Source organism: Panthera pardus, unplaced genomic scaffold (genome assembly GCF_024362965.1).
Source record: "Panthera pardus isolate Hobbes unplaced genomic scaffold, ASM2436296v1 HiC_scaffold_2, whole genome shotgun sequence".
In the NCBI taxonomy this organism is placed as follows: domain Eukaryota; kingdom Metazoa; phylum Chordata; class Mammalia; order Carnivora; family Felidae; genus Panthera; species Panthera pardus.
In genome coordinates this window covers 53966138-54110316 of record NW_026526765.1, presented here as the reverse complement: position 1 = coordinate 54110316, position 144179 = coordinate 53966138, and the positions used below count along the sequence as shown (strand labels likewise).

Here is a 144179-nt window from a genome sequence, read left to right as displayed (position 1 = left end):
AATAACAAGTCTTAGTAAGGATGTATAGACTTGGAACCTTCATACATTGCTGGTCGGAATATAAAACAGTGCAGCTGCTATGGGAAACAGTTAAATGGTTCCTCAAAATGTTAGACATAGAGTTTCCATATGACCCAGCAAATAGAACTATACCAAATAGAACTGAAAAAAATACAGCCACACAAAACTTGTGCAAAAATGTTCACAAACAGCAATATTCATAATAGCCCCAAAGCAGCAACAACCCAAATATCCATCAACTGATGGGTGGGTAAATAAAAGGCTGTATACTTATATAATGGAATATTATTCAGCTATAAAAACTAATGACGTACTGATACATGCTCCAACATGGATGAATCTTGAAAACATTTTGCCAAGTAAAAGAAGCCAAACAAAAAGACAGAAGCTCACATAATGTATGATTCCATTTATATTAAATGTCCAGAATAGGCAATTCCGTAGTAATGAAAAGCAGGTTTATGGTTGCCTTAGGGTTAAGGGGAGGGTGGGGGATGTAGTGGGATAGGAGGTGATAGCTACAGGGCACAAAGTTTCTTTTTGGGCTGATTAAACTATTGTGCAATTAGTGGTGATAACTGCATGACGTTGTAAATACACTAAAAAACACTGTATTGTATATTTTAACTGTATACTGAAACGGGTATGTGAAATATATCTCAGTGAAAAATAAGGCCTGGCTGGTTCAGTCAGAAGAGCATGTGAGTTTTCATCACAGGGTCGTGAGTTTGAGCTGCATAGTGGGTGTAGAGATTACTTAAAAATAAAAAAAAATAAGCTTAAAGAAAATTAAGGCTTGGGGCACCTGGGTGGCTCAGCTGGTTCAGCATTTGATTCTTGATTTCCACTCAGATCATAATCTCACACGGTTCATGGGATTAAGCCCCGTGTTGGGCTCTGTGCTGACAGCACAGAGTCTACTAGGGATTCTCTCTCTCCCTCTCTCTCTAGCCCCTGCCCTCTTATTTTCTCTCTCTCAAGATAAATAAATAAAACAAAAAAAGAAAAAGGTTTGATCGCTGTAACCCAATTCAACAATGCTGAAGTACATAAACGTGAGTAAGTGTCTGCGTTCCCTTACCCCCACATGATTTATTAAGTTCTTGTCTCTGGGCTCCACACCTACTTTCCTATATAATCTGCTTTGTGATACTTTGCTTGAGACTCTGCACTTCCCATTTCTCACAAGAGGGAGAGCAGGAGGCAGGATGAGCAAGGAAAGTTCCACTTCTGATTTGCTTGCTGCCCCTATCAGTGTCACTCCAGCAACCCCACTCATCCCCAGGAGTGCACTGAGTTCCAGACCCAGTCTCCAGCATCTTCCAGCTCATCTAGCACCTTTGCCACAACATCCCAGCAGAGAGGCCCCAGCAGAAGGCAAGCAGTGCTCCCTTCCCAGAGATCACAGCCCTCCTCTGAGATTCTAATCACATATGATCTCAACCTCTGTTTCTCACTCCTAGATGGCAGCTGTTTCCCCACAGTACTGTCCTTGTGACACCTCAATAACCCTGCCTGCTCTTTGAGCACCTCCAACCTATATGAAATCTCTTATGTTGAAATATTTTGTGTGGTTTCTTTTTGCTTACCTGCATGCCGACTGACTAAGCCCATTATAGATATAATATATTCCTCTAAATTTTTTTTTAATTTTTTAATGTTTATTTATTTTTGAGAGAGAGACAGGGCATGAGCTGGGGCGGGGGCTGGGGGGCAGAGAGAGAGGGAGGCACAGAATCTGAAGTGGTCTCCAGGCTCTGAGCTGTCAGCACAAAGCCCTACGCAGGGCTTGAACTCACAAGCCATGAGATCATGACCTGAGCCGAAGTTGGACGCTTAACTGACTGAGCTACCCAGGTGCCCCATGAGTTTCTTTTAATTCATATTGAAATATTACCTACCATTTTTCTTTACATGATGGACTAGTATGCTATGCTGTAACCTGTTTTATGTTGTGGGCATCTTTACCAGTGTACTGCCACACCACTTTGAATACAATTAATACATCATTTTATGGTAATTGGATCCAATTCATTATTCTCACATCATGTTCCAAATTTGTCTGACATATATTGATCTTTTAAAGAGGCTTACCTACACTGAATTCTAATTATATTCATTTATTTATGAAGCACCTACTCTGTGAAATCTTGATACTGAGGATTTGAGGATATACTAATAAGTTAGACATGGTGTTGCACTGAAGGAGCTTGAATTTTGTGGGGAGGTAGGAACTATAGCTAACACTATAAAATAGAATTTTTCAGGACATTTCTAATTTTGATTAATCTGTGCTTTTCCCTCAAATACACTAATTCTCCCAAACCCAAGTTTTTCTTTTCAAAAACAAACAAATCTCCATTCAGTTGCTACTATGCAACTCTTTATCCATCCGCCCCATAAAAAGAAGGATTCTATTCATAGCTTGTAATGGTTTTAAGAAGGGAAGAAATTCTGAGAGTATTTAATTTAATTCCTCCCCAGATAAAACGGTGGCCATTCTAAGGAGGTACAAGATTTATCTAGCTGGAAAACAAATAGCAATATAATTACACTTAATATATTATACTGGTATTCAGAGAATTATCTGAACCAACCTCAACTTTGACCCTACTGGAATTTAAATAGACTCCCCTGGGTCACCAAAAGGTATTTTCTTACACATCCTAACAAGGTCATTTTTCTTAGTATACATTTTACTCAAGGGCAAGATATCAATCCTACATTTCATTTACAACTGGGAGAAGCCCAGAGGCCCAGAATAATTTATTAATGACATTCTTTTTTAAATAAGCTCTCTTCATAAGTCCATAATATATTCAAAACAAAAAATGGGGAACAAAATAAGCTCACTGGACATCACTAAGTGTTGCCAAGTCATTACTTTGAAATTTGATAATTAAAACGGAGAGAACAAGTCTGCCTGGCTGGCTCAGTCAGTAGAGTGTGTGACTCTTGATCTCAGTGTTCTGAATTCAAGCCCCACATTGGGCATGGAGCTTACTTTAAATAAACAAACAAACAAACAAACGAACAAACATCAGCATATACTATACCTTTCTAGAGTAAATATTTTTCAAGACAATGAAAATAGCCTTAGTGAAGGAAAAAAAAGTTTCTACTAAAATAATTCCAGCTAATAAATACAGAAGAAATGATAGAATTCAAATATTACCACTTCACAATATTCAATGAAATAACCAAATCTGGAAAATGGTCACTGTGTTAGTTTCCTAGGGATGTTGTAACCAAGTACCACAGAACTGGTGGCTTAAAACCACAGAAATCTACTCTCTCAGTTCTGAAGGCTGGTGGTCTGAAATGACAGCAGGGAAATGCTCCCTTTGAGACTCTGGACAGAATCCTACTTTGCCTCGTCCTCATTTCTGGTGGCAGCTCCATCAATCCTTGCACACTCCTTGGCTTGCAGCTGTATTATTTCAGTCTTTGCCTTTTTCTTTTTCTTTTTTTTTTTAACTGGAGCCTTGAACCCATTTTCATTATTAGTAAAAAACAGCAATGCTTTGGAGATGATCAGCTAGGAAAAAGACTGGTTGGCTGTATTTAAAAAATATATAAAGTATAAAACTAGGGGTGCCTGGATGGCTCAGCTGGTTAAATATCCAACTCTTGATTTGGCTCACAGTTTGTGAGATCAAGCCCCACACAAGGCCCACATCCGTCTCTGTGCTGAAAGTGCTGGGCCTGCTTGGCATTCTCTCTCTCCCCCTCTCTCTGACCCTCCCTGGCTTACTTGCTCACACGTGTGTGCTCTCTCACTTTCTCGCAAAATAGACACACATTTTTTTAAGTATATTTAAAATACATGTAAAGTACATTAAAATACATTTAAAATAAAGTACATTTTAAGAACTAATAGAAAAGAATATTTAAAAGGCTTTTCTGTTGAGTGCCAGGACTCAGAAAATGAAATAAAAATACATCCCCCTTATACCTAAGAAACTGGGTTATAAAAAGATTTGCCTATTATGTTCGGGAGAGCATAGTGGGAGGAGAAAGCATCCTTGCTGGCTCCTTGTGTACAATGTCCAGAATCTGGCCTGGAGCATTCTCACCCACCAGCTGGATCAGTGGGGGCCAGATCAGCCCATGTTTCATCTGAGTGAGGGCAACTGGAAGGTCTCCCCACTCTTTGAGGCATGGCATTCTCCTTGTGTGTCTCTGACTTTACATGACATTTTCTTCTGTTTGTGAAGACACCAGTCACATTGGATTTAAGCCCACCCTAAGGACCTCATCTTAACTGGATTATATCTGTAAAGACCCTGTCACAAACAAGACTACATTAATAGGTACCAGAGGTTAGAATTTCACTACATCTCTTGGGAGGACACAATTCAGTGTATAACAGTCAATAATAGATGACAGAAAGATTAAATAAAATGTTGGTGGGAAATTTTACACTGAAAGAGTGAGAATATCACCACCTGAAACCATGGATCTATTAGTATCACTAATAGCTAAATAACAAAACATTATGTATCACATGAAATGATAAAATAAAAACTGCATGGCACCACTATAGTATATTCTTCCAAAACAAATAAAAAATAAATTGCTGCAGAAATTAATTTGCCTTTTGTCCTATCTCCCCCAGCATACAGGGTACTAGAGACAGAGAAACAAGTTAAACTGTACCAGGAGGATGCGTTGGCCAAATCCAGAATATAGGACTTTCTATGGAACGACTGCCTTGTTTCTTCAACAAACAAAAACATGGGGGAAAAAAAGTAAAGGGGAGTGTTCTGGGGCAGGAGAGATAGAGATGAAAGAAAATTGAGATTTAAGAATGAAAAAACAGGGACCATGGGTGGCTCCAACTCTTGGGTTCAGTTCATGTCACAGTCTCATAGGTTCATGAAATCGAGCCCCACAGCGGGCTCTGTGCTGATAGCATAGCGCCTCCTTGGGATTCTCTCTCTCCCTCTCTCTCTGCCCCTCTCCTGCTCACGTGTGCTCGTGCTCCCTCTCTCTCTCCAAATAAATAAATAAACTTGAGGAAAAAAAAAAGGAAAAAACAACAAAAAGACATTTGGAAACCAAATCAACAAACAGCAAATATTTAGAAAATGAAAATTATGATAATCAAAGTGGTTTTCATATGTACTGAAAAAAAATGTACTGAATATTAGATAATATTAAGCATGCTTTGTTAATTCCATTAAGTCTTAATATGAAACAACCTCCCTTTATAAGAGGCATTCTGAAGTATTCAGTGATTCACTCTCAGGCTATATAATATTTACCTTAAAATGTTCCACACAGCTAGCACTCCTTGTTGAATGAATGAATGAGGATTGCTATGACCTTCACCTGTGGATTAGGTCTCACTGCTTCAAATGCCAAGAGTTGCCCATCCAAGTGAGATCTAAAGATTACTTTTTACTGAAACCAGCATTTCAGGAGCAGGCTCGATTCCTGAAAATGTCTTAGCTCTTTCGAACTTTTCCTGAAGCACTGACTTAAGGATGAGCACAAGGCTAAAGGCAGCCATTTCCTGAGCACCTACTATGCGGCAGGCACTGTGATAACACATTAAATCTATTGTCTCAATTATACCCTAAAACACTCAGATGAGGCAAGTACCATTTTCATCTTAATTTTACAAGTAAGGAAATGGAGGTTTGGTGAGATGAAGTGACTTTCCCTGGGTCACAAACGGCAGAGCCATTGTTTGAACAGAATTCTGTCTTCCTCTAGCACTTGTGATTGTTAAGAATGATGCAGTAAGATAAACTAGGACGGCTTCGTAATCAATAGTATGCTTCACGTACATAGGAATAAAAATATAACACACACCAAAAGTGTCTTATCATCATCTAAAGAAAGTGTTAGGAGACTTTCAATAAAATTCAGGAAACAGAACACACACATTATCTCCCCTGCCTCCCCAAACCTCACTATATCAATACTAAAGGGATTTTAAAGGAAAAAAGGCATAAACTCATAAGGCCAAAGAATAAGAAGAGAAGTGAACGTGAAAATAAAATTTGGGGATTTGGAAAACAGACAAAGTGGTCATTGATTTAGCTAGCTGACCTGGGAAACAATCGTCAGCTGACAGTAGAGAGATCCAAGAAGCAACCCATTTGACATCAGAACCTAAAAGGCATAGCAGTTTGTCACATTAGATACTTCTGGGACTATGGAGTAAGGATGGGACTAAAAACCTCAAAACTGGTGTTATCTGTTTCATAAGCAGTTAGGAGCACAGATTTCCTCCCCTACTCTGCAGGCAGAGGGCCAGTGAGGGTAATACAGAGGCCGAGGCAGGGACTGTCTACCAAAAGCCAGAGAATTAAGAGAAAGTTTACATACCAGAACCTGAGAAGCCAGCCTTCCTCCCCTACCTGAGCCCAGAATGTTGACACCCAAATTATACCCTCTAGGCATGATATAATAAAAGACTTCTCTAGGGAATCTGACCAGCCAAAGAGGAAATACCTAACAATACTGATACTGGGTTATCCTAATGAAATAGCCAGTGAAGTCACCTTACAGTGAAGTTCACAGTTGACAACCCCCACACTCACTGCAGCTTTTTGTGCCTTATTCTTAAAAATGATCAGACTTGTATGATTCCAATTATATGAAATTTTGGAAAAGGCAAAATCCATGGAGACAGTAAGAAGATCAGTGGTTGCCATGGGTCTGAGAAAGGGAGGGATGAACAGGCAGTGCATAGGGGATTTTTAGGGCAGTAAAACTACTCTGTATGGTACTGTAATGATGGATACATGTCATTACAGATTTGTCCACACCTGTGGAATGTACAACACCAAGAGTGAACCCTAATTAAACCAACGTCTTTGGGTGACTATGATGTGCCAGTGTAGGTTCATCGATTGCAACAAATGGACCTCTCTGGCAGGAGATGTTGATAATGTGGGAAGCTGTGAATGTGTCGGGCAGGCAGTATATGGGAAATCCCTGTACCTTCCCTTCAATTTTGCTGTGAACCTAAAACTTCTCTTTAAAAATTGCCTTTTTAAAGGGGATTTCTTTGTATTATTATTCTTAACAAATATTTTGAAATCTTATAATTTTGTGAAAATAGAAAGTTACCTATCCAGTGGCCCCCAAACAGATGTGTATAGAATTGATGGAAGGGGTCAAGAGATAGACAGAGTTGTGGTCTAAGAGGACTTGAGATCTTGCTTTCAAATCTTTAGAGTAGTTTTAATGCCCCTCCCCCTTTCCGGAAATGCTCATATTCAAAATCTGCTTGTCTATAACCCTGGATAAGAGAGAATTTCCAGATAGTTAAAAAAAATGCCCTGATACCTATTGTAAAACCAAGGTTCAGAATATAGACAATTTAGTTCTGATTTGGCAGAATATACAAGTGTGCTGAAAGCAACAGCATAAAAAGAGGAACAACTTCAAAAGCCAATAGTAGGTAAGTGATTAAATACATCGTGTTCCATCTACAGCCTGTAATAGTATGAAATGGATTTTTTTTTAAATTTAAATCCAAGTTAGCTAACTTATAGTGTAATAATGATTTCAGGAATAGAATTCAGTGGTTCATCACTTATATGTAACACCTAGGGTTCATCCCAATAAGTGCCCTCCTTAGTGCCCATCGCCCATTTAGCCCATTCCCCCACCCAGTTCTCTTCCAGCAACCCTCAGTTTGTTCTCTGTATTTAAGAGTCTCTTATGGTTAGTTTCCCTCTTTTTTTTAAATCTTATTTTTGCTTCCCTTCCCCTATGTTCATCTGTTTTGTTTCTTAAATTCCGCATATGAGTGAAATCACATGATATCTGTCTTTCTCTGAGTTATTTCACTTAGCATAATACACTCTAGTTCCACCCAGGTTTTTGCAAATGGCAAGATTTCATTCTTTTTGATCACCGAGTAATATTCCATTGCATATATATATGTTGATATATATATATGCATATATATATATATGGTTTGAGCTCAGGAGCAATATACATATATATATATACATATATAAATACACACACACACACATATATATATATATATATATATATATATATATATATATATATCACATCTTCTTTATCCATTCATCAGTTGATGGACATTTGGGCTCTCTACACTTTGGCTATTGTCGATAGTGCTGCTATAAACATTTGGGTGCATGTGCCCCTTTGAATCAGCATTTTTGTATTCTTTGGATAAATACCTATTGCTGGGTCAAAGGTGAAAGAGATATTTTTAAAGATTATTTATTTTCATGGTTAAATGTCTATAATAGCATATTGAGGAAAATAAGATAGCAAGAAACACATACAGAGGACTCCATCCAAGGGAGTGTGTACATTTCCCTTTAGTCTGTGTGTGGCACAGCAGTTTCTAAGAACTTAACAAGATCTATCTCTCAATGGATGCAAAGTATTTAGCAGGTGACAAATACTCTGTCAATACTATTAAAACAAACACTGGGTGAAAATAAGCCAAAATGTTAACAATGACTATTTATGCATCGTAAGATTGTGAGCTTGCTTTCTTGTATGTGTGGTTTGCTCTTTTTCTTCTTCTTCTTCCTGTTTTCTATAACTATCATTCATGACCTTTTTTTTTTTTTTTTAATCAGGAGAAACAAATAAATTTTCTTCTCCTGGCCATGCAGATTTTACCTGGAAGTAAACGGACCACTAACTGACCAGACACAATGTTCCATTATAGGCATCCAGAGAGAGTCCTATAATTGAACAAACAGACCTGATTTCACTGGCAGCAAGAGCATTTATTTCCAAAGAGAGCACAATTGTTCCCTTACAAAGACTGAGAGGCTGGACATGTATAGAGTAGAATGAGGCAGGTTAAAAAAAATTATGTGAACTTGAAGTTTCTCAAAGAGTACAAGGAAGACTGCATAAATCCTTGACAAAAGTGGCCATTAGATATGCATTAAATCCAGTTCAGAAACATGTGTTTAGCTTGGCTGGAGATTGGCACCAAAGGTAAAGGGAAAGGTGACTTGGTTATTAATAAATATATTTCTTACTTAAGAAAGAAAGCTGAGGGGCGCCTGGGTGGCTCAGTTGGCTAAGCGGCCAACTTCGTCTCAGGTCATGATCTCACGGTCTGTGAGTTCGAGCCCCGCGTTGGGCTCTGTGCTGACAGCTCAGAGCCTGGAGCCTTTTTAAGATTCTGTGTCTCCCTCTCTCTGACCCTCCCCCGTTCATGCTCGGTCTCTCTCTGTCTCAAAAATAAATAAACATTAAAAAAAATTTTTTTTTAAAAAAGAAAGAAAGCTGAGAAAGCTTTTGGGAGACTAAAGTATCACACTACCCTGTGGAAATTCTCCAGGCTTGAATTAGGGGACCCTCACATAGGTAGATTCAAAGGTTTCAAAAAGCTCCTGAACAGGGACTATGGGTCCCGGATCAACATGAATGCTCGGGTCTGAGGCTCTGTCAGCATGTAGGAAAGGTTCCACTTCAAATTATCATTCCCCTCCCTACCCACTTCAGTGATAGAGGTTACAGGGTTTTCACACTTGAGAAGAACTCTTTCAGAAAGATCTCACACAAAAGTCCCTCAGAATTGATCCATCTGTTATGGACAGAATTGTGTCCCCCAAAATTCATATGGTGAAACCCTAACCCATAATGTGACTATATTTGAAAATAAGGCTTTCAAGATAATTAAAGTTAATAAGGTCACAAGGGTGGAGTCCTAATCTAAATGGACTGGTCCTTACAAAAAGAGGGAAAGAAACTAGAGCACTCTCTCTGCGCATGCACTGAGAAAAGGCCATGTAAACACTCAGTGAGAAGGTGAGAAGGCGCCTTCTCTGTTTGCTAGCCAAAAGGAGAGCTCTTACCAGAAACCCACCCTAACAGCATCTTGATTTGGGATTTCCAGCCTCCAGAACTGTGAGAAAATGAATGTCTATTGTTTAAGCTACTCAGCCAAAGATATCTTATTATCACAGCCCAAGTCAATTAATACATCACCCTTGCTTTTTAACCCACAAAACTTGACCCATGCCATACTAAGGAAATAGATTCTACAATAGTCAGACTTACCAGATTTTGAACTTGCACTCCCTAATTACCTTTTCATAAAAATAAAGCTAGAAGGATATTTTCCTCTAATATGGATATTTTATAACACTTGATCGTTCACTTTATTCTGACGTTACTCTGTTTGTCTGAGGAATTGGATATATAAGAAGCAAATAACTTCCACTGATTACCAAATAAATGCATAATGAAAATATGCAAAAGCCATGGGGTCTACACAAAGCCATCCTAGATATCATTACTGCTCCCTTCAAGCCTGCTTAAGTTTAAATTATAGAAAAATGATGGAAAAGTTCCTTTCGTTGTTTAGCTATGATGTTTAGAAAAACAGAAGGGATCATGGAGATTTTATGTTTGACACTAACAGAAAAGAACTTCCGTTGGAAAGCAAAATGCTTGTATGCTTCAGTACTCTGTAAAATGACCAGAAAGTCACTCTAAAATTTACTTCTGAAAAAGTGTCAGATTTTTAGTGACCTCATGGGAGCCAGATTTTGGTTAATTAGAAGCTCATTTATGAACAGGCGTTTGAAAGTTCAGTGAGGAACCATAACAATTTTTAGACAGGTTTTTCTTCATTTGTGGTCTAGGCAGAGAAGTCAGATAATATTGGGATCCATCCCTCTTTCTTATGATAGTTCTGTTTTTGCCACAACACACATTCAGTGAGCTGGTGACTTCTGAAGGACAAACTTTAGTTGGCCTCCTTTATTGATTTGCTTGACCCCAGAAATACACAATAAATAACATTATGTTCAACTATTTATTATTTTATTTTATTTTATTTTATTTTATTTTATTTTATTTTAAAGACAGAGAGAGAGAGAACACACGCAAGCAAGTGGGAGAGGGGCAGAGGGAGAAAGAGAGAGAATCTCAGATAGCCTCCATGCTTACCTACAATCCCACAATCCTAGGATCATGACCTGAGCTGAAATCAAGACTGGGATGCTCAACCAACTGAGCCACCCAGGCAGCCCTCCAACTTTAAAATACCAACCAGACTTCCAACATTATCCATCCAGTCTAAATCCTTCACTGATGAAAGAAAGAAAAAAAGAGAGGAGAGAGAAAGACCACACAAAGAGCAGGCAGCAAGCCAAAGGCAAGACCATTATAAATAAAATGATCTGCTTCAGCAAGGAGGCTTGATATTCTCCATCTAATTTGAATATTGTCATCCGGTGAGCTAATAATTGGATCATCTCTTTATATGTACCATATATAAAGTACCATAAAAGGGGATACCATCAGTGACAGAGCAAGAAGCGTATATATATTGGAGAAGTGTCTCTAACCTCCTTCTCTTGACCTATAATGACCTAAGCCTGCTACCCGGATTTTGCTCAAGGTGATGTTTGTAGTATAACAAATGTCCTTCCAATTAAGAGCAATTAAGTCCAGACCTATTTAAGTTATTCTTCTCACTACCTGGTATTATATTTATTTTTACTTGTATATTGCTCCTGAGCTCAAACCAGAATCAAACCCACAAAAGGCAGGGTTTGTATCTGTCACTTCCATTTCCTCAGTATTTGATGAATAAATAAATTAATGGATGAAATACAAGGGGTTGAGAATGCTGCAGTTGCTTTTAGAAAGCCCCTAAGGATGATATGAGAACTTAAGTGATCTAGAGGGAGGGAAATGGAACAACTACTGTAATCAGAACATTACCCCTTGATCATTAAGCAAGAGCTAGGAAAAGCCATCTGGTATAAAATAGAGAGATCTTGTTGGGAACTATCAAAGGACACTGCCCCCCATAATCAATGACTATTTATAAAAAACATAACTTCAATATGATGGGAAACTATGTAGCCATTTTAAAAATCAGATTACAGATTGTATTTTAAAGGGGAAAAAAGGTGACTATAAAGGGGAGGTGGCCTGGCTCTATACCTATTCACTGGCTGGCATGTGTTTATGAGAAATAGTCATCTTTGAAATGGATGCCTCTTTGAAATGGATGCCTGGGCCATCAAAGCTTAAATCAGGCACTTGCATCACAAAGAAACAAACAAACAAACAAACATACAACACCTGTCAGGGTTTACACTATAATCTCAACCTAATCTGTTAAACTCCCTGGGACTCACCCAACAGCAACATGGCTCTTCCAAGTATCCTCTGATCCTTTCTCTTACTTTGGATTCCTTTTCTTATCTATGTACCAGAGTCTTGCCTCCCATTTGTCCATCACAGATCTTTGTGTTTCTTGCGGGTGCAAACAGAAGGTTCCTATCCTATCTGTATCTACCCAAAAACTAAGACTCAAACTGAAAACTAAACATCTCCTTATGGCTGCAGGCTTACTGATGCCTACTGCATGGTGTTGTCTTAAGAACAAAGTGGTCATCCCAAAGTCAGATGTACTGGGTGGGGATAGGGAGAAGTTCCTGGAGGATGTCCCCTCAAACTAAACATAAGATTAATCTGAGGAGCTAGGTAAATGACAAGTTTCCGTGACCTGGCTTCCAAGGGTGGTGGTGGTTGTTGTTGTTTTTGGGTAGGTCATTTTTAATGTGTACAATGAATATGTTTCTAAGGCAATTCTGCTGCAGATGGTCCATGGATCACATTCTGAGAAATAGTGGTTTCAGACTTTATCTAATGACACAGGACAGGCTGTTAGGCCAATGGAAGTGCCTCAAAGTTTTACCCCATCTGTGACTGAACTGAAGTCAAGAGGTTTGCCTCTAGCTAGCTGTAAAAAATGCTGAAGTGATAAAGTAGATTTTCTGAGCATTTGGGATTTAAATATCAATTTCTCCTTTTAGGAATGTGACAGTGTTCTCACCTGGGGACTTTAGGCAAGGCTGTTTTGCATTTATAGTTTATTTTGCTCAGTAATTATTCGCCAAGTGTTTTACAGGATATATTCAGTCTCCCCAGCTTGATCGTAAACTCCTGGGGTAGCTGAAAGGCTTTCAAAATATTTCTTAATGACATGGAAAGAAAGAAATTGTGCTTAGCACAGTGTTGTTGACAAAAGTGCATCCAAGGTCATTAGGTGTATATTTTCTACTACACCTCATTTAGCTCTAAATCTGGGGTATGCTTCCTTTTAAATTGGAGACGAGGAGCAGAAATATGAGGTAGAGAACATAAACTTTTTAAAGTAAAGAAAGCTTACATTTCATAGTCAGGGGAAATTTTGTTTTAATGCAGTGGTCCTCAAAATGAAGTCCACAACTAGCAGAATTAAAAAAGAAAGTTATCTTGTCAAAAAATGCAAATTATCAGGCCCCTCCCAGACCTACTGAATCAGAAACTATGGCAGCAAGCCCCCCATCTGAGTCAGCTCAGGCTGCTATAACAAAATAGCATAAGCTGAAGGGGGGGGGGGCGGCATGCAGGATACTTAACAAATACTTATTTCTCATACTTCTGGAGGCTGTGATGTCCAATATCAAGGTGCTGACAGATTCAGTTCTCGGTGAGGGCTCTCTTCCAAGGTTGATGAAGAGTGCCTTCCTGCTGTGTGCTCACAGGGCCTTTCCTAGGTGCTCTCTTTCTCTTCTTATGAAGGCACTAACCCCACTACCAGGGTCCCACCTTTAATCTAATTACCCCTCAAAGGCACCAACTCCAAATAGCATCACATTGGGGGGTAAGGGTTTCAACAAGTGAATTTGAAGGAGACACATTCAGTCCATAATACGCTGAAATGTGCACTTAAGTTTAATACTGGGGTTGGAAAGGATGGGGGAATCTGTCCTGTGGATTTTAGAAACCAAAAAAGAAAACAAAACAAAGCAAAAAAACTTGGAAGACTATAAAACAGTAAAGCTACCATGTGATCAAAGTGCACAATCCACTTGCTAGAAATCTCAGTGTTAGATGTGCATGAAAAGAGATTCCCGTATGTATATTTTTTAAATGAGTAAAAGAAATACACAGAAATGACCAAAAATATTTCTGCTGCATTTTACAAAGTGTTTTGTCTCACCTAATCTCAGTGGAGTCTCCTCACTTCCCTGAGATGAAGATTAAGTCCTATTATTTTCCTATTTTACAGCTAAAGATTCTCCACTCAGAGATGGCCCAGGGCAAGCCACATGGGTACCCAGGGGTGCCTAAATTCTATATTCACTTCCCTCCACCAAAAAGCATTTCCTTCTTTTATTATAACAAATGAATTCCCCTGTTCCTTCACCCTGCTTTGCAAGGATTGGGGTAAATGTCACCTTCCAGAGCTTCTTGCTAGTTTGTTTGTTTTCTATAGACCTTTATCTTCATTCACAAATTAACAGCTTGTCCTCATATTAACCAGATGGATGGATGCACCTGATTAACTGCAGTTGTAAGATGGATAAGTAGATTAAAGAACACAGCGGCTGGAGTGCTCACTGCTGGCCAGACATAATTAAGAAAGGAGGAGTGAGCAAGTTCTACTGGGGCTTCGGTGAGGCAAAGGCTCAATGGACTGATTTCCTGGAACTGCTTCAAATGCTAAATTATGAGAAGGGCTTGCTGCCGCACTGGGAGAACGTTGAAATCCTGCTGCTGAGAGGGCACAAATCCTGCTTCTTCCCTAAGATGCTCCGCATTTAAATCAATGTTTCTCTGAGTGTGTTGTTTGACTACCCTTGTCAGAATCATGTGGATGTTTATTGAAAATGCAGATTTCTGGATCTCATCCAGGACCCACTAAAATAGGTGGGAGGGTTGGTGGTGGGGATCAGGAATCTGCATTGTTGACAATTTACCTGGCTTATTGCTATCCTCAAATGTGTAGAATTTCCAGAATCACCTAAAAGACTGCACAAATCGGCACTTTGTGAACAATGAAGAGCACTTGTCTACCAAAACCTCAGCAATTGAATATCCAACCCCTGCAAAGATCTGACAAAGCAGCGTCTATGCCAGAATCCAAGGTTTTGTCTCAGAAGTCTCCTGAGACACTTGTTAGGAGATGAGAGTGCTAGGCCTCGGCCAAGACCTAGTGAATAAGAACCTCTGGGGATGGGGTACCCTCCGGATGAGTGGTAGCGTGCTAAAATTTAAGGATTACTGCTGTAGACCCGTGCTGCTCAAACTTCAGTGAGCATATGAATTACCTGGGGATCTTGTTAAAATGCAAATTCTGTTTCAGTAGGTTTGGGAACTAATAATCTCCCCAGTGCCATTGATGCTGCTGATTCACAGACCACATTTTGAGTAGCAAAACTCTAGGTTACTTTTTATCTAATGTCATGAGAGAAAATTCATATGTACAAAAAAAAAAGAAGTCAGAAGCAGGTCCCCAAGCCTGGGCTGAAATGATTGGCTAATCAGCATACCCCAGGCATAGAAAGTGAAGCTACCAAAACACCATCAGTTGGTTTTGAGTTTTGAATACTAAGCATGCATTTGTACTGATTGGCCTACATGCCATCTTCCAGGAAAGGGAGCCAAAATGGCTTTGCAGGAATCAAACTCTGCCTTTGCCCAACTTTCAAACAGCTAATAGGTTCCAATAAAGTGTACTAACCCTCTCTAGAGTGACAGTGTGCTGTGTAGCTGGCTCTGTCAGGACCTGGAAGAGTCCTGCTATCAGCCCACATCACTTCAATGGGCCTTGATTTCCTCACTTATTGAGTGATGGGTCTGGGGTCTTTACCTACCCTTAAAAATCTATGGTTCTATGGCCCCTTCAGTCCTTTTTTCTTACTGTACTTGCTGTATTGTTTCTGGTGCCTGCAGACTGCCACCGCCTTCCCTTTGTACTTAGTTTACCCTTTGTACTCAACTGAGAGCACAGGCATTCTGTTCCTCTGAGTCAGCCTCTACTGCTGATCCAGGGATCACAAGCTTTGGCACCATGTGTACAAATTCAGATGCTACACGGTTCTTGTGCTTGTGCTTTTCACCTTTACCTTGGTATGTTTTAAATTATTCAGCCTTGATGTTCCATCACGCTGAAATTACTAATTTGGAAAATGGTCACATACAGGATTAGTTTGCCTGGCTGTCAAGGGTTTACTAAGTAGCCCATGTCCGCTGAGATGAGGTATGTATAAATTAGAGAGTGAGGATTTGCTTCTAATAGGGGCCTACCAGAATAATTTGTGCAATAAAGACTTCGAATAGCTGGTAGGTTTATAGAATTTCTCTAGTGTAATTAGGAGAGGCATTGTTGTGTAATGAAGAAAATTAATTAGAACTAAATGTTTAGGGAATGTGTAGTTAGGTAACCAAAGGCATATTTGCAGCCTAATTGTTTTTTGGCAGCTGGAGGCATTTTATACCCTTTCAGGGTGTTTAGTTAATAGATATTTTAACATGCCCTACTGTTTGCTTTTTCTTAAATTTAAACGACTCCCATATAAAAAAACAACTCATCGAAGGCTTAAACTAAGTATGTATCCCATTGGAAAATGCCTCAGTCATCTGGTTTATTAGATCATACTGTCTGTCAAACGTTAATTATTTTCAGAGGAAGTCCATATTGAGGCTAATTGGTATGCCCTCCTGCACCACATAATTACAGAGTTCTGCTGTATGCTTATAAAACATAAACACCAAAACATTTTCTAGTATTTTGCCAATATTTATTTCTCCTAACCTGGACTCAAATCACAAGTCTTCTGCCTCAAGTCTTCCCTGGAACAAGGCAGCATTTTTGAAAAGCCAGTAAATTTTAAAATAAGGTGGATTGCTTATTCAGTTGGTTATTTTTATAACATGTATAAAATTTTGAAGTCAAGCAGATGTAGATTCAAATCCTGGCTTTGTCATTTACTATGTGATCTTTGGAAAATTATTTAAACCACCTAAAGCTCTTTTATAGAGGGCTGTTGTGAAAATTCAACAAAATAAGTATATTTTATTCAATTATGGAATTTTCAGTTTCAGAGAGAAACCTAACATAAAATAACAAAAGAGGGAAATAGCTTTTATTTAGAATAATTTTATATTTCCAAAAGAATTACAGAAATGTTACTCAGTTTCCATGCACCCTTCACCCAGCTTCCCCAAATTAAACAAATTACTGTCATAAACTATGAAAACCAGTTTCAAATTCAAATTTTGACAATTGTCTTTTTGTCGTCCAGGATCCTATGCTGCTTTAAGGCTTCATATCTCCTTGGTCTCCACCCATCTGGGAAAGTTCCTCAGTCTGTCTTTATCCTTCTTGACTTTGACAAGTTTCAAGAATACCAGCTAGTTATTTTAAATAAGTCCCTCAACTTGAGTTTGTCTGATATTTTCTCATGAGTTAGATTCAAATTACACGTTAAGAAAAATGTTTGTTTATTTATTTATTTACGTATTTATTTTTTACTTTATTTTTATTTTTTAAATTTGCATCCAAATTAGTTAGCATATAGTGCAACAATGACTTCAGGAGTAGATTCCTTAGTACCCCTTACCCATTTAGCCCATCCCCTCCTCCCACAACCCCTCCAGTAACCCTTAGTTTGTTCTCCATATTTACGAATCTTTTGTTTTGTCCGCCTCCCTGTTTTTATATTATTTTTGTTTCCCTTCCCTTATGTTCATCTGTTTTGTCTCTTAAAGTCCTCATATATGTTTTGTCTTTCTCTAATTTCACTTAGCATAATACCCTCCAGTTCCATCCACGTAGTTGCAAACGTCAAGATTTCATTCTTTTTGATTGCTGAATAATACCCCATTGTATATATATACCACATGTTCTTTATCCATTCATCCTTCGATGGACATTTGGGCTCTTTCCATACTTTGGCCATTGTTGATAGTGCTGCTATAAACATGGGGGTACATGTGTCCCTTCAAAACAGCACACCTGTATCCCTTGGATAAATGCCTAGTAGTGCAATTGCTGGGTCGTAGGGTAGTTCTATTTTTAGTTTTTTGAGGAGTTTATTTATTTTTAAAAGAAAGAGACAGAGCACAAGCTGGGGGGGGGGGGGGGGGGAAGAGGAGGGGTGGGGAAAAAGAGGAAGATACACAATCCAAAGCAGACTCCAGGCTCCAAGCTGTCAGTGCACAGCCCAATGCGGGGCTGGAACCCATGAACCCTGAGATCATGACCTGAGCCACCCAAGCACCCCTTAAATTATACATTAAAAAAAATGTTTATTTATTTATTTGGGGGGGGGGAAGAGAGCATGAGTGGGGGAGGGGCAGACAGAGAGAGGGAGAGAGAGAATCCCAAGCAGGCTTCACACTGTCAGCACAGCACCCGACTAGGGGCTCAGGGGCTTTACCATGAGATCATGACCTGAGCTGAAATCAAGAGTTGAATGCTCAACCGACCGAGCTGCCCAGGCAACCACTTATGCATTTTTGATAAGAATACCACAGAAGTGACACTGTGTCAAGTTTGAAGAATATTAGCTAGCTATTTTAGTATATGTGCTGCCGAAGCGAGCATACTAGCTAGTATTTTAAATAAGTCCCTCAACTTGAGTTTGATATTTTCTCATGATTTAGATTCAGATTACACATTTTTTATAAGAATGCCATAGAAGTGACATTGTGCCCTTCTTAGGGCATCATATCAGAAGCCACATGTCAATGTCTCATTGCTGTGATATTAACTTTGATCATTTGGTCAGGGTAGTGCCTACAAAATTTTTCTATTGTAGAGTTTTTTCCTTCATAAGTAAGTATTTTGCGAGGTGATACCTTGGGAAAGTATAAATACGTTTTTTCTCATCACACTTTCACTCATTTTAGTCTCCACCAATGATTATTGCCTGCAACAATTATTAGCGTGGTGTTTGGCAAATGGTAAACTTCTGTTTCCACCATGCATCCTATATTTATTAACTGGAATTCTACTGTGAAGAAAGAGTTGACCCATTTCCCTGATTTATTTGTTTATTCCATTATTTACTTAAATAATTTAAATAGTTTATTGAAATATTTGTAAGTCCATACTCACAAATATTTATTCTATGGGATATAATTTATTATTATTATTATTATTATTATTATTATTATTATGCTAAAATTGTCCTAGATGTGGCTATTGGGATAGTCTTCACGTTGGTTCCTATGTCTTTTTGACATGCCCCTGTTATTTTTTGATCACTTTCTTATTTTCTGGCACCTATGTGCATCTCATAATTCCAGCCCTGGAATATGCCATTGCTCCAAGGAGTCCCATGTCATTGGCAAGTTCCAGGCAATGAGACTGGCTTCAGGCATAGCTGAATCAAAGGTTTCAATTGATGTCATTAGGAATTCAAATATTTCTCTCAAACTTTTGGCTCTGCTTTTCTCAGCTTTCATTCCTAGACTACATTCTAGCCTACACATGGTGGCCAAGATGTCCACTAATGCTTACCCTTAGAACTATTTTTCCTAAGAGGAAAGAGAAAACTCTTGATAGTCACAGCAAAAATCCCATGAAGAGGTTAAATTAACACAGACTGGATCATATGCCCATTTCTAATCCAATCCCTTTGGCCACGGAAATGGGGTACTCTGCCCAAGTACTGATCAAATGACCACTCCTTGACAGGCAGGGAGGAGGAGTTCAGTCTCTAAGAACCACATGGAATGGGTTTTCCCCAAGAAAAGTGGGCTTTAGTATGATACAGATAGGGTTCTACCACATGGTACATCTACAAAGTTCTTTGCTTAGTGTGGCACATAGTGAATATTATACAATGACTTTTCCATCAACTCACTCTTCTGTCTCATTTCATCACTTCCATCCCCAAACAGGCAAATCTGAGATGAGATAAAATTCATATAAATCAAGTTGTTTACCTGTTGGTAGTGCCGGCCAAAGATTTTCAAGGTGAAAAAATGAGCAGGATGTTACACTGTGGGGGTCTAAACCCTCTATCTACAAGAAAAGTCCACCCAGAATGGATAAGCACTCTTCTAGTTAACATTGTAAGTAGGTGTACACATAAACAATTGCATTCATGGGTATGCTATTCAGACCCACAGTTTTCAAAGATTAGGACAGAAATAATAGGACTTTGGATACAAACAGAACTCAGTTCCAACTCTGCCATTTGCTCTATAATCTTGGGTGAGTTACTTAGTCTCTCTGAGCTTTTTTCATCTGTAAAAATGGAATATGTACTTCATGTGTTGTGAGAATTCAATGACATAATGCATGTAAAGCACCTAGTACAACACTAAGTGCATAAGAAAAATTTAGAATAAAATATAGGTAGGGGCCCAAGGATGGCTCAGTCAGTTAAGTGTCCGACTCCAGCTCAGGTCATGATCTCACAGTTCAATGAGTTTAAGCCCTGCGTCAGGCTCAGGGCTTCAGATTCTGTGTCTCCCTCTCTCTCTGCCCCTCCACCACTTGCACTCCGTCTCTCTCTCTCTCTCTCTCTCTCTCTCTCTCTCTCTCTCAAAAAATAAATAAACATTAAAATTTTTTAAAAAAATATATAGGTAAAAATAAAGGAAACATATAGAAAATATATATAAGAAAAAAAACTAGCATGAATTTCATCTTTCCTCAAAAGTAATACCGGCATCTTGGAATTTCTAAAACAAAATTATAAAATTTTTTTTTAATGTTTTATTTTATTTTTGAAACAGAGAGAGACACAGCATGGATGGGGGAGTGTCAGAGAAAGAGGGAGACGCAGAATCTGAAGCAGGCTCCAGGCTCTGAGCTGTCAGCACAGAGCCTGATGCGGGGCTCAAACTCACAGACCATCAGGTCATGACCTGAGACCCGAAGTTAGAAGCTCAACCGACTGAGCCACCGAGGCACCCCTAAAACATAATTATAAGTATCAGTTATTATTGAATAAAAATGTGAAAATTACTAAAGTTTGCTAAGCATATCTTCTTTTATGTTGCCCTAAAACAAACAAACAAACAAACAAAAAATAACAACAGCAAAAACTAGAGTGAGGAAAAGGAAACAACAGAGTGAAAAGGCAACCTATAGAATGAGAGAAAATACTTGTAAACCATATACCAGACAAGGGTTTCATTTCCAAAATATATAGGGAGCTCATACAACTCAACAACAACAACAAAAATGAATACCCCAACTTCAAAATAGGCTAAAGACTTATATAGTCATTTCTCCAAAGATACACAAATAGCTAACAGATATATGAAAAATATAATCAGAAAATGCAAATCAAAACCATAATGAGATCACCTCCCACCTGTTAGAATGACTATTAGACTAACAAAAGTAAGTGTTGGCAAGGATGTGGAGAAATTAGAACATTGTTGTTGGAACATAAAATGAGGCAGCCACTATGAAAAACAGTATGGAGATTCCTCAAAAAATTAATAGAACTACTTTGTGATCCAGCAATCTCACTTGAGTATTTATCTATAAGAACTGAAACGAGGATCTCAAAAAGACATCTGCACTCTTATGTTCAATGAAGCACCATTCACAATAGGCAACATATGGAAACATCCTAAGCTTCCATCAATGGATGAATAAAGAAGATGTCATATATATATGCAATACAATTGTATTTAGGTTTAAAAAAGAAGGGACAGACAGTCTCTCCTTTGCTGTCCTGCCCCCCACTTCCTTGCTGTATATTCAATAAATTTCTATCTCTTTTGTTCTGCCTTGGGTAAATTCTTACACTGCAGGCTTCCACCCAACTGGTTGCCCCACATTTAGTGGCCCGTACAGGGAGCCTTTGCCAGCCCGGGGATGTCCCCCAGATTCTCTGAGAATTTCTTGGGACTTTCCCTCAGTGGACTAACTCTAGTACTCCTTGGGAAACTGACAACCTCCAGCCAAGTTTACTCCTCCATGCAGATCCAAAGCCCCAGGGCGAACCCACTGAACTACTCTTGCCCAGAAGGGTGAGGAATTTCTACTTTTGCCCTTCAGAGGGATCCTTCCCTCCTTCTCCTTTCTCTTTTGACCCTTCAGCAGTCTATCTCCTAAATAAATAAATAAGTAGGGAAGGAAATCCTGCAATATGAAGCAGATGAACCTTGAAGACATAATGCTGAGTAAAATAAGCCAGTTACAGGACAAATACTGCATGATTCCACTTGTATGAGATACCTAAAATAGTCAAACTCCCAGAAGCAGAGTAAAATGGTGGGTGCCGGGGCCTGGGGATGAGAGGGTGCAGCAGAATGGGGAACTGCTAATCAATAGACATAAAGTCTCAATTATGCAAAATCGGTAAGTTCTAGAGATCTGCTATACAGTGTGCAACATTAACAATAACATATTGTACAACTAAAAATTTATTAAGAAGGTAGATTTCAGGCTAAGTGTTCCTACCACAATAGAATAAATTTTTAAACCTACAGTGAGTGAGGAAACCAAAGCCTTCCTTTCAAATGTGGGTAAAGCAGTAGGGTAGGAATTACATCTACTATTACTGGTGGCCATGATACATGAGGGCACCACTTTACTAAAACTTACTCCAGGGAGGGCACACACACAAAAAATTACTCCAACAAATTCTCCACACACAGAACCCCTTAACAGTTGTGTGGTATGTTGATATGACTACGGTTTAATGAGGCTGCTTTTTTTAAACAAATAAGCCAGAATATATATCCAAATAAATGTCATCACCTTCAAAATAGAGAAAAGATATAAACTTGTTTCAATAAAGTTCCAAATTTCTGTGTTTAAATTTTTTTCCCTTAAGACTCCAAGGCTCAGGTAAGTGATTAAGTTTGATGTACATGTTTGGAGTTAAAACACTTATGTAATAATAAAAGAAAAGAACTGGTTTCCATATAATGGGATACTACAAAGCTATTAAAGATAATGAAGCATATATATGTGCGCATCTATGAAATGACCTGCAAAATATATTGTCCAGTGAGAAAACAGCCAGGAACCTAAGGATTACGGCATGCTCTTAACCATATTTTTTAAAAAGGAGAATGTATATAAACATATGCTCATAGCACAAGCTATCTCTGGAAGGATACATAAATAATTGGTAGTTTACAAATAGCTGTTATTCCAAAAATATTAATGTTTACTGTGTAGCATCGTTACATGTTTGATTCTTGGCTCTTATTAGATTTCAAGATCCTTTAGGACAAGAGTTATGCTTCCTTCTTTGTGATATTGCCACATACCCAGGAAATTACATAGTACCCACATCCATCTGTGGATGAACATGATCAGATTTACATACGGTAAAGCCACGTAAAGAAAGGGGTGCAGAGAGAGAAATTTGTCCAAATGATTAATAAAAACATTGTGAGGGCTTATTTGAGGAAGTACTTAAATACAATTCAACCATATTCTTCTCATATTCTTATCACATATAAAAAAGTATAACTGATTTGGCAAGAGTTTATGCATTCTACTTGCTATTGTTATAAGTCACAGAAAAGATAAATTCATCAGGTTTATTTTGCAACCCAGTCTCACACACAGACATCTGCAGTTATATCCGCCACTGTAAAATTAATAGCCCGTGTGGTTCCCAGGAACGGGCCAGCTTGGAGAGGGAACTTCCCACCACATAGTGTACAGTTAGAAACAGCTGGCCCCATGGCCAGGGAATATGCTGACTCCTGCCAGAGCATTTGCCATGGGTCATTGCCATTCTTGGTGGACCAGCCCACCAGCTCTTCGTGATATGATAGAAACCCACGAGCAGGTGGTTGCTACTCCACTTCATTTCTTCATTCAAAACATTTTCTGAAGATCATATCAAAGAGCACACGTAAAGTGAAATATTAAAGTTTCAGATCAAAAACCCGTACATGTAAGAACATGTAACTTGGTACAACTTCAGAGATGTAGTCCTTGCCTACATGGACTGAAGGGGTGAAAAGTGCCAGTCTGAAAAGTTCATGATGCCTGAAGTTACCTCAGAGAGAGGAATCGTATTGAACCACTTTTCCCAGTAACATACAGAAATCAACCGACGTCACTTGCAAATTACATAGTGGAGAGAACATTGAGGGTGAGAAAGGGTTTGCTGCATGTTAACATTCTCAAGCACCTACTATGGCCATGAAAGCTTATGAGGATTATCTGTTTTCTACACACAAATAGTTATATGTTGCTGAGGAAACTAAAGCATGGAGATGTTACTTAATTTTCCCAAGGCAAAACAGCCAATATAGGTATCAGGATCTGCCTGTAAGCGCAGGTCTATCTTACCTAAAGCTGATGTTCTCCCCACTATGAGAGCCAGTGAAAAGCAAAAGTGAACAGTGTGGGCTCTGGAGCCAGATCACCTGGGCAGGAACCCTGACTCTACCAACTGCTGGCTGCAAGGCTTAAACAACATGCTTATCATCACTGTGTCTCCCATTCCTCCATGTGTAAAATGAGCACAAGAACAGTAAATACCCCAGAGGGTTATTTTGAGCCTAAATGGACTTATACAAGCAAAACACTTAGAAATGTACTTAGCAAGTATTTTTACTATTATTATGTCAAATGCTGATTCTGGAGAGAGTCAGGACAATCATACTTTGATGACAGATGAAAATTAACATGATCAAGCTGTAAATCAGAAGAAGGCACATCAGAGTTAGAAATAATGAGGTATGTACCTGTGATGGGATTTGAGGATGGGAGCGGGGAAAAGCTTACCAAGAGAAAACACGAACCGATGAAAGTGGATGAGAACATTAATGAAAACAAACTTAGAAATCAGAGTCGTCCTGCAGATAGGAATACCCTGAAGTTTGTTTTTCATTGGTTTGTTGTTCCTGTTCCCTGTTCTTTAAACAGAAAAGACATCACTTTGTTGAATGATCTCAAAAGCAATTGTGTAAAAAGTAAAGTCTACACAATGTGAACTCCTATGAGGGATTTAGTCCACCTTCCTCAGCGCAGGCAAAGGCTTCCAGAAACAAAGCACCAACTTTGATTCCTAAATGAGCATCAGTCCCTGTGGCTCAGTTACTCAAAGCTTCCAGCAGCACAGAACCTAATAGTTCGTGCTCCACAGCTGGGTTCTGAGCCTGGGGCTCCCAATGACTTTTTACAGAGCTTCATGATTGGTTTGCTTCCATGGGATTTGGATCAAGATGAAAAATGAGCCCAAGGTTATTTGGAAACAGTTCATATTTAAGAGACCTTCAAACACTTCACAAATAAAAAGTGGTCTATAAATATTGTATAATAACCCTAGATAACTTCCCACTTGCTAATGTTTATCACTGGGGGAAAATTAGCAATGGGCACACTCATACTTCAAAAGTTAGGAAATTGAGGATAAAATCCAAGTAGTTTGAAGAGTTGAAATCATTTTATTCACAGGGGAATAGCAGTTCATAAGGGAAGGAAATTGCGTTTGAATTTCTCAGCGCTGTGATAAAAGTACTCTATCTAGATGATACCTATTTCTCACTGAGTATCCCTAGCCTCCAGCACCCAATCCACCAACCTCTGACCCTATTAATTCATTACTGGCCATCCATGGAGCTGGTCTGTAGTCACGGGGATAGGGTTATGTAGATTAAAGATCATTTATCTTTAATACATAATGTAAAAACCAAAGACAACAATCTTGCAAACACATAACTGAATGTCTTTTCAGTCACCATCCATCACCACCCTTTTGTGGCACTGCGGTTGACCCTGACCCTTTATTCTGGCACAGAGCTGCCCTGTAGGGCCTGTTCCACATTAGGAAGTCAAATCGGTCATTTTTTCATTGCAGACCTGCTGGCTTAAAAATCAGCATTTACAAAGCAGCTTGTGATGCAGTGAAGAGCCCAGAAAGAGATGTAATAAACAATGTTTTGAATTACATTTTGGACATTTTAAAATGCTCTGGGCTCAGTTTCATAAGGCATTTGCATTTGTAATGAAAAAAAAATACATCTCTGAGGTTCCAGTCTCAGGTTAACAGCCTCTTTTATGTTGTAAATTTTTTTCAGGAGCAATTACAAATTGTACACGGATTCATTATTTCTCAAGTACTTTATCAGGACATTTCCCCATACATCTAATTTGTCCTGTCTGAAATGTAACTTGACATAAGGGATTTTCTTAATTGCTTTTGAAGCCCTTCCAAGATAATCAACTGCTTTTTGGAGCATGATAAAAGACAGTAGACAATATTGCCAGTCTGTCTTAGGATCACATACTGAAGTTTTTGAAGTTTTGGGGTAAGAGCAAAGAAAGGCAACATTTGCCTCCTAAACCATTCAGTATCTCCATTTTAATCTGGCTTCCCTTACATGCAGTGGCTAAGAATAGAAAAAAGAAAATGTCCCCACCATTTTTATCTGCCCCATTGCAATGGCTGTCACTTTGGGAGTAGATGCAGTCAATATTTATGAAAGGACAAAAGGATAGTCTTTGTTATTCTCAAGAATCTTAACCAAAGATTAAATAAAGATTAAAGAAAAATAAAATAACCAAATATGGGGAGGAGAAGAAATACTGTCAAAAGGTGGTTCCTTTTTTTTTTATTTTTATTTTTATTTTTTAATGTTTATTTTATTTTATTTTATTTTTGAAGGAGAAAGAGACAGAGTATGAGCAGGGGAGGGGCAGAGAAAGAGGGAGACACAGAGTCTGAAGCAGGCTCCAGATTCCTAGCTGTCAGCTCAGAGCCCTACACAGGACTCAAACCCATGAACCAAGAGATCATGACCCGAGCCGAAGTCGGACGCTCAACTGAATGAGCCATACAGGTGTCCCAAAAGGTGGTTGTTTCTGCTACCCTCCTTTAACATATGTAAGTAAATGATGGAACACTTATTTACATTCAGGGAACATTTTTACTTGCATTTTCAACTTGCCAATTCTAAATAATTTCACTTTTTAGTTACAGAACAAAACTGTGGTTTAATGACAGGCAGGATTATGGTCACCCACAGATGTCTACACCCTAATCCCCAGAACCTTATATGGCAAAATGGACTTTGTAGATGTGATTAAGGCCACTGACCTTGAGATGGGGAGATATTACTGGATATTAGGGGATATACAATCTAATCATATGCCTCCTTAAATTTGGAGAACCTTTCCCAGTCAAAGAGGACACAGAGGGTTGGAAAAATTCAACATGAAGACTCAATCCACTGTGACAGGCTTTAAAGATGGAGGAAGGGGGCCACAAGCCAAGGAGTGTGGTGGCCACTAGAAGTTGGGAACAGCCATCAGTTTACAACTAGCAAGAAGGGACTAAATTCTATCAACAATCCAAATTGGCAGGAAACTTAATTCTTCCCTAGAGCCTTCAGAAGGGAATACGGCCTGAAAACACTTTGATTTTAGCCCAGGGAGAGTTTTGTCAGACTTCTGACCTACAGAACTGTGAGATAATACGTTTGAGTTGTTTAAGCTACTAGATAGGTGGTAATTTGTTAAAGCTGCATAGAAAAATCAACACATTGTCTATATAGTATAAGATCCTACTTTTTTTTTTTAAAGTAAACTCTTATGTGTAACGTGGAGACTAAACTCACGATTCCAAGACCAAGAGTCATATACTCTACTGACTGAGCCAGACAGGTACCCCTGTAACATCCTTTTTATATATCCAGATCATTCTTGAAGTATCCAACAACAGATTTAATATTAATTGTATTATCATACAGCATTTAGCCCTGTGCAATGGAAATTCAAATACTGTTTGGTAAAATCAAATTAAATTATAATCTCACAAATGGAAAACAAAGAACCTAGTGTCCTTTCAGGAAGCTGGCATTATTAACTTAAGGACACTGATTGGGACATTGGGTAAAGGATGAAAATTATTAGCTTTGTTTTTAGATCAACACTGTTAAGATGCCCTGCTGCTTAACCTGCTCCTAAGAACTGCTCTTGGAAGGAACAGAACTTTTGTTTCTCAATTTTAAAGCTTAGCCTTGGCATTCTGTAATAAGAGGTCCACAGGACTTCAAAGAATTCTAGGTCTTTTCAACTAAAAAACAGTCCAAATACAATAGGAATCATGACTAACAACAGCATCACCTTTTCTAGGTGAATGCAGGCAATATTAATAACCAAAAATAAAATGGTTAGTTTGGTGCTTCATTTATATTAAATGATGGATAAACTCATCTAAGATACTTTTGTTCCTGTTGAAGCTAATCAACTTTCCCAAATACACATGGCAAAGAATAGCCATTCAAGTGAGCCAGGACATCACAAAATCTGTTATGGAGGCATTAAGCTAAAGAAAACAGAGTGTTCAGTTCATAAAGTGGGTCAGGAAGAGATTCATGATCCAAGCCTATAAAAATCAATACAAGTAAGGTGTTCCATTTTAAGATAGTGGATGGAAGACACGTATCAAATTTTGTTTCCTCCCAAAATCCCAGTGAAAGAAATTTTTGAACAAAAGTCAAGATAGCAAGGACGGAGAGAACAAGAAAGCAGACAACAGTAAAAAAATTTTGGAAGCTAGAAGGCAAAGAGGACTAATAGCTAACAATTTAACCAACCCCCCAAAACTGAATTATAGCCAATGGCTGGGAGAGCTGAGAACCAACATAATTTACTCTAAAAATCCTCAAAGTCTCAGGACCAGATAGATAACTCTGAATTCTAGGTGAGAGGGAAGGGGAAGAGTAAAGAGAAGTGGGTTAAATTAGATTCCCTGATCCCCTCCCCAACACCCCCAGATTACTGGACTTCTATTCTAGAGAGACTGGACTGGAAGGGTGTGAGATGGGCAGGGTGAGGATGGAGGAACTGCACTGAAAAGGGGAGGATTAAGTGAATTTATGAAGGCTCAATGCTAATCACAGGAACTCTGAACTGTGAGGGAACTCACATCATCTAGCAAGGAACCCAAAACTGCTTAACCTGTATCTTGAGACTAGATCTCTACTGGATGAATTGCACAATCTTAAGAAAGCCTGTTATATGTAAGGTAAACTTGGTTCTATCAAAGGCCCTCAACAATTACTAATTATGGAATCTCCAAGATCTAATTAACGTAGTAGAACAGGATGGTGTGAGTGAATTCCTGGGTAGTTATGAGTGCCACCATCAGCCCCCAAGGCTAGCTTCCCTTATAGCTTTTAAAGTACAGTGCTATAAATATATTTTCCTCATTATTTACAAAACATTTTGTTCACTCTAGTTTACTGTATTTTAAGAATCCAGTATACAAAACATGTAACATACATGTTTGTAACATACATGTTTGTATTTGTAACATACAAAATACATATTAATCGGCTGTGTTATCAATAAGGCTTCCAGGGACATCTGGGTGGCTTAGTTGGCTAAGTGCCCAATTCTTGATTTTGGGTCAGGTCATGATCTCAGTTGAGATCAAGCCCCGAAAGGGGCTCTGCACTGGCAGTGCAGAGCCTACTTGGGACTCTCTTTCTTGCTCTTGCTCTCTCAATAAATAAAGATTAAAAACAAAACAAAACAAAACAAAAAACAGAAAATAAGTTTTGGGAAAAAAAAAAGACAGAAATTGGAAATCTTGTGCACTATTGATGGGAATGTAAAATGACACAGCCACCATGGAAAACAGTATGACAGCTCCTCAAAAAACTGAAAAACAGAATTACCATATGATCTAGCAATTCCACTTCTCAGTATGTACTCAAAAGAAGTGAAAGCGTGGTCTTGAAGCAACACAGGACATCCACGTTCACTGCAGCATTATTCATAACAGCCAAGAGTTGGAAGCATCCATGGATAAATAAACAAAATGTGGCATATACATTACATTGGGGTATTATTCAACCTTAAAAATAAAAGAAATTCTGACACATTACAACATGGCTGAATGTGGGGGATAAGCTTAGGAATCCCCTGGGCTTACACCAATGGGTTGACAAGGCATAAAGAAATACAAAGTCATAAAATGCTCACACCCGAGTTTGGGTAAACCAGATTGGCACCCCAAGAATAGGGAGGTGCAAGGGTGCCAGGATTAGGGAGGTGCAAAGGCACCCAAAATAGGGAGGGGGTGCAGAGCCCCCAAAAGACAGAGGGAGAGGCAAAGGCCTGAAATAGAAATGGCACAAAGGTGCCCATTACACAGGTATAGGAAATAAACAAGATTAGATGTTCAGGGTGGAAGTACCCCCAATTTAGTACTATAACAGAAAAGTTCCTTTCACAGTAGCATAGGGGCAGGTTAGGTAAATTGGTGAATTAAACTATGGACCGGACCGCTGCGCTGCAGGCAAAGCAGCCCAGAGCGGAGATGGTTAACAAAAGAAAAAGTGCTTTGTCAACCCTGAGGTTATATCCCCTATCTGTCTCATCCCCATCTAGCTAAGATAAACAGAGGTGCTACCTCATGTCCGCTGTGAACAACCTTCCTCCCAACTGCCCAGCGCCCGGATTTTGTTTTGTATTAACCCAAACCCCTAACCACAAATATCCTCAAGATCCCCTTTCCCTCACATCCACAAGTTAATATTCACAGATTCATTGTCCCTTTGTGCACGTCCATCGCCATGTTTGTAAGCCTTCTGATCCTAATAAAAACGGGGCAAGGACCCTTATTCAGGGTTCTTGTCTTTTCCCGGACATTAGCCATCTCTCGCTTTAATCCTGAGTCCACTCTTCTGGTGGCCAAAAGAGAACTTAGACTTAGAGTCTATGACAGATGAACCTTGAGGACATTAGGCCAAGTGAAAGAAGTTGGTCACAAAAAGACAAATACTGCATGGTTCCACTTATATGAAGTACCTAGAATAGTCTGGTTCATAAAGAGAGAAAGTAGAATGGTGGTTGCCCAGGGCCACGGGGAAAAGGAAACAGGAAGTTGTTTAATGGACATAATTTCAGTTTTACAAGATGGAAAAGTTCTATAACTTTGTTGGTGAATATACTTCACTACTGAACTATACACTTCAGAATGGTTAAGATGGCAAATTTTGTGTTATGTGTATTTTTACCACAATTAAAAAAAAAGTTTTTTTAAGTGAGTATAATGATTAACTCTGGAAGGAGAAGTGGCACTGTAGTGGTTAATTCTGTGACAATTTGTCTAGGCCACAAAGTGCCCAGAGCAAACGTTATTCTAGGTGTTTCTGGGAGGGTGTTTTATTTTATTTATTTATTTATTTGGTGCAAAAAGGTGATTTTAATAAAGCAGGGGGACAAGACCCATGGGCAGAAAGAGCTGCCTATGAGGGTGTTTTAGAGGAGATTAATATTTAAATCAGTGGACAGTGAGTAAAGCAGACTGCCCTCCATCATGTGTGTGGGCCTCAATTCAAGTGACCAGCAGCCAGCCTTCACACTCTATCTGCAATATCAGCTCTTCCTGGTACTACAACAGACTGCCTTTGGACTCAAACTGAAAGATTGACTCTTCTGGATTCCAGCCTGCCAGTCCACCCTACCAATTTTGAATTTGCAAGCCTTCATAATCGTAGAGTCCATTCATTATCATAAATTCTCTCAACATATGTACACACCTTATTGTTTCTGTTTCTCTGGAGAACCCTAATACACGTAGAATAGGAGAAAGGCATACAGTAGTTTCCCTTATCCACGTGGGATATGTTCCAAGACCTTCCAGTGGATGTCTGAAACAGTGGACAGTACTGAATCCTATATAGTTTTTCCTATACATACATACTTATGATAAAGTTCCATTTATAAATAAGCAACGTAAAAGATTAACAATAGCTAATAACAGAACTATAATATACTGTAAAATAAGTTATGTGAATGTGGTTTCTCTCTCAAAATGTTGTACGGTACTCACCCTTCTTCTTGGGATGATAGATGAGAAAATGCCTATGTGATGAGATGAAGTGAGGTGAATGACGTAGGCATTGGGACGTAACATTAGGCTACTACTGTCCTTCTGACCATATGTCAGAAGGAGGATCATCTGCTTCTGGATCGCGGTTGACTGCAGGTAACTGAAACCACAGAAAGCGAAACCGCAGATAAGGGGGGGACTACTGTATAAGAGACTTGCTAAGGGATCCGTAATGTTCTATTTCTTAACCTGGGTTGTTGTGTATGGTATTTATCATTATTCTTTAAACTGCATACACATTTTAAGCACTTTTGTATGTATGTCTTATCACAATTTAGAACAATTTAATGTAAATTCTAAGATTGGGATGAAACCAATCTATTTACCAAAGTTCATATCTAGGTTTCTTAACCCTTCAAATTTTTAAATAAATAACCTGGGCCTGCTAAGCCCATCTGTACCTGGAGATGATCTTAACTTAAATTGGTTTAGCTGACTTAAGTGGATCATGTGTGATGGATCTATGATGAATCACTAACAGTAATGAAGAATGCTTTGAGTTTGACATTTTTAAAGATGATTATCCCTCATGCTGCTGAGAGATGTAATCAAACTAGACAGACAACGGTGCCATTTCAGACTTTTTCCATCACCCATCCTTGTCCTCTAGTTCCTCTAGAATACTTCCAAAGGCCAGAACCCTCATCACCCTTTCAACTATCCAATAACTTAGTATGTACTAAGCACATAAAGCCTGATGGAGAGAATAAAAAATTATTCCCAGACCGTCAACATGCCCAAGTGTTTAACTTATCCTGGGTAAGTTTTAGCATCTCACATTAAAACATTCTATAACCAGGATGCCTGGCTGGCTCAGTCACAAGAGCATATGACTCTTAATCTTGGAGTTGTGAATTCAAGTCCCATATTGGGTAGAGAGATTAAACAAACTTAAAAAAAAAAAAAAAACAAAACAAAAACATTTTGAAACCTCTATACCAAGTTTACATTTCAAAGGCTGTTTTTTTTTTAGTTCTTTAACTGGGGGAAAATTAAAATTATTCAATATGTTGTATGTTTGTCTAAAATCAGAATGAAGATGGGATCCATGGAAAGCAAAACAATTGTGGCAATGAGCTGAGCAATTTTATGGCCATCTTTTGATATTAAGCCAATTGCAAAAAAAAAAAAAAAAAAAAAAAGCCCACCCCACAACAATTTTTAAAAAGTGGGACAGGGGGAGCACCTGGCTGGCTCAGTTGGTAGAACATGAACTCTTCATCTCAGGGTCATGTATGCAAGCCCCACGTTGGGTATGGAGCCTACTTTAAGTAAAAAACTTCAAAATAAATCAACTGCAAATACAGGAATTTTAACTTATCCAATTTCCAGAGATATAATTAAGTATACATAAATTCAAGTATTTTGCATTTGTGTGGCAAAATACAGAACTTCAGAAGCTGTTACACTAAACAGGGTACAAGAATAATTTATCTTATTTAACATCTTTCAGGGGCACCTGGGTGGCTCAGTCAGTTAAGCATCCACTCTTGGATCTTGGTTTAGGTCATGGTCCCAAGGTTTCTGAGACTGAGCCCCACAGCAGGCTCTGGGCTGATAGCACATATGAGCCTGCTTGGGGTTTTCTCTGTCTCTTGTGCCACCCCCAAAATAAATAAACTAAAAAAAAAAAATCTTTTAAAATGTATTTCCAAAATACTAAGCATATGCTCACTATATAAATTTGGAAAATATAAAAAACCACTAAGAAAAAACTACTCGTAATCCTACTTCTGGAGGGAAACTCCTATGTCTTATGTCAGAAAGTGCAGCTGACAGAGTGTCTAAGCATAGGTTCCTCCACACACTCCCAAGCTCTTCCCCCAGGGACTTGGTTGAGTCCACTGCTGCTTTTACTAATTATCTGTGCTCTAGGCATTTCCACAACAGACCTGTGAAATAGGTGGTATTATTCCCACTTAACTCTAAAAAGAAACTGGAACTCAAAGGAAAAATAATTTGACAGGAGCAAGTGTTAGAACCACATTGAAATCCAGATTTGAAGGTTCCTCTTCATCTACATTAATACTGCCCTCAAGCCAGAAAATTCTCTCTTGACTAACCTCCACAACTGAATTAAATCTGGCTTATTTACTGCTAAGTATGATTTGGTTTTCAAAGAGATAATTTAATATAGACTCCAACAGTAATTTCTCCTAAAGGTTTTGTTGGACAGTTGGATGTTTCCTATTTCCACTTTTCTTCATACACTCAGATCCATTTCAAGCTCTTTTCCTATTTTGGTAATGAATTTTTTCTGAATGTATTCTTATTCCACAGACTGATATATCCGGTACCTGCAGAATATACCTGTGGGCTTACAGGTATAATCTGTGGATATATAGTAGAAAACAAGGTCTCACAAACTTAAGTGCTTTATACACTGGACTCACTGAAGGCATGCTCTAAAATTCTGACAACCTAGGGGCGCCTGGGTGGCGCAGTCGGTTAAGCGTCCGACTTCAGCCAGGTCACGATCTCGCGGTCTGTGAGTTCGAGCCCCGCGTCAGGCTCTGGGCTGATGGCTCGGAGCCTGGAGCTTGTTTCCGATTCTGTGTCTCCCTCTCTCTCTGCCCCTCCCCCGTTCATGCTCTGTCTCTCTCTGTCCCAAAAATAAATAAAAAACGTTGAAAAAAAAAAATTAAAAAAAAAATAAAATAAAATTCTGACAACCTATAGCACATCATCAAGAAACAGATTAAATCAATTCTGGTTCATTCACTGATAGAATGGAATATATATGGCTATGGAAGAATACCTAGTTCCTTCTTTGGTGCTCTGCATGTACGTGGTACTTCTGTGGCTGTTGGTGCAGTGCCTCATCAGCTGGGGGAGGGACGGGGTGGCCTCAAACAGGCATGGCCTAGAGTTCAGGCATGCGCAACTGGCTCATGGAGGTCTATGATGAGGGTAGCAGAAGAACTTGGTGTGATCAGAATTGTTCTAATCAAAAAAATTGTGTTGTGTTTTTTTTTTTTTAAGTTTATTTATGTATTTGGATAGAGGGAAAGAGAGAGAGGAGAGAGAGAGAGAGAGAATCCCAGGCAGGCTTGGTGCTGCCACCACAGAGAGCGATGCAGGGCTCGAACTCACAAACTGCGAGATCACGACCCTGAGCTGAAATCAAGAGTTGGACGCTCAATCGAGTCACCCAGCCACCCCCAGAAGAATGGTTCTTATAGGTGACTTGAGCCAATTAGTAAGCATATTAAGAACAGTGGAGCTAGGTTTCTGTCAGAGAATGGAGCTACAAACACAGGAAAAAAAAAAGAAAGCTAAAATAAACCCTGTGGGGCAATATTGGCATTGGAAGTATCAATGTGAATTTAGTTTCTTATACGGAGAGATGTCAGAAGTCAAGATCATGAAGAGAAAACAACATTGAGGAACTGTTCTAGGTTGAAGCTGAAAAACGGTAAGAAATACTATGAGTTATCCTAGATTGGATAGACTTATAAAGGACATTACTGGAAACAACTTATGTGAACAGGGTCTGTGGACTGGGTAATAATGTATCCATATTAATTTCTTGATTTTGAAGGTTACATTATGGGGTTAAGTAGACGAGCATTCTGATTTTTAGAAATTATACACTGACGTTTAGATACTAAGTGGATGATTAAAAGGCATGTCTGCAACTTACTCTTAAATGGTTCAGGAAAAAACCATACTCTGTGTTAGAGAAAGAAAAAATGATAGGATAAATGTGGCTAAATGTTGATAATTGGGAAATATGAAGGGGGATACAGACTTTCTTTGTGCTATTCTGGCAACTTTTCCTTAAGACTGAAATTTCAGGGGAACTGCTTGGCTCATTCGGCAGGGGCATGGAACTCTTGATCTCAGGGCTGTGAGTTTCAGCCCTACGTCGTAAAGATTGCTTAAAAATGAAATCTTAGAAAAAAAAAAAAGATCAAAATTTCACAGTGAATTGTAAAAAAAAAACAAAAACAAAACCAAATATAGACATTCTTTATAATATAGAATAAAGACATATTAATTTTTTTTTAATTTAGTACAGAAAAATGTGTATTAGCTACTATTTGTAGGAAGGGACGATTACATACATGTATGTACACACACATAGGTAGTGAGTGTATTCTTACAGATACAGAGTGTCTGCAGAAACATACAAGGATCTGATCTACATTGGGTTCCGCCACAGATGGAAAGTCAGTAGCTAAAGAAGAATGAGAAAGGTTTTTTACTCTGAACCTTTTCAATTTCGTACTTTGTGAAAGTAACAAAAAAAATGCTTTAATTAGGTGGGTGCTTAAATTTAAGTGCCAGGCTGGCTACTTTAGAAGCATCCAGGGAAAATTTGAAACTAGATTAGCAGGCCTCAATTCCAGAAATTCTATTTCAGTGGGTCCAGGTTAGGGGTCAGATATCTCTAAAATTTCCTAATTTGAAAATATAACATGGTTTGGGAATTGGTGCTTTAACCAAATTACCCAAACCGGATTCTCTCTAAACTAAAACTCTAAGTAATTAGGAACTTAGAAACAAATACTTTTTGTCCAATGAAGGATACGATCATAACCTAGGGAAAGGACATTCTAGAAGCGAAATCAGAAAATCTAAACCAGGGTTTGCACTGACTCTTGAGTTGAAGTCAAGGCATTTACAAGTCACTCCACCATTCTGAATCCTTATTAAGGACCAAAAATATCCTTGAGGCTAAGGTCACCTGAATACTACTTAGTATAGATAATACATTCAAATACTCTGTATTCCTCAGAAGGAACATTCTATGTAAATATGTAGCAAGATTACATAGTTATGTTTAGTTAAAAAACAATCAGTTGGCAAAAGTAGATACAATATCTGTAACATTCTGCATCTCAAGTGGTGAGTTCACCAGTGTTCGTTATTGGTTTATAAACTTCGATAGTAACTATATTTTCTTATCTGCATCAGATTTAACACAAGAACGTAATTTTTAAAAATGCAAGCAACAAAATAACAATGAGTTTAGATGTGCGGTCCTTACATTTAAAAAGTAAATAAAAGAAAACTAAGCATTACCATGCCAGCAGTACATGTTTATTATTATTCGTGAATGGCCCCGAAGACTTACAAGGCCCATGTTTATTAGTATAACCACAGATATGAAATATCACTTAGTGACATGGAGTGAAAAGGACAGTTTTACACATATTAAAAAAATACATACACATTCACACATACTCTCCCCGTCAAGTGCTCACCATACACTGCTACAAAAGCAGGAGGCATCAAGCTGCAGGAGTTCCAATTACACATAACTTGTTGAAACATCTCAAGCTTAAAAACTGCACTTAGGTTGCAAAAATAAAGTTTCTTTCTTCAAACATTTTGATCAGAGCTCAAGCAATGCAAATAATGAACACCAATGATTTTCATACTGCTTAACACACTTTAAAACATAAAAGGGTCGACAGTTGCAAAAGTCCTGAAAATGTAGAGGTTATAGGAATGAACAATGCATTTCATCCAAGAAAAAGTCTACAGTAGATCTGTCTCATCCTGGCTCGTAAATATTTAAGAATCATAATTTACTATACTCAAAGTTAAGCCAGAGCAAACAAAATGATAAACAGAAAAATCATTACTTCAAATGAGGCATTATTGCCCTTAGTTTCTTTAGACAATTTCACTAGTGCAAGAGCATCATTTACCTGAAAGATCATGAGTCACAATTAAAGAGCACTCATACAAAACTATTTCCTTTTTTCTTTAAAAAGTGCCACATACTGTACTTCTCAATTAAAAAAAAAAAAAGCAAACTGCACATACACTAATGAAAGACCGTTTGTCTCCATCTCTTGTCAATGAGGAAAGGCCAGAGTGATTCTTTGATTCCAATTCGAAATGGTGTTCGCTGGCCAATGCCCAAGGTCTCTAATTTGGAGCAGTCAAGCTGAGCATTTCTTGGACGTTGTGCTCCTAAGACAGGACTGTCAGTTATCTTTAAAGAAAAACAGAAACAAAAATATTTGAAATAAGTAAAAAGCCCATGTTGAGGTTTTATATTCTCTATTTGACTCTGTCCTTACTGCAAATCTGTCTGATTCCTGGAAAAATATACAAATAAACAATTAAGACAATACTTTTTCTATAAACTTCACCAGTACTCATGGGCTTCCTTGTACATGATGATTTAGAGATAAGTAACAATATAAGCCACCAGCAAACACGCAAAGTGAACTTTAATTAGTACTAGAAAATAAAGTCCTTCAATATTTTTAAAGCAACAAGAAAAATTGTATCAACAATACATACTATCGTGACAGATCTGGGCTTTCAACAAGTGAGGTTTTAAAATGCCATGTACTGGGTGGCTCAGTCAGTTGAGTGTCCAACTTCGGCTCAGTTCCTGATCTCACCGTTAATGGGCTCGAGCCCCGCAACGGGCTCTGTGCTGAGCGCTCAGAGCCTGGAGCCTGCTTTGGATTCTGCATCCCCCCATCTCTGTCCCTCCCCCGCTCATGCTCTCTCAAAAGTGAATAAGCATTAAAAAAAAAAACCATTTTTTAAATAAATAAAACAAAACAAAACAAAACAAAATGCCATGTACTTACAGGTCTTAAGTGACTGCTGGGGAGATTGAAAGCATCTGCGATTGCACATGCCATTTCATACTTAGTCATCTGTTCATTGCCAGACCAGTGAAAGGTTCCTTTAATTGATGGATCCTAATAAAGACACAAGAATTCAAAATAGGATCAACTTTTTCAGCCGAGTGGAATGGTAGGTGTGACAGAAAAGCTAATTTAACAGGTCCAAGAATTGAAACACATCCCTCCTTTCTGGAATGCTCTCCACAAGGTATCTAAAATCAAATTCCTATAAATATACCCAGCTAAACATGAGAAGTAATTTCCTGAATTTAGGCTTAAGAACTTTTTTAAATAAAAATATAAATGACTCCAATTTTATTTAGTGGGAATCCTAAAAATGATTACAGATTTTTATGGAAACAGGCCCATTTAATGAGTATTTCTAATTATTCTAAGAAGCTAAAACCAAAACTGTTAAGAATCATTTTCAGGTAATTAGTCATAACATCATTAAATACTAGTATAGTACATATTTAAAATACAAATTTTTATGTGTTAAAAAACTATAGACAAACTTATTACTATTCTAAAATAAATCAGTCTCATCTTTCCATGAATACTAATACTCTATTTAGTTCCGACTTTTTCATGTCTAAAACTAACTCCTAATATCTAAAAATATTACAAATCATTCTTAAAAAGGCTGAAATTATAAATTCCTATGTAGATTCATTCTTCTTTGGCACTACACAGATCTTAAACAAAATAATTTTTTTTTTAAAAGATTCTATTTTTAAGTAATCTCCACACCTAACATTGGACTCAAACTCACAACCCTGAGATCAAGAGTGACACGCTCTACAGAATGAGCCAGTCAGGTGCCCCAAACAGAGTAACGTCTTAAAGACATTAGATTATTTTGTCATCCAAAGAAAAAATACAAGTTTCTAGTCATCTTGCAATAAAAGAATGACAGACAGGGTCCATAGTATATGAGAAATCAATTCAAACACAAGAGCATAATATTTTTACTATTTATAAATATAGCCTACTACTGCAAACCACTTTTGTTTGGTCTCTTTGTCGTTCTAAAAATTTTAAATAAAAACTTGCAGTTGTTTCTTTATATTATTAATTAAAAACTATTATTTAAGGGGCGCCTGGGTGGCTCAGGCAGTTAAGCATCCAACTTTGGCTCAGGTCATGATCTCGAAGTTCGTGATTTTAAGCTCCACATCCAGCTCTGCACTGGCGGTGCAAAGCCTGCTTGGGATTCTCTCTCTGCCCCTTCACTTGTGCGCACGCGATCTCTCTCTCTCCCAAAATAAATATATAAACTTATAAAAAAACAAAAAAAACCTCAATGATTTTCCATCACTTTAAAAAGACAGAAATATTAGCAAAGAAAGCAAAAGCACTGTGACTTTCACTCAATGGTGGAAATCAGAAGTTCTTCCTTCCCAAGATTCTCACCAGCATCCTCTTTTCTGCTAACTGGCGACACACAGTGGCTACATCTTTGACGTGTGTGGGGAACCTCTGCTGCCAGTGGTCCATGTTTGCAGACTTGTTACTGAACTGCACTTTATCAAACATAACAGTCACAGCACTTTCGTCAAGCTTTTCGACTTCTCCATACAAAACAGGAATTCTCAAAACAGCAGCTCCTACGAATTAATTAAAAAAAAGATACTCTTTAAAAAAATCTTTTAAAGCTGACTGGTTCTTATCTTAAGTCCTGATATAAAATGAAAAGTATGCGGATTTAAACTAGACTGTAGGAAACTTGCAAAGTACCAAAATGACATATGGCTTCTCTGTAATAAGGCCCATTTAACAAATGTGATACTTTCTTTTTAATTTTTTTAAATGTTTATTTGTTTTTGACAGAGAGACAGAGCATGAGGAGGGGAGGGGCAGAGACACAGGGAGACAGAGAAGGGGAAGCAGGCTCCAGGCTCCGACCTGTCAGCACAGACCCCAACGCGGGGCTCGAACTCACAGACCATGAGATCATGACCTGAGCCGAAGTCAGACACTCAAGGGACTGAGCCACCCAGGCGCCCCATATGTAATACTGAGTTTTTAAAGGTCTCTGTCATTTGGGGTATTTTTATATGTTATTTTCAACAATCCTAGTAATGAAGAAATTCAACCGATCATGACAACACAGTAAGTGATCTTTGGCTTATTAAAGAATAAAAAAATAAGAAATAAAATGCATTGAAGGCCATTATTAGGACAAGTGGGAAAATTCCTATATAAACAATATGTATAGTATAACATTATATTAATGTTACATTTCCTGAGTGTGATAACTACATTATAATTATGTAAGAACATTCTTGTTAAAAGATAAATGGCATAGTAAACTATTCTGGGGTAGAATTCAACCAATTCTTGAATTTCAATTCTTGAAACCACTGAGTAAGGAATTATGATATATTTAGATTTTATGTTGGTCCCTAATGAGCTGTCACAACAGACTGGATAATTAACACCTTAACTGAAAATTAACAAACTATTTTTTTTTCAAATATTTATTTTATTTTTGAGACAGAGGTCACAAGTGGGGAGGGGCAGAGAGAGAGGGAGACAGAGGATCCAGAGCAGGATCCACACTGACAGCAGAGAGCCCAACACGGGGCTCAAACCCACGAACCAGGAGATCATGACTTGAGCAGAAGTTGGAAGCTTAACCAACTGAGCTATCCAGGCACCCCACAAAGTATTTTTAATTAAATCAACATATTGGATAACTGTGTATAGAAATGCATTCAAGGATGATTCCTGCATGATAATTTAGAATATTAAAAAAATATATATCCTGGAAATCTATATTAGAGGATGCTTCTCAAAGACCGTACAGTCTAGAGCAGTGCAAGGAATCATTACATCAAGTACTATACAGCCATTGATAGGAAAAAGATAACCCAGAGATGATTCACTATGTATTAAAATACAAATATGGGGGGAGAACCAGGTTATAAAACAAAACCCATACATTTTTAAAAATTCACAAAAATTGCTTCCATACCTAACCACATCTGGTGCTTCTCTGAGGCAGCGTTATAAAAGAACTTCTGCTCTTGACTTCTTTTTAAAACCCTAAAGGGGCGCCTGTGGGTTGAGCGTCCAACTTCTGATTTCAGCTCAGGTCACAATCTTGGGGTCATGGGATCAACCCTCTGTGCTGAGCTTGGAGCCTGCTTATGATTCATATTCATTCTCTCCCTCTCCCTCTCTCTCTCTCTCTCTCTATATATATATACGCACACATATATGTAAATACATAAAAATATCCATAAATATATATTTGTAATTTTTAATGTGGTTTTCATTTTAAAATATATACAAATATATATATAATATACAGTATTTGTAATATATATAAATATATATGTGTGTAATTTTTAATGTAATTTTTCTTGCTTCCCTTTTTCAAGTTTCAAACTTCCTTACCATATATGTAGGCCCTGAAAAGGAAGAGGGTGGTTGGTTAAGCATCCAACTTCAGCTCAGATCATGATCTCACAGTTCCTGGGTTCAAGCCCCACGTCGGGTTCTGTGCTGACCGCTTGGAGCCTGAAGCCTGCTTCAAATTCCGTGTCTCTCTCTCTCTCTCTCTGACCCTCCCCAACTCATGCTCTGTCTCTCTCAAAAATGAATAAACATTAAGAAAAAAAAGAGATTCTCTCTCTCTTTCTGCCTCTCTCCCCAACTCTAAAATAAAAAAATAAAAATAAAATAATGTCAGCTGTGCTGACAGCTCAGAGCCTGGAGCCTGATTCGTATCCTGTCTCCCTCTCTCTCTGCCCCTCCCCGTTCATGCTCTCTCTCTCTCAAAAATAAATATTAAAAAAAATTTTTTTAATAAATAAAATAAAATAAATAATAAAAATAAAAACCATACAAAAAAACCCAAATACCTCAATCTAGGAGAAATGATACTGACCTGTTTTTTCAAAGTAGGTTACAAATATTTATACTATTAAGACTTCTTTTCTTTATACAATAATATATTTTTTTTAAGTAAGTTCTACGCCTAATGTGGGGCTTGAACTCACAATCCCAAGATCAAGAGTCACATGTTCTATGGACTGAGCCACCAGGTGCCCCTATAAAATGACATTTATGTATATACTGTTACTGGAAAGTCTGGAAAAATTCATAAATTCTTCATGATTTCTAAAATTCTTATTTTTCTTTTTTATTAACTACCTTCTTTCTCCAATGATTTATGCTCAATTTTTTCAAAATTTAAAAAACATATTTGTTTTTTTAAATATTTTATTTACTTATTTATTGAGCATTTATTCATTTTTGAGAGACAGAGACAGACTGAGTGGGGGAGGGGCAGAGAGAGGGAGACAGAATCTGAAGCAGGCTCCAGGCTCTGAGTTGTCAGCATAGAGCCCGACGCAGGGCTTGAACCCACGGGCTGTGGGATCAGAACCTGAGCTGAAGTCGGCCACCCAACCGACTGAGCCACCTAGGCGCCCTAAAAAACATGTTTGTATAGATGTCATATCATTTCCTCAAAGCAATCAGAGGCTAAAGAAATTGTGTCTTACCTAAATTGTTCTCTAGGACAGCTTTTTCTCCTTCTAATTTTGTTTTGCCATACAGATTTAGGGGACTTGGTACATCTTCCTCTCTGTAAGGTGGATTTGTTCCATCAAATACATAATCTGAGCTAATGTAGATTAGAAATGCTCCAATTAAAGCTAAAAAAGAAAGACATGAAAAAAATCATCTATTAAATTATTACACAACATTACTCTGTACTGGTATTCATAACAGCTATTCATCATATATAAAACAAACCTCTTATAAGCAATCTACGAAACTTTAATCTTTATAAACTCAGCAATTATTTAATATTTCATGAAGACTTTATATAAAGTCATCATTACCTGCTTCCTTTGCTAAATTCCCAGAAGCATCCACATTAAGTTGCGAAGCAGCATCTGGCTGATTTTCAACAACATCTGGCCTTCTCTCTGCTGCACAATGTACTATGACATGGGGCTGGAAGTTAAACATTGATGTATTTTTAAACCATAAGCAATAAAACAGGGGTGCTACAGCCTTCCAACAGCAACTCAATTCATAAAAAAAAAAAGTTTGTTAAATCAACATTCCTTCAACTAAAGAATCGCTGTAATTTTTATTGTAGTTTTGTCATGCTTTCCTTTTTCAAGTTTCCAACTTCCTTAACATACATATATAGGCCCTGAAAAGCAAAGAGCAATTTAGTAATCCCGAGGAAAACCAAAATCAGTGTCAACAACTATTATTTCTCAATCAAAATAAGCTTTGTCCTCTAATGTGGGTCGGAGAAAAGAGCTAACATTAATGTAATTAATATGACCTTAATACTTAATAAATCTACATTAAAGGGAGAATACAAATTTCAAATTAAATTCATAAACTCAAATCTCTTAGACCACTTAACAAATGTCAACTACCCACAAAAACTAAATTCCCAGTTCATCAGTTAGTATGTAGCTGTATACTAAACACTGTGCAAGAAACAGGGATTTCATAATCTAGTAGAAAACAACAAAAAAAGACAGATATGTAAGGAGACTATTTTAAGTACATTTCTATTTCAGATAGAATGGGGGGGTGCCTGGTTGGCTCAGTGGGTAGAGCATGCAACTTTTGATTTTGTTGGGTTTGTGAGTTCAAGCCCCACATTGGGCCTACAGCTTACTATTTTTTTTTTTTTTTAATGTTTATTTTGTGAGAGGGAGATGGAGAGGGAAAATATGAAGGTGCAGGGGAGGGACAGGGGCAGATAGACAGACGGAGACAGAGAATTCCAAGTAGGCTCCGTGCAGCACAGACACTGACTCGGAGGCTTGAACTCATGAACCCTGAAATCAGGACCTGAGATGAAATCAAGAGTCAGATGCTTAACCAACTGAACCATCTAGGCGCTCTCTAGAACTTATTAAAAAAAAAAAAAAAAAAAAAAAAAAATATGTTTTTAATTAAAGATTGAGGAATGCATGAGGCATCTACTTCCCAGAGAAGCTGAACCAAGGTTAAGATTTGGTAAAACCACTGACACACAGGGCTAATGTACAAACATACCAAATGATCTCCTTCCTCAACAACTGTTAGAGGAACCATGACCTTTGGAGTTGTTTTAAAACTTCAATGTGCATAATCCAGGGTGCTTCTTAAGATGTCCTGGTCCCCACCATAGACTTACTGAATTAAAACCTCTGGAAGTGAGACACACCTAAAGAATAAGTTCCCCAAGTGATTCTGATGTGAGTGTCTCTTGGACCATACTTCTGAAAAGAACTTTAACTCTCAATTTGATCAGACGTAGAATAGAATATAAATTTTTTTCATAACTTTTCTATGGCAATGGTTAAGAGTTATTTAACCTCTCTGAGCTTTTTTCACCTCTAAAATGGAAATGATAGTATCAATTTTGCAGTGCTGTAAGGTTTACAGATAATATTAAAAAAGCATTTGCATAGAAAGTGGTACTTAACAAGAGTACTTAACAAACATAAGCTTTTTATAAAATGCTCATATTTCCAACTTTTGTCAACCTATGTTTCAACCTAATCTTTTCAAGGACTACATATACTTTGCATGCTTATAAAAAAAAAGTGCACTACACAATTGACCTTTGAACATGGATTTGAATTGCATGGATCCACTTATATGCTGATTTTTTGTTGTTGTTTATAAATACAGTACTGTATTTTAAATGTATTTTCTCTTCCTTATGATTTACTCAGTAATATTTTCTTCTCCCTAGTTTAGTTTATTGTAAGAATACAGTATAGAACACATATAATGTACAAAATATGTGTAATCAACTGAGTTATCGGTAAGGCTTCCAGTCAATAGTAGGCTATTAGCAGTTAAGTTTGGGGGAAGTAAAATGTTATATAGATTTTCTTTCTTTTTTTTTTTTTTTAAACGTTTATTTATTATTGAAAGACAGAGAGTCAGAGTGTGAGCAGGGGAGGGGCAGAGGGAGACGGAGAAACAGAATGGGAAGCAGGCTCCAGGCTCTGAGCTGTCAGCACAGAGCCCGACACGGGGCTCGAACTCACGAGCTGTGAGATCATGACCTGAGCCAAAGTTGGACACTTAACCAACTGAGCCACCCAGGTGCCCCTGTTATACAGATTTTCAATTGTGCAGGAGTCAGCATTCCTAAACCCTGCATTGTTCAAGGGTCAACTGTATATTATTGCTGCCTAGTAGGTTACAGCTTAAGTACAGTATTTTCCTTGAGAAAAGAACAATTTCTAAATCATCCAGACAATTCTTAACATAGTTTATATATGTGCTAAAATAAACAGACTCAACCATACCTGAAAATCATGAATGATGTGATGAACTGCTTCAGAATCCAAAAGATTAACCTGTTCAAATTTTGGTCTTGCTCTTCTAAAACCACAGCCAAAGGCATGCCAATTATTCTGCTTAAATTCTTTATACACAGCTCTGCCCAGAAGCCCAGTGGCACCAGTAATCAAAACCCGCCTACTGGGGAGGTTAACTTCCTCCTAAAAAAGTGAAGAAGGATAAAGATTACTCACTTTGAAAATATTCTAAGAAATCAGTCATCATCATTGCTCACTAAATACTTTGAGTCTAAGAAGTTAGCTTCATGTCCTACATCTATTAGACAACTCTTAAGTTAGAATAAAAATCAAACTGCATCAATAATTATACCACTTATTAAAAGTTTTATTAATCCTATCCATGAAAAAGAACCCAAAATGATACTGTAAGGATATACCTAGTCAATTAAATTCCACCCCCTCCCCCACCTTTTTGAAAAAAAAATAAAGATTTTATTTTGGGGGCACCTGGATGGCTCAGTTAACCGCCTGACCCTTGATTTCAGCTCAGGTCATGGTATCACAGTTTGTGGGTTTGAGCCCTGCACTGGGCTCTGCACTTAGGGTAGAGCCTGCTTGGGATTCTCTCTTTCTGTCCCTCCCCTGCTTGCATGAGCACACTCTTTCTATCTCTGAAGACAAATAAACTTAAAAAGTATTTTATCTTTAAGTAATCTCTAGACCCAAGGTGAGGCTCAAACTTACAACAAGATCCAGATTCACATGTTCTACCTAATGAGCCAGCTAGGTGCCCTGATTTCTTATGTTGATAATGGAAAATCTTATTTTAATGATGAGTGATGTCAAAATGAACAAACAGCAATTTTAATTACATCCTCCAGTTTATAAAATGCACAATTAGTTTGAAGCTTACTTATTTTTTATGGCCTGATGAACTATTTGGCTGTATTCAACAATATACTCAAAAGTTGACATTTTTTGGTCTTCAGTTTGTAACCTCAACTTTTCTTTCACATGTCATTGATTTATCAAATTTGATAGGTCTGAGTTAAGGAATTCACATGTCACAGGCATTTATGTGGAGGAAAAAAAAAATGTGGTCTTAATAGTAATAATATTCTGAGTTTAACCAAACCAAATATTCAATTTTAACCAATGGTTTAAATTAAACCATTTCTAAATTTAATCAGTAAAGGTTCCTGAGTTAACTCTAAATTTATCTTAACAGACCTGTTAAAACTAACATAAAAGGACAGGGACACCTGAGTGGCTCAGTTTCAGGTCATGATCTTGTGGCTCCTGAGTTCAAGTCCCACATCTGGCTCTGTGCTGTGGGTGCAGAACCTGCTTCAGATGCTCTGTCCCCCTCTCTGCGCCCCTCCCCCACTTGTGTTCACACACTCTCTCCCACTCAAAAATATATAAATAAAAAAAAAAAAAAAAAAAAAAAAAACTAACACGGGTCCGCCTGGGTGGCTCAGTCGGTTGAGTGTCTGACTTTGGCTCAGGTCATGATCTTGTGGTTTGTGAGTTCGAGCCCCAGGTCGGGCTCTGTGCTGACAGCTCAGAGCCTAGAACCTGATTTGGATTCTGTGTCTCCCTCTCTCTCTGCCCCTCCCCTGCTCATGCTCTGTCACTTTCTGTCTCAAAAATAAATAAAACATTAAAAAAAAAAAATTAAAAAAAAAAACAACCTAACAGACAAAAGGACAAAAAAATTAACAGATGAGAAAAAAAAATAAACTAAAATATTTTAAATTGATCTGTGTTGCTATTGTGAAAGAAAAAATTCCTTACACAATGAAATTAAAAGGAACTACCTAGAAAATAAGTTGTTTCCAAAGCAGTTTAAAGAACTTCCCTTCTTCCCAAGACGTGTAACATCAAATTTCCCAGACTCATGAATAAAATCAACATTTACTATTTAAAAAAACAAAAACAGGGGCGCCTGTGTGGCTCAGGTGGATAGGCGTCAGACTTCGGCTCGGGTCATGATCTCATGGTTCGTGGGTTCGAGCCTCACGTAGGGCTCTGTGCTGACAGCTCAGAGCCTGGAGCCAGCTTCTGATTCTGTGCATCTGTCTCTCTTTCTCTGCCCCACTCCTGCTCATACTCTCTCTCTCAAAAACAAATAAACATTAAAAAAAAAAATTTTATAACTAAATAAATAAACAAACACCAACAAAGTTTTATTAGGGGTACCCAGCTGACTCAGTTGGTACAGCATGCAACTCTTGATCTCAGGGTTGTGAGTTCAAGCCCATGTTGGATGTTGAGCCTACTTAAAAAAAAAAATTTCTTACAGTTTTATCAATTTGAGGTCTTTTTATTTCAAGTGCTGTTATAGTCATCTATTCTGAGCTGTCAAAAACTTTAAACGAGCTTATAATAACTAAAGATCTTTCTTTTTTAGCCCTTATGTCAGCAGAATAACTTGGCACTATAGTTTAAAAAAAAAAAAAAAGGCCACCAAAATTATCTATTTATACCATGGGAAAAACCTGAAATGAAAGGGCGGACAGAAACAGTACAAAAGGTAAATTCTTGAAGATATTTTTTCCTTAGTGCAACCAACTTCAAAACATTTTAAAAGTTGAAGTGAAATTCATCTAGGCTCTCTAGTGTAAAACTTGGCTCTAAGCCAACTGATCTATGAAAACAAGGATTTCAGCCAACAAAATATTTTCTTTGAATTTTGGCACAAAAACAGCTCTACAAAGACTGAATTGTTAAGAAGATAAAACATGCCAAGTCTAGTAGATACAATCAGAAAACCATTTACACAGAATACCATAAAGATCCCTGGGAAAATATTATAAAGTGGCTATAATTTGGTTTCTTCAGAGTTTCTCACTCTTTAGTACTTCACTTTATAGAAGCAAAGGAATATAGAACAGTTCTTAGGTCAGTGGTTTTTAGGCTTTACTGTAGATAAGAATCATGAGTGAGGCTTTCAGATCCAGTACATCTGAGGTAAATCCTGATAATTCACATTTCTAACAAGTTCTCAGGAACGTGCTGATGATGGTGATTTGGGAACTGTACTTTGAGAAATGTAATCTTGAACTCCAGGGAAAATCCAAGGTTTTCCTAAAGATGAATTTATCTTATTCAAACAAGCCAAAAATTGTCATCTTTCTAAAAGCAACAACAAACTTTCCTTCTCTCTTCCCCCGTGAAAAAAGAAAAACAACAAAAAGTCAAAGAACAAGCATCACACATTCCACAAAGGTTATTAAACAATGAATTCAGATCTCTGCATACTGCATTGATTCTGTGAAACACACTTTTTCCTCATTTTAACATCCCTGTTAAATGAATGAAATAGAGATGCATCTTATTACTGTCCTAGACTTGCAGTGTTTTTTGCTTTTTAGTGCATCTTAAAACAAGAACCCAGATGATATTGTAATCAAATACATCTTGGATTTGATGCAATATAGTAGTATTAAATTACAAGCACAGCAAGGCTCTTTGGGAATTCAATACACTTAACTTCAAAAAAGGGATGAGGTTACGAGGAAAAAATACCACCTTATATCCTTATCCTCTGGGGTAACTTGTATGGTCCCTAGAAGAAAATATGAAAAACAGTCCATGGTACCTAGCGGTCAGATGTCAATGCTCAAGAATTTTCTTTATTAAAATAGCAGAGATCTGAAGTGCAAGCATTTCCTAAAACAAAAATGATACTGCACTATCTTGTATTTGAAAACTATTTAGTGTTATGTAAGCCTATATCATACCTTTTGATCATAAGATAACCTTGTTAAACATGTAAGTATTTCCAAACTGAGGAATCTGAAGCCTAGAGATGTTAAAGGTTGTATGGAAAACGGGAAAGGTTGGGACCAGAACTTGCTTCTATGGTCCAAGCCAAATATATACAGAGTTGCGTCTTAATCCTTTGACCTTCTATTTGACTTCATAATGATTAAATTTTAACTGTTCTGCCACAAAATATGGTATTGGGAAGTTACTGAAATCTCTATTGATCGAATTCCTCATTTGGACAAGATGACTAAGGCTCCTCATACAATTTTAACATTTTCCACATTATCCTCAACACAGAGTAGACGGAGTCTGAAAGGAGTGAAAGGAGCTTCATTTACTTAAAGTAATTTTTCCTCTTCACAGAGTTCTTTCTAGAGACTCAATGAGCACCTTCTGTCACCAGTGTAAGAGCCAAGACAAGGTTTTTCATTTGGACTGCAAATTTATTGGTTGTTAGCAAATAAAATATGCCTCACTCTGAAATTAAAAGACGCCTAACAAAAATAGCTCTTCTATTTTTGACTTTCTATATCAGAAATCTACCTGAAGCTTTTTAAAAGCAGTTTTGATTATTCCATTTTCAAAAGAAAAGAAATATTCCTGTAAAAAAATTATTTTAGACTGTTCCGCCATAAAATATTTTAGTCCTGCTACACACAGAAATGTCCATGCACTTCAAGGAACTCAGAATGAAGAATAAAAAGTTTTCTAGTTAACCCAAAACCACAATAAACAGCTCAAAAAAATCATCTGCCTGAAAAATTTACTTTCTTAATTTTTATGATCTTATGTGTAAAGTATCAAACATCACTTTGTTATTCTGAATATACTTGCCACACTCTGCATAAACTCTTACAAGTTCAGAACTTCAAGTGACCAGATTTATAGACATCAAAAAATTCTTTGAAAAGTTAAATACATATAAATAAATGCAGAACTAGCACTTTTATTATGCTACCTAATCAAGTGCTAACAAACTATAGGTAATGAGATAAATGGATCTTTCCAAATGGCCACAGTACTCTGGGACAATTATTTCTACCTTAGCATACTTGCATTAACTTCCACTAAAAATGTCTTAGCAAAAGACTAACATCTAATAGAGATCTTCTTAAGTTTTAGTGGTAAACATAATATTTGCTATTTGGAACCTTTTCAATTTGGCAGTTTCCCATCCCCCCCCCCCCCCCCCCCCCCCGATCCTCATACAACATTCCCCTGGAGGCAGATCTTTTGAGTAGACTGTACTGGACTCAAGACTTAACTCAAGATCCCCTGAGTACCTAGGCAACACTGGTCTAACTCCTACTGTTACCCTATTACTATCCTACAAGACAGTGTAAACAGGTACCAGTACAGTTGTCTTCTCCAACACAATATGCAAGGCAGTCCTCATTCTCACAAGTGAATTTTAATTCTGTATGTTTTGAGAGAGCAGCAAGTATGTGTCAAGATTTAGCGTGGGGACACCTAGCTGGCTGAGTCTGTACAGCATACAATCTCAATCTGGGCTGTGAGTTAGAGGGCCCTGATGGATGTACAGATTACATTCAAATAAAAAACAATTAAAAAAAAAGATTTAGTCTGTATCACTTTTAATGAAGGAAATCATGAAAACCTATTGAAAACCTATTTTCATTAGTCTACAGAACTCCCACTGTGAAAAAAAGATTAAGCTTTACATACACGTATGCATATATATGTAAACAATATGTAACGTTATGTGTTCAGTACTTTTAGGAGCACATAGGAACAACACGTAAACTTAACCTCCCAAATCCCAAAGTGATTAGAAACACTAACTATGCTGTATCTTGAAAGCATAAAAATTCTGCATTATCAAAAACAGCCACCTCCCATACCGTCTCTTATTTTCATAAGACATTGGTCTAGGCATTAACATTTCTTTTTATCCCCACTGCTAGATAAATTCTAGCAGTTCTGTGGATTGAATGTGGGGAGGCCTGTAATGAAATATGAGAGAGAATGGAGAAAGCGCAATACCTGGGATAGCTCTCCCACCGTAACAACCTTCCTTTTTTGCAATCTCTGTAGCGGTTCAAAGCCCGAGAAAGTGAAAGAGATTTGTAGGTTCCAAGCCTACTTAATGAACTTGGGCCAAGGACTCACCCTACAAGCCTCAATTTTCTCATCTGTAAAATGGAGCAAAAATCCTCTCATAATTATGACGATTAAATAATACATGTAAAGTGCCTAATACAGTGCCTTGCACAAAACTTAAAAGTTCAGTAAGTTGTCATCTCTAAAACTGCTATTTCTGAAAAGCCACTTTCCCCTACTTTCTCAGACATAAGAACTGGTAGGATCGAGGGATATGAACAAAGAATGAAAAAGAAATTCAGAAAGACAAAAACCAAAATCGAAACCGCTCAGAAAAACGCCTCTTCGTTGCTGGGAGGGGGAGACAGAAGACAAGAAAGTGAAACCGACCTACTCGTTTCCTGCCGCAGGACTGGAAGAGCAAACACAAACGGGTGTGCGCCGAGGTAAACAAACTCGGTGGCGCCGCCCTCTCCTCCCGGAGCTAGGAAGGTGCTGAGACGACTCAGGGCTGGGGGCTAGGACTGCTGCAGGAGGCGCAAGGAAAACCACCCAAGCCCTCCCTCCCCCTCGACCTGGCTCGTCCCCCTCCGCACTCCCCGTTGCAAGAGACGCCCAGGTCGACTCCCTCACCTCCACTAGCCGGCAGCTCCCGGGAACAAAGTGGATAGAGAGCTCCTTTTCTCGCCCCACCATGCCCGCCGTCTTTGCGCCGCAGCCGCAGCGACCGCCACTTCCTCCAGCCCAGGACCGCCACGGGCCGCAGCTTCCTCGCCCTCGGCCCGCCTCCCTAGGTCCGGGCCGACCCCCTGTTCACTGCTTCCGACTTCCGCCGCCAAGGCCGCGCCCGATGATTGGCCACATTCCGTGAATGCCTCCGAAAGGGGCCGGGCAGCGTCCTGTACGCAGCCAGCCCACCCCCCAACTCTTAAAGGGATACACAAAACAAAGGCCTTGGCCTTAAGCAATGAATACAAGTTTTGTTTTGGGGAAGATTGTTTATTTTATGTACTATTTTCTCTCTTCGTCTCTCTTCTTGACTAGGGAAGGATTAAACTGGATCGCCTGAGGCTTCAAGTTTGCAGACTGCGCAGTGCATGGGAATCAACTGAGCATGAAATACGTTTAGTAGGAGAAAACATTTTAAAGCCATGGGGTGTGTTTAGGTAAGAAGGGAAGGAGGGAGCACAGTGGACGTACAGCATTAGGAATGTTTTTTACAGAGATTTAGAAAGACGAAGAATAAAAATACAAGTCCTGGCATCTGAATCATTAACAACCTCAACAACCCATTTGTCGTTCTGGGATGCTAAAATGTAGTATGTGTCAAATTCCAAATAAATCAAACTATTTTTAACTAGTTCAAAAGAGGAGGGTAAGGGGAGGAATAACTTGGGTGCCTCTTCAAAACGCAGATTCTCGGACTTTACCTGTATTTACAGAATGAAAATCTGCGGTAATATAAAACCAGGGACTCTACATTTTAGTGGATTTAACAGGAGTCAAAACCCCACCGACCACCTTTGAGAAGCATCACATTAGGAACTGCCCCGTCAGGCTACGCCAGCCTGGCTTCCGTAACCATCGTAAATTAAGGACGAAACCAAGAGACAGAGTAATGTCTGGACCTTCCACCACCTGTATGACTTCTTAAAAGTAACAAATCAGAAACAACATATCTAAGTGTTGAGAACGACCTCTCAGGCAACTGGTTTCCTTCCTAGCTCAAAACAGCAAAATGCCTATCAGTTGGAATGCCTGAGAAATTTACTCAGGAAAAAACCCGCCATAGACCCTGTAGGGTTCACCAACATTTCACCGCTCCAATCCGAGTGTCTTTATTCAGATATACACGATACCAAAACTGAAAAGTCTCTCACAAGTGTGACCGATGCTTGGATTTTTCTTAAAAGGGCTTCTTTTCATAATCCCTTTAGTTTACTTTAGAGCCAAAGACTAAGCAGCCTTTTGAAAAAGTTTTTCTTTGTCTGAGCCCCGTGAATTTCCTTTCTGCCCAACCCCCCAACAAGAACTCATTTCTTTATTCGTGTTAACAGTTTTTTGGTTTGTTTGTTTTTTTTTTTTTTGGAACGGTGGGGGAAGAGAACCTGAGGCCCCTCGTTTTCGGAGTTTTATTTTTATGCAAGCTGCTACCCTTAATCAGTTTAGCATTATTCAGACAGTCCTTGAGAGGACTGTCCCAGCATTAAACATTCATAATCTGCAGACAAAGAGAAAGGTGAGTATGGGTGGGAGGTAGGAGAGGCAAATTTAAGATCCTCCTAATCCTCCTCCTTTAAAAACTGGGAGATTTTTGGTTTTTTTTTTTAATTTCTAGATACAACGTTGCGATGCAACCTAATTTTTCTATTAATAAAAAAAGTGTTCAATATGAAGAAGATTTCATTGCATATTATTATTATTATTTTTTTTTTTTTTTTTTTTTTTTTTTTTTTTTTTTGCAGAGCAGCCTTGTGTAGAGTTAGGAACAAGAGTTTTCTCACCTACTTTTGAGAACCTGGTCTGATAGCTCCCAGGTAAAACTTGCATATAGTTCTAAAGGTATATGTTCATGTATAGTTTTTTATCATTCTCTTTAAAGATGAAAGTTTCTTTGTGAACAAAAATGCCATTGTTGTAGACAATATCCAAGTACGTATGGTGGCTAAGTCTATAAATTTAAAGAGAGCAGCCTGGAGCTAAAAGTTATGTTAGCAGATTCAGTTCATGCTAAGACAAAGAAAGGCTGGAGCACACAATTACAGATAAAATCCTTAGTTACATAGAACCTTCACCTACATCATTGCATTTAATGTGGTAAATGAAGCTGCTGTTCTGTTTTGCATTTTATTTTTGTCAATTAATGAGTCTTAGCTGAGCTCTCCATAACCTGGTTCCCAGGGTCAATAATTAAACTTGGTTTATTCTTCCATGTTCCAAAGTTACATGTTTTAAAGAAATGAATGACACCCCGTTTCTTTTTTCTTCTTTTAACACACCTTTTTGGTTTCACTGGGATGCTTTTAAAAGAAACTAACTCCAGAATGCTTCATTTCTTGAATATCTGGCTCTTACCTGGTCCATGTCCTCCGGCATTTCAGGCATGATTCCAAAATATCTCAGGAAAACAGACTTGGGATGAGTCTCTGCCGCTTCTGCCTGGGTCTTTGTTCCGCCTGAAGAGAGCGCAGGCACGGAAAAACGTGAGCTTCAGCTTCACTCGACCTTTTAAATTAGCATTTTGATTCCAATCCCAGAATCTCATGCAGTTTTCCACATTGCAGTAAACTGGCAGCTGATTCCCCCTGGCAGTCCTGAAAATACCCAATGAGAAGTTTCATGTTTAATTGCCTGCCAAGTTAAGGTCCATTACAAAACCATTAGGAGAACCAGTGTTGTTTTGTTGTTTTTTTTTAAAGAAGAAACAAAGAAGCAAAAAAAAAAAACTTCCTGTGAATACTTGTTGCAATTTTCTCTGGAAGAAGAAAAGCAAGAGCTCACAGATGGAAAGAAGGCAGATCATGCAATTGATTGATTCCTATTCTGAAATATTTTATTCAGTTACACATTATGGTTATTACAACAGAATCTTTGTAAAGTTTTTCAGTGTTTTTCCTCCCGGTGTCTCCTCATTAACTATTTCAAAGGACATTAAAAGGCACTGGTGGTAACACCTCCCGACAATTAAAATGCAGCAGGTCATTTCTATTAACACTGATCTGCCTTCTGACTGAGGAAATGGTAGATTGAGTAGCTTTAAGTTTGGCCAGGCATTAAGGACTTCTAGATCAGCAATTCCCAGACCTGTCTGTACCCCAGAACCTATGAAACTAAGTCATTCTGTAGGAGTTAAGTCCAATAGTCTTATTTTTAACTATTTCAAGGACAATGAATATGCTCAGTTAAATTTGAACCATTGTTCTGGACTATGGTTCTGTAACAATTTAAGAACAATAAAAAAAATTGCCATTTAGATAGAGCTAACTCTATATTAAGTCGTTATATTCTACACACTTAGGGCACACAGCACGTAGTAAACTCTATGAGACATGCAGAAGGTCTATAAGTAATGGAGGACTATACAATTTCTTAAAATTGATAAATTAAAATTTATCAAAATAAAAGAACTTGTACCCATCAAAAGACAATATTAACAAATAGGCAAATCACAAACTGAGGGAAAAAATCTTGGTGCATATATCTGAACAGGATTTCTAGTCAGAATATTTAAAGTACACCTGTTGAAACTGCTTGAAAGCATGAAGTTGAGGGGCACCTGGCTGGCTGAGTTAGAGGGGCATGACTCTAGATCTGGGGTTGTGAGTTCAAGCCCCACATTGGGTGTAGAGATTACTTAAATAAGTTATTTTAAAAACGCATAAAGCTGAACAAAAATCAAAATGGCTGCACGAATGCTTCAGCAAAGCTTGATTTTAAACTGAGTAACCCCTTCCCTCTCTTCCTCCAACCTTCCTTCCCTCCTCCATTCAGTAAACCTTCCCTTCTTAGCGTTTTGTTTCAGGAACCCAGTTCCACCCTGAAAACACATACACAATTCGTGTCTAAACTGGCTAGATCCTCTATTTCTCTGTAAAATCCCCCAGCCTCTTTGTCTGCAGAGGGGGTGGGCAGGAAGGGGGCTTGCGGTTTTTGAAAGCCATGGCCTGCTGCAGCTGCCTTTACCCTGCAAAGCAATAAAGCTATTGTTCCTCTTTATTCCAAACTCTGTCTTCATGTTAGATTTTGGATCCGAAACACAGAGTTTGGTTATTGACAACACTACAACTCAATTGTTTTTTAAAATCATTTAAAAAATGAACACAATTTTGGGACACCTTGGGTGGCTCAGTCGGTTGAGTGTCCAACTCTTGGTTTTGGCTCAGGTCACGATCTCACTCACGGTTCGTGGGTTCAGGCCCCACGTGGGGCTCTGCACTGACAGTGTGGAGCCTGCTTACAATTCTCTCCCCGCACCCCCCCCCCAAAATAAATAAACTTAAAAAAAGGACACTTTGAACACATACTTAACAAAGACAGAAAATTGGTCAATAATTACATAAAAAGATGCTCAGCATATGGGAAATGCAAACTAAAATCATACTGAAATACTGTCACCGGCTAGACCCCAAGACCTGACCTTTACTACTTACCTGCTTATACCCACCGACCTTTGTCCCACATTTTTCCTTAAGCTCTTCTTTCCAGCTTATCTCTTAACTCAGGCAAAAGACCTGAAGAGCAGAGTATCCCGAAACTGCAACTACCCCTCAAGCAGTATCAAATGGTAGGGCAAAGAATCTGCAGGCCCAGACCTCCAGACAAGTTTGAGCTCAACCCCCGAATCATGCCTGTGGAAATGGACCATTGAGTGATCTGTGGGGTGACTGACAGTGATTTTTTTACAGTCTTTTTACATTTTTTACATTTACTGACAGTAAAATGACTTTACCTCATTATAATACTAAAATCTCCACCCGGCTGGGGTGGGGGGGGGGCGGTAGCGGGGAACAAGCCTCATTCACAGAACACATGTATAGGCATGTTTCCTTAAGGCGCATGCACAATCTTATGCCTGCTTCTACATATGCTGATGAGGTTCCCCTTTCTACTTGCATCCTAACCCTGAATAAAAGGAATCCATTCACCCTTGCTCAGGGACTCATGGCTTTGGAAGCTATTCCCTGTGATCTCTTTATTTGCTGCAAATAAAGTTTACTGTGTGTGACAACTCCACCTGGGGTGTAGCTCTTACCTGTGACTTACCAAGGATTGAATTTATGTTAGTTTGGTTACAATACCGTTACATACCTAATGGAATGGTTAAAATTTAAAAGACTGATAATATCGTATGCTAATAAGCATTTTCAGCAACTAGATTGCTCATTTATTGCTAGTGGGAGTATCAAATGATACAACCACTTTAGAAAACTCGTAATTTATTATAAAGTTGAACCCCTAACTCAGTAATTCTGTTTCTAGATGATCACCCAGGAGAAATTAAAGCATATGTACATAAAGACTTGTGCAAGAATATTCATGGCAGCTGAATTCAAAACAACCTAAAATTGGAAACAGCTCAAATATCCATTAATAGATGAATGGATAAGTAGATTATGCTATATTCATAGTACTGGTATCTTACTTAGCTATACAAAGAAACGAACTATATGAATGAAACTCAAAATCATTATGCTGAGTTAAGGCAGCTAGACGCAAGAGAGTATGATTCCATATATGTGAAATTCTAAAACCAGTTGAAACTAATCTATGGTAAAAGAAACTAGCTTGGGGGAAAGGTAGAGATTGATCATAAAGGCCATAAATGAACTTTCCCAAATAATGGAAATATTTTATATCTTTTTTGTTTACATTTTCTATCTTGATAGCTTAAAATTTTTTTTTTTCATTTATTTATTTTTGAGAGACAGAGATTGAGCACAAGTGGGAGAGGGGCAGAGAGACAGAAGGAGACACAGAATCTGAAGCAGGCTCCAGGCTCTGAGCTGACAGCACAGAGCCTGATGTGGGGCTCGAACTCACAAACTGTGAGATCATGACCTGAGCTGAAGTCAGATGCTCAACCGACTGAGCCACCCAGGCGCCTCTATCTTGATAGTTTTATATCTTCAATATGCTTATCAAACTATAAGAATTATGATATGGGGGAGGCTGGCTGGCTGGCTCAGTTGGTAGAGCATGTGACTCTGATCTTAGGGTCCTGAGTTCAAGCTCTATATTGGCTGTATAGAATATTTTAAAAATTAATAATAAAAATTTTTTAAAATAAAATAAGTTGCAATAGAATTTAAAAAAAGAATTAAGAGCTGTTCATTTCACTGTATTACTATATGTAATTTATACCTCAATTTCAAAACAATATCACAGTCATATTTTGGGCATTTGGGTCACAACCTTAGATTCAGTCAACAATATCCAGTATACTAGTTTGAGGTAGTGTTAACCATTGCATTGGTAGTGTTCTCTAGGATGCAAGCTATCAGCAGAAGGGGGGTGGGGGGAGGCACAAAATGTGTTTTGTTTTGCAGGACCAGTAGTTCCTGCCAAGCAGACACCTGGGTAGGTGTTTTGCCTGGTACCCCTTGTATGAGCCATTTTGAACTAATTTGGAACACACAATTCCCCCTGAGCTGTCCTGAAGTTACCTTTAGCTCATTATAATACTAAGATCTCCTCCAATGGGTGGGGTTTTCCACCAGTTTTTGAACATACAATGTATGTTCTAACATGTTGACGTGCTAGGCATGTGCAATTGAACCAGAGTACCTAAGTGATAGAATATGCATATATGTTCCTTAATGCACATGCAAGCTCCCTGCCACTGCCCCCTAATACACTGAATAAAAGCTTCCTGTACTAACCCCATAGGGAGATAATGCTTTGAGAGCTATCCACCCCCAACCCCCTCCTAACTTGTAACAAGTAACAAAAAGATCTTTGCTTTCAAGGCTTCTTTGGATTGTGTTCCATTTCCACCCCTTGAGTTCTGTTACAGTACAAATGATGAACTAAATGGACAGTATTTAAATTTCTAAACTCATTAGGACCTAAGAAATGTAAACTTTTTCCTTGATAGGATATGCACACTTTTTTCAAGTTTAAGAAATAGATCTCTAAATTATAATGAATGATACCCCAAGGGCAAGAGCAAGGATTTTTGTTGCTTCTGTTTTATAACCTCCTCTTACCTCCCCACTCCTCCATTTTAATTTTTATTTATTTTTAATTTTATTTATTTATTTAGAGAGAGAGAGAGCAGGGGAGGGGCAGAAAGAGTGGGTGAGAGAGAATCCCAAGCAGGCTCATGCTGTCAGCACAGAGTCCAACCCAGGGATCTATCTCATGACTGTGAGATATGACCTGAGCCAAAATCAAGAGTCAGAAGCTTAACTGGCTGAGCCACCCAGGCGCCCCTCCTCTCTACTTTTAGAATACACTTTGATTCCACTATCTCAGATGTTCCCATCTCTGTGACTCTAATACCTACATGAATGACTCTGTCCTAAGCTATGTTTTCCCATTTCCAGATGCCTAAAAGGTATCTTACCTGTATGTTCCTCTGGTATATCAAACTCACAGGTCCAAGAAACTAAAAGTAAATTTAATATTAATTCATCATCTTGTCCTCCAAATCCGATCTTCCTCTTAACCCTGAGGTTTGTGAGAAAGATACTTTTTATACTAATTAACTCATAGACTCAAATATGCATATGGGGATTTATTAAGGAATAAAGATAAATTAGAATTTAATCATTAAAACAACATGGTTGTTTCCTGGTTTCCTACCTCACTTGTACTAAAATTAGTTATTTTTAAGGGTTTCATAAATGTTTATTTATTTATTTTGAGAGAGAATGAGAGTGGGGGAGGGCCAGAGAGAGAGGGAGAGAATCCCAAGCAGGCTCCATGCCATCAATGCACAGCGTGACAGGGGCTCAATCTCATGAACCGAAATCAAGAGTTGGGTGCTGAGTCTCAACTGACTGAGCCACCTAGGTGCCCCATTAAAATAAATTAAACATATTAAACATATTAACATATTTAAAAAGTTTAAAATGTGGGGAAAAATTAATAGAGGAAAATGTATATAATAATCTTGGAGGGAGGAAGTCTTTTATGAGCATATCATAAAATTCAGAAACCAACAGTGAAAATATCAACAAAGTAGACTATATAGATTTTAGTATATATCTGCATAACAACAATAGCAATAATAATAGTGATAATTATCCAAGTCAAAAGACAAACTGGGAGAAAATATATATGATGCATGAGAAATCAAGAGCTAATTGCTATGCTATATAAGGAAGCTTGAAAGTCAGGGGGAAAAGAAAAAACCTTAAAAGTCAACCTTTTAAAGTGTAGAATTCAGGGTGCCTGAGTGGCTCAGTGGGTTAAGTGTCTCACTCTTGATTTTGGCTCAGGTCATGACCTCCGGGTTGGTGAGTTTAAGCCCGGAATTGTGTTCTGTGCCTACAGTGAGGAGACTGCTTGGGATTCTTCCTCACTCCCTCTCTCTCTGCCCCTCCCCCGCTCACATTCTCTGTCTCTCTCAAAATAAAATAAACTTTAAAAATAAACTTAAAAAAAAAAATAAAGTGTAGAATTCAATGGTTTTCAGTATATCCAGAGCTGTGAAACCACCACCACTCTCCAGGAAACATTGCCAAATTCTTGGAAGTGGCCACTGAATTTCACAGGTTAGTGGAGGAGGGGTACAAAAGTTCAACCAAAGGATGAGAGAAAGGAATGGAAGATAAAGATGAGCTCAATATTGTAGAAAACTCTTCCAAACACTGGGAAGGGGTAAAGGCATGGGAGTGGGGGCGGATTTAATACCCAAGAAAGACTGTGAGTTTTGTTTGCCCTGTTTTTTGCTTAGTTTTAAAAGGTCTACTATTAGAGTATGTTTGTATAACAAGGAGTGTGATCAATTAATTGATAGGAGGTATTATGGGTTAAGTTATGCCTCCCAGAATGACATGTTGAAGTCCTAATCCACAGCACCTCAGAATGTGACCTTGTTTGAAAATAAGGTTGTTGTCCAATTCATATTTATGGAGACAGGGATGTAGAATTCTCCTGAAGGGAGACACTGCAAGTCTCGTGGTTTAGTCTGCCATCAGTGGAGTGGAGAAGTATAATCCTGCCCCTGGGATTACTGTATTTTGAACAATAATACAAGGTACTGCAAGGAATAAAGGCAAGAGAATCTGAGGACACATATATTCAGTAGGAAAATTTAAAAGAGGAAAGATGAGGAAGTCCTGCCCATCTGTCTCAGTTTTCAGTTAAGTGTGTGGTAATATCGTCAGCTGGGGGTGATGAGGAAGGAGGGATACATGAGTCAGAACTTTGAGAAGAAGCCTCAAAATGAACGAAAATTGTACATAAGTAAGTTTTTAGCTAATGCAGATTTTTTGGGGGGGGGGGCGGGTCTTTGTGTCATCTAATGTAGGAGGATTTTAAAAACTTTTTAATTATAAAAATTTTCAAACTTACAGAAAAATTTAGAGAAGAGTTTAATGAACAAACAGCCTTGTACTTTCTACCTAAGCTCTACAATTGTTTATTTTGCTATACTTGCTTTCTCTATATATATTTGAAATTAAATTTGTTTTTCTGAAACACTTCAAAATAAGTTGTAGACATCATGACATTTTACTCTATGTCATGACATTTTAGTCTTATTAAAAACATCAGCATTCATTTTCTAAAAATAAGGTCAGTCTATCATATGACTACAATACCATTGTCACACTTAGGAAGATTCATAATTCCATATTATCATCTACATTGTAATTTCTCTAATTGTTCCAAGAATGTATTTTATACCTTAAAAAAAAAAAAAAAAAAACAAACATACCACCAAGGTCTGCACATTTTCACATTTTGTTTGCTTTATTCATCTCCTTTTTTTTTTTTTTCCTTAAGACTGCTTTTAGAGTGGTTTTAGGTTCATAGGAAAAATGAGCGGAAGGTACAGAAATTCCCCTTATGCCCCCTGCCAGCCCCTTGTACCTCACAGTTGCAGTGTCCCTCATTATCCACATCCCCCACAAGAGTGGTACATTTGTTACAGTGCATGAACCTACACTGACACTTTGCAATCACCCAAAGTCACAATTTACATTAGTTGACTCTTGGTGTGGTACATTCTGTGGATTTAAACATATCTATCTTTGTGGTACCATACAGGGCGTTTTCACTGCCCTAAAAATCCTCCGGGTTCCACCTATTCATCCCTTTCCTCCCCCAGTCGGCTCCTGGCAACCATTGATCTTTTTGTCTCCATAGTTTTGTCTTTTCCAGAATGTCACATAGTTAGAATTGTACAGTAGATAGTCTTTCCAGGTTGGCTTCTCTTACTAATATGGATTTGTTTTCTCCATGGCTTTTTATGGCTATGTGGCTCATTCTTTTTAGCCCTGATTAATATTCCATTGTCTGGATGTACCACAATGTATTTATACCTTCATCTAGGTAGTTTCCAACTTTGGGCAAATATGAATAAAGCTGCTGCAAACTTTTGTGTGCAGGTTTTTGTGTGAACAGTCATACTCCCCACTGTTTCCTGCCCCCTACCCCGCCCCTCTCCCTGCCCATCACATTGGGTTTTTGAAGAGACGATACCCAGTTACCTGATGATTTTCTTCAAGCATTCATATAATACTTCACTAACCTTGTATTTTCTGTAGAGTGATTTTTTTCCTTTGGAGACTTGATTAGATTATAGTGCTGCGTATGCATATTGTATCATATTAGGAGGCACCTGACAAAAAGTCATCCCAATATTAGTGGTGTCTTACCATTTGGTAGAGTGTATATATATTTGGTATATATATATATATATATATATATATATATATATATATATATAGTTTAGTTTGTTTGTTTGTTTATTTATTTATTTATTTATTTATTTATTTATTGTTAGTAATCTCTACACCCGATGTGGGGCTCAAACTCATGACCCCAAGATCAAGAGTCACACACTCCACCGACTAAGCCAGCCAGGTGCCCCTGGTGGCACATTTTTTCACCATTTACAATTAATAACTAATCTTTGGGGTCCCACTTTCGAACCTGTAAGTATCCTGTAACCTAACAACTTTCACCTAATTGCCTCCATTGATGTTACTCAGCTAAGTCAATGAGTATATGGAGGTGGCAAAGTCCATAAGACTTAATGAGATTGTCTAGGGACAGAATGTTGATAAAGAAGAGAAGAGAGTCCAGGTTCAACCTTACTCCCTCCAATAATCACAAGTCAGGTAAAAGATGGTGCAGTAAAGGAGTGAGAAAAGCAGCAGTTAGGTGAAAGGAAAACCAAATACATGGCATTGGCTCTATGGAAAACAGAGCATTTCAAGAATTCACTGGAGAAATTGCCAGTAGTTTTGCAGAGGACTGGGGACAGAAACGAAACTACAGTGGGTTAGAATGAGAAAGACAAGGCAGAAAGAACTTACTACGTACCTTTTTCACAGGTGGCTTTAAATATCTCTAGCCTGGGGCGCCTGGGTGGCTCAGTCAGTTAAGTGTTCAACTTCCACTCAGGTCAAGATTTCATGGTTCCTGACTTTGAGCCCTGCATTGGGCTCTGTGCTGACAGCTCAGAGCCTGGAGCCTGCTTCAGAGTCTGCGTCTCCTTCTCTCTCTGCCCCTCCCCTGCTTGCACTCTGTCTCTCTCTCAAAAATAAATTTAAAAAATACTAAAAAAAAAAAAAAAATCTCTAGCTTGTGCTCGTCAATAAGCACAACTTACTGTTTTTCAAAGATTTTACATTTATTTGTCTTCCTTTGGTCATCTCTCTGAATATGAGCTTTAAAGTATTGTGAAGTAAGGTAAGATTTTGAAATCTTAATCTTTGAAATTTTTTAAAAATTTTATTTCTCGTAGCACTCTCTTAATTTTCTCCTACCCACCTTGCAGCATCCATAGAGCCAGAATTAGGATGGTTTAAGTGAAAATACACAAAATAGCAAATATTTGCCCTGCTGTTGTTATTGTCTTGAATGTACAGCTAATGAGGATTATGAAGTGGATGGGGGTAAAATAGGCTCAGTCCTTTTTCCTGACTCAGGGAGAAGAGGTAAACATTGTGACTGAGATGGGAAGGGAGGGTATTGGATGGAGCCTCTGTCATGATAGTCTCCAGAAAATCTAGTTGACAAAAATTTGATTGAAGATCAAGGCTCAGGTGACTCCTAATTTAAAGGAATATTGGGGACACCTGGGGGGCTAAGACGTTGAGCGTCTGACTTCTGGCTCAGGACCCTGATCTCAGGGTTCGTGAGTTTGAGCTCAGCATTAACTCTGCTGTAAGAACAGAGCCTGCTTTGGATCCGTATTTCCTTCTCTCTCTGCCCCTCTCCCAAACTCTCTCTCTCTCTCTCTCTCTCTCTCTCAAAAATAAATACATAACTAAAACATTGAAAAAGACGAATGTTGAATGAGTTAGACCCGGAGTCTCAACAAAAACTTTTGTAAAGAGAGTGGATGTCTCCATGTCTCTAGGTTCTGGGGCCTTCTGTTTTACATTGCCATCACTTTTTGGGCCCCCACCCTATTTTCAGGGGATATTTCCATAGAAATCATGAATAACAGCAAAAAGAGAGGATCTGGAGGGACGGTTCCAGGGATGGTGAGAAAGGAGGCAGGGCATTCCAAACTGTGGACAATGCTTTCTTGTCAGTAGTGTGAGCATGAACTGGTATTTAAGGTTAAGGGCTAATGTGGATATATAGGGCCTGAGCTGAAGTACACATTGTGCTTAATTCCCAAGCCCAGGCTTCTGATCACTCGAATTTTCACCTGTCAGCCTCAGAAGACACAGACCAGATCCTGCATGTTCCTGGCAGGCAGCATGCCAAAACCCTTGAAGCAAAAGCCTAAAGGATTAAAACAGTCCAAAGTTCAGCCCTTTCCTTCTACAGATACCACATCCACACCTTCAGTACATCCTAGCCTGGCACTCCCTCAGAAATGTAATCCATTCATTTCACAGCTGATTTCTGAAAGGTCTGAACACTCTTCCCTTGATATACTTCTCTTTGGGGAGATCTGGGGCTGGGATGATGATGATGATGATTTTTGGCAACAGTACGGAAAGGTAATGTCACTGGCCTCTCACTCATGTAGTCCTTGATAGAATCCACTGTTAGAGTCATTTATTACCTTCTGTACCTCTATCTTATTATTAAAGCTGTGCTACTTTTTCTTTAGCATAATGAAATCAGTTTGTAACTATATGCGCATAAGTGTGATTCTTTCTCCCTAGACTGAAAGCTCTGTGAAGATAGGAACTGTCTTCATACATTTCTGTAGTCTCTGGCATAGTGATTATTAAAAAAAAACCTTGGTGGTTGTTTTTTGGTTTTTGTTTTTTTTTTTTTTGAGAGAGAGAGAGAGAGAGAGAGAGCGAGCACAAGTTGGGGAGGGGCAGAGAGAGGAGACAGAGAATCCAAAGCAGCCTCCAAAGCTGAGCTGTCAGCACAGAGCCCAACACAGGGCTTGAACTCACAAACCATGAGATCATGACCTGAGCTGAAGGTGGATGCTTAACCAACTGAGCCACCCAGGCGCCCCAACCTTGGTAGTTGTTACATGACTGGTCAATAAGGATCAGTTACCATCTGCACACTCACCATTCCCAGATGTGTATGTGTTGTCCAGAGCCTTCTCCTGAGGACCTGTATATACAAGATTCTACCTGATATCTCCACCTCAAACTCAGTATGTTCCAAACCAAATGTGTTTACTTCACTTGGCAAATGGGGTCTTTCACCCAAGTTCTTTATCTCAGGGAATACCAAGGTCACTCATCCATTGTCCAAACCAGGCTATGGGCCATCTTCTGCTTTTATTTAGACTATTATCTTTTTTTCTTCTTTAAAAAAAAATTTTTTTTTTAATGTTTATTTGTTTCTGAGAGAGACAGAGAGAGAGAGAGAGACACAGAGAGAGAGAGAGAGAGAGAGAGACAGAGCATGAGCTGAGGAGGGGCAGAGACAGAGGGAGACACAGAATCCGAAGCAGGCTCCAGGCTCCTAGCTGTCAGCTCAGAGCCTGATGTGGGGATTGAACCCATGAACCATGAGATCATGACCTGAGCCAAAGTGGGACACTTAACCGATGAGCCACCCAGGCACCCCTTTTTCTTCTTTTCCTAAAGTAAATAGACAGTATCTAACACATACTAGGTACCAGTAAATATTACTGGATAAATGATCTGACTTCTGGTCTATTCCCACAGAATTAATTTTCCATGCAGCAGAGTGACATTCAAAAACATATCTGATGCCCTTTAATAGCTCACCATTGTCCATAGGTTAAAGTTCAATGTGGGGCTTGAACTCATGACCCTGAGATCAAGAGTCAGATGCTTTACTGACTGAGCTAACTAGGCACCCCAAAGATCAAATTTCTTGTGTTTTCTCCTTGTGATTTGCGCAGTCAGATCTACTTATCCTTGCAGTTTAACTTCTTGCCATTTTTCTACTGGTGATATTGAATGTTGTTTCTCAAATGTGCCAAACTCTTGTACTTTCCCATTTGATGTTGCATTTCCAGTGAATCCTCGTATCTATGATCCTTCTTTATCTGACTCACCCCTACCCATTTCTTCAGGTCCTGGGTCGTGCTTACCTCCTGACCTGACTTGGATGGGCTTACAGACTCCACTAGGTTACTAAGTACTTTGCAAAGTAAGATCTTAGTTAACCCCTTAGCTCATCAGGGACTGTATTGCCTTTTGCTACCAAACAATTTTACAGGGAATATTCTTATACTGAAGGCTTTGTATAGATATCTGAAAGACAAAGTCCTGGGAGAAAATTTCTGGGTCAAAGAACACATGTTTTTTTTTACTTTAACAGATACTGTCCAGTTGATTTTTAGTAATGTATCTATAGTGTATCATCATAGTTTTTTAAAATCAGGTTTTAAAAAAGTTTATTTATTTTTGAGAGAGAGAGAGTGTGCATGAGTGGAGTGGGACAGAGAGGGGGAGAGAATCTCAAGCAGGCTCTCCACTGTCAGCCAGACCCCAACGTGGGGCTTGAACCATAAACCATGAGATCACGACCTGAACTGAAATCAAGAGTCAGCTGCTTAACTGACTGAGCGACCCAGGTACCCCTATCATCATATTTTTGGATCATTGTTAATCTGATATGGAAGTATCGGCATTTCATTTTACTTTACATTTCTTGGATAATAAGTAAGATTATCTTTTCAAAATTAAAGAACATTCACATTTCTTCTAGGTTCTGTCTGCATAGATCTTGCCTACTTTTGGACTTTTAGTGTTATCCTTATTCATTTATAGAACTCTCTAATCAAAAGAAATTCTGCTTTGCCTATCATATGTGTTTGTCCTTTGATTATGGAACTTCTCTTCATCCAGATTCTTTTACTTTTTATGAAATCACAGCTGTATTTTGGGGCTTCATAGTCTTTACAAAATTTCTCCATTTTGAAATTATAAAGACACTCACATTATCTTGTACTATGATTAGATTTTTAAATTTAATCTGTATTTTATTTTTGGTTTGAAAGTGAGGTGAAATATACAACTTCTTTCCTCTATATGGAAAGCCAGTCATCCTGAAACTATTTATTGAATAACCTACATTTTGAGGAAATTCCACCATCGATTATTTCTATTTTATTTAAGTAGAAATAGCTATCAGTGGCTAAGAGGGAGATGCTGAAGTCTGAGGTTTGAGGAAAATTAAAAATGGGAAAGAGGGGTGACTGGTTGGCTCAGTATGCAGAGCATGTGAATTTTAGTCTCAGGGTCATTAGTTTGAGCCTCATGTTTGGTGTGGAGCCTACCTAAAAAAAAAAAAAAAAAAAAAAAAAAGGGAAAGAAAAAGAAACACAGAATTGTTTGGTGACATCAAGAGCCTACTTAAGGTTGGAAAGCGGGACATGGTCACTACCTTTAATATTAGTGGATTTTATTTAGTACTGTTCAACAGTCTGGGTACAAAAGCATAAGATACAGACAACTGAATTTGTGCAGTGTTGAATTTTAACAGGAATGTGGAAGGAAATACACAAAAAGATAGAGTAATGGACCGTTACACCTAACATAAATAGTAAAGTGAATTAAACAGAAGGTGGTCTGGTAAGAATTTTAGGATCAATTATCGTCCTAATTGCTGTTATTTATTTTGCCTACAAATCTATAATTTGGGTATTTATTTTGCCCATGAATCTGTAATTTGGGTAGGGATCAGCCCAGGCCATTCATTGCTGTTCCACATCACCTGGGGCAGTTGGCTTGAAGGAAGGGAATCAACAAAAGATGGCTGGATTCCAAGATCAAGTGTCCAAGAACACCTTGGAAATACTGTATCATCTTTGATGACTGTGGTAAACAAAACAATGGTTCTTTCAATGATGTCCACATAGTAATCTCTGGAACCTATGAATATTACTTTACATGAAAAAAGGAACTTTCCAGATATTATTAGAGACTTTGAGATGGGAAGATTATACTTGATCAACTCTGTGGGTCCAATATAATCAAAAGGTCCTTAGATGGAAGGAGGAAGGTCAGAGTAAGAAAGATGTGACAATTGAAGCAGGGGTTGGAGTGATGCTTTGAAGATGGAGGAAGGAGATATGGGCCAAGGAATGCAGGCAGCCACTAGAAGTTAGAAAAGACATGAAAATAGATTTGTCCCTAGAGCCTTCAGAAGGGACACAGCCCCACCAACATCTATTTTTTGGCTTCATAACACTCATTGTAGACGTCTGACCTCCAGAATTATTATATAATAAATTTGTGTTCTTTAAAGCCACTAATTTTGTGTTGTTATAGCAGTAAGGCAGGGTTTCTTTCTTTTTTTTTTTTTTTTTAACGTTTATTTATTTTTGAGACAGAGAGAGACAGAGCATGAACGGGGGAGGGGCAGAGAGAGAGGGAGACACAGAATCTGAAACAGGCTCCAGGCTCTGAGCTGTCAGCACAGAGCCCGACGCGGGGCTCGAACTCACAGACCGTGAGATCATGACCTGAGCCGAAGTCAGACGCTTAACCGACCAAGCCACCCAGGCGCCCCGGTTTCTTTCTTTTTTAAAGGCCAAATAATATTCCATTGTATGTATTTCCTTTATCCATTCATCTGTCAGTGGACGTTTAGGTTGTTTCCATAGCTTGGCTAATGTGAATAATACTGCAATGGACACAGAAGTGCAAATACCTTCTTGTGATTCTCATTTCAATTCTTTTGGATAAATATTCAGAAGTGGGGTTGCTGAATCACATGGTAGTTCTATTTTAAATTTTTTGAGGAACCTCTATACTATTTTCCATAGTGGCTACACTATTTTACCTTCTCACCAACAACTGTACAATTGTTCTAATCACTGGGTTCTACTCCTGAAACCAATACTACACTGTATGTTAACTAACTTGAATTTAAATAAATAAATAAACCACAAAAAACAAGGGTCCTAATGCTTCCATATCCTAATATTTACTTTTTTTTTTTTGATAATAACCATCCTAACAGGTGTGAAATATTGTCTCTTTGTGATGACTAGTGATTCTGAGCATCTCTTCCTATGGCTGTTGAACACTTGTATGTCTTCTTTGGAGAAATAACTATTCAAATTCTTTAGCAATTTTTACATTATATTATTATTTTGCTATCGCGTTGTAATTTCTTACACATTTTGAAAATTAACCCCTTTGATGTACAGTTTGCAAATATTTTCTTGAATTCTATAGGTTCTTTTCACTTTGTTGTTTCTTTTGTCATGCAGAAAATTTAGTTGGATGTAGTCCCACTTATCCACTTTGCTTTTGTTGCCTGTGACTTTTGGTATGAGAAATCAGCACTAAGACCAATGTCATGAAGATTTCCTATTACATTTCTTCTAGCTGTTTTATACTTTAAGGTTTTTGAGATGATTTTTATATATGGTTCGTTCTTTTGCACTTAGATATATTTCTGAAGATATTATCCTTTCTCTACTTATATTCTTGGCACTCTCAACTAGTTTCTGGATTTCTCACAAGGGGAATTTGTCTATGTATTATTGCTGAATCAGTATGTCCGTGGGGAGAAGGCAGGTCCAAGGGTTCTATTCTGCCATCTTGCTAATGTCATGTCTCAGTATGGTATGTTTTAAAATTGCTTTAATTTTCACTTATTTTTGTCTTTATATTTGAAGTGCATTTTTTTTTATAATTTCTATATTTCTTCAGAACTGTGGCTTATAATATCATACCAACTTTGTACATCAGTTATGTTAGATGACGATTCACCATTTCTACATAATATACTACCAAGAATGATTCTGGGGACAAGATAGAGAGGGGAGAGCAGAGACAATAAATATACCTTAAATAGAAGCATTAATGTAACTTCATATAATACAAGTTGAATAATTGGGTAAATGACTTAATGTGTGATTTTATTTCATATTACAAAAATATTAACCAAGCAGCCAGTAGTCAGATGGCAAGCACTCTATAACAAATTCTGTTGAGGTTATGAGCATAGGTTTTCAGAGTGTTACTGAATCTAAGAATTGACTGCAGAGTTTGTTAAAAATGTGTATTTTCAAGCTAAACACCAGATTCTAATTTAGTAGGACTGAGATAGAGTCTAGGAATCCACAAATTGTTGACCAACTTAGTGACCCTGGTAGGAGACAAAGAGATTACTATGGAGTTAGGCATACACTTATTTCTTATTTGAACTGGAAAAATGGATGATGGGTATGATAGAATGAACCTTGTTAGACAATCAACGGAGAGGCAGGAACGGGCCAACGTGTTTTAGCCTAGCTTAAGAGGCTCAGATTAGAAAAGGCCTCCAGTATCACACCAAAAAACCTATGGATTTGAATCTTGAAACCAAATAAGGTTTCAGAGTAGGGGAATAATAATCTGAGTGATTTTTAAAGGAACGTTGATTTGCTGGGATGAGTTGTAAAGATGGAAGGCCAGTGAGGTTTAGAATGAGGTGATAAAGGTAAGCATCAAGGGGAGGTACAGACAATAGAAAAAAAAAGTCAGAAGTCATATTGGTAAAAATGTTGAACTTCCATTTACATATGTAAGCATAGGAAGTTAATATTAAATACATTAAAAATACTCATTACAAACATAACAGTAACAGCAACAATAGCAATAACAGTAATAAAAATAGTAAGAATGAAATAATCTTTAACAGGTCTTTCAGATGTTTACTCGCATCATTCTTGAAACTCCACAGGAGCTCAACAGCAGTTTGTATTGCCTGGAAGAATTATTAAAAAGAGGTGTTAGTAATCTACGTTGAAACTAATCTGTCAGCCATTATAAACTAAAAACAGGCATTTCCATCTTCTGTAAGGCAGGTGAAGCAATATTTTGTACCATAATTATATTTTTTCATTCACCATTAAAAAAAAAGTTTATTTATTTATTTTTGAGAGAGAGAGAGAGAGAGAGAGAGAGAGAGAGAACACAAGCAGGGTGGGGCAGAGAGAGAGAGAGAGAGAGACAGAGAGACAGAGAGACAGAGAGACAGAGACACACAGAATCCGAAGCAGGTTCCAGCCTCTGAGCTGTCAGCCCAGAGCCCAATGCAGGGCTCGAACCCATGAATGGTGAGATCATGACCTGAGCCGGAGTCTTAACGCTTAACCAACTGAGCCACCCAGATGCCCCAATATCAATTTTTTATATCAGAAACTGTCAACAAATTTTCACAGTTCATAAAAATGGACAATCTGTGATATGCTGTGAAAGCAAATTCAAAGGAAGATGACACTTATCCATTTATTCATTTCTTACCTTCTTTCAATGGGGTTTTGAGAGCAAAATTTTCTTTACTTTCATGAAGAAAAGCCTTTGAAGGATCAAAGTGTTTGATACCCAGAACTTTATTCAATTCCTCCTGAAGTTTTGTTTCACTTTGTTTTTTCTTAGCAAGCTGAGAGCGGAGTTTTGACACCTCCTATGTAAGAGAAATATAGAAAACAAACAATTACTAAACCTCATGTTGGTGAAATGTGTTATCAGTGTTACTGACAAATTTCCCAAGGTGCTCATGTATCAAACCAAAAGGCAAAAAATCACTACTAGATACAGGCTTTAATACTACAAATTATAAAATGACACTGAACAGGTGTGACAAAGGGGATAATGAGACATTTCAGTCTTTTTGCCACTCTACAGATACAAAGCTATGTTTCCGATAAAAGTTCATCTCCAAATTAAATGCTGAGATGAACTTGTGGCATGATAGCAAGAGAAGCTCCAGTAACCTGCTTCCTAATGAAACTAAAAATTATTAAAAAAAAAAAAAAGGGCAACCATTTAAAGCCTGTAAAAATGGTTCTAAGGCAAAACAGCCAATGAAGAAACATCTATTCAACCAAATCTACAAAAATATGGTAAAAAAAAAAAAAAGGTAAGGGTCTGTGGTATTTGACCCAAGTCTGCTCCCTCTCTCGCAACTCCCAGTTTAGCAAGGTGGCATAGACAGCTGCAGGCAAGAACAGGGCCCTCTGTTTCTCCAGCTCCAACTCAGAGGCTTTTCATGTTGCTGAGGCCACATCCCAAGCAAATGTGGTTGAGAGGTGAAGGATCCTTTCTTCTGTGCAACAGGGGCTCTACCTTAGGTGCTGTGTGCAGAAAATGCTGGGACCCTGATCACCTTTGCTGCCTTGGCTCATAAGGTGATGATTCCATGCCAGAAAAGGCAAGCTGAGAGAACCTGAGGGTGCTCTCCTTGCCCCTCTCCCCCACGTTTGTCAAGCACTCAGTTCCCAGGCCAGATGTCTCATTCAGAGAAAAAGCTTGTCATTTTCTCCTACTTCAGCTCCAGAACCCTGTCTCAGAGATTTTATCTGGGGGAGCAGGGGTAGAGAAGTAGACTATAAAACACATAGTTCCTAATTTCTCCCCAAAGGAACTGACTTCACTTGCAACAGCATTTGGAGAAGTTCAAGCTGGAGGGTGCTGTGAATAACAGTCAAGGTGGTGGCGCAAGGGAGCTGGGAGGTGATTCAAAATACAGGCGAAGCTGTAGGTTTACAACTGGTGAATAAGACAGCTGGGAGAAGTCCTTCTGGGGTCAGCACACAATCAATCAATGACCTCAGACATAATTCCAACAAAGGAGCCAGAATTCAACTGGATTATTGTGAAGAGCAATTTATACTCCAGGGCACTGTTAAGAGCAATAAGTTATCTAGTTTAATGTGTGATGAGGGAAATAGAGGAGACAGCTCTACCAAAATCAGTGTCATCCCAGGGTGACCGTGGGCACACTTCAGACTGAACCTCCCTGAGCAGGAGTATCAGAGGCACTACACTACTGGGGGGGTGGGGGGTGGGGGAGGAGGAACAGACTTCACTAGCACAACCCAGCCAATTACTAAACAAATCAACAAGAAAATAACAACACACCTTGAAGGAAAGGGCTGTAATCAAAGGTGCTACAACATATAATCTAAAATATCCACTTTCCAACAAAAAAGGCAGGAAAGCATGACCTATACATTGGAAAAAAGCAGGGAACAAAAACTGCGAGAGTAACCAGATACTGGATTTATTCAAAAACAGTTTCAAAGTAGCCATTATAAATATGTTCACAGAACTAAGAGAACTAAAAAAAAAAAAAAAAAAAAAAAAAGTGTGAATAGTCAAATTACTAGAATCAGAAATGAAAGAAGGGACATGGTGACTGACCTTACCAAAATAAAAAGGATTACAAAAAAAATACTATGAAGAGTTGTATATCCATAAGTGAGATAACTTAAATGAAACAGAGAACTTCATAGAAAGACACAAACTACTGAAACTCTCTCAAAAAGACAGTATGAATAGACTCATAAGAAGAGACTGGATAATAAAAACTACCCACACACACAAAAAGCTCAGATCCAGATGGCTTCACTACTGAATTCTATTGCACAGTCAATGAATAATTAATACCAATTCACAAACTATTTCAAAAAATAGAAAAAACAAAATTTTTCCCAATTTTATGAGGTCAGCATTGATACCAGAACCAAATAATACCAAAAATATTGTATGAAACCTGTAGACCAGTATCTGTTGGGAATATGGATGAAAAAAACCTCAGCATATATTAGCAAAAGAAATCCAGCAATACAAAGGGAATTATGCATCATGGCCAAGCAAAATTTATCAGAATGCAAGGTTAATTTAATATCCAAAAATCAGTTAATTTAAGAAATAAACAGAATGAAAGTCACATGATCATCTCAATAGACACAGAAAAGGTGTTTGACAAAATTTAATACCCTTTCATGGTAAAAACACTAAAAAAACCAGGAATAGAAGGAAATTTTCTCACCCTGATAAAGAGTATCTGTGACAAGCCTGCAACTAATAGTATACTTAACAGAGAAAGTGTGAATGCTTTCCCCCACCCAAATCAGGACCAAAACAAGGATCTCCACTCACACCTTCTATTCAACTTTGTCTGGAGGTTCCAGCCAGGGAACTTATTAGGCAAGAAAAAGTAATCAAAGGCATTCAGGTTAAAAGAGAAGTAAAACTATCTCTATTTACAAATGATCATCTATACAGAAAATCCTAAGGAAACCACTAAAAATCTATTACAACAAATAAATGAGTTCAGCAAGATTGAAAGATACAATTTCAGTATACAAAAATCAATTTTATTTCTACACACTTGCCAGGAACCATCTGAAAATGAAATTAAGAAAACAACTTCATTTACAATAACCTCAAAAAGGATAAAATACCTAGGAACAAGTTTAACAAAAGTGTAAAACTTATAATTTCAAAACTCCAAACCATTGTTGAAAGAGATTAAAGATGTAAATAATTGGAAAAACATCCCATGTTCATGGATCAGAAGATGTAACATAGTTAAGATGGCAATATGACCCAAACCTATCTACAGATTCAACATAATTCCCATGTGAATCTCAGATGACTTCTTTGTAAAAACTGAATAGCTGATTCTGCAATTCATATGGAATTGCAAGGGACCCAGAATAGCCAAAACAATCTTGAAAAAGAAGAAAAGTAGGCGGATTCATGCCTCCTGGTTTTAAGGATTCCTTTCCTTTCCCCTTTGCCCTCTCTCCCTCATTTCCTTCCTTCATAGAATCCCAAGTAGGCTCTGTGACATCAGTACAGAGCCTGACACAGGGCTTGAATCCATAGAACCTGAGTCAAAATCAAGAGTCGGATGTTTAACTGACTGAGCCACCCAGGTGTCCCTACCCTTTTTTAAGGTTATTTATTTATTTATTTATGCATGTCTTCTGGTTTTAAAACTTACTACAATCCAACTGTAATTAAGACAGTGTGGAAGCACAAGGATAGCTATATAGATCAGTGGAAAACATTTGAGAGTCTAGAAATAAACCATAAATATGTGGTCAGCTGATTTTCAACAAGGGTGTGCAGATCATTCATTAGAGGAATGAATAGTCTCTTCACCAAATGGCATGAGAACAACTAGATATCCACATGCTAAAGTATAAAGTTGGACACTTAGCTCTCACTGTATACAAAACCCTCAAATATATCAATGAACTAAATGTAAAAGTTAAAACTGTAAAAACCCTTAGAAGAAAACATAGGGATAAATCTTCAAGATCTGGGATTTGGCAAAAGATTGTTAGAGAATAAAGAACAAGAAACAGAGGAAAAAATAGATACATCAGACTTTGTCAAAATTTTGTGCTTCAAAAAACATCAAGAAAGTGAATGTACAGAATGAGAGAAAATATTTTCAAAGACTACATGTGATAAGGAACATATACATAATATATAAAGGACTCTCATAATTTGTTAAAAAAAAACAATAATCCAAATAAAAATAGGCAAAGGGTATAAACAGATATTTCTTCCAGGGAAGATATACAAATGGCCAATAAGGATGTGAATAGATGGTCATTATCAGTCACCAGGGAAATGCAAATTAAAACCACAATTAGGTATCTCTTCATATCCACTAGTATAGTCCGAATGAAAAAGTCACATAACAAATGTTGGTAAAGATATGGAAAAACCAGAACCCTCATACTTTATAGGTGGAATGTAGAAAGATATAACTGCTGTAGAAAACAGTTCCTCAAAAGAGTAAACATTAAGTTACCCAATTACCTAGAAATTTCACTTTTAAGTACAACCCAAGAGAAACCAAAACATGTCCACACAAAAACTTGTACATGAATGTTTATGGTAGCATTATTCATAACATTCTGAAGATGGAAACAAGTCAGATGTCTATCAACTGACAAATGGATAAATAAAATGTGACATATCTAAGCAATTAAATATTATTAGGTCATAAAGAAGAATGAAGTACGGACACATGCTATACTACATGGATGAACTTTGAAAACACTGTTAATCAAAACAAGCCAGCCACAAAAGACCACATATTATTTGAGCGCACAAATAGGAAATATTCAGAATAGGGAAATTTATGGACAAAAAGTAGTTTAGTAGTGGGAGGGATGAATGAGGAGATAAGGAGATGACAGTTAAAGGGTAAGGAGTTTCAGTCTGAGGTGATGCAAATATCCTAAAATTGTGCAGATGGTTGCATATTTCTGAATGTACTAAGACCTACTGAGTTGTATAAAACTCAACTTTAAATGGGTGAATTGTATGGTATGTAAATTATATCTTAATAAGGCTGTTAAAAACAACTTAAATGATTAACTGCTTTTTTAAAGTAATCTCATGACCCCAAGATTAAGAGTCATGTGCTCTACCCACTAAGCCAGCCAGGTATCCCAAATGCTTAACTATTTTTGAATACTGCTTATCTTTATATTTATTTATACCAAGGATTTTGCTATTTTGCAAATAGAAATGGATATGTAAAGCTCTGTGAATTCTTCCAATTACACTGGTGATAGTTTTTGAAAAAAAATTTTAATGTTTATTTATGTTTTTGAGAGACACAATATGAATTGGGGGCGGGGGGGAGGGGCGGGGAAGGGCAGAGAGTAAGGGAGACACAGAATCTAGAGCAGGCTCCAGGCTCTGAGCTGTCAGCACAGGCCCAACGCAGGGCTCAAACCCACAAACCGTGAGATCATGACCTGAGCTGAAGTCAGACACTTAACCAACTGAGCCACCCAGATGCCCCTAGTGATTTTAAAAAATGTTTAAAAAATGTTTATTTTTGAAAGACAGTGAGAATGTATGAGAGTGGGGGAGGGCTGGAGAGAGAGAGAGAGAGAGAGAGAGAGAAAGAGAGAGAGAGAGAGGATCTGAAGGGGGCTCTGTGATGACAGCAGAGGCCCCAATATGGGGCTTGAACCTATGAACTATGAAATCATGACTTGAGCTGAAGTTAGGTGTTTAACCGAATCAGCCACCCAGGTGTCCCACTAGTGATTTCTAATACACTAATGAAGTATTTGGAAAACCTGAGAACATAATACCCATCTGGTCAATGGTCTAAAATAAATCCATAATCAGATGGATTTTCCCCTATAAACTTAAGTTTTCCTGATATCAAAATTCTTTGTTGAACTTAAATGTTATAGTTAGAATAAAAAATACCCCACCCTGATATCTTCAGTAGGACTAAGTGTTATTTTACAAACCGATTTGAGTTGGCTATTTTCATCTTTCAGTTTCACAACATGCTTGATTTTTTGCTTTAGATTTTGATGACCCAGTAATTTAGCATAAGAATCTCTTAGTTTATTAAGCTGTTCCTGAGCTGCACCATGTTCATTCAACAAAGACTGTTTCTCTGCTTCAAAAGCATCCAGTTGTAGCTGAAAAAGAGGTTTTTTATAATTAGAAATGTTAAACTTACTTGTCTCATAGAAACTACAGAGGAAAAAAGAAAAAAGAAACTACAAGGAAATTCAAGTACAAGAACATAAAAAACAATGGACGAAAACAGATCATGCTGACATATTCTCAGGTTCTCCATAAATTCTGGCTCTTTCAAAAAAACTTTTGTGTATTTCATTTCAAAGGTCATTAAAGTAGGGAGAAACCCATGGAAAGGCCAGGAGCCAGCCTACTCTGTATATCATCTGCATCATCACGTTATAACCAATACTGCCCTCCCACTCTTTTAAGGGTGAAGATTAGCCTTTATCCTTTTTGAAGATCAGTTTATTAATTTGAGAAACACTGAGCAAGATTGTAACAAAATAAGCATCAAAAATTTACATAGATTCATTATCAAAAATTTCTATCAGGAGAGCCTTCTAAATTATTAATGTTAAGTCTCTTATGACAAGGTAGTTCTTAGCCTATAGAAAGTGGCATAAAAAATGTCTGCAGAATAATTTTAAAAAATGTGAAGTCCCCTTTAATAGGGAGTTAAATCGGCACTGGAAATGCACAGCAAAATGATCTTTCAGTAAAATCAGGTCACTGTTGTGACTGTGACAGGGAACAAAGCGCCTAAACCAAACACAAGTGAGTGTGGTCCTGACAAACCTGGAAAGGTTTTGTTTTATTATACAGTTCTTCATAAAGGAGATGCCACTTATTCATTTCCTCAGTTAATTCTGCCACTGTGTTTTCTTTTCCAGCTTTTCTGTAAGGGAAAAAAATGAAATTAAAAAACATAGTGTGCTAGAAGAAATAACTGAGGTTATGTGGCAGTCCAGTTCTAAACCTAGATTACCTTGCTTCTTCCTCTTCCAGTTGTTTCCTAAACTCTTCACCTTGTTGCTTGAGTTGGTTCCGCAAATCAGTTATTGTTTTAAGAGAAGAGACTGTGATTTCTTTAATTTCTGCTTCTTTAAGTGCTGATTTGGTCTGCAGATCTAGAAGCATCCTTGGGTTTGAGAGAGGAGAGTCCACTAAACATTTTATAGCCATTTAGTAACTTTCCCCCCTTTCTTTTACTGAAAAAACAAATGAAAAACACAACTCAAGGAACTCTTCAAGAATTGTACCCTCTTAACTGTGCAAATTCTTACTTTGTAATTGAAGATCACCCAAAGCTATAATTCCCTGGATCACTTCTTAGCTGGCTTTCAACATTAAATTGTCTTAACAGTTCTAAGGCTACAAGTATGGGCAGGTTTTATTTTTCCCACATACCTTGCATATTCTTGATTTGCGCTCTCAGTTGCCAATATCTGATGTTGAACGTCCTCTGCACTTTTCTCGGCACTGGCCACTTTTTCCTGAAGTGCTGAGTTCTTCAGCTTAAGATCTTCTATTTCATTAGCTGTTAATGCTTTATAACTAAGTAAAAAGAAAATTAAAACAATATAGTGTTCTGAGGTACTAAGGAGCTTATATGGCATATGCTGTTCATTCAGAAAAAAAAAAAAAAACAAGTGCCTACTATGTATATGAAGTATACTTAACATGAAAATTACTCCAAAATGAACAAATTTATGATCCCTGCAAATATGGTCACAGAGTTATGGTCTTATGGTAAGATATGGAAATTCCTCTCCAGGCCTTGGCAAAAAAATGGGAAATAATATGTATAATTAAATTTGTGGTATATGTTATGAAGAAAACTTTAGAAAACCTTAAACTGCAAATCGGGAACATACTTTCTTTGGTGATTCAGAAAAGGCCTTTCTAGGGAATTTATAGTTAAACTGATGTGATGGACAAAGAAAAGTTATCTAAGGATTTAAGGAAAAGTATTTCAGAAGGAAAAGATGCATATGTGTTCTGAGGCAGGTAGGACACTGCATTAAGACACGAGATTGGAGTCTACCGAATAAGGGCGGCCGGCGCAGATGCTAAAGCCATGGGCCAGTAATCACCGTGGTGCACATCAGTCCTGGTGAGTGAAAAGGAGGGTTAGATTAAGAACTTAGCAGTCGAGGGGCGCCTGGGTGGCTCAGTCGGTTAAGCGGCCGACTTCGGCTCAGGTCATGATCTCGCGGTCCGTGAGTTCGAGCCCCGCATCGGGCTCTGTGCTGACAGCTCAGAGCCTGGAGCCTGTTTCAGATTCTGTGTCTCCCTCTCTCTGACCCTCCCCCGTTCATGCTCTGTCTCTCTCTGTCTCAAAAATAAATAAAAATGTTAAAAAAAAAAAAAAAAAAGAACTTAGCAGTCGAAAGATGTGAAATCTCTTTTGAAGGCAAAATATGAATTTCACTAAACACGCTGGATATTGGGAGAAAGGGAGAGAAAGTGATTAAAGATGACTCTAAGATTTACAGAAAGAGAAGATGGGAAGATTAAGATGCCACTGACTGAAATAAAAAAGAATGAGGGAGAGGTAGAAAGAGAGAGAAGGGAAATCACAAGTTGTTTTAGACAGGTTAATATTACACGGTAGTGAGATATCTGCTTGGAGACGTCAAGTAGGCAGCTGGATATATGGGTATAAAGCTCAAAGGAAAGACCTGGTTTGAAGAAATGAATTTTAATACTATTGGCATACTGATGGTGAGTGAAGTCGCAGAGGCTAGAAACCTAAGGTACTATTTCTCAAAGTAGCAGGAAGGGAAATCCCTTCACAAGGTTGAAAACAGCACTAAAGCATAATATATGATATATATGTCATAATACATTATATCACTGGCTGTGGTATTTGGAATCTTGAGGTTCAGGGAATTCAGAGAATTTGGTAGCACAGTGTTTTGGGAGAAAGGGAAAATTTCTGGGTGATGGACTGGTCACTCTGGCTGACATGTTTCTAGAAGTGAGTGTGTGGATTTGTTTGAACAAGTCCTGGGCTTTCACAGTGATGGTAGGAGAAGAAGAGTCTCCTTGCGGCTGCACTTCTGTGAATAGTTCTCTCCCCTGAAAGGATTGTGGTAAAGAAATGAAAATAAACTGAAGCAATAAGTCCAAAGATAGAATTAGAAAATGTTAAATTTCCAAATGCCCATCTATTCAGATGGGTGGCTTTCTCAGTGTCCTTTTCTCCTGTGATTGTTTGCTCCCACCTCCTGCTTGCAATAGCAGTTTAATGAACAGTTTGAGAACAAATCATTAAGTACATATGCACGCATATACAACTGTGCTTTGAAGATAAAGCAAGTTTGAATTCATCAAAAAAGGACTAAAAATTTCTGTTTTCTGATAAGAGTCACTTCGTATTTTGTTTTCTATTAAAATGTATTTAGTTTCAAAAAAAAAAGATCATTGGGGAAAGAAAGTACCATTCAATGAATGGGCATTAAGCAATATGTTCTCCATATGGAAAAACAAAAATAAATTTGATCCCAGTTTTACTGCACTCAGAAATTCATTCTAGATGGAAAAATGAAGCTTAAAAAAATAAGTTAATACCTTTTGGGATAGAAAGTTTTTTTATAATTTTTTATATATAAGCTTTTTACAGAAAAGGGAAGGCGGATTATCTCCAGGAAAAAAGCCATTTTATACTAAGTACACTGGCAAAATTGAAGAAATCTAACAAGCTGTGGAGAGGAAGTAGATCAATGGTTACTCGTACAACGCTAGTGAGAGTGTAGAGTGTACAAATTGTTTTGTAAAGCAATTTGGCATTAAATTTTAAAGTTGAGCAGTCATAAATGTATGGTTTTAGAGTAATTCTTATTCAAGTATACTAGGAGACTACAAGAATATTAGTAAAAATACTATTAATAGTAACAAAAGAATCTACCAAACATTTAAAGAAGAGTTAATACCTACTCTTTTCAGTAATTAAACTTATAAGAGGACGAATAACTTCCAAATTCATTCTGTGAGGCCAGTATCACCCTGATACCAAAACCAGATAAAGACACCAAAAAAAACCCCAAAACAAAACAAAAAAACAAAGAGGGAGAAAGAAGGAGAGGGAGAGAGAAGAAGGGAGGGAACTACAGGCCAGTATCTCTTATAAATATGGATGCAAAAATCCTCCAAAAATTTTAGCAAACTGATTCCAACAATACATTAAAAAAGTCTTACACTACAATCAAGTAAGATTTATTCCCAGGATGCAAGGGTGGTTCAATATTCACAAAACAATCAGTGTGATACATCACATCAGTAAGAAAAAGGATGACAATCATATGATCATTTCAGTAGATGCAGAAAAAATATCTGGCAAAGTACAACATCCATTCATGATAAAAACCCTCTGCAAAATATGTCTAGAGGGAGCATACCTCAACATAATAAAGGCCATCTATGAAAAACCCACAGCTAACATCACATCATACTCAATAGTGAAAAACTGAGAGCTTTTCCCTTAAGGTCAGGAACAAGACAAGGATATTCACTCTCACCATTTTTATTCAACACAGGACTGGAAAAAGTCCTAGCTACAGCAATTGACAACAAAAAAGAAGTGAAAGGCATCCAAATTGCTTAAGGAGAAGTAAAACTCTATTTGCAGATGACATGACACTATATATAGAAAACTCTAAAGACTCCACCAACAAAACTAGTAGAATTGATAAATGAATAAATAAATTTTTAGTAAAGTTACAGGATACAAAGTCAACGTATAGAAATCTGTTGCATTCCTATATACTAATAATGAAGCAGCAAAAATTAAGAAAACTACCATTTACAACTGCACCCAAAACAATAAAATATCTAGGAATGAACTTAACCAAAGAGGTGAAAGACCTGTACTCTGAAAACTATAAAACACTGATGAAAGAAATTCAAGACAATGCGAAGAAATGGAAAGACATTTCATGCTCACAGTTTGGAAGAACAAATATTGTTAAAATGTCTATACTACCTGAAGCAATCTACAGATTTAAAGCAATCCCTATCAAAATACCAACAGCATTTTTCATAGAACTAGCACTAACAATCCTAAAATTTGTATGTAACCACAAAAGACCTCGAATAGCCAAAGCAATCTTGAAAAAGAAAAAAAAAAACACTTGAGGTATCACAATTGCAGATTTCAAGTTATATCACAAAGTGCCAGTAATTAAAACAGTATATGGTATTGGCATAAAAATACAGACACATAGATTAACGGAACAGAATAGAAAACCCAGAAATAAGCCCACAATTATATGGTCAATTAACCTTTGACAAGGGAAGAATGAATACACAATAGGAGAAAGACAATCTCTTCAACAAATGGTGTTGAGAAAACTGGATAGCTATATGAAAAAGAATGAAACTGGGCCACTTTCTTTCACCATACACAAAAATAAATTCAAAATGGATTAAAGACCTAAATGTGAGACCTGAAACAATAAAAATCCTTGAAGAGAGCACAGCATTAATCTCTGACATTGATTATAGCAACATTTTTCTAGGTATGTCTCCTGAGGCAAGGGAAATAAAAGCAAAAATAAATGATTGGGACTATGTAAGAATGAAAAGTTTTGGCACTTCGAGTGAAGGCAACAGTTAACAAAACTAAAAGGCAGCTTACTGAATGGTAGATGCTATTTGCAAATTACGTATCTGATGAAGGGTTAGTATCCAAAATATATAAAGGACTGATACAACTCAATATCCAAAAACCAAATAGTCTAATTAAAAAAATGAGCAGAAGACATGAACAGACATTTCCCCAAAGATATCCAGATGGCCAACAGATACATGCTCAACATCACTCATTATCAGATATGAGAAAAAGGAATCCTTTTGCACTGTTGGCAGAGTTTGCAAACTGGTGTAGCCACTGTGGAAAAAAGTATGGGGGTTCCTCAAAAAATTATAAATAGAACTACCCCATGACCCAGTTCACACTACTGGGAATTTACCCCCAATATATAAAAATACTCATTCAAAGGGATACAAGCACCCCTATGTTTATTGTAGCTTTATTTACAACAGCCAAATTATGGAAGCAGGCTAACTGTCCACAGATGAATGAATACAGAAGATGTGGTGTGTATATATCTACACACACACACACACACACACACACACACACACACACACAGGAATATTATTCAGCCGGAAAAAAGAATGATATCTTGCTATTTGCAGCAACATGGATAGAACTAGAGTGTAACGCTAAGTGTAGTAGTCAAAAAATACTTGTACACGAATACTATACGATCTCACATGTGCAATTTAAGAAACAAACAAGCAAAAGTAAATAAATGAATAAATAAACAAGACAAAGCAAGAAACAGATTCTTAACTATAGAGAACAAACTGATGAGTTACTAGAGGGTAAGTTGGTGGGAGGGTATGGGGAAAATAGGGGATTGGGATTATAGAGTACACTTATGATGAAAGAAGCAACAAAAAAAGGAAAACAACTCGAAAGTCCAAAGTGAGAATGGGTAAATTGTGATATACTAATAAAATCGAACACGTTACAGCAGCCACTAGGAACAAACTATAACCTCAGTCAACAATGTGATTCAATTCTAGAAACCTACATATTGCAGAATAAAAAAGACAAGTCCCAGGAAATGACATACACCATGACGTAATTTTTTGGCCAAGTTCAAGTTCAGCACAAAAGTAGTATTACATAAAATATTATTTGTATGGATATACATGTTGTAAAATTATATATAGAAAAAAGTGAGGCAATTATAAATGGAGGCTCTGAGATGGTGTTTCCGTTGGTGGAAAGCATGCAGATGGTGGAGGAACTCCTACATAGATACCGAGTTGTTGAATCTTTTGGCTTACTGGTTTGGTTGTCTTTTATGGGCTCATACATGTTGATTTTATCTTTATGCTTTATAATTTATGTAACTGTTGTTTATATTTTGTATTTCTTAAATATATTAAGATAGACACAAGAAAAAGAGACCTTCTGAAATGGTCTAAAGTAATATAACAAAAATGTTCATATTAATACTCTCTTGGTGTGAGATGCATATACATTTCTTAAACTCTCCTCTGCAATGTATAGTTCCCCCACAAATAAACTTTTTTTAAAGGGAAAATAATAAGTAGATGATATAGGAAGTGAGGAAGTGGATACAGTAGGTATAGAGAATCTTCTATTTATTTATTTATTTTTTAAAATTATTATTATTATTTTTAATGTTTATTTTTGACACAGAGAGAGACAGAGCATGAATGAGGGAGGGCCAGAGAGAGAGGGAGACACAGAATCTGAAGCAGGCTCCAGGCTCTGAGCTGTCAGCACAGAGCCCGACGCGGGGCTCGAACTCACGGACTGTGAGATTATGACCTGAGCCGAAGTTGGCCACTTAACCGACTGAACCACCCAGCGCCCTGAGAATCTTCTATTTAGATGAGCTATAAAGATGAGTAGAATTTTGGATTAAAAAAGGGTGTTGGGAGTGAGAGGTATTGCTGGATAGTGCAGGAGGAAGTTGGGGGGAGCTGTCAAAGGAGTTAATAAAATTTATATATTTTACTTAATTATATTTTTTTAAGTTTTTTTTTCTAAATTTATTTTTATATTTTGAGAGAAAAAGATAAAGAGAGAGTGTGCATGTGTATGCAAGTGAGGGAGGGGCAGAGGGAGAGGGAGGGAGACAAATCCAAGCAGGCTCCATCCTCCACGCTAAGCACGGAGCCCCATACAGGGCTTAATCTCAAGACCATGGGGTGATGACCTAAGCCAAAATTGAGTCGGATGCTTAACTGACTGAGCCACCCAGGCACTCTGAATTTATGTATTTCAACGATAAGTGAACATTAACATGTTTTAATACAGATAGGAAAAAATCCAGTAGAAAGGCTGTAAAGGATAAGTGAAATATAAAGTCACTTCTCCTGTAACAGGTGGGAAGATAGGATGAGCATAAAGGCAGGTGTGTTTACAGGCAGGGTAATGAGATAAAAGCTTTAGAATTCTTCATGAGGAAAATAATGGTGTCAGGAGAGTAAGACAGAAGGGCCAAAGGATTGAGAGTTCATGAAACTTGAAGTGGATGGCAGGAAAGGAAATTCCTATACATAAGATTACCAGGTAACCCTGAATGCCCATTTATGGTTGGTCATTATGGAATCTACAGTAATACCAACTATCTGTGTGATTGTTTTTTCAGATTTTTCTAGATAAGCACCCCTCCCTACTCATATCATATTTGAGAGTGTAGGCTCCCAATAAAAATACCTTTCAAATTGAGCAGTAACATCTCCAAGGTTTTGCACTGTACTCTGATACCTTTCCTGTAAAAGCAGGGTGGCTTGAGCGTGAGCAGCATTACTTTTCTCTAGTTCAGCTTCTTTCCTAAGGAACAATTAAAAGATAAAAGGCTAATTACAAATTATATTCTATGAAAGCGGATAGTATTTACCTTTGGCACTGTGAATCATGTGTCCAATGTCTGTATCTGCATAAACTACTGGACTGTTCAGATCTAACTTTATGACCTGCTTCTAATAGCATGTTTATTTATGTACTAACTTCTCTTCTGGCTTCATCTTATCCTTCCTGCCCTTATTTTACTTTCATTTTCATCCTAATTTACTCATTTCTAAATTTATCTTTTGACACTATATGCACGTATGTAGGTAGTTTAAACATTTTTTTTTTAGAAGAAGGTAGGGTAAAAAGACTCTAAAACACAATCTTAATGGCAGCAGCCAAATTACCAGCTAAAAAGCTGGCTCACTGAATAAAGTGTCTCTGCATTTAAGAAACACTCTTTAACTACACTTGGTATTTCTTTGAAAAAAGAGTTGATAGCACTATGTAGATTTAAATTAAAAAAAATTTCTTTTAACGTTTATTTATTTTTGAGCGAGAGAGATAGAGTGCGAGCAGGGGAGGGTCAGAGAGAGAGGGAGACACAGAATTTGAAGCAGGCTCAAGGCTCTGAACCATCAACACAGAGCCTGATGTGGGACTCAAACCCATGAACCGTGAGATCATGACCTGAGCCGAAGTTGGACTCTTAACTGACTAAGCCACGCAAGTGCCCTTAGGACTATGTAGATTTATTTTGATTATTTCAGTAATCCATATATGAAATTGTTATTAAAAAATATTCAATAACTTATTTGGTGGATTACTTACATAGACAAAATAGCTTTTAAGTCATCTTTATTCATATATATTACAAACCTCAGAAAGTTTTTGAAATATTAACATTACATATTACCAAAATAGTGAGAAAAATTTTGAGATATGCACATGAGCTTGTAAGAGACCTTTTAAAGAACATATAGAACTAAGAACTATAAATAAGAAGCTTTATTTGCTTATAGGCTAAGTTGGACACAGATAAAATAAATGGAACTAATCAAATTCCTTCTGTAATGAGCATGGGATTAAAAAATACACACACCAACAGCTCAAAGCAATCACATAGTACTAAAGGCTTTATAATAAAAATATTCTCTTCCCTGCCCCACAGAGAAATCATTTCCAATTTTCTTATTTTTTCTCTTATGCCTAAGATTTCAGGTTGGAAGGGACCTTAGAGATCGCGTTATTAAAATCCCTTTATTTTATATCTGATGAAATAGTAAATTAAAGAAATTAGAATTGTCTTGCTTACAATCACACAGCTGGTTAACAGATCCAGCAATAAAATCCTTATCTCCTGACCTTTGCACTGAATTCCTTGAGTTGAATAAATGATTGTCTCAACTTTCTTTCCTCCCTGAAACTGATGTCATCTACTCAGTTTCTTAAAGTGCCTGCTCCCTGAGAATGGTTCCAGTATAGAACAATTCCCTAAGAATACTCTGGTACTTCTCCCGGCAAAAGCAGGCATATAAAAAACATTTGTGTCCTTTTTATCACTTACCACCACAAGAAAACAAGAAAAAAAAAAAAAGGATTTTAACAAAAGTATCCAACAGGAGACAGATACACAGTTGTGAGATATACTACAGTCCTGTAGACTCATGTACAGTTCTTGGTTCCTTGCTAGAAATATTTTTAGTAATGAAATCTTAAGGAGTCAAATAATGTTAATTATTGTAGATACAGTTTGAACTCAAGAATCCACTTGGTATTTTAACCTAAATAAATGTAGTGGAGAAGGATGCACAATGTGATGAAAGTAATACGGAAATAGCAATAAAAGAAAAGATGAGGGGCACCTGGCTGGCTTACTTGGTACAGCGTGCAACTCTTGATGTTGGGGTGGTAAGTTCAAGCCCCATGTTGGGCATAGAGCTTACTTTAAAATAAAAAGAAAGAAAGGAAGGAAGGAAGGAAGGAAGAAAGAAAGAAAGAAAGAAAGAAAGAAAGAAAGAAAGAAAGAAAAAAAAGCCCAAGATCTCTTAAATTTCTTATTTTTGAATGTTGCCCAGGTTCGGTTGTTTTTTTTTTCTCATTTTGTTTTCATTGCTACTTCTGAGTATTTGTGCTCCCTTAGAAAAGGTAATTAAAGGTATAACTTATGCTTATGCTATGTAAACTGATGTACACACAGGGAAAAAATGGAAATGTTTCTTATTAAAGGGTGAGATTCTTAGCCTTTTTTCTAAATCTGTTATTGCTATAATGCTGATGTCCAACAATTTTAGACAACGTAACAGCAGTAAAGAAACCCCAAATTTTGAGTTTGTTTATTAACAGCCTTTTAAATTAAACCTCTTGCCTAAAAAAAAAAAAAAGAAAGGGCAGGGGCGCCTGGGTAGCTCAGTTGGTTAAGCATCCGACTTCAGCTCAGGTCACGATCTCATGGTTTGTGTGTTCGGACCCCGTCGGGCTCCATGCTAACAGCTCAGAGCCTGAGCCTGCTTCGGGTTCTGTGTTTCCCTCTCTCTTTGCCCCTCCCCAACTCATGCTGTTTTTCTCTCTCAAAAGTAAGTGAACATTTAAAAAAAAAAAAAAAAAAAAAAAAAAAAAAAAAAAAAAAAAAGAAAGGGCACAGCTTCTGATTTTGGCTGTCATACTTGTTTGTATGCATATTCTTTGGGTATACTTTTTTTGAGTTTTATTTATTTATATTTAGAGAGGTGAGGGGAGGGACAGAGAGAATCCCAAGGAGACTCTGTGATGTCAGTGCAGAGTTCGATGCCAGGCTCAATCTCACAAACCATGAGATTGCGACGTGAGCTGGAATCAAGAGTCAGATGCTTAACCAACTGAGTCACCCAGGTGCCCCTCTATAGGTATACTTTACCTCTCTGTGTCTACTCCTTACTTGTAAAAGAATTCCAACCTTGACTGAAGTGAGATTGCTAAGAGAATGTACTGGAAAGCACATTTTAACATCTGAAGTCATATGAGACATGAGATCTTATTGATACCAACCCTTTCAGCTTTTCTTCTAGGAGTTTCAGTTCCTCAGCTCTAGATTTTGTTTCCTCTTCCAATTGTGTAATCAGCCTTTCAGCTTGTTCCTCCTTTTGCTGTAATTTATCTAGTTCTTCCAGTGTTTGCTTTAATTCTTCCTCAAAGAGATCTCTTTCTTTCATCATTTCCTCTTGAAAAGAACCTAGCTTCTGTTGAAGACTGGAGGACAACTCCTACATCCAAATAGAAACCACCAAAATAATATGAAATGGCATCAAGAGATTTTTACTAACGACAAAAAAAAAGAAGTACAGAAAGTAAAGTATGAATACTAAATTCAAGAGCCTCAAAAAAAAAAACCTTTGAAAAATACGGATATCACCTGCATCTTGTCATTGATTATATTCTGCACCTTGTTAACAATGTGGTAAATGTTTTTTCAGTTTTACTATGCAACACACACTCACACACTTCTTATAAAACTAAAATTATATTCTACAACTGACTTTTAGCATATTTTTCTCAGAGGATACCACAGAAAAAGTGTACTATGATTTTGACAGTACGTAAATATATTTTAAAGTTATATAATATACAGGGGCACCTGGGTGGTTCAGTCTGTTAAATGTCCAGCTCAGGTCATGACCTCATAGTTTGTGAGTTCAAGCCCCACAATGGGCTCTGTGCTGACAGCACAGAGCCTGTTTGGGATTCTCTCTCTCCTCCGCCCTCTGTCTCAAAATAAACATTTAAAAAATAAAGTTATACAATGCACAAATATATCAATACTGGGAAAAAGTTCTAACATTAAAATAAAGTGAAGACACAAATAAATGGAGAGATTCTGTGCTCATGAATTGAAAAAATTAATATTGCTAAAATACCCATGCAACCACAGCGATCTATAGATTCAGTGCAATCCCTATCAAAATGGGAATTTTCACAGATATAGAACAATGGAATAAGATAAAATTCGTATGGAAGCACAAAAGACCCTGAACAGCCAAAGTGCTCTTGAGAAAGAAGAACAAAGTTGGAGGTATCATACTCCCTGATTTCAAACTATGTTACTCAAAATAGTATGGTGATGGCATACTAACAGACACATTGATCACTAGAACAGAATAGAGCATAGAAACAAGCCCACACATACTAATTTATGATAAAGGAGTCAAAAATATACAAAGGGGAAAGAACAGTTTCTTCAATGAATGGTACTGGTAAAACTGGAAAACCACAAACAAAAGAATGAAAGTGCACTACTACCTTAATACCATTCACAAAAATTAAATAAAAATGTATTAAATGTAAGACCTGAAACCATAAAACTCCTAGAAGAAAACATAGGCAGTACGGTTATTGACATTGTTCTTGGTGATGATCTTTTGGACAGAACACCAAAGCAAAGGAAACAAAAGCAAAAATAAACAAGTGGGACTACATCAAACTAAAAAGTTTCTGGGGGCGCCTGGGTGGCTGAGTCAGTTAAAGCATCCGACTTCTGCTCAGGTCATGATCTCACAGCTCGTGAGTTCGAGCCCCATGTTGGGCTCTGTGCTGATAACTCAGAGCCTAGAGCCTGCTTCGGATTCTGTGTCTCCCTCTCCTCTTTCTGCCTCTCCCCAGTTCACTCTGTCTCTCCCAAAAATAAATAAGTGTTAAAAAAAAAAAAAAAAAGCTTCTGCACAGGAAAAGAAACCATCAAGAAAATGAAAACGTAACTTACTTACATGGGAGAAAGTATTTGCAAATCATATATCAGATAGGGCAGACAGGGGTTATAACCAAAATATATAAAGAACTCTTACAATTCAAACGCAAAAAACCCAACTCTAATTAAAAACTGGGTAGCAGATCTAAAGAGGCATTTCTCCAAACATCTAGATAGCCAACAGGTATGTGAAAAGATGCTCAACATCACTAATCAACAGGGAAATGTAAATCAAAACCATAATGAGATTCACCTCATACCAGAATGGCTATTATCAATAAGACAAGAAATATGGGTGCCTGGCTGGCTCAGTCAGTGGAGCATGTAACTCTTGATCTTGGGGTCTGAGTTCGAGCCCCATGTTGGGCACAGAGATTACTTGAAAAAAAAAAAAAGACAATAGTAAGAGTTGGCAAGGATGTGGAGAAAAGGGAACGCTTGTGCACTGTTGCTGGGAATGTCAATTGGTGCAGTCACTATGGAAAAGAGCATGAATGGTCCTCAAAAAATTAAATACAGGGGCGCCTGGGTGGCGCAGTCGGTTAAGCCTCCGACTTCAGCCAGGTCACGATCTCGCGGTCCGTGAGTTCGAGCCCCGCGTCAGGCTCTGGGCTGACGGCTCGGAGCCTGGAGCCTGTTTCCGATTCTGTGTCTCCCTCTCTCTCTGCCCCTCCCCCGTTCATGCTCTGTGTCTCTCTCTGTCCCCAAAAAAAAAAAAATAAATAAAAAAAAAAACGTTGAAAAAAAAAATTAAAAAAAAAAAAAAATTAAATACAGAATTGCCATACAATCTAGTAATTCCAGTTCTAAGTATTTATTTGAAAAAAATGAAAATACACACTTGAAAAGATTATGCACCCAATGTTCATATCAGCATTATTTACAATAGTCAAGATATGGAAAAAACTTAAATGTCTACTGATGGATGGATGAATAAAGAAAATGTGGTATATATACACACAAATTGATTATTCTTCAGCTATAAAAAGGAAAATCTTGTTATTTGTGATGCTGTGGATGGACTCTGAGGGTATTATATTAAGTGGAATAAATCAGACAAAGAAAGAACAATATTATATGATCTTATTTATATGTGGAATCTGGAAACAAACAAAAACCCAGCCATAGAGAACAGACCGATGGTTGCCAGAAGTGGGGGTGGGTAAAATGGGTGAAAGAGTCAAAAGGTACAAAGTTCCAGTTAAAAAATACTTCAGTCATGGAGTGTTATAGCATGGTGACTATAGTTAACAGTCCTGTATTGCACTTTGGAAGTTGCTGAGACAGTCTTAAACACTCCTCAGAAGAAAAAAAATTTATAGTTCTATATAGTGATAGATGCTAACTAGACTTATTGTGGTAGTAAGTTTGCAACATATACAAATGTTAAATTGTTATGTCATATACCTGAAACTTACATAATGTTGTAAGTCAGTTATACCTCAATAAAAAAGCAAAAGCAAAACCCAGTGTAGATGTGCCCAGGAACACTCTATGAAAGAAAACAGGGCCCTTTGCCTTTAAAAAGAACGGTCAACATATGGGGCGCCTGGATGGCTCAGTCTATTAAGTGTCTGGCTTTGGCTCAGGTCATGATCTCCAGATTTGTGAGTTCAAGCCCTGCATTGGGCTCTGTCTTGACAGCCCAGAGCCAGGAGCCTGCTTCAGATTGTGTCTCCCTCTCCCTCTCTCTCTCTCTCTCAAAAATAAACATTAAAAAAAATTTAAAAAGAATGGTCAATGTAAATAAGCATTCTCTCCATCCTGTACACTCCTAACAATGCATTTAGGAGACACATCTCTTAAATACTAAGATACAAGAAAACATTTGAAAGGTCTGCCAACAGTAACTGCAGTTGTGGGACTGGATGGGACAAAAAATAACAAAAAACAAAAAACAAATGAAGTGGAAAAATGCTTCTGACTATACCACACCCCAATCCTAGTTTCCTCATTGTAGAGATAACCACTAGTTTTGGTATATATGCCTTCTAGTCTTTTTTACACATTTATACACTTAAAAAATACATACATATAAATGATATATACTACGTATGTAACGAACATTTAAAAAAATCCTAAAAATAGTTGAGATCTTCAAGCCAGTATATATAGATCTATTTAATTCCTTCAGTTGTTGCAGGTTGCCCAAAATATAATATTTCACATCAGTGCATTTACCTGTTTGCTCCACTCTCACTAATGTGTTCTGTATTATCAAATATTTTAAATGTTTATTTATTTTGAGATAGAAAGCACAGCTGTGTGCCTGTGCACACAAGTGTGCATGAGTGGGGGAGGGGCAGAGAGAGAGAGAGAGAGAGAGAGAGAGAGAGAGAGAGAATCCCAAGCAGGCTCCACACTGTTGGCACAGAGCCTGATGAAGGGCTCAATCTCACCACCTGTGAAATCAGACACTTAAATGACTAAGCCACCTAGGTGCCCCTATTATCAAATGCTTTAATGTGTGCCAATCTTGTAAGGGGAAAAAATTATTTCCATTTCTTTGATTATTACTAAGGTAGAGTATTTGTGTTTACAGATTATCTGAATTTCTACTGAGAATGATAAATTTACATGCTATGCTCATTTTTTTAATAAACTTTCTTCTCACATAAAATATTTTTTATGTAATCTGGGTTTTAAAAATTTTTCAGTTTTGTTTCACATGCATTTAGACACTATTTTACAACATAACTGTAAATGCCTAAGTAGTAATCTAACACAAGAATGTGCCAGAAAATATTAAAAAAAAAATTTTTTTTATTATGTTTCTTTATTTTTGAGAGGCAGAGAGAGCATGAGTGTGGAGGGGCACAGAGAAAGAGAGACATAGAATCTGAAGCAGGCTCCAGGCTCTGAGCCGTCAGCTCAGAGCCCTGATGCGGGGCTTGAACCCACAAACTGTGAGATCATGACCTGAGCCGAAGTCGGACACTTAACCGACTGAGCCACCCAGGTGCCCCTATGCCAGAAAATATTTTTAAACAATTTTCTTATTTTGGTTTATTAGTTGCTTGTAATTTTTTCACATCATCAATAATGTGATGAACATTTGTGTGGCTTAACAGCATATACACGACGATTTCCTCAAGATAAGACTTTAAAAATAGAATTGTTGGATCGAAAGACATATATAATTTAAAGGTTTTCAGATACACAGGGAAATGTATGACATATAACAAGCAAAAGTTTTTGCTTTTTTTTTTATTGTAGTGTACTACCTTCTCTTGTTGCAGAAGTGAATCACTTTGCAGTTCTTTTTGTCGTAACTTTTCATGTTCTTCCTCTTCAAGAATAAGTTTCTCCTTTAAGTTTTGCATTTCAGAATTCAGAGCTTCATCCCGTTCCCTATCCCTGTTGATGAGGTCTTCTATACAAATGAAAATGCTGTATTTAGATACATGTATTTAGAGAATGTATTGCATTTAGAGAAACTGGATTTCCATATACCCATTTTTTGCTGTTAGCATGTTATACAGACCAAGTATTTCCAAAGAAATAAAGCCAAAACATAATTCTGAAGTTTGTATCATTTACTACACAAAATGTAATGCATATCCTATGGTATGTAATAAAACCTCCAAACCTGGTTTGATATATATCTTCTCAATTTAAATGGCCACCCAATGAGGAAGTCAAGAAATGTACCACTGTATATATTTCAATCAAGACAAGCAATATATTGAAATAAACAGAAAACAAACATTGTAAAAGACAAACATTCTCATATGGGAATAGGATTTTAATGTTATTTCCACAATTTTTTAAAAAACTCTTAAATACAGAGAACAAACTGAGGGTTGATGGAGTCGGGGGTTGAAGGAGGGGTGGGGGAGACGGGTGATGGGCATTAAGGAGGGCACTTGTTGGGACAAGCACCGGGTGTTGTATGTAAGTGATAAATCATGGGAATCTACTCCTGAAGCCAAGACTACACTGTATGTTAGCTAACTTGACAATAAAAAAAAAAAAAGTTTGTTTTAATACAGCAGTACAGTCTTTACATACTGTACATGTTACTTATGTTACATACCTTTTTCTTTTTCAAGCAGCTGACACTTAGCATTTAGGTTTTCGACTTGTTTAGAAAGCATAGCAACATTTTCCTCAAGAGATTGCTTAAGGCTTAAAACTTCATAATTCTTCTCTTTCAAATTTTCTTCTAACTGGGCAATATCTAGCTTGTATTTTTCCACTTGATCTGATGCACAACTACAGTAAAACAAATTATTTTGAAGAGCACATAATTTAGGCACAGGGAAAATTAAACTAAAAAGGATGAAAATGATGTATTCATCACTATTCAACAAAATAAGGTCCAATTTAAAACTACTATTAATATTACCTAATTTCTTCGATGTATTCTAAGAGTTTTTCTGTTTCGGATTTTTCATCAATCTTGTCCTTCTCTATTGAAACACTGAAAAAAATTACATATATGAATACTCACAGTAGTCACACATAATGTTTAATCTGTACTAGATACTGCTGTATCAGATAGGCTATCTCTAGACTCCAAATCCTTAATTCTTATTTTCTGTGACCTCTTAAGTTGACAATTTAGTATATGCAAATAGGAAACTGAAGGTTTTTTTTAAAGTGAGAAAGCTTTCCAAATAAATTCTGATAAATTTCATGATGATGAAAATTATCACCTATAACACTCCAAGTGTTAGAAATGATCTTTCTTGTAGCCTTCCCAGCCCCCACCCCACCATCACACATACAAAATAGCCTTTGTTCTAGGTTTATTTTTATGCAATTACTTCGGTGTTTACCTCCTCCAAACAACTCAATTTAAAAAATGAGCAAGAAAGTTAAATAGACACCTTACAAAAGGATATATATGAATGGTCAGTGAGCACATACAGTGAAGCTCGGCCTTAGACTAACAAAATTACAAATGAGATACTATTTCCTACCTACTAAAAGGTGGAAATCAAACAGACTGACAATATCAAACCTTGGAGACGTGGAACAGTTGCACCTATCACGCATTGCTAAGTGGGACTGTAAAATGGCTCATACAACCACTCTGGGTTGGTTGGTTTGTTTGTTTTAATAATTTACACATATACTACACTACCCTATGACCCATGTATTGCAATCCTAGATGTTCATTCAGGAGAAATAAAAACTTACGTCCACAAAAAGATATACATAGCGGACTTATTCACACTATCAGAAAACTGGAAACACAAATAATGATCAACAGAGGAATAGTAAACAAATGGAGGTATATTCAGATAGTGGAATACTACTCAGAAATAGAGAACAAATTATAATACAACAGTATAGATGAATCTTAAAATACTATGTTAAACAAAAGAAGACACACACACACACACACACACACACACTGTGATAAACACCTCCCATCCCCACCCTCCAAAGACCAAACTAATTTATATGATGGAAGTCAGAAAGTGGCTTCACGGGTTGGGGGCCTCATAATGGGGAAGAGAAGGGGAGCAGGAAGAGGCAGGAAGGAATTTTCTGAGAGGATGGTAATGTTCTCAGTCTTGTTTGTAGGGTGATTACAGAGGTGTATACAATTGTCAAAAGTCATCAAACTGAATACTTATGATCTATATATTTTTTGTAGGTAAGTTACAGCTCAATCATAAAAAGGAAGGCTAGGGTTATACATTAATCACGCTTCTTATACCAATATTCCTCAGTTTTGGTCTACCATCTCCATAAGATGATGCTACTACAAAGATGAGGAGGCCTTTCCTCATAATTTGTACAAAAGATGGACAAAAGTAGTACATTTATACATCTTTTCAGCATTAAATGGGAGTGATCAGGGCTCAGCTAAAGAAGAGAAATAAGGCAAGCAGGGAGGCAATGAGAGAAGTATGGAGGAAGGTTAAGTCTCAGTAAACAAGACAGAGGTGAGAGAAGGAAATCAACAGTTACACTTAACAATTTCTCTTTCTTTTTAGGCACTCACAGTTTCCCCTCCAGTTGTGCTATTTTCCCCTGAGACTCCTCAAGATTCTTCTGAGTGACCTGTAGCTTCACCTCCATGCCTTCCTGTTTAGCCATCATACTCTACACAACAAAAATAGGTGTTAGGAAGTGGAAGTTGTTCAGGTCCCCAGATCCAGACACAGCAAACTCACCAAAAGTATCACTCACCCTTATCTTTGTTTCTCTCTTGTTTCTAAGTTTCATTAATTCGAGGCTTAGAATTCTCATAGTCTTCTGGTTACTATCTTCAGAAAACTAAGTACAAGAAACATATAAAAACATTTAGATATATTTTCTGTTAGATCTTATATAAAATCACATAAATATTGATTATTACTGGGACTATTATTTACCTACAACATATTCTGGTAGAGAAAATGCCTTTGATCACACCAGGATTACTGATTTTATGTAATATTGCTACTGTTCTTGTCCTTCTTTTTGATTAATGTGACTTTCTGGCTTATTTATTTTTATTTTACTTTTTCTAAAGATTCTATTTTATTTAAAAAAATTTCTTTTAACATTTATTATTTTTGAGAGACAGAGAGAAAGATGGCACAAGCAGAGGAGAGGCAGAGAGAGACAGATACACAGAATCCAAAGAAGGTTTCAGGCTGTGAGCTGTCAGCACAGAGCCTGATGTGGGGCTTGAACTCACAAACTGTGAGATCATGACCTGAGCAAAGTCAGATGCTTAACCGACTGAGCCATCCAGGCTCAGCTAAAGATTTTATTTTAACTAATCTGTACACACACACACACACACACACACACACACACACACACACACAGACGGGGCTTGAACTCACAACCCTGAGATTAAGAGCTACATGCACCACCAAGTGAACCTTCCAGGCACCCTTTTCTGCTTACATTTTAAAGCTCCTTGGGTAGTTACCTACCTCTACATGCTGGAGAGTCCACTGCAAGCCTCCAAAACAAGCTTCTCAGAGAGGATTTTGTAATATGTGCTTGCTTAACAAAATGCATCTAAACTGCCTAGTCTATTTTGAAATATGTAGACTATACAGTTCATCCCAGGCCAACTAAATCAGAATCTCCCTGGATGGGGCCCAGGAATCTGCTTTTTTCCCTAAGCTTGATTCATACGGATCCTCACTCAAAGAGCTCAACACATTACAGGCTCTGAATAAATGATTGCTATTAAACTGAACAGTGACGTACAGCCTCCTTTTACTTCTGACAATAGCAAATGACCGTGTTATGTCCTTTAATATCTATTAGTATAATATTATTAATAATACTAATATTAAATAAAATAGTAATAAACAGAATATCTATTAAACACATTTAATCCACAAATTTATTCACTTCCCACTTCAATCCCAAAAGGATTTGAAATGGAAGCCTGCTGTCATGTGATTATTTATTTCAGAGAAAGATCTAGTGACTTCTAGACATAAATTCTACAAGTTTTATTAATGCCCTTATTTATTAGGAGTGACTTTGAAGGAGGGTGAGAAAATGTCAGACATTAAAACAAAAAGCAACTTGTTTATCATTTCTTATGTGTCAGATACCATAATAAAAAAGACAATGATAATTCTTCTTGGAAGCAGCTTAACATTTAAGGTACATTTGGTAAAGGAATAAGGCTAAACTAGAGCCTAAAATTCTCAAGATATAAGAAAAAAAACCTACAACATGTTTATAACTTATTCAGTTGTAAATATTACCATGAGATTTAAATACCTTTGATTTTAGTAGCTCATTAGTCCTGGTTAATTCAATAAGCTGTTTTTCTAGTGAAGCATTACTTGCAGAGAGAGATGTTTTCTCCCTGACTGCAGCGTTTAGCTTAGCCTCTGTCTTCTCTAACTCGGCTTCCAGATCCTGGATCCGCTTATCCTGAGCACCACGTTCCTGCACGAGAACACGAATCTGGACGGAAACAAGGTGATAAATGAATGATTTACCAATACAATGCCAATGTAACTAGATGCTACTGAAAATAAAACATTCAAATTCTAGAAGAAGCTTTGTGACATGATGTTGTTAAATATTCTGATTTCACTAGCTGTTTGAACATTCATATTTATATGTTTTAAAAATCTGTAAGAACTTAAATCTGTAAGCATTTTAAGAAGAGGATTTTAATTGTTGTAAGCTTCCAGGTATAATTAAACTGTTCACTTTTAAGGTATTTCTACCTATAAGAGTTCTTCTTTTCTCTAGTTCTAGTTATATGAACTCAAATTATAGCTTGAAATGCTAACTATCTTTTTTATTTCAAGAAGGCAGAATGGGCTTCTGTGTAGGATATAGTAAGCACTACAGTAGGAGTGATCAGTAAGCCACCACTCTTGTTGCAATTATGAGATCAAAACCAAAACCAAAATCAAAACCACCTATCTGACAACAGAAAATGTGGAAGTCAGGAGACAATGAAATGACTTGTTTAATATAAGGGGAAAAGTACCAATCTAAAATTCTGTTCCCAAGGAAAATATCCTTTAAATTTGAAGGTGACATGATGATGTCTTACGAGAAAAGAAAAGCTGAGAGGATCTGCCAATAGCCTGCAGAACAAAAGGTACTAAAGGAGTGTGTAGGCTCAACAAAAATCATCCCAGATATTTACAAGATTTGCACTTTAAATATAAGGACATAGAAAGACATAATAATGGGTCAGGAAAGATCTACCATGTAAATATTAAACAAAAGAAAGATGGGATGCCCTTATTAATATGATACAAAGTAGACATTTAAGGCAGAAAGTATTATTAGCGATAAAGAAGGAATTTTATAATGGAAAGGTCATTTCAAGAGGAAGATACAATCAAATTTGTTGTGCAACTTTAAGTTCAAAATATACAAAGCAAAATGTATATTGTGTACATTACATAGGTGTATGTATGAGGTGGAAATGAGAAAGTACCTCTTTCTCTAGCTAATAGAATAAACAGACAAAAATATCAGTACAAAACTTTTAAACATATTGAACTGACATATATAAACTGTACCGACAAGTACATATACATTCTTTTCTAGTGCACATAAAACATTTACCAAAACAGATTATTTGTTGGGTACAAAAGCATCGAAACAGCACAGTTGTATTAAGTCACATGAAGTATTTCCTACTCTTTCTTAACTGACTTTGTGTTGATACTAATTTCAGTATTTTAGGCCAAAAATGCTTATCTAAAAATGTATCAAACACCATATGTATATATATGGCTATGAACTAGATGCTAGCGATTGAATGAGCTTTAAGGTTCCCTACCAGAAGATTCTCTACGCTTATATTATTGGTTTATAAACAACATTTATAGCAAAATATTATAAACTAGAAAAAAGAACACTGAGATTATCTTTACAGGTTTTTGCAGTTCAGGAAGTTTAAGCTTCAAAAAAAGGGTTTGTACACTCAAATGCCTATGTGGCCAAGCAGATAATATAAATAAGTAGAGAGAGCCAGGTGAGGACTGAGGAGCAAGTGTGGAGTATAAAGGAGGCAGCCCTGCAAAGCCCTAGCACATTATTGCCCTGTAGTGGAAAGTGGAAACAGTGTCGTCAGATCGTCTGATTTTGCAACATAAGCCAGAAATCTGAATGTTTTACATGAAATGTTACTTTTAAATATTGATAATTAATTCAAATTAAATAAACAAACAAACAACAAATACTATGGGGCTTAAATAAAAAAGAGCTCTATTTGTAAAAAAAAAAAAAAAAAAAAAAAAAAAAAAATCTCTATTCTAATGGTGCCTGGGTGGCTTAGTCAGTTAAGCATCTGGCTCTTAATTTCGGCTCAGGTAATGATCTCATGGTTGCAAGACTGAGCCCCACATAGAACTCTTCACTGGCAGTGTGGAGCCTGCTTAGGATTCTCTCTCTCTCTCTCTCTCTCTCTCTCTCTCTCCCTCTCTCTCTGCGCCTCTCAAAAATAAATAAACTTAAAAAAAACCTTTCTACTCTAAACGATTAAGAAACTGATGCAAATTATCAGTTCTAATCTTGGCACTGCCACTCACTTACCAGTTATCTGAGACTCAGTTATCACCTCTCTAAGTATTAACCCCTACATTGTAGGCATGTATCCTCAATAAAATGATGGCCAACATAATAAATACTAAAAGAATCAGAGCAACCAGAGCAGAGATTTGCAAAGCTATCTTGACGTATTCTTGGTCCTAAGCTAAAATTTAACTGTAATCACTGGAAAGTTTTAATATGTCATTAAGAATATGTGCACTAGAAAAAGAGTTGGTCAGCAATGTAAACATGGAAAGAAGACTGCTAGAGAAGCAAAACTGGTAGTGACCATCTTACTCCTGCTTAGGGAAGTAAGTGGACTCTTTAGGTCAGCATTGCTCAGTAGAGACTTCTGCCATGGTGGAAATGTACCGTATAGTATGGGAGCCACTCACTGGAGTACTTACAGCGCATTTAAAATGTGACTAGTGCAATTGAACTATTGAGTTCTTTTACTTAATTTAAATAAGTCTCAAATGGTGAGTGGCTACCATACTGGACAGGATAGCTCCAGATTTACCCTCCAGCTCCATTTTATCCTTAAATAAGGCATATATAACTTACAGAGCAGAGGATGTGTAAGATTAGCACAACTCTTTCACAATTCAACTAACCTGCTAGGATTTCATGCTAAGAAATTCTCTAGCTAGTCACTGTCTTAACATAAACATTAGCATACAGGAAGAGTGTGCACTGAGTAAATGTAAATATTTGACACACGCATAATTGCAATATAGCAATATATTAATTTTTAGTGATCAATTTTTCATAGAGTGGGTAATCTTGAATCTACCCCTAACAAACTTGACACTGTCAGCATACCACACTGACCACCAGGCTCCGAAACTTAGTATCTAATGAAGCTAAGGAATAGTTACCTCGCAGGCACTGGTCTGGACAGATTATCTGCCTTGCTATGCAACTCCCCAAACTGCAACAGAATACCTGTCTCTTAACTCTAAGTCACTCTGTATTTTATAGCACATTTATTTTTCAATTAAGTTGAAAGCATTGCTTACCTCTTTTTCTAGTATCTTCAAATCTTTATCATTCTTTTGAGACTCCTTCTATTTAAAAATCAAAGAACAGAGATAAACAAATTTAAGCACCACAAATATCACAGCCAGATTTGATTTTTAGCTATTAAAAAGATTAAAGAGTTCAAATTCTTTCTTCTTTTCTTTCTTTCTTTCTTCCTTTCTCTCTCTCTCTCTCTCTCTCTTTGTTTCTTTCTTTTAAACCTTACCCCCAAAGTGGAGCTCAAACTCATAATCCCAAGATTAAGAGTCACATGTTCTGTTGACTGGGCCAGCCAGGCACCCTTTTCTTCTTTTCTTGAAAATATAATTGACTTTATTAATTGATTCATGCATCAGGCAGCATTCCATCTAGCACGTAGAGGGGAGCTGCCTCCCAAACAGTTAATTTTTATTTTAAAAATTTCACTGAGTCTATTAAACATTTTGTAGGAGACTTACCTGGTAAAAGAAGGAATGGATTCTTTAAGTCTTAAAATATTTCAGGTTTAAGTTTTCACCCCCATAGATTATTAGGCTTTTCCTAATAAGTCCAGGGAAAAGAACAGGTGGCGCTTTACGAATAAAGCTACTGAGCGCTTTCTTTCTAATGTTAAACAGCAATACATTTTGAATATTTAATTATGCTATCCCAGAAAGAAAACAATCTTACAAAGAAAAATCAACTTAAACTCTGATACGCAAAGAGGAAAAAAATGTGTGTGTGTGTGTGTGTGTGTGTGTGTGTACACACACACACACACACACACACACACAGAAATAAAAATTAAGGGGCGCCTGGGTGGCTCAGTCCGTTAAGCGGCTGACTTCGGCTCAGGTCATGATCTCGCGGTCCGTGAGTTCGAGCCCCGCGTCGGGCTCTGTGCTGACAGCTCGGAGCCTGGAGCCTGTTTCAGATTCTGTGTCTCCCTCTCTCTCTGCCCCTCCCCCGCTCATGCTCTGTCTCTCTCTGTCTCAAAAATAAATAAATGTTAAAAAAAAATTAAAAAAAAAATTAAAATGGTATAAGATGATTTAAAAAAAATTTTAAGTCTACTTATTTATTTTTGAGAGACACAGAGAGCATGAGCCAGGGAGGGGCAGAGACAGAGGAAGAGAGAGAATCCCAAGCAGGCTCAGCACTGTCAGCGTGGAGCCCATAGCGGGGCTCGAAATCATGAAACCATGAGATCGTAATCTGAGCCAACACCGAGAATTGGATGCTTAACCAAATGAGCCTCGCAGGCGCACCAGTAAAAACTTTTTTTTTTTTTAAAATGTTTATTTATTTTTGAGACAGAGAGAGACAGAGCATGAACGGGGGAGGGTCACAGAGAGAGGGAGACACAGAATCTGAAGCAGGCTCCAGGCTCTGAGCTGTCAGCACAGAGCCCGACGCAGGGCTCGAACTCATGGACCCTGAGATCATGACCTGAAACGAAGTTGGACGCTTAACCGACTGAGCCACCCAGGCGCCCAAGTAAAAACTGGTTTTAATCTAATTATTGCCTTCATTCAAAATAAGACATATAATTTTGGTCTATGTCTTTTATATCCAACAGCCTTTCTGATACAATGGTCCCAAACTGAGTATCTATCTTTCCCATGTTAAATGGAAGAAAATGGATAAATATATTGAATGCAACCTGTTTTATGTACTTCTAAGTTGGGGAGGGAGGGGGCTACACAACTATCATATTTATTAATTTCCCACCTGATGGAATTTTCTATCAAGGAAGGCCTATTATTTAGGGGTTTTGCACAAACTTGTATGTAATTTAGTTTTCTAAACATTACATAATTAATTCAAAATATCAGAACTGTTTCTTCAAGAAATTCAAGTCAAGAGATTTAAATCAATTTCTTTTTAAATATTATTTTATTAAAAAAATTTAATTCCAGTACAGTTAACATACAGTGTTCTATTAGTTTCAGGTGTACAATATAGTGATTCAACACTTCATACATCACCTGGTGCTAATCAGAACCCGTGCATCCTTATTCCCATCTCTTCTTTCACCCATCCCCCCCCCCCCCCCCACCCTCTGGTAACCATCAGTTTGATCTCTATAATTAAGAGTCTGTTTCTGGGATTGTTTTTTTTCCCTTTGCTCATTTTCTTTTTTGTTTCTTAAATTCCATGTATGAATGAAATCATATGGTATCTGTCTTTCTCTGACTTATTTAGCTTAGCATTATATTCTCTAGCTCCAACTATGTAATTGCAAATGGCAAGATTTCATTCTTTTTTATGGCTAATATTCCATTGTGTGTGTGTGTGTGTGTGTGTGTGTGTGTGTGTATTTATTTGAATCGATGTGTAAGAAAAGACTGTCTGTATTAGTGCTGCCTAATAAAAATATATCACAAACCACATATGTATTTTTTTTAGTAGTTAATTTAAAAAGTAAAAATTTTAGGGGTACCTGGGTGGTTTAGTCGGTTAATCGTCTGACTTTGGCTCAGGTCATGATCTCACAGTTCGTGAGTTCGAGCCTCACGTTGGGCTCTGTGCTGACAGCTCAGAGCCTGGAGCCTGCTTCAGCTTCTGTGTCTCCCTCTCTCTCTGCCCCTCCCCGACTCTGTCTTTCTCAAAAATAAATATTAAAAAAATATGTACTTTTAAATAAAAAGTAAAAAATTTTAAAATATATTTTACTGTACCATAAATGTAAAAAAGTATTATTTCAACATGTCATTAGTATGAAATTATTAGTGAGATATTTTATATGTTTTGTACTAGGTCTATAAACTTTGGTTTGTATTTTACACTTACAGCATATCTCAATTCAGATGCTTAAGTTTCATCAGAAATAGCCATCTATATTTAGATTTCATAAAATGTACAGATGAAAAAGTAGATGCACATTCCAAGTTGTTCCAAAAACATTTAAGTTTTCCAAGAATAGAATCAAGTATCAGTTTTTTATATATTACTTAAAATTAAATAGTATCAAAAATTTAGCTGTTCACTTTGAAGTGCTCGATAGCCACATGTGGCTAATCACTTCCATACTGGATAATGAAGCCCTATAAAACAAGAAGCTTAGATAATCGCTAAATAAATGAACAAGTCTAAGCCTTGGTTTCCCAACTCTGAATCTTTTTCACATTTAACAAATCACTCTTTGCAACTCCTTAAGAAAGTACAACTTGCTTTATAAACTAATGGAAACAGTGATAATAAATAGGCTGTTGCACAAGCCGCAACATGAAGTTAAGAATTTAATGTCCCACCACTCCTTGGCAGTCTTTGAATAGCAAATAAATCTCTTTTAGGCATTACAATACTTTTTTCCTTTTTCTTCAATATTTACCCTTCTGCACAAGTAAGCAAACAAAACCAAAACAACTCAAACAATGATAACTAATATATCAAAGCACTGCATACTTTTTAAAGGCTTACTAGGTATTATAAAATTTATCTAGAGAAATGACTGAGAAGTGGAGACCATTTTGTAATTCTGAACTCCAGACACATTTAAACAATGTATGTAGTAATGATGTAAACATAAATCTTGCTAGAGTCCTAATGATGATATTTTTATTAATTTATAGATTTACTTATAACCTTAAATTATACACTTAACCCATTCTAGTCAAATAAAATAACTTTTGGAAATGTTTTCATGATTTAGGTACTAAACCAGCTAGAATATCAGAGTTCCTCACCTTTAATCCCAAAGTCTTAACTTTCCTTGCTGAAGCAGGCAAGGTAATATCTTTGTCAACATTAAGATTTTGTTGAGATTCTAAAATAAAATAAATTGTACAGATTTTAGTTGGCACTTACATGTTTGAAACACAGACAAAACCCAATTTCCAAATTTCTTATTATAATTATTAGTGAAGTAGTATTAAAGTTATTTTTTTCTGACTGTATATGTCCAAATAATTAGTTGTACAATAGTATTTACACATCTAATACTTTTCTGATTTTCCTAATATTCCCCGATGGAAAGTTAAGGTGATTACCAAAAGGGAAACTATGTATCTGTGTGAGTGTCTTGCTTAACTTTCCTGGTTACACAACAGTGAAATGATTAAAGCATTAGTCTGCAGTTGACTCTTTTGTAAATTCATCAAATAAGAAAATTTAAATATAACTGTAGCTTTGCATTTTTAGAAATGCTATAGCATCTTTTAATTTAAATACTGTTACTCATAACTTTAAAGCTTATGAGATCATATAACCATTATGTTATTTGGGAATCTGTTACCTTTCTGTTTTTTAAATCTTTGTGATTTCTGAAAAGATACCGGTCCTTTCAATACTTCTGAAGTTGTAACATCATAAGCACCTGGAGATGGTGCACAACCTACAGGAAACATAAAACATTAATTAATGTCTCATCTTATGCTACTTACGATCTTAAGTTAAAAATATGTTATAGTAAAATGCCATTAATAAATTGTTTGTTTTTTCAGGGGTTCCTGGGTGGCTCAGTTGATTGAGTGTCTGACTTGAGCTCAGGTCACATAAAGCCCTGCATCAGACTTGTTGCTGTAAGCACAGTGTCCACCTCAGATCCTCTCTTCCCCTCTCTCTGTGCCCTCCCCCATTCACGTGCTTTCAAAAATTAAAAAAAAAAAAACCAACAAAAGAACAAAAAAACCTAAACATTAAAATAAATAGTTTATTTTTTCAAATGTAAAAATTTGATATTACAAAACAGGCCTCTTTATGAAGAAAACATCATTATCTTCCCAAATGATCTTTATTTCAATGAGTCAAAGGAACACAGGCAACTGAGCAAAACAGCAAAGACAGTCTTGAAATAAACATCAGGAAAGAACAAGCAACACGGCTTTGTTATTAAGGATTGAATATAAGAAAAAAAGATTTGGAATCAACCCTACCCAAAAAGAGTCACAGGTAATTACCATCAGATTCTAGAAATGAATAACGATCATTTTATATGTACTCACACAAAGATTCCAATACTGGGAGCTTTTAGATCTAAATGTGGTCAATAAGGGGTTGAGGTAGTAGATTTCCAATCAGGAAAGAGTCTCAAAATGAAGTACAGAATTCAATGGGTCATCTAAGGTAAAGGCAGACTTAGAAACATTAGTCTTGGCTAGCTCAGATCTCTCACACTCCACCAACTGTTTACACCCTGGGGTAAACAGGAGGCTGACAGCGGTTTCCCTAAAATCAGTTTAAGGGTCGCACATCTTAAAGCACCTATGTCACCCATTTGGAATAGGGATCAGTGGAAGCAGCGCAGAACATATCCTATTTTAAAGTAACAAGAGACTTCAAAGAAAACTGCCGGCACTGTTGCCCTTTTTGGGGAGGTGGGGATGAGTGTATGCAGAATGTGTGGCTATTCTTTGCTCCCTGCTTTTGTTTTTTATCTACAAATGTTTGTTTGTTTATTTCTTTAGAGTATGAACAAGTGGGGCAGGGACAGAGAGAGAGGGAGAATCCCAAGCAGCTCTACGTTGTCAGCACTGAGCCTGATGTGGGGCTCAAACTCACCAACTGTGAGATCATGACCCAAGCTGAAACCAGGAGTTTGACGCTAAACCGACTAAGCCACCCAGATGCCCCATAAAAAAGTTTTTTTTAAAGCTGTAGGCCCAAGCTGGGGCTTGAACTTACAACCCTGAGATCAAGAGTCACATGCTCTACCAAGTGAGCCAGCAAGATGCCCTGCTCTCTGCTTTTAGGAATGTTTCTGTGGCAAAGTGTGAGAAGCACTGGTCTAGACTCGTCAGAGTAGCCAGAAGATAAAATGCTGTTGAATTCTTGTATTCTGGTTCATCATTAGGTCTACACTCTCAAAAGGGGATATGGGCCAGCAAAAGATCAGATGGTGTACAGTGACTAAGCAGCATCACGCGAGTTGAGAACAATTAAAATCACACTTAACAAAAACTTCCCTAAAGAGCAAAGAAATCCCATTTGATACTTATGGGGATTTAGATTCAAGAACTAGGTTGAAATCCAGGCTTTGTGAGACTGTAGTATGTGCTATTTTCATGCTCTGGGTCTTTTCCTTACTAACGCTTAAATGTACGACATCACAGATACATATGACTTGCTAGAAATGTGGGGAGAGGGGACATTAGACAAACGGGATGGGATATCCTGGGAGATAACACAAGTTTTCTGGCACAACTTCTATTTTGATCAACAATAATCGGAAGCTAACACAGGCAGTCAATACTTGTAAACAAACCAAACATTTTATGCATTACATTAAATAAATGCTTCAAACTTCCAGATCTCTTTATTTTCTATTTCTTCCACCTCGAATGGACAGCCCAGCTTCCAGTTTGCCTGGCTAACTCTCACTTACCTTTCAGATCTCAGCCTCTTCCAGTTTTCTCTGAATCCCCAAATCAGGTTGGAAACCTCCCTCCATAACAGCCTGTGAATAGTGTTCTTATCAAAGAACTTGACACTTTTGTAATGGCTTTTAATACACTTATCCATCTCCCAAATCAGATAATGTACTTATTCATCTTGCAAGTTAGATAAAATTGGTTGAAGTTAGAAACTCTTTTGATCATGCCTGTATCCCCAGTATTTGGCTCGGGGTTGAGTTTGGCAGTATGGTGAAGAAAACATAGAAAGTCACTGGGGATGCCAGAATGGGAATAGAGTTTTGTAATTCCTCCAATCAGGCTTCAAATCCAGCTTTGTATGCCAATCAATAGACATTACTATGTGCCAAGTACTTTCAGTCATAGGGGAAAGATGTGAACATTATACTCTGATTTTCTAATCTAGCTTTAAGACCCCTGGAAAGTTATTTTTATTCAAGGCTGAATTCCCCAGTTGTGAAACAGGAATAAAAGAGTATCTACCTCATAGTTGTTGGGGTTACTGGAGTAATAAGAGAAATCACTACAGTGCTCACATATGCACAAAGCATCAAATAAGTGATAACTATTATTACTCCTGAAACTGTGAGTCTGAAATATTGTAACACTGGTAAAGGCAATTTAATCTATTATAAAGAAAATAAAATTCTCCTTAAAAGACACACTGCTGAGAGAATTTAGAGAAGGTTCTTTGAATATCCAGGAAATATACATTCCCTGAATCTCTTAATTTAGAAAATATGCTTGTGCTGATCCATTTGTCACTTGGCTTTTGTTTGTGAACAAAGTGATTCTTATTTCCACTTGCATGTTGGCTGGCAAGTTAAAGATGTAACAAATGATCATTAAAAAGTGTATATTATTGGAGAGCTGGGGGGCTCAGATCATGATCTTACAGCTCCGGAGTTCAAGCCCCGCATCAGACTCTGAGCTGACAGCACAGAGCCTGCTTCAGATCCTGTCTCTCTCTCTGCCCTCCCTTGCTTGTGTGTTTCTCTCAAAAATAAACTAAAAAAACATTAAAAATATGTATTATAATGGGTAATGGATAAATCAGGGGCTTTGATGTTCAGCCCTCCCCCTCACTTGCTGCTCAGTACAGTTACAAAACTCCTCCATTCCCTCAAGTGTACAATGAGGACAATATCAGTACCTTTCTCACCTGGCTGTTGGAAAGAGTAAACCAGACCGAACAGGGAAGACCTTAGCGCAGTCCCTGCATACAGTTTGTGTCTACTGAATGAGGGCCTCACCAACCACATCTGAGTCTTACGGTTATTGTGCTTATGCCCTACAGTGGTTAAGAGCACAGGTTGGATTCATGGAGGCCGGGTTTCATGTCCTAGTTCTGCTAGTTTGGTTGTGTAACGCTGAGCAAATCTAAATCCCAGTATTTTTGTCAATAAAATACTGAATAACAGGATGACCTCTCAGGAATGTTGGACAATTAAAGAAGAATTAACTGTAAATACTTAGCATGGTACTGTTGATATTACCTGTTACTTCATTAATAATGTTCTCAGTAAGCGCAGCTACCATAATTTTAACCCAAAAACTGCCGTTCCCAATCAGCATTCTTGTATTCCTGAGTGTAATATCTACAAGAAATCCACAAGTTCATACGAAAAAGCAGTGGTCAATTTTTTTTTTTTTAAATAAGTGAGGCCTTCTGGGCTTGACCACCAAATACCTACCAAATAGCTTCCTTATCCCCATCCCCTTCCCTCTGCTTTAGTTGCTCCACAGACTAATTGTTTATTGGCTGTACTGTCCATTTGAATGCAAGCTACTTGGGTAGGGACTTTGCTTCATTCGCTGCTGTATCCTTCTCACTCTGAATAGTGCTAGGCATGTAGTAAATGCTTCGTATAGATTCCAGAAAAACTAGTCAGTTGAAGGAGACCCATCCTAACCCTAAAATCGCCTATTTGCCTCTGATGAAGGGAACCGAGAGGGGCAAGGTGCGTGACACCATATCCCATCCCCCATCTCCTTTCCCTGTACGCACCAGAAGGGTCATTGAATCGTTTCAGGGGCGCCTTAGGAAAGGACATGTTGACGACCAGCTCCACAAACCGAAGGTCACTAGCGGTCCTCGGCAACTTCCCGCTGCCTTACAGCCTACTCGCTCCAAATTCAAATCTCCCCGCTTATTCCCCGCCCACCTTCACGTCAGCAGGTTCGAAAACCAAAACCCTGGGCACACCAATCCAGGACGGGAACAGCTAAAGAGCATGCGCACCTGGCCTCGCAGCATGTAATTAGCGGTTCCGTGAGTTCCGGTTACTAGCCAATAGGAGACTATTACTGCCTCCTCCCTTCCCCACCCCAAGCAGTGTCCAATCATTCTTGGCGTTACTCAATTGTAACTTACAAGAAGAGCAGCATTTGCGCAAGCGCATTTCATAGCTGAAAAGGTCGGAAGTCCGCTTTTGGCGTCATATAGGTGGCAGTGCAGTGAGTTCTAGTTTCACTGGTTCCAACCTCCTCTCGCCGTTCCTTGGGTGTAAACCCCCCGGGTTTTAGTTCTTTCAAACCGGCTACTGAAAGGGTCCTAAATGGCCATTGAAAAGGAAAAAGGAACACGCTGAGACGTCGCTTACGTCCCTGCGCATGTGCAGTGACCTGAGCGGACTCTCCGGGGCGTGGCCTAAGCGTGGACGCTCCGCGCGTGCGCTCACCTCGCTTCTTGTGGCTGCAGCTGGGAGGCTCCTGGAGTATGTCGGCCCCGTTTGAGGAACGCAGTGGGGTGGTTCCTTGCGGGACGCCGTGGGGTCAGTGGTACCAGACCTTGGAGGAGGTGTTCATTGAAGTTCAGGTGCCGCCAGGCACTCGCGCCCAGGATATCCAGTGCGGCCTGCAGAGCCGGCATGTGGCGCTGGCCGTGGGTGGTCGCGAGATCCTTAAGGTAGCGGCAAGTCGGGGCTTGTGCCCAGTTTCTTCCTGGCCCCTGAGTCCCCGAGTCCTAAGGTTCAGGGTTTCCGTGGAAAGACTTGGAAGGCCGAATGGCTCCTTGCCCGAAAGAGCTATAGCATTGGCCTAGTTTTGTTCTGGTCGGAGCCCCTACTCAAGGCTGGTCCTGAGTTGAGTGGAGATTTGAGGAGCCCAATTTTCTGGCTTTCTCAACCAAATGAAACGGCTTCTTTTGTTCCTCTGCGGGTCTTCACCTGGATCTTTAAAGGAACAAATGTTTATCGTACATATATTTTCTTCCAGGCACTGATTTAGGTGCTAAGAGGTCAGAGATGAATAAGATATACGTTTCTTGCACACAGATTATGTTCTTGTAGGGAGGCATAATAAAACTAAACTAATAAATGTTTAGGCAGTCACGGAAAAGTAAAGAAGAAAATAAGGGATAAGGATACAGGGATGAGGATTCAGAGACGATATCAGGTGATTTATTTTTTCATCAAAATGAGACAAAAATCTGCATGTTTGTGGAGTGGTTAAGCAGATAGTCTAGGGTTGTTTGGAGAGAATAATACTTCATTTATTCTCATCATGCCCCTTAGATCTGAGAACTGCATTTTCCTGGATAAGCTTTATAGTTAAATTCAATTACGTCGAAGTTGGACTTCTTTCCCAGATTACATACTCACGATGTTTGACGATAGTGTAGCGAAGGGAGATTCCTTGATGTAGGATACCTGGCTCTGCCGTTTCTCTAATTTTGTAACCTTGGGCAAGAGATTATTCTGTGTCCTTATGCCTTCATCCACAAAGTGTGATAATTATAGTACCTTTCTGATAGGATTGTTTTGAGCATTAGGTGCTATCCATGGGAATTAAGAGTTTGGGCAAGTGCCTGGTATGTAATGAGTTTACATGCTAGCTGTTACTGTTATCTTTAATATGGAAGTGCTTTAAGTGCCTCAGAGAAAAGGGAGAGAGCCATGTGGAAGACATTGATTTATGTCAGCTTGGATTTTAATGACCTTTCTGAATAGTTGTGCAGTTCGTGGTTTCCTGAACAGTGGTTTAAGATTACCATTCAAATTTACCTTAGTAATTTCAGAACTTTAGCAGTGACTTTAACAGTAACTTTATTTACAATTTAGCAGTAACTTCAACTTCAGGATTTTAGATACATGTTTAGACTAGTAAGATTTTTTTCTCACTGGTGTTGAAATACAAAAAAAATGTGTTTGCTTTATGTGGCATTTTAATTTTATTTCCTAAAACTTAAATTTGGCAAGTAGCAACAAATCAAAATGGATTTGAGCAGATGCATTCTCTTTTAAACTTATGTTCTGTTGATTTCTTTCTTAAAACAACAGTTTCATCACAGTTTATCTGAAATCAGAACTACAGTATGTGCTTTAAAATTTTTTAGTGCTACATTGCCCAACAAAGAGATTGAACCAAATTTTTGAAGTTTATTTTCAAAGACATCATTTCTTAATTTCAGCAGGGAAGCTCTTGTAGTTCATTTTAATTGGTAAAGTCAAAGCATTTCATATATTAATTTCACATTTGGCTACTAAGTGATCAGTGATATTTATTCATCTCCTGAAAATTAAGGAGTTCTGATCTTTCTTTTGAGAGCCGTGTGTTGTCAGTAAATATCCCAAGCAGTGTAAACTAGGTTGCATTTAACTTGCTAGGAGGAAAGATAGGGTTGAACACCTATCAATATGTTGAAATGGTATAAAATTTTATCTCCCTACCATAACCAAGCTAGACAACTAACATCTGGATTAGATAGGAAATTAGCAAAGTTGGGGCACTTGGGTGGTCAGTTAAGCGTCCAATTTTGGCTCAGGTCATGATCTCACAGTTCGTGAGTTTGAGCCCTCGTTGGGCTCTGTGCCAATAGCTTGGAGCCTGGAGCGTGGTTTGGAGTCTGTGTCTCGCTCTCTGACCCTCTCCCACTTGCACTCTGTCTCTCTCTCTCTCTCTCAAAAATAGATAAACATTAAAAAAAATCTGTAAACAAAAAGGAAATTGGCAAACTCTTAAATCATGAAAGTCTTATAAAAATTAATGACATTAATGTTTTCAGTACATAGATATTTCATGTACTAAAATAAACATTTTTATTTATTTACTTATTTTTTGTACTAAAATAAATATGTTTATTTTTCAGGGCAAACTCTTTGATTCTACAATAGCTGATGAGGGAACATGGACTTTGGGTAAGGGTGATCTATAATTGTTGGAATCTTTTTAAAAATTAATCTTGTCTTCAAACTTAGTATGTTTCTTCTGTGGTATCGGGTTCTTTGTCTTTGCAGCTCTGGAAGATAGAGTGATAGAAATGTATTGTAAATAGTTACCTAATGGTTTTTGAAAATATACAATTTTATGATGAACTCTAATTTCTTTGTGATTTTTGTTTAGAGGACAGAAAAATGGTCCGTATTGTTCTTACAAAGACAAAGAGAGATGCAGCAAATTGTTGGACTTCTCTTCTAGAATCTGAATATGCAGCTGATCCTTGGGTGCAAGACCAAATGCAGAGAAAACTTACATTAGAAAGATTCCAGAAAGAAGTAAGTCAGATGAGTGTATGAATATGTATTGTTAAGCATTTTAAGATCATAGAAAAATTATTTTTTGAAATTAAAACTCAAATTTGGTTACAGAAAAATCACAAAAGTTCTTTAAAGGAGTTTTTAAAGTTAAATGGTTAGAAAAATTACTGGTCTTTTTTGTGGATTTTAGTTTTTCAGAATTTCTGGGAAGGGTTTTGTTTGTACTGCCATAGTTTATAAGTTTAAATTTATTTAATGTACACCAGTAATGCACGAGTGAACTCATAAAAATTTAATTAGTGTAGACTTACATAGTGTAAAAAAGTTATAGGTTCCTTTCATTAACATCTCTCCATTCCTTGCTTCTGTTTCATTTTTATCTCATTGATATATTGGCTTGCTGCTTTGTTTGTAACATAAATGCAGGATCACACTATATGTATTGTTTGTTTTTTTTCTCCTTCTAAGTGCTTCAGAATGTTTTCTAGTTTGACTGTATCATCGTTATTTATTTGACTCTTCCCTTTTGATAAGATTTGGATTTTTCGATTTGTATCTATTTCACAGTTTGTTCTTTCATCTTTTTGAAACTATTCCAGTGTTCCATTAATTTATCTAGGAGAAGAATTACTGGATCACAGCACTCTTCAAGTTTTGATGGATAATTTCTATGTATATAATGGTGATTTCCTAATTTGTATCTCCAGTCTAGACTTTTCTCCCAAGTATTGGACTCACGTTTCTAGTTGCGTATTCAGCATCTCCACTTGTTGATCTGACCTATCAGACTCAACATACTCAACATGAACTCCCTAACTTCCTCCCACACTTGTTATACCTCTAGCCTTCTCATCTTGGTTGATGGAAACTGCTTGTTCAGAAATGGGAAATCATCCTCCATTCCTAGCTCTCTCTCACACACCGTATCCAATTTGTTAGGAAACCTTACTGGCACTACCTTCCAAGTATATTCAGAATTTGTCCACTTGTCACCACCAACTTTCCAACCACTCTGATCTGGACCACCTGTAATGTCTTGCCTAGGTTACTCGAATAGCCTTCTAATGGTTCTCGTCTACCCTTGCCAAGCTGCAGTGTTCTCAAAACAGCATAGCAGTCCTTTTAAAAATGCAAGTCAGGGCGCCTGGGTGGTGCAGTCGGTTAAGCGTCCGACTTCAGCCAGGTCACGATCTCACGGTCCGTGAGTTCGAGCCCCGCGTCAGGTTCTGGGCTGATGGCTCGGAGCCTGGAGCCTGTTTCCGATTCTGTGTCTCCCTCTCTCTCTGCCCCTCCCCCGTTCATGCTCTGTCTCTCTCTGTCCCAAAAATAAATAAAAAAAAAACAAAAAAAAAAAAACAAAAAAAAACGTTGAAAAAATGCAAGTCAGAACACATCGCTTCTCTTCTCAGAACTCTTTCACTCTAGTAAAAGACAAAGTTTTTTTTCCAGGCCCTATCTGATGTGGTCTTCCATGATCTCCCTGACTTCTTCTCCTGCAACTGTCTGCTTCAGTCATTTTACCTTAGCCATATTGTATTACCTTAGCTTTTTTGTATTTTTGAATATTCCAGGCCATTCCTTTTCTGTCCTTTTGACTACAGTGTTCTCCCAAAGCTTGGCTGACTTCTTCATTGTTTTCAAGTCATTGCTCTGTAAAGCATATTTTGATCTTTGATCATCCTATTTAAATACTATGATCTCATTTCCCTTACTCTGTTCGCCCTGTCTTCCTCCCTCCCTCCCTTCGTTCCTTCCTTCCTTCCTTCCTTCCTTCCTTCCTTCCTTCCTTCCTTCCTTCCTTCCTTTCTGGCACTTGCACCAACTTCTAACGCTCTGGATCAGGGGCTGGCAAGCTATGGTCCATGGGTGAAATCTGGCCGACTCCCAGTTTTTGAAGTGAAGTTATACTGCAATACAGCTATGCTTGTTCTTTTGGTATTTTCTTTCATATAGGGATACCAGACTTACGTAGTTATGGCAGAGACTATGCGGCCTTCATAGCCTAAAATATTTACTACTTGGCTCTTTACAGAAAAGTTGGCCAACCCCTCTACTAGCTAACTTACGGTTTTATTGTTTGTGTTCTCCTATAACAATGGCAGCTCCACCAGTGCAGGGATCTTTGTTTTACTCACTCTTGAATTCCACATGCTTCTAATGGTGTCTTCCAAACAGTTGGAACTCAGTAAATGTTTGTTGAATAAGTGAAATGCCCTCCAAAGAGACTAAAGCATGAGATAGTACTTACTTCATAGGATTATTGTGAGGATTAAATATGTTAATAAATGCATTGCTCTTAGAACCCTGCCTGGCATGTAGCAAACTCTCAAATGATGCTAGTTATTAAAATCTATTTTCACACTTTATACTAAGTATTGTGTTTGTCCATACACTTGCCAACCTTTTAATATACAACATTTGTAGATCTGAAAATTCAAATATACCTTCTAATTTTAAGTTCTATTTTGGTGATTGCAGTGAAATTTGGTATCTTTTCACATGTTTATTGGTCATTTAGATTTCCTGTTTTGTCAGTGGCTAGTTCATGTCTTTACCATTTCCCTTTTGGGTTACTTATACTTTTGCTTGAAAGTTTTATTTTATCATTATTTTTTTCATGTCTTTTAGAATCCTGGTTTTGACTTCAGTGGAGCAGAAATCTCAGGAAACTACTCTAAAGGTGGACCAGATTTCTCAAATCTTGAGAAATAACCACTACTTTTTTTTTTGCTGCATTCTGTGGATCTCAGCAGATGTTGCCAACTTAATCAAAGGAACAGATTATGTGATGGAAGGAAACTGTGGATACCTGCAGTTAACAAATTGCAAAATATATTTACCTATGGTTCTAAAAATTGTATTCAAATATGAATTACATAGGAAACATCTTAAATACTGTGGAAGCTATTCTACTAATAGAAAGTAACTTTTTTTTTGGACTTGTTTTTTTGCTCAGCATGAAGTTTTATATGCTGCATTTTACTAATTTCATATTTAACCTGTATTTTTAATACGAAAAACATTAGGGTATAGATCATGTGAAATGACCGGGTGCCTTCAGGGACAATTAAATTTTTCTTTCAATAAGTGTAATGCAAGAATAATGATCAATAAACTTTTCTAAATAGGAATTGTGGACCCCTTTATCTAAGTATACCAGTTCATACAAGGAATTATATTACTGAAAAAAGTTTTAAGAAAGGAAAAGTCCACAAATATATTCTGAGTAATGTAATTTCAAGAGTTAATGAAAATTTCTGAAGTAGCATATTATTCCTTGGGAGATGACTGTCAAGAAATTTGAAAAATAGTTAGAAACCTAACAATAGGAATGGATTAATACAAAACAGAAGCAGTAAAGTGAATGTGGTTATTGGGTGAGTCCTTTGTCAGTGACAGAAAGCAAATTATGGTTAATGTTTATAAGTAAGTGACATAATTTTGCTCTTCAGTGATCCAGACACATAAGTATGGATTGTCTTAAAACTGTGATTCATTCTTTTTATGTCCTTTGAAATTTAAAAATATTTCTGTCTATATTTTTTAAAGGTTTTATTTTTAAGTAAGCTCTATACCCAGTGTGGGGCTTAAACCCACAACTCCAAGATCAAGAGTCTCATGCTCCATCGACTGAGCCAGCCACCTGCCCCTAAGAAATATTTTAAACGGTCCCAACGTTTAGAAAAGTTACGTGTAAAGTACGCAAATTGTTTTCTTCCTGATCTGTTTGTAAGTTTATGATACGATGCTGCATCACCTCTGAGTACCTTAGTGTGTATTTCCTTCAAAGAACATGCTCTTACGTCACAATACAACCATTAAAATCAGGAAATTAGCACTGATACCTTCTGACCATCTAATCCTCACATCTTCATTGCATTCAAGTTTAACTGATTGTCCCAGTAATGTCCTATATAGCAAAAGGATCCAGTTGGAATCATGCCTTGCCTTTAGATTAGATGTCAGGTGTCTTTGGTCTACTTCAATCTGTACCAAGTCCTCATTTTTTCTTGACTTTTGCAGCCTTGGCACTTTTGAAGATTACAGGCTAGTTTTGTACAATATCCCTCATTCTAAGTTTTGTCTGATACTTCTTCTTGATTAGATTCAGGTTATGCATCTTTGGGAGGAATGTTACAGAAGCGATGCCATGTTCTTATTGCGTCCTGTCATGAGTTAGTAACTTTAATTTGTCCTTTTTCTGATGGTCTTTACTTTAGATCACTGAATAAGTGGTGTCTGCCAGTCTTATCCACAGTAAAGCTATTCTTTTTTGGTTTATAATTTTGTGGGAAAGTAGTTTCAGAGTACTACCTTGTTTTTCATCAAACTTCCAACTTATATCTATATGGACTCATGATTTGCTACTTTGTTCAGTGGGTTAAAATCTATTGTTTCCATTACTGTGATGCTCACAGTTTTTCTTGATTTGGCCAGGGGAAGACCATTCTAGGTGACTTCTGTCCTTTTGACATGTCCCATCATTATTTGAGTAATTTCTTACTCCCTTCCATGAGATATAACAGACTTATGGTTTCCCTGCCCTAGCTCAAGAAAAAGCCATTTTTTTATTTTTTTTTTTATTTATTTTAAAAAAAAATTTTTTTTTCAACATTTTTTATTTATTTTTGGGACAGAGAGAGACAGAGCATGAACGGGGGAGGGGCAGAGAGAGAGGGAGACACAGAATCGGAAACAGGCTCCAGGCTCCGAGCCATCAGCCCAGAGCCTGACGCGGGGCTCGAACTCACCGACCGCGAGATCGTGACCTGGCTGAAGTCGGACGCTTAACCGACTGCGCCACCCAGGCGCCCCGGAAGCCATTTTTTTTTTAACGGGCCGTTTTTTTTAAATGGAGGATGGTATTTAGAAGCCAAGATTTGTGTGCTAGTGAGCAACTGCTGTTGGTGTGTGTGTATGTTGCTTATATATATCTGTATTTATTTCTATATGTATATTGAAAACCATGAGTTCACACTTAACGCTTTCATTTCTGATCCCATGGGGTTCATTTTTCTTTTCTCCCTTCCTATAAAACAGTAACGGTGAGAAGCCTGATTCCTATATTCTTAATGTATTTGGTTCCCTATACTAGGTCATCTTCTCATCTTCTCATGAATTCTTTCTTTACTCTGCTCAGGCTCCCGACACCCTGCTCCAAGCAAGGATATCCTCACCTGCTTGCTCCCGAACACCCTATTATGGGCCAATGCAACCCAACCATACCCTTTGTCAAAATGTCTACCTTGTTCACTTTACCCAGTTACTTTAGGAATTAATTGTTGGGGAAGAGGCTTTTTTCTTCTAATTGGCTTCTCTTCTTGACATTTAGAAAAAAAAAATACTTTGAATAAACAGTAAATTTAACTCTCCTGTTCATAGTTTTATAAATTTTTTAAAAAATATTTATGTATTTTGAGCGCGAGCGAGAACCAGCAGGGGAGGGGCAGAGAGGGAGACAGAAGCCTGAGCAGGTCCATACTGTTAGCGCAGAGCCCAATACAGGGTTCGAATTTACAAACTGTGAGATGATGACCTGCGCTGAAATCAAGAGTTAGATGCTTAACCGACTGAGTGAGCCAGTTGCCCCCATAGTTTTGTGAATTTTTAACATATTGATTCTGTTCGTAAGTTTTGTGAATTTTAACATGTAGAGGTATGTGTAAGCACCTCATAAATTAGGAGATTGAACTCTATGCCCCACATTGGGCTCAAACTCATGACGCTGAGATCAAGTAGACCCATGCTTTACTGACTGAGCCAGACATGCACCCCAAGAGGTTAGTTTAATCAGCACAAAAACAATGCTCTTCTTTGTAGTCATACCCCACTCCTAGCCTCAGACCCTGGCAACCACTGATTAAGACTGTCTCTAGTTTTGTCTTTTCAAGAATGTTACAGCAATGGAATCATACATAATACTAAAAAAAAAACACCCAGCTTTATTGAAAAATAATCCACATAGTATACATTTCACCCATTAAAAGTATATAATTCAATGGTCTTTAGTCATCTATTCAGCCATTACTATAGTCAGTTTTCATTTTCATCACCTCAAAACTCATTCCTTTTCGCTATCAACTCTCTCCCTTGACGGAACCCCCAGCCAAGCAACCACTGAATAATCTGCTTTCTATCTCATAAATTTCTCTTTTTTGGACATTTCATATACATGGAATCATAATATGTGGTCTTTTGTTACTGGCTTCTTTCACTTGACATAATGTTTTAGTTGTTTACCCGTGTTCTAGTACGTCAGTATTTCAATCTTTCTTTATGGCTGAATAATATATATTATTCAGCTGAATAATCCGTTGTATAACTGCCACACATTTATCCATTTGTCAGTTGATGGACATTTGGGAGGTTTTTACCTTTAGGCTATTATTAGTAATAATAGCCAAAACATTCAAGTTCAAGTTTTTATGTGTGTGTATATTTTCATTTCTTACCTAGAAATTCTATAGAAATTATGTCTGATCATTTGAGGAATTTCTGGATTGTTTTCCAAAGTTGCTACACCATTTACATTCCTACCAAATATCTCCACATCTTTGCCAACACTTTTTATACAATTTTTGTTTTTTATTTTAGTCATCCTAGTGGATATGAACTGGTATCACACTGTGGTTTTTTGTGTTTCCCTAATGACTAATAATGTTGAGCATCTTTTCTTGTGCTTATTGGCCATTTATATATCTTCCTTGGAGAAATGTTTATTCAGATCCTTTGCCCATTTTTAATTGGATTATCTTAAGAGTTCTTTATATATTCTGTATGCAGTCTCTTATATTATTTGTATGTATTTTGTTCTATTGTGTAGTTTTTTCACTTTCTTGATGGTGTCTTTTAAAGTGTGAATGTTTTTAATTTTGATGTATTCTAATTCATCATGCTTTTGGCATCGTGTCTAATAACTCTTTGTGCACTCCTAGGTTATGAAGATTCTTTTCCAGTGTTTTCTTCTAAAAGTTTTATTGTATGTTTTACATTTAGATCTGTCACTTGTTATTTTTTTTTTTGTATAAGCTGTGAAATCTAGTTCATATTTTTGCATGTGGATGTCCAATTGTTTCAGAATAATATATTGAGAAGGCATTTCATTCTTCATTAAATTGTTTTTGCACTTTTGTCAAAAATTAGTTGATATTTATATGGGTCTGTTTTTGGTCTTCCTATTGTATTCTATTGATCTTTGTCTGTCCCTTCACAAATACCACACTACCTTAATAATTGTAATTTTGTGATAAGTCTTAAAATTGGGTAGAAGATTCCTTAAATTTAATCCTTTTTTAAAATTGTTTTGGCTGTTTTAACTTCCTTTGCCTTTCTGTATAAAGTTTAGAATCAGCTAGTCTATATCTACAAAAAAGTCCTGCTAGGGTTTTCATTGGAATAGCATAAGTCTTCAATCCATGAATGTGGGACATCTCTCCATTTAGGATCTCTTTGATTTCAATCGTGAGCATTTTGTGATTTTCAGCTTGTAAAGCATTTATATCTTTTGTTAGATTTATTCCTAAATGTTCATTTTGTGGAGCTGTTGTAAATGATACATTTTTTGAAATTTCAGTTTCCAATTGCACATAAGTAGTGTATAGAAATGTTGATTTTGTTTGTTGACCTTGCATCCTGTGACCTTGCTAACCTTGCTAAACTTATTTCTAGGGGTTTTTTGTTATGAATTCCTGGGATTTTCTTCATAAACCAAACAGGAGGTTTTATTCAATCAGTACTACTTCATAAGTCTATTTGTTCTTGCCCTATTGCACTTGCTATAAGAATAGAAGTGGTGGAAGTGGCCATCCCTGTCCTGTTTGGTTTTCAAATTTTGATTTAATTTTCAAATTTTGAACCTGCTTGTATTTTCCCACATCCCAAACTTGGTCATGGTATGTTACTGCAGTTTATGTATCTGGATTGTTTGTTGAAGATTTTTGTGTCTGTTCATCTGGGATACTGGTCAGTAGTTTTGGTTTTTGTATTATCTTTATCTTGGTTTGCTACCAGGGTAATGCTAGCCTTATAAAATGAGTTGGGAAGTTATTCTTATACTTCCTAGAAGAGATTTGTAGAATTTGTTTTGCCTTCTTTCAGTGTTTTATGGGATTTTCCAGTAAGATTTTAAACAACAAATTCAGTTTTGTTTTTTTTTTTAATTGTTCTAGGTAATCTTTGCACCCAGCGTGGGGCTCAAACTCATGACCCCAACCAAGATCAAGAGTCACATGCTCTACCAACTGAGCCAGCCAGGCACTTGAATTCATTTTTTGTTTTTAATTTTTAATTTTTTTTAATGTTCATTTATTTTTGAGAGAGAGAGAGGGAGAAAGAGAGAGAGCACGAGTGGGGAGGGAGCGAGAGGGAGACAAAATCCAAAGCAGGCTCCAGGCTCTCTGAGCTGTCTGCACAGAGCCGGATGCAGGGCTCAAACTCAAAACTATGAGATCATGACCTGAGCCAAAGTCAGACACTTAACCAACTGAGCCACCCAAGTTTGAATTCAGTTTTTAAAAACAGCTTACTCAGGTTATCTAGTTTTAGTTTACATTATTTTAGTTTAGATCTGGTAGTTTGTGTCTTTCAAGGAACTGATTCATATAACTCGATGTGCATAGTTGTTTGTGTTAGGTCCTGAGTGTCCTTTTAACATAGTGGTACCTCTTTCAGGCCTGAGATTGGTCATTTATGTCTTTTTTGTCAGTCTTGCTAGAGACTCATCAATTTTATTGCTTTATTCAAAGAACTTGTTTTTGGTTTTGGTGATATTCCTTATTGTTTTCAATTTCATTGATTTTTTTTTTTAGCCCCTCCTTTTTTTATGACCATTTTCCATCTGCTTGCTTTGGGTTTATTCTGCTCTTTTTCTAGTTTCTTTCTGTGGAAGGTTATTGAGACCTTTTTTTTTTTTTTTCTTAATAAAAGTAATTTGAATGTGAATTACTCTAAGCACTAGTATAGCTACATTTCATACATTTTGATATTTTCATTGGGTTCAAAATATTTTACTCCCTTTAGACTTCCCCTTAGAGCCATGAATTATTGAGAAGTCTGTTGGTTTCCAGGTGTTCGTAGATTTTCCTGTTACTGTTATTAATTCCTAGTTTATGATCAGAGAACATAGTCTGTAATTTTAGTTATTTTAAACTTCTTAAGGGTTGTTTTGTGACCCAGGATATGGTTTGTTTTGGTGAATGTTCCATGTCTATTTGAAAACAATACTTAATCTGCTATTATAGGATAAAGTTTTTTATGTCAGGGATTCAGTTAGTTGTTGGTATTACTCAGTTTTTGTATATTCTTGCTGATTTCCTAGTAGTTCTATAGATTACTGGTAAGTGTTTAAGTCTCCAGATATAGTTGAAGCTTTGTCCATTTCTCTTTTCAATGCTGTTTTGGCTTCTTGTATTTTAAGTTCTAATGTCAGGTGCACACAAAGATTTTATTCCTGATTTTAATTGCTCCAAAATCTATTTTGTCAAATTGATACAAAAAATTGGCATATCTGTTTTTATTTATTCATTCATTCATTATTTATTTATTTTACGGATTCTCTACCCCCAGTGTGGGACTGAGACTCATGACCCCAAGATCAAGAGTTGCATGCTGTACTGAGTGAGCCAGATGCCCTCCTCCCCGCCCTAAATTGACATCTGTAAATCAAGCTTATTTGGCTTATGTTTACTCATTTTGGTTTATGAAAATTACAGGTTTTAAACTTAGTAAGCCATAACACATCTTATAAAAATCATTTTATTAGTAAAAATAGGAAAAGCAAATTCCATAGTATTATTTTCTGATCATGATGGTGGCACTGAAGTTCATGTGGCCAGAAAATAGTTTCAGTTGTAAAGTACACAATTTCGTAAGTCCATGTAATTGTCTATTTTGGGAGGTAATGTGCAGTGGTTAAGAGCACGGCCTTTGCCTGGATTTAAATCCTCATTCCCAAATATCAGATATGTGACCTTGGGCTAATTGCTCACCTTTTGTGTGGCTCCAGTTCATTTGTAAATTGGGATACTCTCATTTAATTTGGAGGAATTGAGATGATTCATATGAAACATGACAGTAGTACCTGACAGTAGAAAACTATCATTGCTAATCACAAATGTTAGATCTAGCAATGTCTGTTTTTATATTTTTAAGTAAGTACTGTGCCCAACATGGGGTTTGAACTTAAGACCCAGAAATCAAGAGTCACATGCTCTACAGAGCCAGCTAGGCCCCCCAGAAATGTGTTTTTAGATAGTATGTTACATAATTTGAAATACATAAGGTTCAGGTGCCCTTTTGAAAACTAACACTGAAAAGAGGGGTTATTAAGTATGTCTAAGCTAAGTGCAAAAGGAACTTTCCTTTATAACAGTTTTTGTATCAGTAACTCCTTGCAATGTTCACATTGTCTTCTTAATTAACCTAATCGCTTCAAAATCCTGTTGTTTCAGTTCAAATTACCAATTGATCTAAGCAGGCTAACACAGCACCTGGTTGTTAATCTGTCATTACCAAGCACATTGCTGGAATGCCCTTTAAAGTAAGACAGTTTGTACAGAACTTCAAGTGGGCTGAATATAAGGGTGAATTTGTACTGAGGATATCCACAGTAGTCCTGAATCTACATGAGAGAAGTAACCAATGTTGCATAAACACCACCTGTTTAATGCATATTAAAACATATTTGTCCTAATCTTGTGTCTTCTAAAAAGCCATTAGCAAGTAAAGCAACAATTAGGTTAAAGCCATACTATTAATTGAGATTTGGTTCCTGCTACTGTGCATCTTACTTTCCTGCTAAATTTAAATTTACTGAGTGGAGATAGCTTTTTATTGTGGTTCTGGCATCACATTGCCAAAATAGTTAAACCAGAAGAGAAACAAACACAAACTACCCAGCAAAGGAATGCATGTCAGTAACTTTATTGAAAGATAAATCCCTTAGTACCAAAACATAATGGTAGTTGGTTAGGCTGCCTTTGCCAACTCAGAATTAATCACTGATGAGGTCAGATTATTGAAATGATGAGCCTTTTGGGAAAACTGAGGTTATCCACAAAACACAGTTTACAAAACTATAAGATATATTATGGTTCTTTGGTTTATTTTCCAGGCACATTTACCCATAACATGGCAAATTTGGGTAGAGCCATTCTGGATGGACTCAGGCTACTACTCACTGCACTGCCTAACTGTTTACTTTTAATGCCATAGATCTCCTTATAGACTTAATAGAAAATCCTGAATACTACCTTAGCAACTTCATAATTATGAAGACATCTCTTACCTTTTTAATGACTTCCTTTAGGCACAAGAGGGACAATTAGTGAAAGTATATTCTCTTCCTTTTAAAATTCTAAATCAGCAGTTCTTTTTTTAAATGTTTATTTTTGAGAGAGAGTGCGAGCATTGGAGGGGCAGAGAGAGAGGGGGACAGAGGACCCAAAGCAGGCTCTGCACTGACAGCAGAGGGCACAATGCAGGGCTCATGAACTGTGAGATCATGACCTAAGCCAAAGTTGGATGCTTAACCGAATGAGCCAACCAGTACCCCCTGGAATAGCAGTTGTTATAAAAACAGCCCTTAGTAGAAGCTTACGGAGTGTTAAATCAAGTTTTTGGAGTGAAGTTGATTTATTTTGAATTACACAATTAAACCAGTTTTTCTTGATGGGATTAGACGGAGGCAGTAGATATTGTGTAAGTTTTGTCATGGATACAAATATTACCTGTTTTTTAGAAAAAATATTAAAGATAACCTAATATGCCAAAATGACTAGGTCTGTAGTTTTGCTTTTATAAAATGCCCTCAAATTTAAATGTGATTTCCAAGTAGCAATAAAGTCCACATCTCTGGATTATCTGTTTGCACTACAGGTACCAAGAAACCATTTTCACTGCCTAAAACAGTAACCCTTATTATGCCTTAAAAGTGCATTTGTGAATTGTTGGTTTTGACGTATATCTCATAATTTAGAATTTAATTAGGTTACCACTTTTAATACCACCTAAATACAATATACTGACCCAATCTACAAAGTTGGATCAATGTTTGAAATGAAGATTCACAGTTAACCTTCCCAGGCCTGTTATTAACATTTCACATTTATACTCTTAGCTTTGATTTATATGCCTCACAGATGAATTCAAATTTAATTATAATTCCACTACAGCATGTTAATTAGGTAGTTTTCCCAAATCTGAAAACATCAATGCTAATCTCGTTGTGATGTTTTGAGGCTTCACAGCTTAAATCCATTATAACATTATGGAATCCATAGCTCAGGATTGTGGAGAAAGGCTTCAGAGGAGTATTGTCATTGTAACAATCCTATTTAAACAAAAAATCAAGTTATTAGAAGTCTGCAAAATATAAACATTATTAACTATTAAAAATCAACTGTTCAATTGAAGATTTATAATCATGTCATATGTAGATGTGTTACTATTTAGTTTGAATAGGAAAAAGTGAAATCACCACTCAGGTAAATTTAGATGGCACCAATGTGTATCGTATCAGTGACAAGGTTTACATTTTTTATGCATATAACTATTTTCCAGTGTTCTAACTGCTATAGCAATGGTATACAACTACAGCACTGAGACACCCTGGCAATTTGCAGATACCCAGTGTGGAGACCATCTGCCATAACTTACTTTAAGAATAACATCCAAGTTCATACTGATTTTGTTTATAAGTCAATAGTCTCAAATTACTTCATTTATGGTTGAAACTTTTGGTCCTGTTGTCCTACTCAGGCTTGTGTTAACTTTAAATGTGCAAGAACTTGAGTCTACATAAAGCAAAATAGGTGAAAAATACTGTCTTAGTGTTTCTTTTAAAATTCAGCTTATTAAGGTGATTTTCTATGCTGCTAATTTAATGAAGTGGCCAATGTACATATCAATGATTGGATAAATTCCTTACTCTCAGGGCATTCTACTTTAAATGTAGTTAGTACATGCCCTCAAGTATTAGCTAACTAGATCAGTGAAGTCATTTTCTCCATTGCTATTTTAATTCCATTGTTTATTTTGAAAATAATTCAGATTTTAATTCCTCAACTCTAGAATAAAACTGTAGCGTTAGAAGATTTTCTCTGTATGGAGAGTAACTATGAACCAAATTTACCAATTAAGGGACCATTTCAGGAATTGTTGGAAGGTGGGTTATTCTGTAGTAACTATGTTTCAATTGCCGTGCTGTACGTCCAGAAACAATCCATTTCAACTTTTGAACATTTGGTTTGGAACACTTGTTTGATGAATATTCAGTTAAACACTTGGATACAAGCTCTTGCCAGAAGGTCAAATCTCTGCCACTTATCTGTACATAAAAAAAAAAAATTATCAGTCAATAAAAAAGTCCTATAGTATTTAACTATAGCAATAATTGTCATCTTCCTAACATGTGTCTGTCCTTGTCAAATAAATCTGAGGATAAGCTACTTACGTTTCAAACAGACACATGACATCTCATTTTACTTCAGGAGATAGTACAAGTGGTTTAGTTTCTTTTACAGCTGTTAACACCATTTAGGCTATGACCTTGACATACCTTGGAATGTGTCTGAAGACATTCTATTCCTTCTGTTAACTCTACACACTTCTGTGCTTGGATCTCCAGTGCAATGATAGACAATGCTAACACAGAAGGCTAAAAGATAAAATTTAAAGTAAGTATTGAATAGAAAATATGTATATAAGTAGGTTTAATCTTTATATAAAATATTTACCTTTGCTTTAGAAAATATGATCCTGCAGTGGCATGCCTTAAGCTGAGCTTCTAGTCTTTCAAAATTAAGGCTATTCTTCCTTTAAAAAGAAAATGAGATTAATTTTATATAGAAAATTTAAATGTAGTCACAAGAGATTTTTAGAACACTGAAGTCATTTTAAAGTAAAGTTTATGCACACTTACCACAGAAAATAAATTATTTGAAGAATTCCTTCAATGGCATTAACTTCTTAAAGATGTCATAAATGAATTTTAAATAATTGGTTCCCCCTTCTTGAAAAATGTATTATGCCACAACTATCCAGTTTTTTAATCTATTTCTACACCTACTAAAGTTCTTTTTCCATAAATCTGTTAGATGCTTACTTACTAGGTTCTATGAGTTAACTAGTCTATAAATGGAAAATATAATTTAAAAATGTAAACATGTCCTTTAATCCTAAGAATTGGCCTTCACAGACTTCAAGAAGCTGTTGACAGCTTCTGCTGGATAGTGAAGTGAAAGTGCTGAAGGTGTCATTTTGTTTATTTTTTTTCCCCCTCATTTTACTTATTTTCATTAGAATTATCCCAAGATACTGATTATTTGCAACATCCAGAACACCATTTTGATTTCCAAATCTTTGGGCAAAACAAAGGTCACATACCTTTCAACTGGCAAGTTCTCTTGAATAAGTGAATAGTAGAGTTGCAGAAATTGAAAGGCAGTAGTAGCTTTGACTTTCCAACACACCTTCTCCAATACAATCTTTTCCATTCTCATCAAGTCTGAAACTGTGAACCTATACTGGCTTATTCGGATCAAGTCAGTTGCCAATGGGACATTCCTTTCCTCTTCTATTGATTTTACAGCCAGATAGAAGCAGCTCAGCCCAACACACCCAAGGTGTTTGGGCTGTACCTAAAAAGAGAGTAAGCCCATTTCTTTAGCTTATTTCAATTAAACCATAAAGGATAATATAGAACTCAGACCCATCATTATGACAATGTATCCTTGAGGTTTATTTTTCAACTGTGAAGGACCTAACAATATCCAATCATACTTCAACTGCAGCTGGTCAATGCTATGTACCCACTTGGAACCAATTTTGGAGAAAGTGGACTAAGTTTCAGTGTAATGTTTGGATTTAGCCCATATGAAACTTTTTTTTTTCCCCTTTGTAACTCACTGTAGAACTGTCAGCACTGTGTTCTAGTTGGGCCAAATAAATTAACTGGTCAAAGGCTTCTGTGAGAACTGAAACACCTTCACAGCTTATGCACAAAATTTCTTTCTAGGATGATGTGTCTTTCCAGGCTGTTTTCTTTATGTAATGTGTAAAATAGTTTTTAAATACTTTCGCACACACTGTTTATTCTGCTTCTAAAGCTTTACCCACTCCCAGTCTTTTATTTATTCTTCCCAGAGTACCTACAATGTAACAGTGTCAAGCTTCTATCCACCCTAAATTCCAGCTTAAACTAAACTTTAAGAAGCTTGTACCAGTGTTTGTACCCTTCTTTTCTTGGAACCCCTCTAACATATTTATTCCTCTTTAGATGTTTAATTTTATTATACTTTGCATTGTATAATAGTTATTGGCACAAACATCCTCACATAAGATTATAATATTTTTAAGGGACAGATGTGTATTATTAATCTGTGCAACATTTATAGATTCAAAGGTAGTGTCCAAAGAATAGTTTAATTTGTCTGAGCAAGTTTTTTGAACTATCCAATTCAGCAAACACTGAGTTCTTTCTGTATATGATGTGTTGTGAAGGACTAAAAGATGAGTGTCATTCCAATGGCTGTATCATCTCATTCACTAATGACCATGGGCACAGAGAAGGCAGATATATTTTTAACAGTTAAGCAAGCTCTGAAAGTTACATGGATGTCCACTTATCCAGTATAGGGAAATAATTACATAAACGTTCCTCCTTCAGAAGATACTGTCTTCCCTACTGTGTGCAAACTGATGTTGGAAATGGCAATTATAAGCAAGATCTGAATAGGTCTAGGGCTAAAACAATTAGAACTTTATATATGACTAGAAATTAAGATACTCTATTGACCAGGTGGTTCACAGCATCAAAAAAACAAAAACAACAAAAACAGCAAAAAACCTCTCTCTTAAGTAGGCTTCACGCCCAGCATGGAGCCCAGCTTGGGGCATGAACTCCTGACCCTGAGATCAAGCCCTGAGTTGAGATCAAGAGTCGGACCCTTAACCTACCGAGGCACCCCAGTGCCCCAAACCTCTAATTCTTAACCACAATCTAGCATTCGGCCTCTAACAAATTTCTTTAAATTTAAAAACAACAGTAAATAAATGAAAATGCCCAACCAAAAATTTTTAAAAAACAACAGCCACCTCTCATACTGGCAGAGTCTGCAATTATTTGTTATTAGGTTGTTTTTCAATGTCAGAAGTTAAATCTAATGATGCATTCCTCTTGATTCTAAGGAAGAGTACTCATCAATGCTGTAGCACACAGAATCATCACAACGTTTTGGCTACTTGATGAATATAAAAAGGTCAAGTTTATGAATACCGGCCCAAAGCTAGCTATTCCATCTCCAAAACACACTGAGCAAAATTAAGAAATACTCTGTGTAATGTAGCTTTAAACATACCTTCATTTTGGACAGGAATCTGTCCAGTAAATTCACAGCTAGAGAAAATGTCTCCGTGTCGAAGCCAAAGAACTGAGTTAGACTAAGAAGATCTTTTACTTCAAAGTCCCTTAGCCTTGCAGTCATTCTGAGGCCATTATCGTGTGCAGATTCGATTAGTCTCAAGCCGCAGACCTTTGGCTGACATCTCGACTCCTGTTCCAACAGGGCATTCAGCTGGTGTAGCAGTTTCTGAGAGTCAGTTGTTGTCAGTACCTCTATCATCTATATATAGAACAAGGCACAGAAAGGAGTGTTAAGAAAAGCCCTTCCTGCCTTCAACAGAAAGCCAAGCAGTTTTTACTCAAGTCTCCCCTCCCCCAAAGCTGCTAGTGAAATCTAAGTCCTTGCAAAGTGCCATCTGTTACCCCCAACCCCATCCCACCAGTTGGTCACATCCCAAATTGTGAGTTTTCTACAGGGTGGGAGCTGTGCCTTAAAAAATGTGCAAACCTTCAAGAAATTCTTGTTCAAGCCATTCACTGTCAAGAAAGAACTATGAATATCGATGCTGCAAGAGTGAAATTAGATGGTAGTATGTATTCTGCTACATATTAGCAACAAGAACTGTTAATGTTAATTTTACTTAATCTCTAGTGCCTCATCTGTAAAGCGGGTATGACTATTATTACCTACCTCACAGGCTTGTGTGGAAAAATGAAATCACCTAGGTGTAGTGCTTAGCACCTATAGTAAGTACCTAGTAAACACGGGACAATAATAACTTACTTCTACCTCTGTAAAACGAGGTAACAATATTGGTCTCTGAATGGCTATTAAGATGATTCACCTAGAGTTTTGCACAGTGCGTAACACACAGCGCTCAATAATTGATAACTGTTATTGGTGTCAGGAAAGGAAGCTTAAAGGGTGCTATGGGAACACGTAGTGAGGGCAGGAGGCTAATTTAGTTGCAAAATGAATTTAGGAGTTTCATTAATTTAAAAGCCGGTATTCCACAGCTACTACGTCCTGGCCACAACGAAGCCCCGGATACAGGGCTCCTCCCATACACCAACTGAAAGACAGGGAGGCAGGGGGATCTTAAAAGTGGGGCGACGGACGCAGATGAGGAACCACTAACTTTACGGGTCCAGCTCTTTTAGCCCTGGGCTGGTCCCTGGGGCCTGGCCAACCTGGCGTTGATACTTCTCAGGAGGTCGGGTCTGGCCCCGCCCCTCCAAGCTCGAACTAGCCTGGACTTGTTGCTTACAGCAGCGGGAGAGTTAACTGAGAAAAAGGGCGCGGGCCGAACTTACCCCTCACCCTACGCCCCCAACCCTGCTACCTAGCTGCACCACGAAGTCAACCCCGAAGTCCCAGCTCACCTTGACCGCGACTGCGGCTCCTCGGTGGTAACCTCCCTCCCCGGGCCTGCTCTCACCTCACCCCAGGATATCAGATCCGACAAGCCCACGAGGCGAGAGGACTCGCGGGTAAGAGGTGAGTGGCCCGGGGAGGGGGAGCCGTCCTGGGTGGAGGTCTCCGCAGCGCCGCCCAGACGACACTGCCCACCACAGAGTCAGCTCCGAGCCGAAGGGGCCGCGCCTGACTGCCCGGGTAATATATTGGAGGGCGGGGCTTTCCCGAGTCGGGAGGGGGAGGGGGAAATTTTCGCCCCTGATTGGTGTAGTTCCTTTGATGGATGGCCCCAGCGGTCCAAAGAGGGCTGGTCTGTGGAGGAAGAAGTCTAGCCAATCAGCACACACTTCCCATCCGAGTCAAATTCTCCGCCCCTTGAGACCACGCCCTACTTCCTCTAAGCGTCTCTCATTGGAGAATTTTCTAAAGCGTCTTCAATGAAGGGGAGGTCGAACTAAATGCTGCACGCCCCCTGTCCCGGGTAAGGTCTCCTCTGGCAACCGGATTGACCAGGACATCCTTCCAGAGTGTACTGGGAGTTTTTGTTTCCTGTGGTTTAGTAAAGTGGTTCGGCCTTCTCTTTTTAAAATTACAGTGGCTAGTTACAAAACACAAAGTAAAGCCTTGATTTTTCATTACAGATGGAGAGTTGGTGTATTTTCTATGGGGTGGTGTATTAAATTTCATAGGTTTCTTCTTGTGAGCTTTGGATATCAATATTTCTTGCCTTAATTTGCTTTTTGTATAATTTATCAAAGAATGGAGTCGGGGTAGGTACATTCTTGGTCTTTACCAATTTTCTGAATTTTATTTTTTAACAAATTGAAAGAGAAAAGTTGGTAGCTTTTTAAGGGCTTAAAATGGAAGGTGTGTGGTTGACTCCTAAGAGGAGTACATGGGGAAATAGTTGTAGTAACTATGAATCTAAGTCCACAGATCCGTGTGTGAAGTGAGCCCATGCCATGTTGGTGGGAAAATAATTGGCCTGAAGCCTTCCTGGACTCCCTTCCTCTTTCTCTCACTGTCACAGATGAGAAGGGTCTGCGTTAAAAGGACCTGAGGACTGGTGAGCAAGGAGTCAGTTATCAGGTCTCATGGACTGTGCTGGGATGTCTCTGTTCTCGTGATCTATTCCTGGTTAGTGGCCATCTGGGCTATTAAAAGTAAAACTCTGAAAGATTTACTGGTATTTCTGCTCTTTACGGTGTATTTTCTTGAGGACTTGAGAACCAAGTCCTGAAATGGGGGCAGAGTTGTGGAGAGAAAGGGGGAGGAGAAACTGGGGAGAAAAGTTAATATTTCAAAATAACACCTCAGCCACAAAATCATGTTAGTTGACAAAGTGCCGCCTTTCAAATGGGGAAGGGGCCTTGGTCCTCCTTGAAAACAAACTTACATAATGAATATAAATGGACAATTTAAAATATTTAAAAAATACTATAATAATGTGTGAGTTTACAAATGTACATGTTTCTCTTTTGGCTTTTAGTTACAACATCATTCACTAATATCTATTGAACACATAATACGTGCCAGTGGAGGACAACATTTATTGGTCCCTGTGCTTGTGGAACATGTAAGGCTTCTGGACACTATGAACACATAGACTTTGGAATAAAACTTTTTCAAATCATAGGCTACTAACTAGCTCTGTGACTTTTAGCAAGTTATTAAATCACATTGAGTTTCCATTCTTTTTTCAAAAATGGGAAGTAAAAGCACCCTCTTCATAGCATTATTGAGAAGATTAAAGCAAAGTACATAAAGAAGTAGGCAATATGCCTGGAACAGAGTAAATACTTGCTAAATAGTAGCCTTTATTATTAAATTACTAAGATTTCTTTCGAAATGTCTTGCTTAACCATACATTTGATTGTGTTTTCTCTATTGTCAGATTTAGTGTTCTCAGCCTAGAATCGGACTATTAGAATATTATTTATTTAAAATTAATAAAAGTATCTAAGTTGCATGTATTATTTTCTATACCTATTATACTTGAAATTTTCACATGAGACTCTAGGTAATATATCATTATTTATGTAAAAATGTTTCTCTCACATTAGGATCTTATTATTATTATTTTAAAATCTGCAATTCCCTACATGAAAGAAATTGTTTCAATAGCGCTAAAGAAACATTGATTAAAAATAAATCAAGTCAAATGGATATTCCTTACCTTTTCTCGTTCCCCTCACCCCGTCATTTTTATTCATAATATTAGAATACAGACAATCATTTAAATAATTGAAAAGACCTAACTAGAAAAATGTGCAAATGTACCATCCAATTATGTGCTCTTGTAAAAGAAAATGAGCCATTCATTAGTTATGATTTTATTTTTAAAGATGTGTAGATTTAATAATGAGTTTCTGTCAGGAATAATTCAAATGACTGGCTTCTAAGGTATTTTCTAGGCTCAATGATATATGCAGCTGCCATCTTTTTACTTTCTTCTCTGTCGACAGTTAAGTGCAGCAAGAACCAAAGCTCAGAATAATAGCCTTGAGGCTGGGCAAGAATCCCAGGCAGTCACAGGAAGATTTAATCATATTCTCTACATTTTAGACTGCAGAAGTGCCTTTGAGCAACAAAAATTATAACAGGTGTAACAGTGGTTGTATGTCAAATGCTGCCATGACTCATAGGGAAATTCCTAATTGGTTCTGTTTCCATCCAGGAGATTGGAGGAGGTTTTGCCTCACCCTCTTTGGGCTCCTTGACAAATGTCCAGAACTTTTGGATGTAGATTTTTCCAGTTGTGATGAGGGACTAAGAAGTGAGGATGAAAAGGATCTCAGCTTAGTACCTTCCCCTCTGTTTCCTGATCCTTCCTGGAACGAGTTATTACAACCCCTACTACCTCCAGCTGTTCGCTAGAACATCTACTCAGTCCTGTTTGTATGAAGACAGCTTGCTTGTCAGTGGCTTTTTTTGAGTCTTTACTAGCTCCTAGGATACCAGAGAAATTGTGTATCGTCTGGGTGGTGGTGGGGAGGCAGGACGAAGGATCCATGGAAAATAGATTAGTAAGGTCAGGTATATCTTGCCCTTCAGAGATTCTCACTACCTCAGAAAAGGTAACCGCTTTCAACTAATTGGGGTTTCATTATATTCAAAAAACCTAAACTTTGTTAAGTAACCACTGCTTCATAAAGGCACTGGGAAATGTTAGAGGGAGATCTCCTGTTCTCTAGCATTTAGTTTAATGGTCATAGATTCTGTTTACTGCAGGGTAAAAGCCAAGATCAGCAAATAATAAAAAGAGTTTGCAGGGCATCTGGGTGGCTCAGTCGATTGAGTGTCAGATTCTTGATTTCAGCTCAGGTCATGATCCCAGGATCATGGGATCGGGCTTTGCATTGGGCTCCTTGTCAGACTCCCTGCTGGGCATGGAGCCTGCTTAAGGGTCTCTCTCTCTCTCTCTCTCTCTCTCTCTCTCTGTCTCTCTCTCCCTCTCTTTTCTCCTCTGCTCCTTCTCCTGCCCCCCCCCCAACCTCCTGCCTGTGTCTGCCCCCTCTCTCTCTCAAAAAAGTTTGTATTTGTCATATATTTACCATGTTCCAGGTTGTATGCTGAACTTAAACCCACGTGATCTTACTTAGTTCTCTAAAACTCGGATATTATTATTATCATTATTATTATTATTCAGAAATGAGGGATATCTTGTATACTTTCTATTTACTAGCTACCATTTACTGTTTACTAAATATACTTTATACATAACTTGAATTTGGATTTTATTACATTAAAAAAAAGTTTTTATTTTGGAACATTTCAAACTCATTACCTACCTTCAATAGCTATCAACATTTTGTCCATGTTGTCTACTTACTTTCTGTTTGTTTGTCCATTCAACAAATATTTACTGAGGACTTTGGAGGTGTCAGACCATTGTATTTTGTAGTCCAGAAGTAAAAATGTTATAGTTCTTGGGGCGCCTGGCTGGCTCAGCCATTAGAGCCCGTGACTCTTGATCTTGGGGTTGTGAATTCAAGCTCCACATTGGGCATACAGCTTACTTAAAAAATAAAAGAATAAATAAATAAATTTAAAAAATGTAATAGCTGTTGGGCCACAGGGTGTGTTGGTTGTTGCTCTCTGTGAAGATAGGGGATGGAAGGAGAAGCTGGGTCATTGTTTTCCAGGTGCATCTCTTCTTTAGTCTGAAGGCCACATTGAGGGGGTCTCTGTGGTCTTCTGCTTTAGTAGGAGAGGGTGGGAATGGGGAGGGATAACAATTCCTTTCCTTTTAAAAAATTTTTATTTAACATTTATTTTGAGAGAGAGAAAGTAAGCAGGCAAGAGGCAGAGAGAGAGGGAGAGAGAGAGAATCCCAAACAGGCTCTGCACTGTCAGCACAGAGCCTGATGAAGGGCTCAGTCTCATGAACCATGAAATCATGACCTGAGCCAAAATCAAGAGTCTGCGGCTTATCTGACCGAGCTACCCGGAGGCCCCAGTAATTCCCTTCCTTATTCAGGTTTCTGCCTAGGCTGCTACCCTGTCTTCCCCAAAGCATGTGCGTATACACATACACATCTAAACAAAAGGTTTTGACAGAGTTGAGGTTTGGCAAATGAAACATTGCATTTGCTAATCTTGCTTTTTTCTTCCTTTGCATTGTACTAGAATAAGGTTATGTTGTAGGTCAGAACTTTTGTTCTCTATGTTAGCCTTAAACTGTCCGAGGCCTTCCTTGCTTCATGTCACTACTTTCCTCATTTCTTTGGCCTCTTGACTCTAATTCCTGATCTGAGCTTTGAAAGATTTAGCCAACTGAAGAGGCTGGTGCAAAGGGCATTCCAGACAAAAGCAGCAGTATGTTCAAAAGGCTCCAAGGAAAGAGAGGGTGAGTGGATTTCTACAAATGGGATATAGATTACTCTGGCTAGAGGTTGGAGGGTGTTGAGCGGAGGTGTCTAACAATGAGATGGGGAAAGAAACAGTTGTTCATCCTAAAGGGCCATGTATACCATGTATACCATTCTTGGAATTTTGGACTTTATTCTATAAGTTTTAGGGAACCAACCATGGAACTTAAAGAGAATACCACAATTGGATTGTGATTTAGAAAGACCACTGGGCAACAGTGTGGAGGCTGGGAAGAAGGAATCAAGAGTGTACTTGGGAAGAGTAGTTGAGAGACCATTGTCTTAATCTAGGGAAAAAGTGACAGGATTGAACTGAGAAGTAAGAAAGTAAAAATGGGAATGGAAAGAAGGAGATAGATTTGAGGGACCTTTCGGGCTAGAGCTGGTGGATGTGGAGACCAGTTAGATTTGATTGGCCAGGGGATCAGGAAGAAGGAAGAGTTCAGTAATAATGTTCAGATTTTTGGTTTAAGTAACAGGTTGAATGGTGATTCTATTTATGTGCTAAGATCAGGGAATACAGGAAAAAGACCGGGTTTGTAGAGGAAATATTTGAGCCAGTGATGCCTGAGGATAGCGATGTCCAAAAGACATGCAGAACAACTCTGGGCGCTCCAGATAGCTGTGGGCTTCATCAGAATATAGGGGATGATTTGAGTTATAGAAATAAATCAGGGAGAAGAGATACAGGAGAGAATGTGTTAAGGAAGCAAGAGAAAAGTTTTCAAGGAGAGAGGGAGCACCAGTACTTGATGTTGTAAAGAGGATAAAATGATGTATGAACACAAAAGAGAGAAAATGAAATCAATGAATATACAAACCATTCTTTCAAGGATATTGACTGTGAGGGGTGGAAGCAATGGGCAGAGGGTGCACATGATATTGAGAGAGATGTTTTGCTTTTCAAAGATGAGCTAGATTTGCACATGTTTAAATGATGCTTGGAAAGAGCCAGCAGGGAAAAAGAAGCATCTGACCACTGGAACAATCTAAAGCCTCATGTGACACTAGTCAATTTACATTTGGTCAGCTGTATTGTTATAGAAGCTTCTAGTCAAATACTCACAGATTACAATGGAAGCGAACATCACAGAGGAGCAGAAATTCGATGTATTTAGCATGCTTGAAATTCTCTAAATAGATGTTAAGAAACATCACTAAAAGCTTCATATATGTTTATGTTTTATACAATTGTTTTATGTTCATGATTTCCAGTCTGAAATTATTTAAAGGGCTCTTCTTGATTTAAAATATTCTGGCTTGTCAAGTTTAGGAGCATTGTATCAGTGTTGAAGAAAGAGTAATAAATTAAAACATGCATTTTATGTGCCCATGTGTAGTTAAAATATGATGGAACAAAGCTTCAATTTGCTTAAGCCTTCTAAAATATCTAGCTTTTTGTTGGAAGTCGCCCATGCATAGATTTAGCTCAAATAGAATAAAAACTTCAGGCACATTATTGAAGTTTCTATTTTTAATGGAAATATGCATATATTTACATCCTGCAACCATAAATACAGTCTATGTGAGCATGAAAATACTTGGATGTGATAAATAATACTGCCAAATAGCATTGATACAGATTTCTCTATAAGACATTTCCTGCCAATCCTTGCCTGGTAGAAGAACTTTCAATAATTAATTTGGTTGAGACACAGGGACAGACTACATTTTGGGTCTGTTTCCCTTCTTATTAGTTTACAGCCTCAGTGCTTTCATATTTTAACAGTTCGTCAAAAGTTGTGAGGCTTAATTGAACTAATACATGGAAAGAGAACATGTAAGAGCTCAGTATTAGATATTATTATTGTTATTATTAGCATTTTTTATTCATTTTTGAGAGACAGAGACAGAGCGCTAGCTGGGGAGGGGCAGAGAGAGAGGGAGACACAGGATCTGAAGCAGGCTCCAGCCCCTGAGCTGTCAGCACGGTGTCCGACGTGGGGCTTGAACCCATGTACTGTGATGCGAGATCATGACCTGAGGTGAAGTTGGATGCTTAACCGACTGAGCTACCCAGGCATCCCAGTTATTATTATTTTTACGTAGGCTTCAGAACCCAGCACAGAACCCAGCACAGGGCTCGAACTCACGACCCTGAGATCAAGACCTGAGCTAAGATCAGGAGTCTGATGCTTAACCTACTGAGCCACCCAGGCATCCCAAGTGTTAGATATTATTATCTGTAGGTTTAAGTAACCTTCTGAGAGATAAATTATAACCCATAGCACTGCTGACATCAGTGATTAAGTGTATTTAAACTGAGTAATGTTATCAAGACATTGCCCTTCATTACTTACAATAATAAGTTAGCCTTCCAGTTGTTTTAACCTTGAAGCGGGAATTCATCTCCTAATATGCCAGATATAAGAGCTCAAAAACTGGGAGGAGTTGGCTTAATATAAATCTAATAAACATAATCCAATATTTTGGTTTTTCTTTAGACTTCCTTCTGGTAAGCATTGTCCTTAAGAACTTTCCTTAAGAAACTTTTCATTAAAGTGAAAGTGTGTAATGGTTCCCATCAAGAGGTAATGGCATCTTCTAAGTAAACTTCATCACTGACAAAGGAATTTCACGTATATTTTCTTGTCTAAACTTCCTAGAATCCTTCCCAGAGTTTCAGGGCAAAGATTACGTTTTAGTTTGCTAGGTTGCCATGATAAAATATCTCAGACAGAATGAATGGCTTAAATGACAGAAACTTATGTTCATATAGTCCTGCAGGCTGAAATCCAAATTCGAGGTGTCAGTAGGTTTGGACTCTCCTAAGGTCTCCCTTTGGCCTACAGATGGCCACCTTCTTGCTGTGTTCTTACGTGGACTTTTCTCTGTGCTCACATCTTGCTGGTGTCACTTCTTCTACTTATAATGACAGCAGTCATATTGGTTTAGAGCCACACCCTTAGGATCTCATTTAATTTTCTCTCATTAAAGGCCCTATTCCTAAAAATAGTCACAGTGGGGTTAGGACTTCAGCACATGAATTTTGAGGGGGACACAGTTTAGTCCATAGTTTCTTGGAGAGAACAGTAAGGCCAGAGATTTTTCAGGGTCACTTGGCTTGTGGTTAGCTTTTCATGATCCTATTTTTCCCCATCACACATCTCACATTTCCTGCTGAAATTATTTCTCCAGAAATGCTTTCTTGATGGCATGTATTTATGAAATGATTTAAATTCAGAAACAAAAGAATGGTATTTTATTCACACCTGAAATCCAAGTTTAGAATTTCTTTGATTGTATTTTGCTCGATTCAACTGAACTGACTGTCTTGGAGTTCACTATTGTCTATTTTTAGATGGTCATTTCACAATAGCTTTTAGACTAGCTTGAGAAATTAAGGGTTAGCTTATTCTAATAGTCCCTAACTCACAAACCCTTCAACAAAAAACACTTAAAAAAGGGAAAGAACCTGTTATGAAATTGCTAGCAAGGGATGTCATGTTACAAACCCCTCTTGGGCCATGAATTAACTATTGCTGTTTCAGATTTTCTTTTTTTCTTAAATAGAGGAATTAATAGAGACATCTTATGAGTATCAAAACAAATTATATGTCCGCTGTGCCCTCCCTTCACCTTTCTGGAGGCTGGGGAAGCCAACAGTAAGGTGCTGGCAGATTTAGTTCCTGGTGAGATCCCTCTCTCTGATATACTTATAGCCACCTTTTAGCTCTATCTTCACATAGCAGAGGGGGCTTGGGGTCCCGGGCCCTGGGAGGATGGAAAGGCAAGCTCTCAATGAACTATTGGGACTTCATCAAGATAAAAACCTTCTTCACACTGAAGGGAACAATCAACAGAACTAAAAGGCAACCAACAGAATGGGAGAAGATATTTGCAAATGGCATATCTGATAAAGGGTTAGTATCCAAAATCTATAAAGAACTTATCAAACTCAACACCTAAAAAACAAATAATCCAGTGAAGAAATGGGCAAAAGACATGAATAGACACTTCTCCAAAGAAGACATCCAGATGGCCAACTGACACGTGAAAATATGCTCAACATCATCATCAGGGAAATACAAATAAAAATCACGATGAGATGCCACCTCACACCTGTCAGAATAGCTAAAACTAACAACACAGGAAACAATAGATGTTGGTTAGGATGTGGAGAAAGGGGAACACTCTTGCACTGTTGATAGGAATGCAAAGTGGTGCAACCACTCTGAAAAACAATATGGAAGTTGCTCAAAAAGTGAAAAATAGAGCTACCCTAAGATACAGCAATTGCCCTGCTAGGTATTTACCCAAAGGATACAAAATTACAGATTTGAAAGGGACACGTGCACCCTGATGTTTATAGCAGCACTATCAACAATAGTCAAACTGTGGAAAGAGCCCAAATGTCCAACAACTGAGGAATGGATAAAGAAGATGTGGCATATATATGCAATGGGATATTACTCAGCCATCAAAAAGAATGAAATCTTGCCAGTTGCAATAAAATGGATGGAGCTAGAGTATATTATGCTAAGTGAAATAAGTCAGGGAAAGAAAGAAAAATACCATACGATTTCACTCATATGTGGAATTTAAGAAACAGAACAGATGAACATATAGTAAAGAAAAAAAAAAGAGAGGGAAGCAAACCATAACAGACTTTTAAGTATAGAAAACAAACTAAGGGTTGATGGAGGGAGGTGGGTAAGAGAGGGCTAAATGGGTGATGGGTATTAAGGAGGGCACTTGTTATGATGAACACTGAATGTTATATATAAGTGATGAATCAGTAAATTCTGCTCCTGAAACTACATGTTAATCAGAATTTAAATAAAAATTTGAAATAAAAAAAAAAAAAGAAAGAAGAGCTGTCCAATCCCATCAACTGAGTCCCACCCTCCTCACCTCATTCAAACTTAATTATCTCCCACAGACCTCACCTTCAAATCCATCACATTGAGGAGTTAGGGCTTCAACATATGTATTTTTGGAGAGCACATTCACTCCATTACAGAGTTGTTTCTACTTTTTGTTTGCTACGAGTAATTCTGCGTTCATGTACATGTTTTTGTGTGGATATATATTTTTATTTCTGTTGGGTATTTACCTAGCAGTGGAATTGATCGGTCATATGCCAGCTCTATATTTTGAGTAATTACCAAGCTTTTTTTCTAAAGTAGCTACACCATTGTCCCTCCTCACCAACAATGTATAAGGGTTCCAATTTTTCCACATTCTTGTCAACACTTGTTATTTGGTGTTTTGATGATAGTCATCCTAGGGGCTGTGATGTGTTATCTCATAGTTTTGTTTTGCATTTGTCTAATGACTAATAATGTCGAGCATCTTTTCATGGCCTTACTGGTCATTTTAATATCTTCTTTGGAAAAAAAATCTTTTGCTCATTTATTATGGTAAAATATTCATCAGATAAAATTTACCGCTTTTAAGTGTACAGTTCACTGGCATGAAGTATATTCAAATTGTTATGCAACCATCACCACCATCCATCTTCACAACTTTTTCATCTTCCCAAACTGAAACTTAATTCTGTGCCCATCAAATAAGTCCCCTTACTTTGATCCCCAGCTCCTGGAAACTACAATTCTACTTTTTGTCTATGAATTTGACTATTCTAGGTATTTCATATAAATGTTATCATACAGTATTTGTTATGTTTGTGACTGGCTTATTTCACTTAGTATGATGTCCTCAATGTTCATTCATTTGTAGCACTGGCCAGAATTTCATTGCTTTTTAAGGGTGAATAATATTCCATTGTATGTATGTAGCCTGTTTTGTTTACCCATTTATTAATCAAAGGATACTTGGGTTGTTTCCACCTTTTGGCTATTGGTGTGATGAACACTGGTGTATAAATGTCTCTTTGAGACCCTGCTTTCAAATGTTTTGAGTATATTGAAGTGGGATTGCTGGATCATATTATAATTATATCTTTAATGTTTTGAGAAACTGCCATACTGTTTTCTATAGTGGTTGTACCATCTTACTTTCCCACCAACATTGCACAATGGTCTAGTTTCTCTACATCTTTGTCAACACTTGCTAATTTCTTTTTCTTTTTTTTGATAATAGTGAACCTAATGGGTGTGAAATTGGATTTATGTGGTTTTAATTTGCATTTCTCCAATGATTAGTGATGTTAGACATCATTTTATGTTCTTTATTTTATTCTCTTTTCTTTGTTCAACTGATGTTTATTAGGTGTCTGGGCAAACAGAAACAAAATACATGATCCAGGATCTCCAGAAGCTCTTAGCAGAGTGTAGTCTAATAGTAGTTGTCGTCATCGTCGTTGTCATCATTGTCTAATGCTTAAATTTCTTGGAAAAAATTACTAACTTGTCTGAGTACCCACTCTCTCTTCTGCGTAAAAGTAATAACACCCATTCCACAGGAATGGATGTTGTGTCTTTTTGTGTCCTTATTGGTCATTTGTATATGTTCTTTGGAAAAATATCTATCAAGTCCTTTCCCCATTAAAAAAAAATGTTTATTTATTTATTGTGAGAGAGAGAGAGAAGGAGATAGAGAGTGAGCACGAGCAAGGAAGGGGGAGAGCGAGAAAGAGAAAAAGAATCCCAAGCAGGCTCCACACTGCCAGTGCTCAGCTCAACACAGGGCTTGAACTCACAAACTGCAAGATCGTGACCTTAGACTAGATCAAGAGTTGGAGGCTCAACCGACTGAGCCAATCAGACACCCTACCATTTATTTTTAATTTTTTAATTTTTTAATTTTTTTGTTGACCTCTGAACTTTTTATTGGCCTCCTGCTCTCCATAGGTACCCTGCTTCTGCTGCTTCAGTGCCTCAGAACTTTGGTATCGTTGGTCTCAGGACCTTGCTGTCCACAATCCTGTGGGTGGTGGTCATCTAGATGGTTTACAAGGAATTGCTGCTATCCAGGGCATCACCAAGACTGAAGTCCTACCTGTGTTCCAGCAGGCGACGGTAGGTGGTGATCTCAGCCTTCAGCTTAAACTTGACATTGAGCAAGGAAGGCCTCATACTCTTGGCCACTCTCTGCCACTGCCCCTCTGCCTGGGCTGGGACAGCTCTGACTCCAGATGCAGCAGGACCCTGTTGAGTTGCTCCATCTGCATCATGTAGTGGGCCTCCACCTCCCAGGCTGTTCTCCAAGCTGGCCTTCAGGTTTCTCATTGAGTGCAGGTTGATTTCCAAGGTCTGGGCTGTACGTCTCAGCTCCATGAGTGTCATCTCAACTGATCCTATCTTAGTGGTCTGTGAGGTAACCACTGTGGTGCTCTCCTCAATCTTCTCAGACCAGTACTTGTCCAGCTTCTCTTGTTTTTTGAGCCAGCTCATCATCCTGGGCCTGGATGTCCACCATGATCTTGCTGAGGTCCTGAGATTTTGGGGGCATCCAAATCCATGGTCAACCCAGGGTTGACAGTTTGGTTTTGTAGACCTTTTATTTCCTCCTCCTGGTTCTTCTTCATGAAGAGCAGCTCCTCCTTGAAAGCCTCAATCTCTGTCTCCAGCTGCAGCCAAGTGACATTGGTGTCATCAATTACCTCACAGAGGCCATGGATGTCACTCTTCAAAGACTGGCACATGGCCAGCTCCATCTCATACTTGACTTTGAAGTCATCATTAACAAGATGGGCATTGTCAATCTGCAGAACAATGTGGACATTGTCCACAGAATTTTCAAAGAACTGAGCCTTGATGGTCTTGAAGTAATGTCCCCAGTTTCTGACCTGGGGTTCTTTCTTCTCTAGGTGTTTCCAGATTTTGATCTCCAGTCTCTGATTATCAGCCTCCAGGTTCCTCACCCTCTCCAGGTAGGAGGCCAGATGGTAATTCAAGTCTTGCATGGTCTCCTTCTTGCCCTGGATTTCCTCTATGCCCACCAGACCCCTGGCTATCCTGGTGGCCATGTCCCAGACCCCCAACCATCCTGAAGCTAGAGTAGCAGGATATGGAGATCCAGGAGCTTGAACCCTCAGTGCCTGCATAGACCCTGGCTGCACTACTGACTGGCTGAACCTGGTGGCTGGGCGACTGCACTGAGCCCAGGGACCTGTAGTTGGAGGAAAAGGTAGAGCGGTTGGTGAAGCTCATGCTGTTCCAGGAGTAAGAGGAGAGGCCAGGAATCAGGCTTGGGCCACCACCCATACCATTTTTAAATCAGATTTGTTATTGTTGAATTCTAGG

The 144179-nt window shown here is 37.6% G+C and overlaps 4 protein-coding genes, 1 long non-coding RNA gene and 1 pseudogene across 6 annotated transcripts; 2 read left to right on the top strand and 4 right to left on the bottom strand.

The window, feature by feature from the left end:
* Positions 1 to 36664: 36664 nt before the first annotated feature.
* On the bottom strand, positions 36665 to 54601 carry MAT2B (methionine adenosyltransferase 2B). Of its 2 annotated transcripts, none has more exons than XM_019450238.2 (7): positions 54439 to 54601; positions 45535 to 45729; positions 43099 to 43213; positions 42757 to 42909; positions 39656 to 39849; positions 38204 to 38317; positions 36665 to 37590 (listed from the first exon to the last, which is right to left on the bottom strand). In XM_019450238.2, exons 1-7 carry the CDS (start codon positions 54466 to 54468, stop codon positions 37420 to 37422), a joined length of 972 nt encoding a protein of 323 aa, XP_019305783.1. In that variant the 5' UTR covers positions 54469 to 54601; the 3' UTR covers positions 36665 to 37419. The 2 variants fall into 2 exon arrangements, with proteins under 2 accessions (XP_019305783.1, XP_019305782.1); XM_019450237.2 differs by lacking the exon at positions 54439 to 54601 and adding an exon at positions 51997 to 52103.
* LOC109267449 (uncharacterized) lies at positions 53463 to 106169 on the top strand. Its single transcript, XR_002080103.2, has 3 exons — positions 53463 to 53602; positions 53829 to 53900; positions 106018 to 106169. It is a non-coding gene; the product is annotated as an uncharacterized LOC109267449 (long non-coding RNA).
* Positions 70290 to 110163, bottom strand: HMMR (hyaluronan mediated motility receptor). Its single transcript, XM_019450235.2, has 18 exons — positions 109934 to 110163; positions 105810 to 105908; positions 105262 to 105341; positions 101593 to 101640; positions 98288 to 98476; positions 96740 to 96826; positions 96552 to 96652; positions 94941 to 95015; positions 94629 to 94807; positions 93817 to 93965; positions 88900 to 89114; positions 85798 to 85914; positions 78939 to 79085; positions 78517 to 78669; positions 78327 to 78426; positions 77471 to 77647; positions 71688 to 71850; positions 70290 to 71148 (listed from the first exon to the last, which is right to left on the bottom strand). The coding sequence occupies exons 1-18, from the start codon at positions 109977 to 109979 to the stop codon at positions 71129 to 71131; spliced, it is 2145 nt and encodes a 714-aa protein (XP_019305780.2). The 5' UTR covers positions 109980 to 110163; the 3' UTR covers positions 70290 to 71128.
* A 208-nt stretch (positions 110164 to 110371) lies between these two features.
* On the top strand, positions 110372 to 116533 carry NUDCD2 (NudC domain containing 2). Its single transcript, XM_019450236.2, has 4 exons — positions 110372 to 110833; positions 113015 to 113063; positions 113269 to 113420; positions 116031 to 116533. Exons 1-4 carry the CDS (start codon positions 110645 to 110647, stop codon positions 116112 to 116114), a joined length of 474 nt encoding a protein of 157 aa, XP_019305781.1. The 5' UTR covers positions 110372 to 110644; the 3' UTR covers positions 116115 to 116533.
* Positions 116534 to 124306: 7773 nt separating this feature from the next.
* On the bottom strand, positions 124307 to 131349 carry CCNG1 (cyclin G1). Its single transcript, XM_019450234.2, has 7 exons — positions 131125 to 131349; positions 129758 to 130021; positions 127785 to 128038; positions 127136 to 127214; positions 126958 to 127056; positions 126532 to 126726; positions 124307 to 125730 (listed from the first exon to the last, which is right to left on the bottom strand). Exons 2-6 carry the CDS (start codon positions 130019 to 130021, stop codon positions 126535 to 126537), a joined length of 888 nt encoding a protein of 295 aa, XP_019305779.1. The 5' UTR covers positions 131125 to 131349; the 3' UTR covers positions 124307 to 125730; positions 126532 to 126534.
* Positions 131350 to 142803: 11454 nt separating this feature from the next.
* Positions 142804 to 144086, bottom strand: LOC109267442 (keratin, type I cytoskeletal 18-like; annotated as a pseudogene).
* Positions 144087 to 144179: the final 93 nt, after the last annotated feature.

Excerpts from the sequence above, each read along its gene's own strand:
- MAT2B (XM_019450237.2), bottom strand. The coding sequence starts at position 52,059 with ATGGTGGGGCGAGAAAAGGAGCTCTCTATCCACTTTGTTCCCGGGAGC. Across the intron at positions 43,214-45,534 it reads ACATCATTCATGATTTTCAG|CCCCATGTCATAGTACATTG; the intron begins GTATGGTTGAGT and ends TTTAACTTCCAG. Across the intron at positions 37,591-38,203 it reads CCAGCAGTCACTTAAGACCT|ATAACTGACAGTCCTGTCTT; the intron begins GTAAGTACATGG and ends TTTTCTTTAAAG.
- HMMR (XM_019450235.2), bottom strand. The coding sequence starts at position 109,979 with ATGTCCTTTCCTAAGGCGCCCCTGAAACGATTCAATGACCCTTCTG. Across the intron at positions 85,915-88,899 it reads CTAGAAGAAAAGCTGAAAGG|GAAAGAAGCTGAACTAGAGA; the intron begins GTTGGTATCAAT and ends ATTGTTCCTTAG. Across the intron at positions 78,670-78,938 it reads GCAAATCAAGAATATGCAAG|GATGCTTCTAGATCTGCAGA; the intron begins GTATGTGGGAAA and ends CTCAAACCCAAG.
- NUDCD2 (XM_019450236.2), top strand. The coding sequence starts at position 110,645 with ATGTCGGCCCCGTTTGAGGAACGCAGTGGGGTGGTTCCTTGCGGGACG. Across the intron at positions 113,064-113,268 it reads TGAGGGAACATGGACTTTGG|AGGACAGAAAAATGGTCCGT; the intron begins GTAAGGGTGATC and ends ATTTTTGTTTAG. Across the intron at positions 113,421-116,030 it reads TAGAAAGATTCCAGAAAGAA|AATCCTGGTTTTGACTTCAG; the intron begins GTAAGTCAGATG and ends CATGTCTTTTAG.
- CCNG1 (XM_019450234.2), bottom strand. The coding sequence starts at position 130,021 with ATGATAGAGGTACTGACAACAACTGACTCTCAGAAACTGCTACACCAG. Across the intron at positions 128,039-129,757 it reads GATTCCTGTCCAAAATGAAG|GTACAGCCCAAACACCTTGG; the intron begins GTATGTTTAAAG and ends CTCTCTTTTTAG. Across the intron at positions 126,727-126,957 it reads GTCTTCAGACACATTCCAAG|ATAAGTGGCAGAGATTTGAC; the intron begins GTATGTCAAGGT and ends TTTTATGTACAG.